The sequence below is a fragment of the Penicillium citrinum genome (assembly GCF_028827155.1).
Source record: "Penicillium citrinum strain IBT 23319 chromosome Unknown utg000012l:1.0-138595.0:1.0-138660.0, whole genome shotgun sequence".
NCBI lineage: Eukaryota > Fungi > Ascomycota > Eurotiomycetes > Eurotiales > Aspergillaceae > Penicillium > Penicillium citrinum.
The window spans coordinates 1-137639 of record NW_026622697.1 but is presented as its reverse complement, the minus strand read 5'-3'; the positions used below and the strand labels follow the sequence as shown (position 1 = coordinate 137639).

Genomic DNA, 137639 nt, shown 5'->3' with positions numbered 1-137639 from the left:
TGTTGACCGAGACCTATCAGACAATCGCATTATCAATTCAAAGCCGATACTAGCTGTGATTAATCGACCTAACGGGGATAGCCCACGCGCAGGCGAATGTAACAGCTAGGGGTGGTTGGTCCCTAGCTTGACAGCGACTTCCACTATTATGAACGAATCCTTGGGTTTGCCGAAATGAATAGAGCACATACTGGAGAAGATAAGGCAGACCTGTTTTATATAACACTGGAGGAGCTTGGGATTGAACACAAAATCCTTACAATGATGATAGGTAATGCTACCAATAACGAATCATTGGTATCAGAACTATTTTTGAGCCTGAAAGAGAAATTTCACCGTTCTGAGTTAGCTGTTAGGGAGACAGACAATTTTCGTTTTCTAGGTGTGGACAGCTATATCCGTTATCTTGCCCATATCCTCAATCTTACTATTAGCAATATACTTTCTATACTAAAATCCGACGATTATAAAACAGCAGCTAGGTATACGATCTTATGCAGGGAAATATAAAAATATTAAAATATACTCTATAGTACTCTGTCTTCGAATTATGGGCCTCTAGATAGGAAAGACGCCCCAGAGGAAACAAGTAATAGAAGATGATTTATCAAACAAATCCGCTGATTGACAAATTCGTAGACCATGATATTAACACAAGGTGGAATCCGACATTTCGAATGATAAAGGACGCCTTACACGCAAAGCAAAAAACCAAAAAGTGGATTAACAATCAATCACATCTTCCACCTTTCTCGACCGACGACTGGGAGTCCTCACCAAATTGAGTGCATTCTTGCAAAATTTCAGGAGTTCACACTCACTGCCTCTAAACACCAGCCTATATCAGCCTTGTAATACCTACTACTATGAGCTTCACAACATACTGAATAATGCTGCCTCTAGGGAAGGAGAGTTTTTTGCCCTTAGCCCGGAAGTCGTTTCTGCATTATGTTCAGGGCTGAATAAGTGCAAGAAGTACTATGATCTGATGGTTGAACATGATGCTTTTATGTGGCCTAATTTCTTGACCCTGATTCAAAACATCATTATTAGAAAGCAACTGGGAAAGTCAGTACGACGGACTTTATAAAATATATCAAATAATTACTTCAAGAGCAGTATCCGTCATCGGCTCAGGCGAACTCCGTTATCAGACGTAGCCCGAGCAGGCCCGCAGCAAAAACCATAGAGGCCCAAATTCTTGAGAAACCCCAGGCACTCAAACAGTAACTCTCTGACATTCGCAGCTACATTATCTTGAAGTTGGAGCAGTAACAGTTCAATGACCAGTAATACAGGACAAAGAATGGCTGTTTTCTTTGTAGAGAACCAGAGAACCCATTGCCACGAGTATCCACATGTTGCCGCAGCTGCTAGGGATTATTTGGCAATCCCGGCCTCAGAGGCAGCAGTAGAGAGGCAAGTAGAGAGGCTCTTTAATAATGGCAGAGATTTGCTAGGCTTATGAAGACACTCTCTGCATGGGGAAACAATGAGACGGCTGATGCTGCTGCAGGATATATATATATCAGAGCATTTAACGACGAGCACGTGCTAGGTTTTCGAATAAATGAATTTTTATTCGACATGACATCAGCCACTTGGACTATCCAGATTATTCGTGTTGAGATGAGTAGGTTGTATTGAGTTGAGTTAACTATTTTGGATATGGGACTCATCTATTTATGTCTCTTGACGATCCCACCACAAGCTCGACCACCGTGATACGAACTTTTGTTGTTGCTTAGGGGATCAAGCGTTACTTATAGTTAACTATGTAAAGCTTAAGTAATAGCAGCAGTTCCAACTAGTTAATCAGGCCTATACACAAGCCGTTTAGTTCTTATACTCAATTAACTACATAGATAGGTAACCTAGGTAAAGTTTATTAAAATGGTATTGCCAGAGTCCTTCGATCAAGGTAGCGGTCAGTGTATTGCAAGACGGAAATTCGGATTCGACTATCTTTGGCCCAACCCCGTTCTGGGAAGTGGGATCTGGGCAGAGAGCTAGGCCGGTACCGCATTTGGGTGACGTGATAGTGCACTTGTCTGACAGGGCGGTCAGTACGCGTAATGCTCAGTAGAGGAAAAGGGTGGTAGGCCACTCGTATCAGGAACAGGGGATTACTCTTAAGGTACATGCTTTTGTCCCTTGCCGCCTTGCTTAGCTCAGCGTGCTGGGATCCACTTCCGATAGCATTTGTTGAACCAAGAATATGCCAAAAATACGCCACTAGGCTAAAAAGTGCGCAACGCACAGTGTAAGCCCCAATACCCTGTATTTTATGTCTCACAGCATTTGAGCGGCACGTGACCTTCGTTGTCATTACAACGCTCGGTCACATGCCAACTAATAGCAAAACCCCATCGCCCTCTTACGCGATACTCAACTTGAACCCTTTCTTTACCTCCTCCTTATCGTCAGGTTTTATTGCCGGCTAATCAGAATGGCCTCCTTCACCGCGTGGCTTCTTCGTATGTTCCTCATGTACATTCGCAGAACTAGACTCGTCTTCGGCAGCGCTGAAAATATGCGTAACAATATGCGCGAGCTCTATCTCCGGCCCCAGAACTTCAATCCACCCAAGAACCTGGAATCTGGAATCACTATTGATCGCATCGACTATGGCACCTGGCCTCTTTATCGCGTGTCCTTAGCAGATAACTCCGCCAAGAAACGTTCCGCAATAATGTATATCCACGGCGGCGCTTTTTATCGGGAGATCAATCCCCAGCATTGGAAATTCATTATACAGATTGTGCGGGATATCGGACTTGATGTTATTGTCCCTATCTATCCTTTACTACCGCGACCTGGCGCCACAGCAGCTGAGGTTATTAAAGGCTTTATGGATATTTGCGGTAAACTTGAGCAGCCTATTATATCTATAATTGGTGACTCAGCAGGCGGTATGTACACTTTAGCTACTATGCAGCAGTTATTGGAACAGCATTCTGAGCTTGCAAAACGGATACTCTGCATTGTACTTATCTCGCCTGTACTCGACCTGGGTTTGGATCATCCTGAGATTGTACGCCGGGCCAAAAATGATCCATGGCTAGGGCTGGATGGTCTACGTCAGCTCTTACCGCTTCTTGGGGCAGGGTTATCGGCTCACGATCCAATAGTTAGCCCACTATTTGGGAACATCGAGACATTGCCGCCTGTTATGCTGCTAAGCGGCACATATGATATGCTTGTGGCGGATGCACAACGATTAAGTGCCAAGTTCCAAGGCAAGGGTACTGAGGTTTGCATGCCTGGGAGCTTCAAAAACGACAAATTCACATTTATTGAGCAGCCGGAGATGGTCCACGTATATCCGCTTCTACCGCATCCTGAAGGCGTGGAGGCTCGGAAAACAATTATTCATTTCCTCAAGCAGCATGTTGGGTAGATGTTACATAACATATTTTGGAAAGCTGGAAGATAGAACCATCAAGATATAGGCCATTTAGGGCACAATTAGGATGAGAGTTGACTATCCTTCAATTGCACCCCTTGTCTCTTCGAATCGACAATGTCACATCGCTTGACGTACCATGAGTTGCACGTGGGCGGGTAAGGAAATTGAAAACCCAACCCAAACTCGCATTTGGCGAGGTTTAGCCAGAGTTTATGGTGATTGCCAATCTGCATATACGCGCCTCAAAAGTCAAAATAGCCGGAAAGGAACAGTGACAAATTGAAAATAGAGGCTCTTTCTGGTCACCTATTGAATTCTAGACTGTGCTCGCAACTCCAGCATATCCCAAAAATGAAATCCTGCTCTCACTATCTTCCGCGTTCTACGGATACCGCCGAATCTGGGGACTTGATAGCCCAGCTTCTGCAGTATTGGAGAAGATAGGCAGAGCCGAAATCCGTGCCGGCGGTCCATGTAATTTGATATTGAAGATATCGCGTTGTAGTTCCCTGAATATAACGTCCAAAGATTGTGCAAATATCATATTGTGTTCCGGTTCTATACCTTGGGGAAGTATCTGACTGAGTGCCTCCTTGAGTAGATATTCCTTTGCAGACTAATGGACAAACACGTTGTTTCCTACCCACCCAGATGTTTTTGTGGATGAACTTGACGTCAGGGTAGTAAACAGTGGACTTCAAGGTGGTCCATGTGAACCTGTAATCCGCCACTCTCACATTTTATAATGTTTGGTTGAAGGTGGTGCCGAAGAAGAAATCAAATAATTATTGTTTCTACTGCTCTTAGAAATATCGAGTCTGTGGAATGGGAGCGACGACGGGGTTCGAACGTGTAGGTACCTGCTGACGTTTTATCACACAGGGTATTTCATATCACAGGGATGAGGGTATTCTCTTATGTTTGTTCCGAGAACTCGTGCAACAGATATAATACGTGATCCGTCGATACTGTACAGAAAAATGGATAGCAAACAGTTTGCATTGACAGATATACCTACATTATGAAAGATCAATCGATGTGTCCCAAGAGTGTCTGCAAAATCAGTCAACCAACCAACAAGCAAAACCTGTCACGGTTTTCTGGAACTCGGATATTCGAAGCAAATTTTGAAGATGTTTTACATGGACGTAATCATCAACATTTTCAACACTTTTTGCAAACCGCCTTTACATGACACAAACTTCACCTGAGCACTCTTTTGAGTACTTTGTCTGAAATGGTTTCTCTATTTCATCAAACCTTCAAAATCCTGTTCGTAATGAGAATCTCCGAAATCATTGTGGCTCATAGATTCCTACCATGTATGCTTGACTTTGTGTCTATATTTCTTGTGAGAAACTTCATCACGTCAAACGAAATTTCAGGCAGATATTGACATCCCCAACTTGTAAGTTAAAAAATTGGAGGTATACAACCTGAATTTCAGTTTGGCGTCTGTATTGGAATTTTATACCAGTAAAATTGTGATCAATGCCTTCGGGTGATGTATTTGAATGTCGAGTTCAAAATCACCTTCTTTCCGCAATCTTGGACATTTATAGTCAGTGTGACATCTTGAATTACAACGCATTTCGATTCACTATATCTGTCAGTCACGACATCGTGACCATCTGGAAGCTATTATTCGTGACATACCCTCAAACTTTCCAGCCGGGTTTCTTCAGGAGCCCGTTCTTTGAGTGGCGTCCTCGAACCCACGTAGTACCTCCACATAGGCGAACACTGTCCCGGCTGTAGGCTTTTCATATTTGCGAAAAGGTGCTCGAGCACAAATGTACTATGCACATACGCCACAAAATAACCTCTTTGATCAAAATTTTTCTAGGAAAGGAAGGACCCTGCGTATTACTTGTATTAACCTTCACCCTTCTCCTTTCTTCTTCTGGTAAATCTAATGGATTGGTAAGCCTTGTATAACATACTATCTCACAGGTCGCGTCTCGACATCTTGACCAGTATTGTTCGCTTCATTCATTCACATTGTCAATACATATTGAAATATGCCTTAGATGGCCATCTGTTTTTCATTGCCTCAAGATCGATTTATATACTCGCTTCAAACTCGGAAAGAATCACTAGCAAGCCATCTAATTGCTGTCGCACTCTAATCGATCGCTTTAGATAAATGAAACGTGTCATAATTTCTTCAGGCCAAACGGTTTGAATATAAATACTTCAGTTATAGAACTCGTAAGGGGATCTATGTTTCTCCATTGATTCGCTGGGGAGTTCCGGCACGGGCTGTCCAGGCAGAACTCCTTGTGGGGGAAAGCCATGCAGGTAAGCATAAGGCTCTGTCGTAAACGATTGCGATCTCACGAATATCGGCGAGTAGTAGCCCGTAGTGGTAGAGTTTAGGGTTATGAGAGAATCTAAATCTAAATCTAAATTCTGCCGTTTCCTCTTCATTTGCGGTGAATTGGAAACGGACGCGTGGTCAAAGCCTGGATGTATCGGCAGATCTTGATGTATATACCGCGTAGGGCTCGGGGTAGGCGAGGGATTGGAAGGAACGTCTTTGTATGGCACGAATATAGGTGGCGAAGGTTTCGCTTCCAAAGGTCCGTCAACGACGGGCGATGTTTCAGTCTTCTGTTCCGGACCGGAGTCTTCTTCGACCGGCGCTGGTTTCTGTTTCCGCTCGCAACAGTTGACGAGAGTCTCTGCTGCATCGGGTAGGTTTGACCGCGAAATTGACAGCATGGCCTTTCCATCTGCGACCAGTCAGTTCAGCTGCTAGAAAGCAGTGGTAACTCGAGACGAACCGGTTACTCCATCCAGAAACTTTTCTTCCTCTTCTCTGACTTGATAGGCCTCATCTAGTACTTCCAAACGCTCGACTGGTAGGATTTGTCGACGAATTGGCTGATCTGCAGCTCTTAATTTTCGGGCAGTTATGCCATAGTTGGTGCGGGATTCACAGAAAATATGAACTAGAAGCCTGACTCGCTCTTTTGGTCCGATCAGAAATCTGCTCAGATGTTTATCGGAAAATCAAAATAGATGAATACAAAACAAAATGAGAGGAAGGAGAAGAGATAGCGATGAAGGAATATAAGATCTTTACCTGCTTTTGAAAGATGGTCTGGCTCTCGGTGGCTAACTCCAGCGGGCCACCAGGGGGGGGCTTGGTATCATCTGGATCCAATTGTTGCGTCTTTCCAGCCACGACTTTGCGCCCATTGTAAGGAAAGTTCACTTGCTTGCGCGGCTCAATTAACTTGACGTAGGCCTTGGCCAGCACACGGCAATTAGTCTGCTGCAGATTCTTAAATACCTTTTCATAGTACCGACGCAAGAAATCCCTATCCCTGACCGATATAAATGCCTTCTGGTTAGTCCTTATGCTTGGTTCTGAATTCCATAATTGCTGCTGTGGCTGTGGATTCTGACTGTGACCCGGCCAATGAGACCACGACTCTGGCCCTTGAGATGCTGACCACAGAGCGGACTGGACAGAAGGGGCCCGAGATATAAGAGATCTAGTATGGCCCTGAGGATCTCGTTCGTCTGCGAATGGATACAGGTTGTTAATCTGGTTCGGAACGGCGGCCTGTCCACTGGTGGCTCCATGGAACGATGACGAAACGCCCAACTCAGCTGTTTCAGATCAGCATCTCGCTTTCTTTCAGTTATTTATTCTCTAGATATGTGTCTTCACTCCTTTTGTGGTACTTCTTGTTCGCTGTATATAACACTTACACTGGGAATATGATGGCGCAGCTCCACTCGAGCGCTGTACAGCTCGCAGAAACTCCACTGTCATTAGCGGAGATAGAATGCTTTCGCGACTATTCGCGACGGACAGAGAAGTCACATGACGAAGATTTCCCTGATGGTCGATGCAGATCAGAGCGAAATGCGGATACGCCAGATGCTCCGGCGTATTATGTTGATTTTGCATCGACATGCTCGTTGGGACCTGCGCGGGATTTGCCATCAGTGAGGAGGCGAGATTGAAATAAAGGATGAGAAGATACCATGGAGCAAGGTCTACCAATTGGGGGGTTGAGCTCGACATTACTTGGCCACAGAGTCATAGAGGTCTCGCAAGGAAGTAAAGGAGAAGAGAAGGACGGGTTACAGCTAGGAGGCATGTCTGATGAATTGGGGAGCACACAGCAACCACAGCAACAGTACCATTGAGACACAAGGAAAAGGTCGTCCCACTAGGAAATGGGCCAGCGTATTCTGGGATCAGCTGATTTATAGACAATCTTAATCTATTCAGCCCCCTTAGCTCTGCCAAAAGCTCGCCTACTCGCTGTGTCCCTGGGACGCGACCACCCTGCTCTACTGCTTTGGGGACTGTGGAGATCCATGACAGAAGGAAACATCACAGTATGGACCCCATTACACTCCCATCCTAAATGCAGACCACTAAGCGCACACAAGGATCTTCCGGCTGTTTTCCCCTATCCGTTGTCTAACTACACCCTTGACAAGGGCCCCGAAAGGTGGATCTCTATTGACCGTCGATCTTTTTTTTCCTTGACTATCCTTTATCTTGAATTGCGTCTCTATGTCACAGTCTATCCATCTGCTTCTCCACTATCAATCATCTCTAGGATGCGGTGCTAAACTAGAACGGCCTAGATCAGAGAGCGGATCCGGAGGGACGCGTTGTGGGGAGGTGGGCGAAAGCTTCATCACGTTCCCATTTATGGGAAAACGGCAGCATGGTCGATCTTCATAGACTGAAGATCTCCTGGTAAGTGGAATTTGTGCCAAAAGTCCAGCCCTGAAGCAAGGTTGGCGTGAGAGCAATGGCGATTAGGACTTCCCAATACTATCAGGCTTTGGTATGCAGGTCACAGGGCGATGACAAAAGTACGGGCCCACCCATGTGCTTTCTCGAAAACAGTATTCTTTCTCGTTCGGGCGGACTGCATAGATCTTCCTTTGAGGCATCCATGGATAGCAGATTAACGATGTGAAGCGCTTCACTCTCCCTACGAAATGCCAGCTCGACCCATATTTCTGTCGCCAATGACTGATGCATCTATATGGAAAATGGGAAACCCCAGGGGCCAAGCAACGATTTCCCAATGCCGACGTGGCGCACAGACAAAAAAAATGAAGATCGGCTCTCGAGCGTTTGTGAACTCCGTGGCCCACTCTGCCTCCGTTCCGGTGATCCGTATCCTATGCATTCAAGATCCAGATCTCTTCTGTACGATACCCGAATCCACATCGCTGAGAAGAGTATTAATATTCTGGGCATGTCTGTTTTTGCTTTGCCCTCTTAGTGGGATTCGATTTCCCCTCGGCCATAGAGTAGCTCTCGTCGATAGTTTCGGCAAGGCTGGGCCGGCAGGGTGCACGCGAGTGTACTTCTGTGGCTTGTAGATTGGATACCTCAAAAACGCCGCTTTATTGTCATCTATCTACAGACAGGCGTATTTCAATTAGTAACTGCATGACCCTTGGTACACTTGTCGACGCAGAATGACTTCGACGTTTATAGGCCGACCGGGCCATAGCTGGCGACAAATCTGCTTATCGCACCGATCAATTATTAACTAAAGAGGATAATGTGTCCCCCTTCCGGAAAAGCCGGAGGGAGAAAACTGATTTATCAAAAATCTATCGGTTACATAAAAAAGCTTAACATGAGCGCAAGGTATAGGGACGGGGGGGGTCAGCTCGGCCGTCATGAGAGGCTGACGCCAGACAAAAGTGGATAAGTTAGTTTCGGACTTTATCGGAGCTTGCATTAGCGTATAAACTTGCCGATCATCCCTCGTCCTTGGGTTCGGATTTAGATCTAGATACATGCCACAACCCTGCAAACCTTCTTTTGGAGCGCCACAGTGATTCGTGATGGTTAGCAGACTAGAAGTTATTCTGCCAGAAGGTCGGAAGATGCCAAGAATACCGCGACTGCCGAAATCATTTGATAAAGATGAGCTGTTCCTCCCTTTGTCCCATTCATCATCTCGTGTTTCGGATCTATACTTCTATTTCAGCATCTCTCTCCTTTTTATAGCATACTTTGCTCTAGTAAAAGCTCAAGGTCTTTGAGCATTATCTGGACCATCCATTGTAATTTGAAAATCATCATGGAGCCTATTCCGAGCCCGCGAGGGTACCCTTTGCTTGGCAATGTTTTCGATATTGACCCCGAGAAGCCAAACCAAAGCTTGGCTCGCTTGTTCGACATCCACGGTAAGCTGGCTAGCAGATTGCGCCCTTTGCTAGGCCCGTTTTGGAGGAGAAGGTGCTAACTCGAGTACCGAACTAAGGCCCCATCATCCGCCTTCGTCTTCCTCGCGAGCGCATATACGTGTCCAATTATGAGCTCGCGAAGGAACTATTTGATGAGAACAGGTTCGAGAAGGCCGTCATTGGGCCCCTCGCTGAGGTTCGTGAGCTCGCCGGCGATGGTCTCTTCACTGCCTATCCCGGAGAGCATAATTGGGAACTCGCACATCGCCTATTGATGCCTGCATTCGGCCCACTCGCTATTAAGTCAATGTTTGCCGGTAGGTTGAACGCATTTCGACAGCGCAAGGTCGGAAAGTGTGTAAACACACGAACCCTCTGGCCTAGTGCACCTGTCTTATCTCGGACTTTGCTAACGTGCGAGGTCCCTTCCTCTATGAAATACAGAAATGCAAGACATCGTGGCGCAGATGGTGCTTAAATGGGCTCGTAACGGCCCGGAAGGGCACATCGATGTACCCGGTGACTTTACCCGGTTGACTCTCGACTCTATTGCTATGTATGTCTCTCCGTATCTCAAGTTTTATGTCGCCCTTGTATGAATTGAAAACATTCAGCATTATCTTGCGACAAATCGCAATAATAATCTCCTCGTGTTTACCTCCTTTGCTGACACTTATTCCCTGCTTAGTTGCGCCATGGGAAATCGCTTCAACTCCTTCTACCACGATGACCAGCACGAGTTCGTCAAGAGCATGGTTAATATTCTAGCAGAGTGCTTCAACCGCTCAAGACGCCCTCTTCCCCATACTTTCTTCTCCCCCAAGGACCGCCTCTTCCGCGAGGAAATTGACAAGCTTTTTGACGTCGCACAGCAATTGCTCGATGCGCGCCGCAAGCACCCCACCAACAAGAAGGATCTGCTGAATGCCATGATTAATAATAAGGATCCCAAGACTGGCGAGAGCTTGGATGATACGACAATTGTTCGCAACATGATTACCTTCTTGATTGCAGGTCAGCCCGTTCCTCCCTCCCACCGTGTTCATAAGCGAAACCGAGGAACAGACTGACGTATATGTCAAACAACAGGTCACGAAACAACTTCCGGTTTGCTCTCATTCCTGTTCTACGAATTTTTAGAGAACCCTCAGGCTCTGGCTATTGCACAGGAAGAGGTCGACAAGGTCTGTGGGAAACAAGCCATTACTGAAGAGCACATGAGCAAGATGCCTTACATCGAGGGGTGTCTGCGCGAGACGTTGCGTCTCCATCCCACTGCACCAGCTTTCACGCTGCAGGCAAAGGGAGACCAAATCATCGGGGACCGCTACAAGATCGAGGGTGGCGAACCTGTGACAGTATTTCTCGCTGGCCTTCACCGAGACAAGGACGTTTATGGACCTGACGCCGAGGCTTTCGGACCCGAGCGCATGATAGGAGAGAGGTGGTCTTCGCTGCCGAATGGAGCCTGGAAGGTAAGCCACCACGACCATCTTCTTCCTCCCCAAGAAAGCGAGAGTGCTGTGCAGGATAGTTGGCTGACACAAATTCTTGTTAAACTTCCAGCCATTTGGAAATGGTGTCCGTGCTTGCATAGGCCGACCATTTGCATGGCAGGAAGCTATTCTCACTGTTGCGACTTTGTTGCAAACCTTCAGCTTCACCAAGGCTAATCCTTCCTACCTACTAAGCATCAAGACTGCCTTGACGATTAAGCCGCAAGACTTCTACATGAAGGCGAGACTCCACGATGAATCGTTCTTAGATCACGCTGGTGCTTTGGTGCCCGGAACCCGTTTGAGCGAAAGCAAGGACCAGCACACATCCAGCTCCAAGAGGCAGCAGTCCGAGGTAGGCCTCAGGCCCATGCAGGTCTTCTTCGGATCAAATACGGGCACCTGTGAAGCTGTCGCAACTGCCCTCGTCAATTCAGCCCAGAGACATGGGTTCAAGGGTGAGCCGATAAATATGGACGATGGTGTTGCCATCTTCGATAAGAAGCAGCCTTTGGTTGTGGTCACAGCCTCATATGAAGGACAGCCCCCTGACAATGCTGCCCACTTCGTCGAGTGGCTTTCTCGAGGCACAAAAGACAAGATCGTAGGGACTAAGTACGCCGTTTTCGGATTGGGAAACAGTTAGTATCTCCCGATTCACTTCTATGTCCTCTGGGCAGCCGTGCCGGGATGACTTGCTTCGATTTTCAATTGTTGACAAGCCTTTTTACAGAGGAATGGTACGCAACATACCAAAAAGTACCGACCGAAGTCGATGAGGCACTCGCTAAAAACGGAGGTGTGCGCTTGACAGACCGCGTTTCTATCAATGTACCAGAGGCCAATGTTTTCGATGCCCTAGACGAGTGGGCGGAGAAGAAGCTCTGGCCTGCATTGGGTTCTATGAAGCCGGCGGATGAACAAGGCTCTTACCTCCCAGAGCTTAAGATCCAGGTTGATGTCCAGCGGCGAGCTGGGGCTCTGAAACAGGATCTGCAGCTCGGTCAAATCACCGAGAACGAACTCTTATCAACAAAGGAGGGCGCGCCTCGCAAGCGACACGTGACGATTAGACTGCCTTCGGGTATTTCGTACAAGGCGGGCGACTACCTGGCTGTCTTGCCCACGAACTCTGCCAATGTGGTCCAGCGGGTTCTCAGGCGGTTCAATTTACCATGGGACGTCATGATCACCATTGACCCCGACTCCGGCACATCGCTTCCCAAGGGCCAGCAGCTGAGTGCACATGATATCTTCGGAGCTATGGTTGAGGTGACGCAACCAATCACCGCCAAAGCCCTGCTGGCTGTCAAGCAGTTCATTACGGAGGAGGCGGAGGCTAGGGCTACTGAGGAGCTGGCTAGCAGGCCTAAAGCTCTGGAGGTCACTTCGTTGCTCGACATCCTCGAGCTCTGTCCTACAGCGCCCTTCCCCCTAGGCGCGTTCCTGGCCGCACTCCCTGCCATGCGCATCAGACAATACAGCATCTCCTCTAGTCCCCTGGCGGATCCATCTCTCTGCACTTTGACGTACAGTGTCATTGATGCACCTCCCAAGAACGGGCGCAAGGACTGCGATCGCTTCCACGGTGTCTGTAGCACCTTTCTCGAGCGCCAATCTCCTGGAAACACCATCCAGATAGGTCTTAGACCCAGCCGTGCCGGCTTCACTGTCCCGTCCGAGGACACAAGTCCGATGATCATGGCGTGCGCAGGTACAGGTCTCGCGCCCTTCCGCGCCTTCCTCCAAGAGCGCTCGATCAAGCAGAAAGGAGGCCGAGATGTCGCCAAATCCCTCCTCTTCTATGGTCTTAATGCGCCAGATGAGGATGACATGTACCGCAACGAGCTTGACGAATGGGAGAAGGAAGGCATAGTCTCCGTGCGCCGTGCCTTCTCCTTTAGCCCGGACAAGTCCAAGGGGTGCAAGTTCGTCCAGGAACGCATCTGGTACGACCGCCAGGAAGTGCTCCAGCTATTCCGTCGTGGTGCAACATTATACTTCTGTGGCGCGGGTATCGTAGGCGCCGGTGTGGACCAGGTCATGATGCAGATTCGGCAGGAGCAGGTCGGTTGCAGTGAGGAAGACGCTAAGAAATGGGTGTCGCAGCAGAAAGGCGTCCGGTACTGGGCTGATACCTTTGCGTAGAGCACCTCGTGTCACCTTTCCCTTTAACGGCTTGAAACAGCGTCCTCTTACTAGTTGAGTCTTACCTATACAATATTGGAAATAGGCATTTGTTGTATTAAAGAAATGCTCTTGTACCCTTGTTTCGCTATGTTCAGTATTTTATTATATAACAAAGGCCCAAATAAGTTTAGTTCTCCTAATGGAGCAAGATAGATGGGTCTATTATAAGTACACTAATTGAAGTCAATGGGACTAATGGAAGTCGCTGTATTTCCTTTGCAAGGCTAGGATTATGTTACGGTACACACTACATAAATGGTGAATAGCCAAGATCAACCTGAAGTTGATCATTCTAGCCTTTTTGGTTAGCGTTTTGGTTATTTACGCTATTCTATAACAGTAGGTTAACTAGGCGTTTTTCTCCTTCAAGGTCTCAACGTAAAACTGAGCGAAATGAATGACTCCATGGGCAAGAGACCGATCATGGTCCAGTCAGGAAGGACTTGTTGGATTTCAATACCCTGCAAAATGATTTGTCTTTTTCAATCTATCAAGCAGAGATATCCAGATCTAATCGGGTGAATTTACCATACACAGTATTGACGAGTGATTTAGCACTTTTGTAGAATGGCAATTTATCTTTTTTTTCTCCTCGTTTCTCTTCTCTATGACCACACATGAATGATAGTCTTTCTGTACCGTGGTTTGGGATTGAGCTGTTTTGTTATTTTTTCCCTGGGTTTCAGCTTGCGATGATACACTGTACGTAGCCATTAAGTTAGTAGATTTTCCGTTCATATGAAAATACTTATTTGTCATTTGAAATTTGTTTCCAACCCTTTCCCCGTAGTACTATATACTGGTATGTAATCCTTCGATTCTACCTTTGATACCTAATGCTCACAGAGACTGAAATGGCCCTCTTGAAACTCCTTGTTCTGCTGCGCAGATGTGAGGCCTCGCTCTTTCATAAGCTCAAGTCGGTACGCCTTAGCTTCTTCTAAAGACATAGCCGAACAGTCCGCCGTTTCCGTTTCAGTCTTATCGATTGCCGTTCCGCAGGCCGATCAGAGCTCCAACTTTCGGCAGATGTCTCATCCTCAGTAGAAGTCTTCTCGCTCTTTTTCCAATCCTCTCATTACGACGGCAGATTAGTCGAAGAAATACATAAAGCGTCGGTGCGGATAGACCAAGAACAATGCGAGGATTTTGCGATGATCAAGCTTGGACCGATCCTCCAGCGAAAACGGACTTACGTAGTACTGAAACGTATTGCGGAAGATAATAAGTCTATCCTTTTTGGAGATCACGCTACCGAATTTTTGTATGAATTGGTGTTGGTGTTGGTCGTAATCGAGATCGTCCATGTAATGTGAGCTGTTAGTAATGTTATTGCTGTTGTGATGATAGATTTCTGATACCACGATGCGCTCGTCCTATGAGATACAAAGTAAGGTATAATTCAAGGTATAATTCAACGTATTGGTGGAATGTGGAGTGGGAGATAGAATAAACTCACAAGTTGGCCCTCAATATGCCAGTTTCCATTTTTGTATCCGTATTTCCGGGTATCAGCTCAATATTCGCCAATTTGACAATAAGTTGCAGTTTGCGATGGCAGAAGTCTGTTCGGAAATTGATAGGCTGCATCCGGTCATTATCTGGCTTGGGAATTTTGACTTTGCGAATAGCCTGATATTTTTTCTGGCACTTATAATGGTCCTCCCTGCGCTTCAGATATTTTTGATAGTTACCCTTTCCATTATACTGTTTTTTTTTTTTTGGTTACATTCTGGAAACTCTCTATCTCTATAGCCTTTTTCCTATTCGTTCTGGTTGTACAAGATTTCTTGGGGGTGAATCTTTTCAATAAGAGATACCTCCCACAGAGGCACAATTTGTGAAATAATCCTTTTAATAGTTTGGTATAGCGCGCGGTGTTTAATTGGATAGACGTTGTTAATGTAGAACAAAATGCAATACCCTCCTTTTTTTGGATATTTATATCACATCGCATCCACTGGAATTTCATACTCAGCACCGGTAGATCGGATAATTCTCTTCTGCCTGGCTTATCACTAAAATCGATTTCAGGCTCGCTATCTGAGGGAGTGGGAAGGACTTCGCCTCCCCGATATAATCAAAGCAGCTTTCAAGACCGAGACCCTTATCAGGGAGAACTCGCATTTTACCGTAGAGAACTGGGAAGAGGGATAGGTGCACGAGGTCCAGCATCTTGTCATCAGAGCTAGGGCGGAAGTCTTTCTGGTCCTCGGGAAAATTCTTGAGAGGCTTCACGGCCTTTTTTAGCGCATCCTGAAGCCCTTTGGAAATGGCGGTATGCGACTTGACCACATTTCCAAAAACCTCGAGGTATCTATGTTTCGCGAGACAAAATATTTTCAATTGCATTTCTTTGGTTATTTAGTCCATTATTCTGGGCGTGGTATCTTGCCCAATCTGGGCGATTTTTTCGCGCCATTTGTTGGTAATGGTCTCGTCAAAGATCTTTCGTTCTCACCCGGACTTGTCAGTGATGATGTTTATTATTTGTATCATAACGATTCCTCTTTTGACTTCACTCGTCTCGCACGATTCAAACGTTCAAGTAGTTTTCGAATTCAGTTTGACCTCTCTTCGTAGGTCTTTACAGTGTATCGATTTCTCACAAACAAGTACAGTAGCGCCCGTTCGTCAGCAGATGATACAGGGCCGCTCGAAATCAGTTTCACTTGGGCGTTCCCTTTCAAAAAGTTTTCGAACTTTATCTCGCATAATATTATGCCTATTGTAGTTAGACTACCCCTGACCCGGTAACTTTCCGTATTGCATGACACAACTATAATACGGATAAAAATAGGCATTGTATCTCATTGTACGGCCGGTCTTTGGTCTATGGTACAAGTTCTAGAACACCCCTTGCAAACAAGGCAAACAATGGAGTCGCTGGTCTGCCTGTCCCTGTAACCTTCAATTTTACGATCAGTCAACAACAACTCTACGTCAGGTAGAATTTGGCGGATAGAGAAACGGCGGACATTTGATGCAGTCTTTGCCTCGGCTCAGACGAAAATAGACGCCTCTCAACTTCACGAACCCCAATTTCATTCGATTACCCGCAAATCAGGAAATTGAGGAGGAAACCATTTCTGGCTATATTGCTGATCGGTATTATTCTACTAGAATAAAAGAAATCCTTAAGGAGCGGTACCAAGTTGTGGAAAAACTGGAGTTTGGAGCTAGCTCAACTGTATAGCTTGCACATAACATAGAGTAAGACAATATCCTCATAAATATTTATCTTGTTTATCTCTTTATAAATGGTCTATATACTCTAATACGAGAAACAGATACCACTGTTATATTATTCTTAAAATCTTCATCAAGTCTATATCAATGGAGCAACAACTGAACAACAAGCTGAATATATATAAATATATAGAAGAAGCTTCTCAAAACCATTCAGATTGTAGATATATTCGATTGTTGCTCGACTCTTTTAATATCAATGGATCTAAAGATATATATCATTGTCTCGTGCATCTTCTATTGTGGAAAAATGTTTTAATATTTCTATTATGCAATCCGGTATAAAGATTGTCTATACCAGTCTTGGCAGTTACACTTCACCGACTATTTCTTGTATTAGATTATTTGTATACAGAATACAAGATTATTTATATCGGTACAAATCTATAGTCTCTCTGAGATCTTTTTCGACTATTTATTTATGAATTTATTAGATATCAAAGCAGATAACATAATATTTGACATTGTTGATGATTCTGTTTTCTGTGATTTTGAAGAAAATAAACTTCAGAATCCATATACTAGAAAAAAGATTGATAGAAGAACAATTTATATCTTCTGTTATCTCAGAATATCCAATAAACTAGATATATCTATCTTGTGCGATTTTGACTCGGCGGTGCTGGATAATAAAGAATATTCAAAGAATATCCAGTCTGATATCTATCAAGCACCAGAAGTAATTTTGGAAACTCTGTGAATATATAGCATTGATATATAGAATATCGAATATATAGTAAGGAAACTGATATTCCCGATACAATTATCCTGAACTTATATCATCAGATCTAGAATCTTTTTGAGAGTGGTTTCTTGTTTAGCGGCCAAAATCCAGAATTCCAAACTTATAGAAATCGTACTTATCTTGCTAAAATGATATATCTTCTCGGTTTACTACCAACAGATTTTCTTGCGCAGGGAAATTTAATCCCAAAGTTTTTTTTGGATAAAGATAATATATAATTCTATTAACTAAAATAAAGCACAAATAATTAACTCTCTTATATTAGATAAATTCTGTACTGGAATTCCGATAGGAGAATATATATCACTTGAGCAAAAAGAGATGTCACGGTATCCCTGACAAAGGATCTGAAGGATGATACGGTGAAGCTATAGAGCTTACCTCGTTCGGTGAAGCTACTGATCTTCACGCTTCGAACCCGATTCGACACCGCTTCTTTCTCGAAGAAGGCACGTGAGGAAAAGGTTGAATGACCTTGCTTGTCTTATCCTGATTGCTTGAAGATTCTTCAAGAATCAGTCTCTCTGTACATCCTACTAAGTGATTGAATTGATCTCCTGTTCTTCTTCTTCCATTATCCTCTCACCTAGTCAACAAGTGCTAGCTTGTACCTTAGTATCGTTACAGGAAGACCGTCTAGACACTCTAAAAAATTATTTATACAATTGATTATTTCGCTATAATTATATATCGCATTAATCTCAGATCAGCAGATCAGAATATATTTCCGGATAGTGTCTGTGATACAGAAAGAAATATTATATTTATAAGATATATATCGGAGATAGTTGGTAATCTGATTTGATTATACAGCTATTTGATATAGCTTACAGACTAAGATTGGATATAAGATAAGAGTAGTAAAGAGTTTCTCGGTTGTACAAAAAATTTCAATAGTTATATTAGTAGAATTAGAGAAATATAATATAATATATATATTAAATATATATATTCAGAAATAGATTTAAAATCTATCAAAGTATAGGACAAGCTGTCTGAAAGTGGGTTTTTCCCGTTGTACTCTATCAAAATTAATACTCAAAACTGCCTGTTTAGAATTAGCTCGTATAACTGCTACAGATAATTAGAGAAGCTAAAACTGAGAACTTTTGAAGAACTTGAATCAGTCTATAACTTGCCAGAATTTAAGCCTGATTGTCCAAAAAAAATACTTGCAGTTATCTTCAGAAAATAGTGTGCAGTCGTCCAAAGTGGATCCGATTCTGTCTATACTTAAGGCCTCTCACCGACTTACAGTCAGACCCACTGCACCGGATCCCTTGGGATAGCGGTTTCCGCTCCGCGGATCTCTAAATCCTTAACTCAAATGCTATTTTTAGCGGTTTCTGCTCTGTATTTTCTAGTTCTCTACAATATCAGTATTCTCAGTCTCCCTAATTAACCTGAAAATTCTAGAAGAGAAATCTAAAAACCCTAGATAATTGATAAGATAAACTTCCATCTTATCGGAGAAGTGGGTCCCCCATCAAAAACATTCTAGACCAATTTTTTGAAAGTCTACCAAAAATCAGCCAGAATAGCTAAAAATATACTGACAACAGAAATAGAAACTTTGTCCCTAAGTTCAGTATTGACCAGAAACCCCGATCTGAAAATCCCAAAAGTTGGGATACTTGGGGTACATGATTTAAACTCTAAAATCGCGTATCCCCCCCCCCGGTACGTAACTGGAATATATTTAGTGTTGCTGTCTATTGTATCTATTGTATCTATTGTATCTATTGTATCTATTGTATCTATTGTATCTATTATATTGTTTGGCTGTTTATCTGTTGTATTACAAGATTGCGCTGTTATATTGCATTAATATATTGTTTGTTTGTTGTATCATTGTTCTCTTTATCCTCTTCATTCTTCTTTTCTTCTTCTTCTTATTCTTCTTCTTCTTCTTCTTCTTCTTCTTCCTCTTCATCTTTATCTTTATCTTCTTCTTCTCCCATTCTGCATCGCAGCATCCTGTATCGCCGTATCCTCTATCCTCTATTCTCCGTCGCATCGTCCTGTATCGCCACATCCTGCATCGAATCTATCTGCGTGACGAGTTATTCATTTATTAGCGGATCGATCTATTCATTCATCCATTCACTCATTCACTGAATCTGGCATTTGTTCTTTGGGAATCAATCTTTTCTTTGGTAATTCCATTTCTTTTATCTCTTTGATCTTGATCCTCTCGATAATCTAACATTTCTTTGATACTCGATTATCTTTGATCATATTATTTCTTTGATATCTGCCATCATAGATATCGAGATACTAGACAGCCCGTCCTCTCTTTCTCCTGTTTCGACTGCAGACCAGAATAGCCAGTCATTGATCGTCTACCCATCTATTGAAAACCAGCCTACAACTTCTACTCAATCAAATTTCGATACCGAAAATAGTATAGCGTTCGACCGAATAATGCACACCGAAGACTTGCTCATGAGACAGTCTTTCCCTGCATCTCTACAGATTGGTGATCATAAATTTCAGTCTGGAGATCAGATTCTAGAGAGTATCACTACTCTTCAGCCAACCGATAGCTATTCGATCATCAATGCATGTGTTGATAAGCTGCTAGGTGTCCATAAGCAGATTGAGCTGACACTGGTCCGCTTGTGCAACTATGTTGTTCAACACAAATTATGGACAGGAACTGAATCAGAGGATGCCTTCAAAAGCCGATGGGCCAGTGTTCTGACTATCAAAAAGCGTCGAAAGAGAGACTATGATTATATCAAGTCTCAGCACAAAAAAGCATGCGCAGCATGGGGCAAAGAGAATACCGAACGGCTGTTCATGTCTCTTTTTTTTCGCCCCCCCCCCCCTCTGCCAAGACTTTCTTAACTATGAGACCCCCCCCCCCGGGGCGAAACGGGAATATATTTAGGGTACAAGTTAACGCGAACCAGATAGTGATTGAATACGTCATACAAATGGTAGAGTAGCTAGCTAGCTTGTCAAATGAAGGCCTAATTGTATTACCTAAAATCGCATTCTACGATGAAAGAATATGATGTAGTGTACCTTTATCTTTAGTCCCCACTTATTGCAACTGTCAGATCCTACTTCTATGCTTTATTATTGGCTACGTGGTTATGCCTAAAGCGTACAGACAGAGTAGATATCCACTTTCGGGTGGGGCTCTTCGCGACCCAATTAATAAGATTTAGTACATTCAAAATATATCTGCTTCTTGAAAAAATAGATTAATTTAGGACACCAATAACATTTAAAATATAATTTGGACTTTGTTCAATAGATCAAGCTAAATTTAAAAAAGGCTGGAAAAACGATTTTTCTCCAAACGAATTTGGTCCCACTTATTCAAGATGCCAGTGAATCTTGCCTCAGAGACCTCGAAGTTCCCGCTGAACGCAGATAGTGATACAGCCAGGGATACGACCACGGATCCCCTGTCTAAGGTAAACATTTCTAAAGATTTTTTTCCACCGTAAATATAAACCATAATTGGGGACTCATCCGATGAATGTCAAAGAGCAGTTCAACGGCATGGCCGTTCACCGTAAAATGGCTATATAGATATCACCAGAGCGTAATCTGCCAAGACTTTGAGATAATTGTTTTCTCTTGGTTCTCCTCTATGTATTCTCGGCGGGAACGACCTATTCGATTGCAGTTTATATTTTTCTAGTACGGGATTTTCACCCGTCCCCAAAAAACGGTACATTCAGAGTTATAATGTCATGGATATTCCAGACAATCTAACACGAAGGACAGATTCTAGCGTAATGATTGACGTCTTTGATATCGGTTCTAGAGTCATCTCTTTGCCTAGACAGATATATAAATGTAGAAGTCATATGCGCTTTCGTCTTCATCCCATTTAAGATTCGAACGTCGTTATCCTACGTTACTCACTCCAAATATTCTCAAGTTTACCTAACACTATTATTTACTATGTCTTCTACTACAAATTCTTCTCTAAGGTCGCGAAAATGGGTGTCACACCTGCGTGGAGAGATACCTGGGAGCACAGCCCCCATTTATCGCTCGACCCGAGGCCAGCTCCCAATGCTTAATGTGGCTCATAATGTCCGAAATAACTTTGTTGCCGTTGTCGGAGAATTTGTTGGGACATTCTTGTTTCTCTTCTTCGCATTTGCCGGGGGTCAACTCTCCAACACCCCAAAGCCGGCTGAAGGGGCACCACCAAACACTTCAAATCTGTTATATTTATCCCTCACATTCGGATTCTCCCTTATGATTAATGTGTGGACATTTTACCGAGTAACTGGAGGCTTATTCAACCCAGTCGTAAGTACCCAATTCTTGTCATTTTTATACGGAATTATAGGAAATATTCTAATAGCCGCACATTTTGAAGGTGACTTTGGCACTCTGTCTGTGTGGCGGTATGCATCCGCTACGTGGTATCCTGGTATTTGCAGCTCAGGTAATCGCAGGGATTGCATCAGCTGGTGTGGTCAGCTGTTTATTCCCAGGAGCCCTGAATGCTGGGACTCGTTTAGGTGGTGGCACCTCAATCTCACAAGGTTTATTTATTGAGATGTTTCTCACAGCGAACCTGGTATTCGTTGTGATAATGTTGGCAGTGGTCAAGCAAAAATCTACTTTCCTGGCGCCGATTGGAATTGGCTTGGTTCTTTTCGTGAACCAGCTTGTCGGTCAGCATCAACGTCATGCATATAAATGAAGAAGATATACTCACTGAGCACCTAGGAACCTATTATACTGGCTGTGCTCTTAATCCCGCTCGAGCACTTGGTCCAGATGTTATCAACCGTAGCTTCCCAGGCTACCATTGGATCTACTGGATTGGCCCTTTGCTTGGATCTCTCCTTGCCTGCGGCTTCTTTGGGTTCCTTAGCATATTCCATTATGATGCTGTCAACCCAGGCCAAGACTTCAATGAATGGGAAGCTGACATCCACGATAATTATGAAGATAAAATGGGGCGGCAATCGGAGGCATTTTCGGATGCCAGCAAATATGGCCACTCGCGCCACCAGGGGGATGACAGTCTGTCTCCCAATGCGCGTAACGAACATGAAGACCATAGCACACTGCTACAGAAAACAGAGCTAACGCTGGAAGTCAGGTGTGAAACCGGCCTAATTAATAATATATCCTATGAGAAGGAGTTGCTCCATGACACCGTGCCGGTATTGCACACAAGGGGAGGTTTAATCGGATCTCGTTTATTAAAATTCCTTCGTGATAAAATGTGGACAGATGGGCTTTGTGGCTATTTCATATTCCTACTGGTTTATCGAGATAACTCCAGTTGTTTCTTGTTTCAAGTGCTGCCACTTATTAACTGTTACACGCCTGCCCTATTCATGTCCAGTGTAATTGTGGACATTTTACGCTGCAGTGAATAACAGTTGTCTCTTTTTTTTTTTTTGTATTGTTTTTCTTTTTTGTATCTCTCAAATAGCCTTATTTTTCTTATTAATTTCCTGTATTGGATTCATTTCTAGTCAACACAGATGGTAGGATATTCCGATGTGGAAATTATTTACAATGGATTTTATGTTGTTTTGTTTTATTTAATTTAAACCAGCGCCTGAGATTGTGCCGGTATGTAATTAAACGACAGGGTGATTTCTGGCCGTAGCCATTGTTTATGAACCTCGGCGATGGTGACTAATGCATATAATAGAATGTATCACGATATAATGGACAGCTGGCGTCCTTTGAAGTTATCCATGCTTCAATACAAGGCCGATGGAATATATGACCGCACGGTATATGGCGAAAGATAGAATCTTACTCCATATCTTCAAAGCAAAGATGTAATACTGGACAGCGAATCTACTAAGGATTATTAATGCCTAGGCACGTTGCTGTGCAGGTCAGAATTGACATACAAATGCCTTTGCTCCCGCATTTTTCCAAGCTTCACTTTGCTCGTCCAATACATCGAAGACAGTGAATGCGTCCTCGACGGTCTGCTGCATTGTAGGTGCGTAGTGACGAACGGCCTTAGGACCCAGTCCCGGAGGAAGAAACTTGTGTGCAGCGCGCCATTCCGGGGTATCGGCTTTCATTAGGAACTAACCCCCAGGTCTCGCAGTGTACTTGACATTAGAATGCAAACTGAAATCCAGAACGATGATAAGTTTTCCAAATGATTAAGGTATTCTCGACAAAACTACCTGATTACCAGTAAAGATGTACGATAGATATTTTAGTCTTCAATTCATGCGTAATGCCAATAAGAGAAGGACAAGACTAAGTCATCAATTAATCTTGAACCTACAAGTATCAGTACCACCTAAACTGTATGGTCAGTCACTAAACCATTTGAGGCCGTTGACTGGCTTTATTTTCCTTGCGCCATCGGCGGATGTTCTGCATAGAATTTACGGGTGAATGCAGATCGTATCAAACGCCAATTTCGAATTTTTTAGGTATACGTGAGCAGCTTCACGAAATGACCGAGCCATAAGACGGGAATGCAGATTCCATATCCCCCCGAGAAACTAAATGGCCCACTTCGTTTTCATCTGTCTTGTTCATGTATGGATATTAGCTACTGACCAGAGGCTCTCGTCACAGGCGCGCGGATTTAGGCCTTAGGGTTATATTCGTTTGTGTAGCCGGATTCATTTTCTTTTTCAATTAGACTTCGATTCCATTTGGCCCTGATTACCCTGAATACATAATGAGCTATGTACCCTTTGATTGACTAATTTTTTTAGTCTCTTTTCTTCCGTTGTATGGAGACTACCTCTTTGTCAAGGTACAATATTACTTGTTGACAACGAGAGAAGAGGCGAAAGATCGTGATCCCGAGCAACAGAAAAGGCGACAAATAGGGAGTTGATAAAGAGGAAACCTCGGCCTTAGAAAAATAACATTTACATAGTCAAACGCACTGTCAATGAACAGGCGAAAAATCCTAATTTCCTTTTTCTCTCTTCCCTCGGCTGGGCAAACTCAGCCAATAAAAAGTCTCTTTTAACTACATCGATCAGCATGACGTCTTACTTCCACCACCCGCAGCAACCTTTCGATCCAATGTGATCTCATTCCAAATAATAAAAAATGAGTCTTTAACTATGTAAATGCCGTCGTTGTGACAAGGCGAACTCAAATTGTGACTGGGTGTGGTATGATTGGAGCACTAGAAATGATATCAAATACGATGCCTCAGGCCACAGTGGACAGAATTTGTCTGTGGGCATAGAGCTATCGTGTTTGTGGGTCTTGTCCCAAGTCAAGCTCAAACGGTCCACATTGGCCAGAGGGATTGTCATTGGTTACATAGTATTTCCTAAATTGGCTACCTCGGCTTCATTAATATATATCGTATAAAGATACATGCACGAACTTACGAAAATAGAGCAAACCTGGTGCCTAATCTCCCACGCCGCTACAGAGGCCGTGTATTTTGCTGAACTATTCCGGAATTTGGATCTCAGTGGATCTGCAATAATCTCACTTCAAGAGTAACTAAAAATCGAGGGTGATGAGCACCCACTCGGTTGCCAACGAGCAGTAAGTGATATTTGCACACGTTATAACTATCTGACTGGCCAATTGTATTCAATCTCTTGTATCCACCATAGCGTGAATTGTGCAAGGAGCAGTCCCACTTTTGAAGATTGGGAAGCGGCAGAATGCTCCGAGACTTCATAGCTCGTCCACCTGATTGGGATACTATTTGAAGGGCTATAAAGTCAAGCCTGGATGCTTTTCGAAATGTGAAATCTCAATCTACTTTTCTCCATCATATTATTGATCTTCCAAACATGTCAGTTAAAGACGGCGCCCGTTTTGACTTTATTGTCGCTGGCGGTGGAACTGCAGGAAACATCGTTGCTGCTCGCCTTGCAGAGAACCCCTTAGCTCGCATTCTCATTGTTGAAGCCGGGATTGGTAGCTCCAATGACAACGAGGAAATCCGCACACCCGGTCTTGCCATGGACTTGCGTGGCTCTCGACACGATTGGGCTTTCAAGACGACCATGGTCAAGCGCGACGACTATGAACGCATTGAGAAGCCCAACACTAGAGGCAAGGCTCTGGGTGGTAGCTCATCATTGAATTACTTTTCTTGGGTTCCAGGCTCAAAGGGAACTTTCGACCTTTGGGAAAAGTATGGAGGAAAGGAGTGGACATGGGACCCCCTTGTCCATTATCTTCGCAAGAGTGTCACCTATCACGATGACGCTGGTATCTATTCGCCTGAACTCAAGAAAATAGGTGGTGGAGGTCCGATCCCAATTGCTCATGCCGAGCTGATGCCGGAGATGGCAGGATTCCGCAAGCTGCTCAGAGAGGCTTGGAAGTCCACTGGGGAACCTCTTTCAGAGAATATTTTCGATGGGGAAATGCGTGGCCTCGTGCACAGTGTTAATACTATTTACCAGGGCCGTCGCTCTGGTAGCTTCCTCGCTCTTGCTGGGAAGCCTAATATTACTGTCCTCCCCGAGGTTTACTCCAAGTCTCTGATCATTGATGAGGCCGATCGCACTGCCAAGGGTATCATTGTGATAAACTCTTCTGGCCAGGAGCTGAAATTCTACGCGACCCGCGAAGTTATTGTATCCCAGGGCGTGTTTGAGACCCCTAAACTATTGATGCTGAGCGGTATCGGTCCCGAAAAGGAGCTTGCCAAGCACAACATCCCAGTTCTTGTAAACTCCCCCCCATGTTGGACAGCATCTCCTCGATCACCCCGGCGTTCCCTTCGTCCTGCGTCTCAAGGATGAGTTCTCAATGGACAGCCACGTTCTCCGCAAGGGCCCGCTTCAGGACAAAGTCCTTTCCGCATATGCCAATGGCCACACCGGTGCTATGGGATCACCATTCCTCGAAATGATTGGTTTTCCCCGAATTGACAAATACTTGGATAAGTCTCCTGAATACCGTGCAGCCAAAGCAGCAAACAACAACAAGGATCCATTCTGTCCATACGGCCAGCCTCACTTCGAGCTTGATTTCATCCCCTTGTTCGGTAGTGCATTTCAATGGCACTTCCCCCACCCTAAGGAGGGAAGTTACATGACGGTCATGGTTGACCTTGTTCGCCCTGTCTCAGAGGGTGGAGAAGTAACTCTCAATAGCGCTGACCCCCTTCAGCAAGCAAATATTAATCTTAACTACTTTAACAACGACCTCGATATCATTGCTATTCGCGAGGGTATTCGCTATGCCTACGACGTGTTGAAGAATGGCGCTGGATTTAAGGATATCGTTCAGAGCGAATACCCTTGGGATATGCCTCTCGATGATGATGAAGCTATGAAGCGCACCGTTCTTGATCGCTCACAGACCTCTTTCCACCCTTGCGGTACTGCACGTCTTTCAAAGGATATTCAGCAGGGCGTCGTTGACCGGGGTCTGAAGGTCCACGGAATTTCCAACCTCCGAGTTATTGATGCCTCAGTTATTCCTGAGATACCGGACTGCCGTATTCAGAACTCTGTTTACATGGTTGCCGAAAAGGGAGCTGATGCTATCAAGGCCGATCATGCTGATCTTTATTAGTGATCAGTAGATGGATATGATCAGGCCCAGCATATAAATGCCGTATATCTGAATGTTATGTGCCCTATTCGCTCTCCCGATACTCCTACCGAAAGGCTTTGTAGAGACCATGTGTAAAGAGCGCACCGAATATATGCAGTATCTTCTTCAAAAAGAGTAATCTCTATTAATCAATCAAATTAAGCCTATTCTAGAAATATTTGGTCATCTGATAGGATTGGTTAGATCTAGACCCGACCAAATGCTGGGTCTCAGGCGCCGGAAATGGGCGAGAAGGATTCTCCGTTAGTTGACAAGAAATATTTCGCTGTTCATGTCTTAGATTCGAAGAACGTTGCTGAATGTCTATTATAATAGATAGAGAGGCTGGTTTTCAGTTAATTGTACAAGTGAGAGTGTTCGTAATCTTACTGGCCGGCATAACCACCAAGCGGAATAGATAAATTCATCTACACTATACCTAGAGTGGTTTCACAAATAGAAAGTAGAACAAGTAGGACAAAGCCTGAAAGAGAAGTTGTTTATTATATGGGTTCTTTTAATGTTAATTGATCTAACGAACTAGGGTTTGTCTTACAACATTTCCATTGCAGGCTTCGCATGCTTTCAAAAGCCAGTCTCAGTCGTCTTGTCCGATCTTCATCAATATATTCCAGGGGTAGAGAGACTTGATTGATGTAGAATAAAGTCACTAAGGTTGTATTTTAAGCGCAGTATTTTCTCAATCCACCGTCTAGCTCTCACCCAGAAAGGGATGATCAGCTAAGCTACTTTTTTGTAATATGCGTATAATCTGATACCATAATGCGTTTTGACATTTGGCTGTTTCTCAATGAAAAGCTGTCCTTTGTGCGACACCTTCCCCACCCCACTATCACAGCCAAATTTGGTAATAGTATCTGGCTAGTGATAACTTCTGCTGTTAGGCCCCTATAGTTGTGACGTGTTCAGACTCCTTTAATTTTGAGGTACATGTCTTTACCGCTACATCGAGTAAGGTTAGGATTGAGCATTTGGCGTCTCTGAGGCTTGGGTAAAAGAAATCCATGGACAGGATCTTTGAACGATAATATCCGAATGTGGGTCCAGAGGTCCCCTGTCTTGCACTCCCTCCCGGCCTGAATGCCTCGTTCGGTCTTCGTAATTTGTGTCGCGTTCCCCATCCAGATAGAGACTTAATAATCGGATCACAAAACTCTGTTCCTCTCTGGCCATTCCCTACTAAGGGCAGATGGCTGGTGAACAGCGAAACATTATGTTCTAGGGTCACATGATGACTGATAGGAGATCAGAACCTCCAATGTAGTTCAGATCTCGACATGTAATCCATATTTCGAGTTAACTAACAATCCAAAGGGCCACATTGATTTACAGCTCTCACTCGTAATCTTCTATTCTATAAAAATAAAATCAAGGAGGCCTTTTCCATTATAGAAGGATAACCATCAGAGACAAACTACTAGTTAGTAAATACTGCATTCTTACCGTCTTTTCCATGCATGTGACTAATGTTACAGGAACTTGTTACACGTACAGCTCTTTCGAGCTTGCAGAACGTCACCTGTTCAACACTCAGACCTAGCGCCTCACTATATCTCTGCCTTCACACCGGAAATGCGAAAAGTGGAACATGGCTAAATATTGCACCAACGTACACTTGCGCGTGGTTTTTTTTTATTCTGTGATAATCTTATTGGTGGGTTTGTTTGTTGCTAGACTGGTGTTCCTTACGTTAGATGACTAGTCACTGGTCAAGTAGTATTTGGAACTTTCATTTTGTCGATTCCCAAGCAGCTACGAATAGGCGGTCATTTGTCAATTTCAAGGCTCTGGAATGGATTAGTGTAACATGTGCCCATTGTTCGCGCTTCATTTTCTCTCTAATTAATCAATAGCAGATGAAGATAACCGGTATTAGTTAAGAAAGGATGTAAATAAGTATACAAGGAGCTAGTTTCTCTGAGTTCGAACATTGAATTTAACAAGGTTAATATTCCGAAGAAATGCTTTTTCTCACTGGAAGGGCTCAGTGCCGTAATAAACTACGAGGTCATTTTCGGTATTCTTTTGTAGCCAACGCCGATGTACATTTATCCCAGGCTGTATCGGAGTGCTCTCCTTACCCTTTTTAAGAGGTCGTGAAGGACGGAGCTGAATTGTTATGGGACTGAGATGAAGATCTCAGGGTATTTTCTAGGCAGGCAACTTATCTGCAAAATGGCGATAATCAGTGATAGTGGTTGGCAGACGCCGTACCCAAATTTCACTTCACTACAAGCCGATTGCCTCAGCGGGCTTTGGCTCATAGACTGCCAACAGACCTCGTCCCGGTATCCACTTTCCTCTTGGAAAATCGGTCTATAATGCAAGCAAAAAAGTAAAAAATATCTGGTCTTTGAATATTACTCAAACTGGATTGGTGTATCTCTCCGTGATAATTTCCACCGGAAATTATTCAAGATATGAAGAATTATGATATTTTGGGCGGGGCAGTCTCATTGAAAATGAGACAAGACATGAACCTTTAAATCACTCAAAGAGCTATCATTCAATTTTTAAAATCCTCGAGATTCGGATTTTACCTACGATGTGGGGCTTTACGAACTTTTATATCATTCTTCATCTCCACTTACGAATATGGTATCACTATCGAGCCAATTATATCGTTATAAAGGTAGTACTTTTTCTTTCAGGGCCGTTAGTGATGTTTTGTATCTGTTTTGATACATCTTATGAAGAGTTAAGTCAAGTCAGCATGGTTTGCAGAGGTATGATTTTGAAAGAGAAAGGCCCTTTCAAAAAGATGGTCAGGTATTCATGTAGGAGTAAATATACAGCTAAGCAGTTTTGCTCAGTTTCAAGCCCGTATGAATTCGTTGCCTTTGGGAGACATCTACATAGGTGAGCGAGACATTGAATCAGTAATACGCATACACACCCAAACGATCTCGCTAAGGTTTTCAGTCTGCATTTGGAAATGGCATAAAATAAAATTGGGAGGGTCTAAACCTCTATGGTGTCATGAGGGGGAAGAACTGCATAATTAAAAGCTTTCCCAGCTCGGTCGCCTACAGACCTCTACATTGAATGGCGATGAGTTCACGGATCGATAACGATAGCAAGCGGAGCAAATCCCCGGACGAGAAGATTTGGGACACACGTGCGTATTTCGAATCGCTAGGAGAGCCCGATACGCCTGAGTATGAATTTGTTCATGGTATTGGAGATGCTACCTCCCGTAGTCACGCGATGAAGTCATATTGGAAACATAAGAAGAGTGAAAAGCGACGCCAGGAAGACACCAGGCATATTAAGCCAGCTTTGCGAACATTGTTGCCCAGCGAGGTGCAAAGAGAAGACCAGCCGGCTGGTCCCAGTCAGCCCCAGCAATTTCAACCAACCGAAGATACTTCCTTGCATCCTCATAACTCATCAGTTTCGGTCAGCAATGCACGAGCTCCTGGTATCGCCCAGCAGCTGTTTTCAGGATTCAACTTTGCATTGTCTTCAGCCTTAGGCCAAGATGTGGAATTCAGCTCATTCCAAATCTTAGCACATCATCACCGGTATTTCTATCATTGTAAGTACAGATGGAACGGCTTGTGCCACAAAAAAAAGTCCAAAATACTGACAAGCCCGTTCGACATTCTAGGGCTCGGTATGCATGCCGATTTCATATATTCAGGGCTCAGATCGCAGAGTATTTCGCCGTTTAGAGATATTTGGATACCGATTGACTTATCCAATGCCGCGTCATTCAATGGAATTTTAGCCCATGCAGCCGCTGACCTAAATGGACGTAGAGAAGACGAGGACAAATCAGAAATCCTAAAGTTCAAAACCGAGGCCATAGGAACCATCAATCTATGGCTGAAATCTTCCACAAGTGCAATCAAAGATAAGGTCGTCGCCGGCGTCGTGCGGCTTCTCACATTTGAGGTACGTTGTATTTTGCTATTTTGCAGTTCCTGCCGGTTGGATAAACTTGATCTATTACGATCGATATGAACTGAAATCAAATTCCAAGAGCTAAACTCCCTGGGATACACAGAGATACTGGGGCACACGCGACCGGTTCAATATGCATAAATATGGACTACGGCAAATAATAGATACTATGGGAGGGTACCAAGCTTTCCACACCAACTGGAGACTTCAGCTTGTCGTTTCATTGTAAGTCCCTCTGATAATTACAACTAATACTGTAACTGTATTTGACTTAACTCCCAGGCTCAACATCGTCGAGATAGAAGAAACAGAAGCGCCGCCATTGGTTGCATACTTGTTGCAGGAATATGAGAGCTTTGTATTTGAATTATTAGGCTTATGCTACGTGCCTTATCAATCGTCGAAGCGATACCAAAACCTCAAGCAACTGCAACATGCTGCTTCGTTGAAAGAAACGATCCAAACGTTACAAATTCGACGAAGAGCCGATAAAAACAAATACAGAAATGCTCTAAGTGATCGGGCAGTCATCAAACATCTGAAATCATTACTTTTTATCTGGGCTTCTGTGCAAGAAAGCGAAAAAAGTTCTCATGAAGCTCTGGGCCAAAAGGAAAGCATTTGCTTGACCTCTCTCGATACTTTTCTTCATCAGTCGCGACAAATCTGGGCCAGTTCTTTGAATGACACTCTATCAACTATCTGGGAAAGCTTCGTGCACATGGAGGAGCATAAGAATCTAACACAATTTGTTACGATTGTGGCTGGATCTCTTGTAAAACTCAGCCCCAAAGCCTTGTGGGGAGTTGAAGAGTGTCTTCTGCGATATTGGGACCAGAATGATTGTACTTAAGACCAAGATTACCTCGTTACAAAATGATGCATTCAGAATAGCGACAACAAGAAATTGATCATGCGCCTGAGTCTAAATAAAATCAAGATAGGCTTACTCTGGATTAGGTGACCGCTCAGGGGACTTCGCAAACAAAAAGCTCTCATAAATTTTTCAGCTTCCATTTCTCATCAGGCTATGAAATTCTACTAAACCAGTTTCCATATATAGCAATGGGAAAATTGCCAAAAGCGCCGGGGGCTAAATGGGTGGGAAGGGAGAGCGAGATAAAGCGTAGATTCGTCATTACGCATCTGGCGTTCATTTTGCTATTAACATCCAAATATTCTGTTGGGCATTGAGTCGGGTCGACAAGCCAAGACTGAAGCCAGCACACCATTGATGTATTTTGGCGCTTATTAACCCTTTACAACTCTGATGTGAAGTTACTTAGTAACCGTATTCTACATGACAACGCTGAAGAGCTAGAATGAATTGACAAAGCCCACCAGCGTGAAGGGGTGCTTTCAGCCCCGGGCTCCTTTGTAGAAAGGCTTTGGGGCCTGTCTCCCCACACTATAAACGTATTTTCGTGTCCAAACATCCACAGGTTAATTATTTACCCCCAAAATGAAGATGTAAATAACTGGACTAAACTTGATTTTCCAATTTCGTCCGTCTTTTGTAGAGATTGCTTAATCTCTGGAGCTCCAGTTTGTGAATATTTTCCAGCATCCTTAAGTTCTCCTTGTATTCCGCTAGCCCGTCCTTGGCTTTTGATGAACGTGGTTGTGTTGATCCACCACTCATCCCAATGATGTCTCTCCCATCACCAGAAAGGACTAAAAGAGACGGGGAATGTTTTTCTCCGATAGAATGCGATTTTGGTTCATTATCTAGCTCAAACTTTAGGGTTTGACAAAAATGGAACGGATACATAAGATAATTTTACCTACTTTTGGGCATTAATCTGAGAAAAAGCGGCACAACGTGTCTACGCCAGAAGTCAGCGTTGTCAAGGTGGATAAGATAGGGCGAGAGAACAGAAGTAATTCAGGGGACTTAACGTGGCTGGTAATAGCATTTTTATGGGCATGCTGAGACTCCTCAACCCTCCACTTTCGCTGAGTTTCGCCACCTTCCAGGTTGGGAGTAGACTAGTTCCCCAAACAGTGAAACTATTCGACCAATCACGAGTCGCAACTCGGATTCAAGTTATTAGCGAGCTATTCAAATGGGGTTCTAGGAATAGCCCCCCCTACTCGGCAACCATGTACCCATGGAAAAGGTCATCTCATCAGGAAGTTTTCAGGTGGAAATTTCACGGAGGCAACCGGATTTCTTTTGGGGGTACTTCATTCTCGGGCTCGGTAGCAGCGACGTAAATCCCAGATTAAAATTCCCTTTCATTTGTGCCAGCTTCTTTTCTTTGTGCCGAACTACATCATTCATGGTTAATATGCCATAAAATCCCGCGTCTGTTCCTTTTGGTCTTCCATCGTAAACGGACAAGGGCATCCCACGTTTTGAAATGACTACTATCAAGTGCCACCGTTCAGAGTCAGTTTTGTTTATCGGTACTGTATGTAATATCTCGTGCCTTTCGTGCAGTAAGCCGCCGACCAACCCCTTTTGATTGGGTAACTACGCCCACTTCCTTGAGTAATGATCCTCATGAAAGATAGCCATTTATCATATCATCCGAAACTTGAAAGCAGAAACTTACACTCAGAAGTGCCATGAGCAACATATACTTTTCTTCGGCGTCTGCTGTACAGCACTCCCGCATAACAGCATGTATATAGAGCGATCTACATCAGGCAAATGAATTCATCGAATATCATCATCAATTGTTCCTAACGAAGTAATGATAAATTGCTCATCGACCAGGAGGTCATTTTTTCCATAAATTGTTTCTCATATATCAAATACACTCTGAATCCCGATGACGCAAGCCAGACCTTTCAACATTTTCAATTTCCGAAATCAGATTAATCAAATATGCCCTTTTCGCATTAACGAGTAACTACTCGCTTCTTCGAGTAGAATGAATGGGTGGGTGACCCCTATTGAGGTCTACGCAGCCTGAATCGCTGCTTCTGTGCGCTGCTGCAACTTGGAACCGAGGTCTTTGTTGACACGCCCGAAGAGGCCTAGACTCGGTGTTAGTGTCATCAGATTGCTAGACGAATTCACCGGGATTAATAGGCTATGACCACAGGAGGAACTTACGGTAGACAGCCTTGCGCAATTCGGGGTACTTGACACCCTTAATATTGCTGACGAGGTTTTCAATGACTCTATCCTGGTGACCAGGCTCGCGGCCAATGACCTCCCACAACGCTGCAGGCTGAACAAAATCATCGTCAGTGATCTCACTGGTATAGGCGGAAACCTGTCCCGCCCACTTTTCGTGTTCGGTGTGCAGGGCCAGAGCAGAAGCGCTAATTCCCTTCTCATCTTGGTAGAATTTGGTCGGTTTGATCGAGGAGCCAACGTAGTTAGGGTCGCCGCCGTAATTACCGTCAAATCGCATGGCTCCGTCACGCTGGAAAGGGCAGTAGACTTGGACCTTCGCGGCGTTAGTGGGAAGTTGCTGGTAGTTGACACCGAGGCGGTAGCGGGCTGCATCGGGGTATGCAAAGAGTCTTGCTTGCAACACTTGAGGAAAGTTAGTCAATGCGAATCAGGACCGATAAATGCCTAGTTTCCTGGCCTACCTGGATCGGCGGACGCAGCGATTCCCGGGACCATCGTCGAGGGCGAGAATGCTGCTTGCTCGATATCGGCGAAATAGTTTTGTGGCTGCTGTAATTCAGCAACTGAAAACTAAAACCAAGAAGCATTCAAAACTTACATTTCGATTCATAGTAAGACGACCGATTTGCTGCAGAGGAAAATCCTTATGCGACCAAACCTTGGTCATGTCGAAGATATTCCACTTGTACTTCTCGGCCTCTTCGGGACTCATCAGTTGGACATAAACATTCCAGACAGGATATTCACCCCTGTCAATAGCTTCAAACATGTCACGTATCATAAAATCAGGATCCTCCCCGGCGATCTTGGTGGCTTCTTGGGAGGAAAGATTCTCAACGCCCTGCTGCGTTTTGACGTGGATTTTGGCATATTTGAAGGAGCCGTCCTATATTTAAAGTTAGTCCACTATCCCACGCGCGGTAACAGTAATCACCTACAGACTTAGTGAATTTGTACGTGTGTCCACTGTAAGAGTTCATATACCGAACCGATTTGGGGGTGCCACGGTCACTGAACAGAACGAGAAGTTGGTGGATCCCCTCAGGATTTCCGACGTGAAAACTAAACGATTAGCCTGATTCAACCATCAGAGCCCGAGAAATCACATACTCCCAAAACTGCGATGCTAATTAGTTCTGCAATATACCATGACTGAAGATAATAAACCTACCATGTTTGGATCGGGGAGGTGGGTCTGAGGATGTCGCTTATGGGAGCGGTTCATAGACGGGAATTTGATCGGATCACGAATGAAGAAGACAGGCTAGAGAAAACAATATCACAGATTAGTAAACAAAAGAAACGCACGGTTTCAAAAGGAATTGATGGTGTCGCACCGTATTGTTAAAAACAAAATCTTGGTTTCCCTCCTCGGTGTAAAACTTCATCGCCCATCCATGCACATCGCGCGAGGTATCAGCAGATCCGGACTCGGGCCCAACGGTTGACACCCGCTGGAGCACGGGTGTCTTTTTTCCGACCTGACTGAGGAAGTGGGCGCTGGTGAAGTCGGAGCAGTCGCGTGTGGTTTCGAATTCTCCATATGAACTACCAATGTCAATCCGAAGCTCTCTGTATGTCGGGATAACGCGACTCACCCGACAGCCTTAGCATGAACAACGCTACTCAAAGTCTTTGGTTAGTTTACAGTAAATAGGTAAGAGCTCAAAGCCAGCGGAGACAAAACAAACCGTTCAGGGATTCTCTCCCGGGAGAAGTGGGCAAGGGTTTCGATGAGCTGGGTGTCTTGAAGCAGACCAAGACTCCCACCCTGTCTACCCTGCATCAGCACAGCTGTGCTGTTGCTTGCGAAGGGACAGCCTGCAATTGTCAGTCTAAAGTACAATTCGTGAATACTCAAGAAAGGGTGTACCTTCGGCCAGAGTGTAGTATTTATCGTCGCCCATACCGAATGATGACTAGACTAATGATGAAGGGTCCGTTAAGACAGAATATGGTAGTGAGAAAAATTCGGAATTTGTGCGAGGAATATGGCTCATTTATTATTCAGGTTGGACACAATGATGCGCTGCGTGCTTGAAGATGGAACATGGAGTGGGCTATAGTAATACGACTACACTCATTGGAACACTGGGCTCCACCTCGAGGAGCTATCAAGCAGAAGCCTGAATCACGGTGATCAGCATCACCACAATGTACTGATTACCGCAAGCTTCGAAAGTCAAATAGAGCTATCGCAAGAGTCATGACCGCGAGAAGATGCAGCTCCTCTCTGATTGGACAAATAGCACTACTGGATCCGGACCATGGCGCAGAACTGCGAGAACTGCGGATCCACTGGCGTATTGTTCCGTTTCCCTTCAATTCGGCTCCACTATAGTTCCCAATTTCCACGCAAGGGTCAAAAAAGAAATCCAACCATTTCGAGTATTCTCATCATTTCTAGCCAATACTCCCTTCTATGACCCCGACAATTGAAGTGCCAGTGATGCATTCGGAATTCCGAGCCGGTCAATGGGCACCCTTTGAATGTTGCATCCCTGGATTAGAAGCGAAAATAAACCAATGACTAGTTCAATATATGTATGAACGTAAATGCTATTTGTCAATGAATTTTTAACATATGACTAACTACGAGACATGGGTTCTCTCCAACACCGGTTTCCATAGATATGAATCCGCAAACACTACACAAGCTTATCTTCCACATGAGATGAATATGTTGTTATGTATAATATACAGTTAATTTAAGTAATTGACATAGCCATATTCTATAAGCTCAAAAGCGGAGGGCGGGCATCAGCTGAGATCTTCCCAACTTCTTCGCTGCGTCTATACATTTGTCAGTTCTCTGTCTTACCTTCATCTTATCCCCACTTTTCAAATCATTCAATCTGGCCTCTCAAAGTGTTGCAGACCGATTAAAACCATAATTTTCAGATTATGCACCATCATTTTCGTCTTTTGTTCCAATTTTGATGAAGTAGGTCATCCCTAGCGGGGTCGAATCCCTTTTCCACTTTGGGCTTTGCTCCGGTATCACCGCGTCACAAATATCCATGATAATTGACTAACGAAATCAGTCGACACGGCTTCACCATGAAATCCAACATGCAACTTACAGCGCTACAGAAACAACATCACAATATGATCCAACAATGTATGGGTTTCCTCAGGTTGGGGTATTATCGCTACGAAGTCACATTTGGGCCGTATGTCATGACCACCACCGAAAAACTCGTCGCCAATACCTTCGTTGTCACCAGTGTTTTACTCCTGTGTTGGGCATTATTGTTTTATTTCCCGTCTTTGATTTACCGGAAATTCATTCACGTCGCGTGGATACTGACAGGCCACGCGGGAGAGAATAAGGATGCCGATGCAGGCTTTCTTGCGAGGCTTCAATCTTTTACGCCGGCTAATAGCTGAAACTCACTCTCTCGATAAGTTCATACAACTTGCGACTAGTCTTGCCACTTGGATGCCGGAATTTTGCATGATGACGAAAATTGTGTCGAGCCTCAGATCAGCTACAAGGAACTAGTCCGCACGGCTCAGGTATGACATCGCCGTGCAATTCACATACAAACTCTTCCATGAGATGGAACCTATCATATGTCACATTTGATATAGCGCACATGAGCGTTATCTTTCCATGACCGCTCAAGAGCCCTTGAACTATCAGTACATTGACATTCGGCTAAGTACGAAGCTAGGACTAAGGCAGTAACCAAGCCTATCCTAGATGATAGATGTTGCGCCTCTTCCAAGGAGGATACTCTTTTTACCAGAACTTCAAGGCTTTCATAGCTCATATTTGCTTCCTTTTTCATAGATGTTCACCACTCACTATGCCATACAAGAATATAATAGGGTGCTACGTAGAGAAGGAAAACTATCATCGTAGCACCTCGCAAATATCACAAAATACCTTAAATGCGATACTTTGTGACAACTTCACAGCATGATATAATACGCCAATATTGAGATTGGGAGATTCCACGGCACCAAGGGCCATGTGTAGTAAGTTCTTTCAAGTCCCAAGTTCTAGTAACTTTTGCTTAGGTTTGTTTTGAATCTTACGTTAGACTGTCCGTATAAGGTTCTTCTCCACCAGCCACGATTTTCACATCAACCCTAAATTTTAATATATGGACAATTTTACAACGGACCCGGCTCCTTTTGTTTAAGGCATATTCCATCAAGTTGCATTTGGAGATAAGCCCAAAAACATTCACGCCGAAACGTCTGTCTTGAGCCTCATGCGCTAGGAAAACCAGGAGAGGCACGCCACTCTTTGTATATTTGCATTGGAACCCCTCGACGTTATTTGTCCTCCAAGTGTTCAATCCTCCTCTATGATATTCGTTGCCGTTTCCCGGCTAAAGCTTTGTCCGCAACTTGGATCCGTGATTGAGGACTACTAAGCGTGCACGAATTCTGCACAAGAAGCGCACGGGAGGACCTCCCATACAAACAAGGATGTAGCTTAAAAAGATGGTATATGTGAGGAAGTTTATAGAAGGTATCAAACAAATATGAGTTACATGTCATTAGCTCATAGGATGTATAGTGGTGAGCGCTTCCATCATCATCTAAGGTCTGAGTGGTCTGCCCCCGCCAACAAGGATCGACCAAAAACTTTCTCCGCCTCTAGCACGCAAATGAGCCTTATGAAGCACAATCAGAAGATCTGCAGCTCTTAAACTGCGTATTCCATCTCCAAAGACTTGCAATCTTAGCTTCGACAACCGTAAGGCTACGTCCGTCAAGAAGTCCAATTGTATGCGGTGACTGCTATGAACTATCGCCCGAGCCAACGTTGAATTGTCTTGCGCAATGCCATATGCTCTGCGCAAATATTTCAGTTACTGCCTTGAAATTTCCCTGCGGTCGCTTTCCAGTTGGCTTTCGTCATTTGAGACGCAGGAGTAATAAAATTAGGACTGGCCATTATATGCACTCTCCAGACAACTTGCAGAGGTTGCATTTGTCAAGTATCTCTGAATAGAACGGCTCAAATTTAGAAGTCATATATGCAATTCCCCCAATCTATATACGGAAACTTCGGCCGCGGAATGCGCCCAGTCCTGCTTTCATCTGCTTTCTTCATGAACACAGTCTGATTCATTGTTTCGATTTTTTGCCTCTCAATGATTAATCCATCGTTTTTTTTTCAATAGGACATTTGCGGCCCAGTCTTTCGTTTCTTTCGTCCATGAGCTCGTAAGCAGGGTGACAATTCCCTTGACAGTAGTGCTCTGATTCTACCATGCTACCAGTCATATCCCTAACTTCGAGCGAGATAGATTGTTTCTTCAATAGCTTGGGATTAGGTTGCGTGTCTGTTGTTCCTCCTAAGCTTGTATACCCCTCATTATAGAGACTGCAATATTCCAGGCCCAGGTGGCGGATGAACGCCCAGATCTCGGTGTAACTCCAGTCAATCACTGGGTGAATACGAACGAAATCAGGCCAACCTTTGTCTGTCTTGTTGAAATACGACAAACTTTTTGCATTGGGATCAGCTCGGCGAGTTCCCACTAATATAGCCCGAATATCGGATTTTTGCGCTAAGTAATCTTCGAAAACAACTCGCAGCGTCTTATTTGAAGACTCAATAGTGAATTTCGTGAGAGAAAGACCGTAGGTCTTAGCAGAGTTCATAACAAATTCTTTAAGAGCTGGAAATTGATCGGTGGGGCGAACATATACAGCTGGAATGTTCTTCATTTCGGTGCCGAATACTACTTCCGGGATTTCATTCGTCCCAAGATTCAGAATTGCCCTTTCTTTTAGTTCTTGACTTTGGCGGCGGCCAAGCTCGCTCAGAAACAGCACCAGAAGTACATGGCAGTCCTTACCCCCCATTGTAAGAAATTGCAAGCTCCGAAATTTCATACTTACGGAGAGCTGCGGACACGACATCCAGGGAAATTGCTGTCTGGCGTTGTACGGAGCCGAGTAGTGAGTCGGAGGCATGTGGCTCGTCAAGGGATGACTGGATTTGTGCGTGAATCTGCAAGATCATCGTTGGAAGTGGAGGATGGAAATCGCATAGACAAGTCACGAATGCTGCATTGCGGTTTGTAAAAGGGTATGGAGCGAACAGTACTTATGACATGTGGGAGTACGGGGGAAAGGAGTGGACGTGGGGGCCACTTGTACCCTATCTGCGGAAGAGTGTTACTTATCACGATGATCATAAGGCATACTCTCCAGACATGAAGAAGATTGGTGGGGGTGGTCCGATCCCAATCGCTCACTCGTAGCTCATCCCTGAGATGCAGCCTTTCAGAGACCTTCTCACAAAGGCATGGAAATCTACCGGTCACCCAATCACCGAAAACATCTTTGATGGCACTATGTCTGGCCTTATTCACAGCGTCAACACTATTTACAAGGGCCGCCGATCCGGTAGTTTCCTCTGTGTTGCTGACAAGCCAAATGTGACGATTCTGCCTCAGGCTCATTCGAAGAGTCTTATTATCGACGCCGCCGACAAAATCTGCCAGGATGTGACTGTTATCCTCGACTCCGGTCAAGAGCTCAATCTTTTCGCCAACTGCGAGGTTATTGTGTCTGAAAGTGTTTTTGAAACCCCGAAACTGTTGATGCTCAGCGGTATTGGACCATCTGCGGAGCTCAAGAAGCATAATATCCCAGTGGTTGTCGATAGACCCTATGTGGGGCAGCATCTCCTGGACTATTCCGGTGTTCTTTTCGTTCTGTGTGTCAAAGACGGATTTGGTATGGATGACTATATGTTACAGAAAGGAACACTCCACAATGACCAAGCTATCAAAACATACGAAAATAACCACTATGGTCCCCTGGGCTCGGGATTTTTGGGGATGGTTGGATTCCCTCTCATTGACAAATACCTGGAAAAGGATCCTTTGTACCGTCAGGCCAAAGCTTCCAACAACAACAAAGATCCTTTCTGCCCCTACAGCCAGCCTCATTTTTAACTCGATTTTGTCTGCCTTTTCGGCAGTGCCTTCCAGTGGCACTATCCGACCCCCAGCAAGGGAAATTACATTACCGTGATAGTGGATCTTGTCCACCCTGTCCCTGAAGGCGGCACGGTCACGCTTCACAGCAACGATCCCCTGCAGCAAGCCAATATCAATCTGAACTACTTCAACAATGATCTCGACATAATTGCTATCCGCGAGGGTATCCGCTCTGCCTATAACGTTCTTAAGAATGGTGAGGGCTTCAAGAATATCATTGAAGACGAGTATCCGTGGCCAATGCCGCTGCACGATGACAACCTGATAAAGAGAACTGTCCTTGATCGCTCCCAGACATCTTTTCATCCTTGTGGCATCGCCCATTCGTCCAAAAATATCCAACAGGGTGTGGTTGATCCCGGCCTCAAGGTTCACAGCATCAAGAATCTCCGCGTGATTGACGCATCATGTATCCCTGTCATCCCTGACTGTCGGATTCAGAATTCCGTGTATATGGTTCCCGAAAAGGGCGCCGATGCCATCAAACTTGATCATTCCGACTTCTACAAATAAGCTACTTAGTCATGATTTTCATGTGTGGATTAGTATCTATCAAATTAACTACAATACATGCAGACATTAGTGCAATGCTAAACATTGGCTTAAAAATTGTAGCACGGCTGACCCGACCTTTTCGTTCGAACATAGTTTAGAATGGCCCTTGAATTCCGCTGGAAGGGGTTTTCCAATGGTGCACTTTTCGAGTAGTTTAAGTCGGTATGAGAAAATTCCGGAAGCCGAAGGTCTCTGCCTTAAGTGCCCATTCAACCTCTCTTGCCCATTCATCACAAACCTGGACACCTCTCATAAATCGTTTTATGCAATTTACTTTCCTTCATCTCTTCTCCTCCCAAGACCGCTTCCGACCCTAATTCTCATCAAGTATTCATAATACGCACGGTCCGATCAGGGTTCAGAGAATGCTGTATGTGGCAGAAGAATAGCCTTGTGGAATTTCAAGATCTGACCATAACAAAGTTCTACTGTACACTAAAGCAGGAGGGATATCTCAAAATAGTCCAGCAGCTATCTGCGATGAATGATGATCTCGATCTCTATTTGACCTAGTGCTTGCTTCAAGTCTTTTGAACGCTGCTATTGAAGGAACATGGATTGACTGAGATGATTTGTGCGGAAAAATTGAGCCGCCATATAAGCAACCCAGTGAATAGAAGTGCTAAGCACTTAGTCTCACATTTTCACAGAATAATTACTTGCCGCTCCGACATTGAGTTTTGACTCCACCACCGCACTTTTGAGCAGCGAGATCGAAATATGACCAGCCCTTCACAGCCTATTAACCGTCTTCTCTAGAATCTAGACCATTCTCCCTTCAGTTGCCCCTCTTATTTTTTTTTAAAAAAAAGGGCAGCGCATGTCACTCCTTTTCAGGGCTAGCAGACACCGTAACTCACGACGCTGGACAACCAAATCAACGATGAACAAGCTTTGCGATTGGTCTGACTGCGACCGCAAATATTGCCACACGATTAGAATATGATAACTTACCGATAACTCTTTAGTATGAAACTCACAAATAGGTCAAAATACTCTGATTGAAAAGCATACTGGTTGATGTTTTCAACTTTTTTTTAAGGATCACGTTCGAACGGTTTCAGGGCTGGACGAAGCAGCCTAACTTTTTCCAATTTGAAAGATTAAAAGGTGCAATTCAACGGCCACCTTGAGTAAGACTACTGCACCTATCAGATCCAATCAAAATTCTATACAAACCTTAACAATGGGAGTTTATTTTCAAGTTTTCGCCACATGTTAATTCCAAAAAGCAGAATTTGTGAAAAAAATTATAGAAATTGAAGGCAAGCCCCTACGCTTTGATCCAAGTTTCGACTTTTTATTGTATAGGACCTTTGATACTCTTCGCATTGGGATGATGCAGAGAGAAGGCGAATCATCATTTACCCACAGATTTTCAACCGAAGGGCAGGTTCCGCTCAGTCTCGAAGATATTGAGGCAGCAGCTATGCCATGTTATATCAAGTGTGAGGAAAAGACCACTTGTATGTCTGCCTCTTCATTCTTCCAGCAGTTTGCTAAATGTTCAGATAGTCTCAACAATTTCGTTACCCAGTATTTGTGATCTTTGCTTTGAAGATATGGAATCTGAATCTACATTCCGTCAGATTCCGTGCAATCATATCTTTCACAAGCCTTGCATTGACGAGTGGATGACTTCAAAGGACGCCAGCTGTCCGATTTGTCGTCATACGTTCTATTATCTGCAAAATTCAGAATCGCCTTGCGTCGGGAATATGGGTCGCAACGAGAGACACAGTCACTATTCAATCAAACATTTGTACAGTGCTTGGAAGTGGACTCGGAAAAAATTCCACCTTATGTAGATCTCACAATGAAATAGAGTGCAATGCAAGACAATGTTGAAGAGACAATGACTTCCAATGGTCCCCTGCCTGTCCGGTGGCCAAGTGGGCCTTTTCTCCACTTTGCAACGGTTATTCAGTGGTTGGGCAACGTGCTAGTTCTCGGAATAATGTCCATTTTCATCAAATTGGGCTCCGTTAATTAACCATAGTCTTTGTGGAAATGATACTGAGAAGAAATTAGCACTGGGCCATTATTGGATGCAGATGGAAATAGGCTGTTGTTTGCATGGGTATCCTATTGCCTGCATTCATATCTCCTTTCTCTACCACACCAGTATAGAACTGTGTGGGATGGCGCCACTAACTTAGCCAACGCGTGGGTGGCCATTGTTCTCATCTGATTCAAATGTCAACTCCGACGGGGCACCCGCTTTAATCGACAATAACTTCCGATGGTCGGTAGGCCGCTCTGCCAAGACAATTTGACCAGAATTCAACCTGAAGACATTCCCCACATCAAAGCATGGTCGCGACGAAATGAATAATGCGTAGTAACCGGCAAGGTCAATATGAGTTACGGTGGAAGTAAACATACCCAACAAGCTATCAAATACGCGACCAAGGTGACAATCGCATTAGCGGGGTCACGACAGTTGCGTCTAGTCCAGATATATTAAACGTGCGTGACATCAGTGATGGAATACACATCAATCGTCTCACAAGGCCCTCTGAACGATAAATTCCACTCTCGCAACCTCAATTCAGTGCAAAGGGGCCTGCCGATCCGTAGCCTTTCGGCTTTCCAAAAAGTTATGACCGTCATCCTAGATGTAGAAGCACACGTTATTCCAACATCCTTCCGCCTCTGCCATTGAACTCAAACCACTTTTGCAAAGCCTCACACTCTGCCTCGTGACGACCAGGATTGGAGTGCACTGACACAATCCCAGAAATGAAGAAATGAGATCAATAACTATTTCCCAGTCCAATATAACTTGGGAGCTAGTATTGTGATTGAAATGGTGGAAGAGAACCCTTGCAACGATGTTGCGGGCCCAGAGGTCTAAGTTTTCTCAAGGCCAACCGCCGTTTCGGACTGCAAAACTTGGTAGAATTCGATAGTCTGATGTATTAAGTTTGATGATGTGTTAAGAAGTTTTGGCTGTCAATTACTTATTGAGAACTTAAATTAGCATAATACTGCCAAAACACGACCGTTAAGTTACCCAACAGAGGTAGTCTTACTGAATAATAATCGTGGAATTATTTGCTGATACTACTATAAGACTACAGTGGCCCCGCTAAAGTCTGGGACCCCCAACTTGTTACATAATATTCTGCCGGTCAATAACTCCTGAATTTCCCTGAAACTATCCATAGGCTATCTAATATTTCGTATACCAGCCATCTGAATCAATGATAGCCTTTACCCGACGTGGCATACTTTCAGATAGGCCCTCCATTATACTTAGATCAAGCTGTTCCTATGTAGTTTGTGCTGTAGCAGTTATAATTGTAAGTGTAGCGTTGTTGTTTGGTATATGAAGTAGATCTGGTCGAATTTGATAAATCTTTTGCTTTAACAAAGTCTACAAGTTCTCAATTGAATTAAGATCAGGAGAATAAGGTGGCCGAATCATCAATTCACAGTCTAGTTCAGCAAAATAGGCTTTAACAATTCTTGCAGTATAGATTGGAGTGTTATCTTGTTGAAAAATTGATCTTTCATCAATTAATAGAGTTGATAGAATTCTTTGATATAATTCAAGAAGACTATATATATCTATATCTCTTCCAGTTGAATTTGAATAGCTATAAAGTAGAATCAAAGGACTTCTTCGGGGAAGATCTGAAAATGAAGCCCAAAATATTTGTTTAATTTGATATCCACGATATAGAGTTGGCATAATTTCATCCTGAATTGCTTGATTTTGAGGTCGAACAAATGTATATTCAGGACGAAGATCAATACCCCGTTCAATTGTATATTCACCAGACCAATAAACCCGATCAAAATCCTCTTTTGTATAATATTGATATTTCAAAGCCTAAGCTAATCGTTGAGCTGCATGTTCGGATTTGAGATAGGGTCGATCCATAATCCGTCATTTTTTTATATTTTCAACAGCAAGAAGTCGAGCAATTGAATTTTTCTTGCATTTATAAGAAACCTCTGCTAAAAGATCTTCGTATGTAACACGAGGGGTTTCATAAATCTTGTTGCTAATTTTTCTGATATCTTCTTCATCAAGAACTTTTGGACGGCCGGATCATTTTATAGACTCTTCTTTATAGCGAATTCTAGACCTCAAATATGTTGTTTTGATTGTAGAGAGTGGTAAATCAGGGAATTTTGCTTGGATTTGTCTATAAGACCATCCAGCAGTCTCTTTCAATGTAGTGATTTGTATCCGCAAATGCACATCCAATTGACAGTTTCGGCGACGTATTGCAGATATTGTAGCTGTAGTAGTAGGCTCTGCAGATCTAACAGGTAATATAGGGCCTTTAGATATTGGCCTTGGTGGTAGGGCTCTTACATAGGGTGGCATATTGTGCAATAATGTTTCTAAACCCTCACGCGGGTGTGTTTACTATACCGTGTTTCCAACGCGTTGAGGTCCAACTATTCCGTTTTGGGAAGGCGGAGGCCTAGGCGGAGATAAGGGGGGTCTCAGACTTTAGCGGTGCCACTGTACCTCTGTTGGGAAAATTTAACGGTCGTGTTTTGGCAGTATTAATTATTCAGTATCCCAAAATGAATATTAAATATTGTTATGGCTTCGTGAAAAACGATAACTAAAAAAAGTATCAAATGTAATAGAGTCTGTCGCTCTGGGCCCGAGGATAACCCAAAAAGTTACTGTGGGAGCACGAAAAGATTTACTGCTGGAAATGGGATCCAGTTCAATCCCAAGATTCATAATCAGTCACCTCGCCCATACCCCCCCAGAAGATAATCAAGTAATCATACCACCGATGACGTCGCAGCAGGATATTCGGTGTTTTGAGCTTCATTTGGTGGCACTGAAGGCTCAGTCTGGCTATTATCTAGGCTGGAGTTGTGAATTTTCTCCTGAGAGTGGTCTCTTCCTTGATCCTTTCTTTCTTTCCACAGTGAAAGAGTTTCAATGAAGAGCGCGAAGAAAGTGAAGATACTATAGATTGAAGTAAGCACATGCAGGAAATAGGATACCGGGAATACTCACAATGTGAGAAACACAAAAGCCTCAAGAGCCCATTTCTTGGAGCATACAACTCCAGGTGGAGCGTTAAGATGACAGTTATTTTGATTGTAATTGACCGCGGCGAAGGTGAAAGCCGTAATCCATCTGACGAGCGTGAGCTCAGGCTAATTCAAAATCATGGAGATGTTTTTTTCACTCACAGATATGAAAATACCACATCGATGAATAGGACAAAGTCTTTGAAGGGGTTGCTCAGGAAAGGTGCCACGAAAGCAGGTAGGAATGCAACGACAGAAACAACGGCCTGACATTTTGTGAGTCAAAATGTGGGTTTCTTTTGAAGTTCTCTCACTTACCACTACCTCAAGATAGGTGATGAAAAGTCCTCGAGGCCCTTTATTGATCAGGTAGGAATTGATCCCAAGAACAACTACTGAGCCGAGCCACTGGATGACTCGATTGGATAAAAGGAAGAAGCGAATTTGACCATCGGTCAGGAAAGGTATGTAAGTAGCCATTTTCGGATGCAATTATCTCAACAGCAATGGTTTCACATAGAATTCATGGACTGATGGTGCTCTTTTATAAGACAAAGATAGCCGATGTCTAATATCCTGTTAAAGATTTTCCGAGAAAATGTAGGTGTCATGAATGAGTTTGATACTTCTCTAATAGCCAAAGAGAAATGCATTCTATCACGTCACCGCATTTGAATTCTAATAGAAACTGGAGAACCATACTCTCGTTGGCCGCACCCAAAAACTAAGAGACCTTTCCAAACGACTCTGGTGTTGTGGTTTTGGATATGGCCATTGGATACAATTGTTGGAAGTGGTGTTCGAACCATTCAATAAAATTCAATAAAAGCTAACGTCCAAGGTAACTTAGCTTTGCTTGTCCACTGGATCATTCGGTGCCCGAATAATGTATGAAGTAAAAGTATTAGCGCCAAGAAGTCCTAGCAAAGTTCTGCTTTGCACGCTATTAAAACAGTATAAGTCGAGTCATTGATAAAGCACTAAATTGCTTGCTGCACGGGCCTTCTTGAAGCTAATCACTCAAGTTTCAAATATCAGAAGCTAGGCCTGACTCATAGATACTACTCAAATTGCAATCAAAGACTTAGGGCAAAGACAAAGATTGGTGCAAGGAAAATATTCGCCATCTACCCCGTGACTTGATCCTAAGGTATCACCACAGGAGAGACTTCCCAGTCTCCCTTCATATTACATGTAGTCATCTGAAATCCGTACCCACGCTCATGGGATCTCTCTTGGGTTAGAATAAGCTCGCCGTTTCGGGTAACAGTTTTAGTCCAATCATGGTGAGTTCTTGAAAACCTTATTATCAAAACATACTATCCCCGCAAATGAGAAACGAACGTACGAGTTCCTAGTGACCGAAAGCGGAAATGCCCCACAACCTGTCCTAAAACTATGCCGAGTTAAAGATAACGTTACTGATTATCGTCTACGTTCCCAAAAAGCAATACGTCCATCTCTGCACGACTGACGGACTCAAGACGATATCACGAAACCGCACGGGAAAATTTCATGAACATCTAAGTAGCTGATCTCCACCATTCTCCACCATCTCCATCATTGTCAATTGCTGTGACAACATCCTATGGAACCATATTCTTAGGCAGCTTCTTCTTCTACTACTTCTGCGTCCGTGAAAGTTACGTATTATTCAGTTTTCCTTGTCTGAAAGTAATTCCAAATTATGTTTCCCGAAGCCATTGAAACTCTGATTGCTTTCTTTCTATTGACCTACATAATTATTTGCAAATGCCCCACTCATCAGCACGCTACATGGTTTTGCTCTTCATACAGTAAGCGAACGAGTCAACGAGTTTCAAGCTTGCTTTGGACTGCTTTTTCCCTACATTTTACGAAGTCTTTAACATCTATCTTCCAGCATCTCCGTGGCGAAAGTCTCATGACTGTAGAAGACTCTTTTTGGCACGCGCATTACATTCTCCAAGACGTCTTTACTGGGCCAGTCCTATGTAATAAGTAGCTAACCTTTGACAGTTGTCCCGGGCTAATTTATTGCTTAGGATTATCTCGATCTCACATGCTATGATTATTAAGCTATGCACAACTCCGGAATTTTCGACTCGTCTCGCTCATTCTACTTCCCTGTCGGAGACACAAGGACGCATGAAGTTGCTTCAACATAAATTCATGATCAGACGGAATAGTGAGTTTTTTCCCTCATCATTTCAATCCGAGCCAATTTCTCATATTAAAGCCTCAATGTGACGAAGTCCGTCTCTTAGAGACGTGGATCCTTTCAAAGTCAGTCAACACTTTAGTAGATTTAGCTCACTTGAAGATCGGAAATAGTAGGCTAGTCAAAGTTTGATACAATCGCATACTAAACTGAGAACAAATGAATGGGAGATTTAATTTTTAATGAATAGCAACTACGTCACTTAGCATCTGAAATCGTTATCACTGGCATACATGTTCACGAGAACTAAGTCACTAGGTCTTCTCTCAAAACATGGAAATTGTATGATTTTAGGTGGTAAAATTAACGATTTTTGACCGACAAGGTCCACAAAGTCTCTCAACCCCAACTCAACAGTATGTATCTCATGTTTATTCATGTATCTGTTACCAAGCCAGAATCTGATGAAATAGTGAGTATTCAGCAATTATCATTGAGTAATCTTCAAGTTCAAGGTTCAAGTACTTGAAACTGCTCTCGTTGACTTGCTTTAAGCCAACGGTCCATCTCAGGCTGTAAATGAATTGAGGTAGTTCTTATTTGCAGAAGAGAGTCAATTTATTGAAAACAAAGGAGATCGCTCTGGAGCTAGCTCCGCCAGTTTTCTATTTTCTTGATATTCCTTTCACGGTGTTTGTCCGTTGGAAATCTGGTGATTATGTAGCTGACCAGAAGTCTTTTTCTGGTTCACCCAAAGGTCCGCGACTTCTAAAATCATTCCAAAGAAGGTGAAAAAACAGTTTTGAACAAATTAGAGTCGTCATGCGCGATGGAGCATTTGTTTCATATAAAGCGATAAAAATGAAAGCCTCGTTCGCCTTTTTCAGGCTGCAGTCAATGCCGGAAGGACTGTTGAGAATGCAATTGTGCCAGTTGTAATCTTGGGCGGCAAATATGAACGCAGTTATCCAACTATTTGTACTTTGTGAGATTTTCAACCGAGAACCCCTGGGGTGGGCTTCTCACAGGTAAGATAGTATAGTATCTATCGCTAGCACCAGAGTATCGAAAGCGATGGGCATGAAAGGGGATATCAATGATGGGACAAAAAAAGCTGTCGAGACAAGCGACCTAGATTCCGATGAGAATAGTTGCATGTCCGCTTGTTGGAGCAAAATGCACTAACAATAACTTCCTGATAAATTAAGTGCTCATTGACTGGCGCATTGCGAATAAAATAAGAGGTTATACCGAGAACAACTATCGAACTCGCCCACTGTATGAATCCAGTGACGATTTCCAATATCCAGACAATCTCTTTACCAAGCATAGACGAGCAATGATCCATGATTTGAAGGCGATTCAAATAGTTTGCTGTGTTGATAAAAAAGCAAACGGAAATTTTGGGACATATATATAGGAATGTTTGGAAATAGGGAAATCGATCATTCCAAAAAGCTTTTGTCGACCATGGAACTGGAAGCTAAAGTCTAGAAATTATTACCCAGTGAGACCTGCTGATGGCAGGCAAGCTCAAAACCTCAGACAGATGTAGTCTAGCAAGCCCACAGTCCGATGTTAGCATGAGGTCATGAACAATTCTGAGGCGTTTGTAATAGCGATGCCGATTACGGAAAAAAAACTATACTGTCATAAAATGGAAATTAAGGATAATTGAGTCAAAACCAAAAAAGATTTCGATGCAGATAAGCTTCTTTAGGTAGTTCCATTAAAATAAAATAAAGTACAATCAAAATTTGGCCTCGTAAAGAACAGTGCCAAAGGCCCGGTGGCTAGGACTGAACTGGATATAGTACAGAATGGTCAATCGGCATCACATTAGAAAGTTTCCAGCAGGTATTTGGTGCAACCTCATCTGTCGTTTTCAAATTACAATCGAGATCTGTAACCGCACGATACTGGGAAAGGTATTTATCATTCTCAGCAATTTACGTCATTGTTCAGACGTTCAGGCTTGGAATATCTTTCGATCCTTGGCCAGTTCGGAGAGGCAATCAAATGAAAAACTTCAAAAACTCTCTGTGCACCGTGGATTGAAGATAAACCTACACCATATGTCGAGAGTATGAAAAAATTCTCCGCGTCATTCGATTCTTGTCTTGGAAGTCTAACCGAGGGCTGCATATGCTGTAAGGAAGTGAACAAACTTTTCTGGTAACATTTCAGTCTGCGAGACGGAGAAATGGAGATTGGACGACCTGCTTATTTAGAAAGGTTGGGAATTCGCGAATCCCAAATCAGCTCAGCTTTATCACAATATCCTCTAACGCCAATTTAGGACTCTGCCGTCAAGTCCCACATCCCAAAAGTGTTATTGACTTTTTGTCGACATCACGAGACTTTTTCAGCGGCATCGTCAGGCTAAACGCAATCGAGTTCCTCATGATGGAACTACAAAGAACGAGAGTCCAGAGCACACCAATTTTGAAAAATGGAAGAAGGCAAATGGCGGGGGGCCTGAGGTTGGGGGATATACTACAATGGAATAAATGATGTGATTATTGTCCACCAGAAAATATATCGATCGGTTCGTCAATCAAGGCCGATGCTGAAAGCCGTTCTCTACTCTGCGAGATTTTGCAACGATTTCTGTAACATTTACGCTCACTTTGAGCTCCTGTATAAGTTCCTGGATCTTGCGCATTAAGATCGGAAGTCAACTCAGTGGTTTTTTTGCTCGATAGCAGCCGCGTCGCGTCTAGGTCGGAGGATAATATGATCAAGATCTTGGATGTGCAGACCGGCACCCGCCTACAGACGCTGGAGGGCCATAATAGGCCAGTCAACTCAGTAGCTTTCTCCCCTGACACCCGCCACATTGCGCCTAGGTCAGACGGCAAGGCGATCGAGACCTGGAATACCCAGACCGGCGCATGGCTACAGATCCTCGGGGTTGGCTCTTCTGTCTCTTCCCTTCTCATCAATGCTGGTAATCTCGCTCCTCTATACTCACCTCTATCGGCTTCGACACCTTTCATCGAGCCTCTCTGAAGAGCTGCGTTTATTCCCAGACATTCCACGCCTGCAGAGTTTTGAGTACGGCTATGGTATCAGTTCTGATAGGCTTTGGATCACATGGCGTTCACAGAATTGGGGATTAGATGAAGAACACAGAGCACCGTCCACTCTAGTATATTTCCGAGTGAAGGAGGTTAGTACGCCATCCACTTAGGCACCAACTTCTAGTATGGAAAATGTTCTCAGCTGATGATCCGTTAATATTTGCAATCGTTCAATTATGTCAGTAGGTTTTCTCATACTGATCTAAACGAATCTCGCCCAAACCGACAAGAAATTGAAGATGTCTCTAGTAATTGAAAGAAATCCAGGCCAGTTGAAGTGTGGAATCATTGCGAGGGAAGTGTTGTGGTATAAGGTTGTTACAGATCAAGAACCAGATATCAGGAACCAGGCCGCTTCTTCGTAATTCATTCCCCAGATATCTTTACCAAACAAAAGTAGATTTTTAAATTCATTTTCATTCATTTTAGTACTCTTACGTATATAGTTCCATTTATTCCCTCTGAAACTAATCAAGAAAAAATTCATGTTCCGTTAAGTCACAAACAACATGATCTAGTGTGAGGGAAATCTGCTGCCACCGTTGAACCAAAAACAATAAAACTAGTCAACATATGATCCAGTCAACTTTGATTTCTTTGCTTTTACATTGGTCATTGGGAGACACTGGTGATATCACCCGTTTTTGTCCTCAAATTAGGTCTGTCGAGGAGAACTTGACGCCACAAATCGTCGAATTAGGTAGTGCTACCTAGTTAATCTGAGCATTCATGACATAATCACTCCTCATAGGATTTAAAAAACATGTGGATCTTTGAGACTCGCGGGTCATTGTCATGACCTGTTTAATGCTGTGTATACGCCACAGTGTGCTAAGACATCGTTCCAGCGTTGTACACTTTAAGTTGGCAATTATTAGTTTTTATCGAAAATCATTCTGTGTCGATTCTTGGCTCTATACAATCAATTTTCATCAAGCACTCAAGTACAGATTGGACCCCTGTTTTCACTCAGATCTTCGATCAAATTGCTTGGGTGCACAAGAACTCGAGGCACGGGACCATATTCCTTAAAACTATCGAAAACTTGACCGAGGGAATCTACACGCTCGCTTTGGATAGCTTTTTACAGCCGGTACAGCCCAGACCGAGTAATTATGAATATCTTCTATGGCCTCGTCATAACCAGTTTACCGTTCCACTAACCAACGAAACTTCTGCTTTAGCTTTTTTGCACAGCACGCAGTTCTTAAAATGTATTTCGAATCATTGCCCGACGAAATTATCCTACAGATTGCGGAGCTACTGGAAAGTGAGAAAGATATATATTCACTTCTCCTGTCAAACACCAGAATCTTTATTATATTATTTCCACATCTTTACAAGCAAAATTCCGATAGATCATCAAATTCTGCTCTCCCTTGGTGCATTATCTATGGAAATGTGGAAGGACTCAAATTGCTTCTTACAAAGGATGCAACAATTTATAATTTCAAGGCTCTTCTCTCTTGCAGACAGGGTTTTGAAAAGGACTTCACGACTATTCCTCTCCGATGGGGCCTTCATGAAGACTTCGGCGGCGCTTTGCATTTTTCTAGACATCCGAATATGGCTCAACTACTTTTGGATAAGGGGGCCGATGTCAATGAAACCACTCTTTTTGGAAAGACACCTTTGCACCTAGCGGTAGAATCTCGCAATTTGGCTCTGGTGCAGCTACTTCTCAGTCATGGTGCAGATGTTAATGCAAACGGACCTCGCTACCCAGGCACATTATTTGCAGGTTCTACACCCTTGAATTGCGCTATGCGAAACGAAATAAACACGACATTCTATGGCATGGCCCGTCTCCTTATCGGGCGTGGAGCTGACCTCACGAAGACAGATGAACGGGGAAACACACCTTTGCATATCGCCGCTGGCCAGTCTGGTAACAACAGTCTCCAACCTATATATGCGTTACAGAAGATCTATATGACAGTGAAGCTCCTCCTCGAACATGGGGCCTCTGTGAACATGGCAAATTCATACGGAATTACCCCTCTGCAAATAGCTTCGCGGAGAGGAAATCAAGCCACTGAAATGCTATTGCTTCAACACGGAGCCTCTTCCTATCCTTAGTAGTGACATTTTCCAACAGATCATGCTACAGTTATGCGATATAGCTACGTGAAAGTCTGCTTTTGTCAATGAGTGGTATAGCCCTTTTCTTTTTCTTTCTTTTTTTTTTTGGGAACAACAGCATTATCATTGGCTCCATCCTCGCTTCCGACTTTGGCCGTTCAGCTTTTGACTGATACGGTTTGGTGGTTATTTGTAGAAATTGGAGCATTTTAGCTGAAAAATAATTCTCCGATTTCCCCGCGTGAGGGGGTCTGTCAGTTCAATTATTCTTTTCTGGGGAAAGCTTTTCACCAATTGAATACCACACAGCAGAAATACTTCTGTCAAAGACTCGACAGCGAATCCTAACTTTAACACTAACCTATCACTCCTATACCATGCCCGCAAATTGCAATCAACCAAAGAGTAGTTAATTTGTTTAGATACCACGCTGAGTTATCGGTGTAGGCCGTTGGTATGAGCATGGTAAACGACGAGGTCGGAAATAGCCCGGTGATAAATCGGCAACTCACTGATAAAGTACACGAAAGCTTTCCTGATTAGCATTACTGGAGCTTGCGCCATTTTGTCGACTTGATTTATAATATTCTTGGCTAGAGCATTGGTCTGCAGATCTGCAAAGAAGCGCCAAATATGTTGCAACTGGAGAGTAGGAAAAGCGAATATTTCGGCTGAGGTTCGGTCAAAGGTCGTTCAAACGACTACGCCGTATGGCCGCAACTGGTCGTCTGTTAGAATATTCCTATAAATTGTTAGAACCATCTTCAAATATGAAAAGAAATCTTCACACATCCGGGAAACCTACCGTCAATTATATTCTATCATCTCTCTCTATTTCCAGGTACTGTCTCTGCCGCAAAAATGAACAAAGAAATATCTGTCGAGATCAATGATGTTACTACGCATTCCCAAGCATCTCTGCGTCCCACCATAATTCTGTCGAGCTTAAAAAATCGTCTGAAAGCTGTTAAACAGAAATGGGGACCTCTCATGGCAGCCAAGGAACATTTGGATGACGAGTACGACTTTCTTCCAGGCAGATATGCCGGTCAGGATGACTCACAGGTTTTCTCTCAATAGTGAGTATCAATGAAACTACGGGAGTTGCTTTTTTGAGTCTATCGTACTTACAGCATTCAACTGCATAGAGGCATCAACCCATGCTTCTCGACGAGACGTCAGTCAAGCCATAGAAGGGAGCAATGATTTATTGATAGATACCAAGGCATTATGTTCTTGGTATTCATAGGAAGTTTGTCATGGTAATAATCTAGTACGAGCACCTTTTATCACGAGAAGCAGGAAAATGCAGAAACTTCTTATATTCGTCTCTCATACTTTCTCTAGATAATAGAAATGCAACTACTTTTAGCTTATAGTGTGCTTGCTAATATTTGACGGACAAAATTTTTCTCAGCGAACCTTGACAATAGGCCAAAAAAAAATTCCACCTTCCAGCCCTCTCACCATGGACGCTCATGTATTTACCAATTTCAATGGTGTGGTACGCCACTGTGTTAGGTCGATACCTACCTTGCACGTGCAACAGTTGGGCCCATCTATGCTGTAGCACGATTTGTTTATTATCGCGATCAGCATAAATTCAATGTCTTTGAAGCCCATCTACTGGAATCTTCCTATACCTCGTCCACGGTGAAACTTTTGTTCCTGATCTATGCGCAAAGGAGATGGTTTTGATATTTCATCCGTAGTTATTATTGACAAGATACTTCACGCTCTCTGGTCATTGTTACATTTGTGCCTGATGCCTGTTTATTGAACCACCGTGATTGAGCGAACAGCTAGATAACTTTGAGAAAGACACTGGAGAAATGAAATTAAGTTCTCATGTTGTGAAAATCGTTTTGATCCTTGGAATTCTCCACTATCATTCCATTTTGGTAGTTGTACCAGAAATGGAAAGGTGACTTAAATCTCAGAACTGCGATACGGGTCGGGACCAAGCAAAAATATACCCTATTTGCCCGCTCTAGTCCTTCTGCCATATTAAGTTCCATTTGACCGACCGCAACTCCCTTGTCTGGATCAATTTTAGGCTCGGTCCAAGGGATTTTTGACTGCCGTATTCACAGCGTATGACACCAAATAGGGATTGCAGCAATCTCTCTAGCCTCACTTTCCTTTCAACCAAGACTATCAATCCTTAAGCTGACTTAAAGCATCCATTATTCCGGAGATCGAAACTACTTAAGGTCGTCAAAAATCTTTCTAAACGACTTCTCTCATTGCAATTTACGTATCTTCCATTTGTCACCTACATCCGCTTAGAGATGGCACAAATTAACCCAGAAGTCCCTGAAAAAAGCACTTCCTTGGGTCTTGACCAGCAAAAAGCCACCAAACGCCATGACATGAAACTAGGTGGTTTGGAAGATGCATTTCATCAGCCCACTGTCTCGCAGGTGGCCCACCCTGAGTTCATGAAACTAGGAAATCCTGGTCCTCTTGGCTTACTCTCTTTTGCAATTACGACTTTTATAGTTGGTCTCTATGAATGTGGTGCTGGGTACGAATGACCCGGAAGCTTTCGTGTTACTCTGTCTTGGCTGATCTTCTTCGCAGACTTCCACACTCTAACCCGGAGGGTCATGTTGGCCCGAATCAAGCTTCCTTCGGAATGGTGATGTTTATGGGTGGCACTGCTCAAATACTTGCTGGTATTATGGAGTTTCGTGTTGGCAACACTTTTGGTACCACTGTTCACTGCGCATATGGTGCGTTCTGGTTGAGCTACGGAATCCTCCTCCTTCCCGATCTCGGCATTGAGGCAGCCTACCAAGGTGACAAGAGAGCATACACATTCGCCATCGGAATTTACCTAATTTTGTGGTGTTTCTTGACATTATTGTTCCTCATTGCCGCACTCAGAACAAACATCGCCATTCTCTCCGTTTTCTTCTTTCTAATTCTCGCATATTTGTTCCTCAGCATTGCAAATTTCGTCGCCACGGAGAATGCTGCTGTAAGTATCCGCTTAAATAAAACTGGAGGGGCACTTGCTGTCATTTGCGCCTTCTGTGCCTTTTATGCTGGCGCTTCTGGTCTCATGGTACCCGAAACCACCTGGGTTCGCTTCCCACTTGGTGAGATCTCAAGTGTCTGAGTCTGATGTGAGAAACAAGTTGGTGAATATTTACCTAAGGTCGATCGCTCATATGGCCAAGAATAAACTGTTATAGGTAGAATACAGGATATTGTTGTATAACAGGAAGGATCACAGCAGTCAAAAAAAGATTACGCGTGTGAAATTTAACATGTGATGTGTTAGTGAATATCTAGAAGATTTCTATGGAAAGCGTTCATGAATGACATGAAAAGCGCACAAAATCAAGATCTTTTACCTTATCTCCCTGGTCAGTTGGCCTGAACGGCTTGGAAATGCGTGTTAGCAACCCTAAAGACGGATATCTTTGCAAAACATGCAAAGGGAATGGTTTTATTGGGGTTGCTTCACAATGCATGTAGCCCGGCGTGATATCTACACCGACATTACAGTACCGAGAGCATCTTCCTCCCACAACTGCCTCACGAGAGTCAGTTGCTTGCCTCTACGGGTAGCATGTAATCTACCACGCAGTCAAGTCTTGATTTGGTCCATCGTTCTCCCTGCAGCAATAGCACTGATAAGCGTTGACACTATCGCTCTCCACCATGACACTCAGCCAGTCCAGCAGTGTCCTCCCTCCTGCCCCGCTCGATTCCGCTTGGCCGCCGGCTCACATTTGGGAAACCATGGATGCGGCGGACCGTGCCAGCTGGTTAGGGCAGATACAACAGAGAGACAGGGCTAAGCGCCTTGAACTGGATGTAGCGGAGACCGACCTCCGCCGCAGAAGGCCTTGTGTGGATGTACAAGATGAAGATAAACTCGAAGAAAGTCGTGAGCTGCCCCCCCTGAGGTCAAATCACTCATCAATATATTCCCGGGTGTCTCCGCCGCCCTTGTCACTCGCATTTTCGAGAGGAAGTTGAAGGCGGCTGAAATTATACGCTTCAAAGAGAAGTCAGTCACCGAGCTAGATCAGGAGGACAGAGTCTTCAGGATAACTGAATCGGGAGGCACAGTAGGCTTCAAGAAGGCAGCAGCGTCGCCCGAGGACTGGGGTTCTAGCCCTCAAATATGGACGAACTGTTTTCTTGCCTACCTGGCGGTTGTAGGATATCTCTTCAGCGAGAAATATCCCAAGGCAGTTCCCAGCCTACTCATGTTTATTATGCAGATCCTGGATTTTGCTCAGACTTATCAGTGGTCGGAGGCAGTTCCCCCACTTGCCCACAATTTCCACCAGTACATACTGGATAAAGGAGAACTATCGACGGACAACTAGTTACCTAGTCACAGGCACATTCCGCGAGAAATACTTCCGCCACAACCTCAAAAACAGAATAATACTGGATAGATCAATCAAAGACTCTATCGCAGTATAATAAAAGATCTTGGCCCTTTCTTGTCTGAGTAAGATATCGGCAAACTGAAAAGCCAATAAAAGATATTGCTGAGGATAGATAGAGGGGAAACAAAATTAGCCAGTTCAGATAAACTATAGTATTTCCGGAAATCGGTGTCATCCCTATATTCTTTTATTGTTTCCCAGATTTTAAATACCAAGATAAACTAGATCTTATTGAGCAAAGGATAAAAATAGTAACTTTCTGGTTTTTACAAATACAATAACTTATAGAACTAAGTCATATACTATATGCTTATATATGTGACAGATACAAATATTGCTGAAACCTTCCGGCACAATGCAAACAATTCAAACAATCTTAGTAACATTGGATCCTGTGGACCTGACCACTTATCTAGAAAATATATGATATGGCTCTTGAAAATGGTTTGTATCTCAAATATATACACGACTATCAAGATATGAATTTCTTTATCAAGAAAAGCTTGAAAATAGAAGCTGTCTGACGATTTGCCAGCAACATTTCCTGTTGGGTGACGCAAACCAGAGATCCGAATAAAGTTGTAGAGTAATCTGAAGATACTTAGACAAAATAGATAGATATCAAAATCATATTTTAAAGACTTTGCTTGGGCACAACTTACTGACATCATTTTAAAGAACAAAACTCTTTTTTAGACAAAGGATCACAATCCCCGTTTTGAGACCGCTTCTTTAATTGGTAGATTTGGCAAAGCTGGCTGACTATTATAGATATATATAAGTGCTAATAATATCTATATACTACATAGATTTCTATATTGCTTAGCGCAAACATCTAGTAGTAGCAGATATTCCACCCTAAAATAGTAAGAAGAGATATCTGATTGCTCAACAGATATAGTATTGTCACGGGATCCCTGACAACGGATCTGAAGGATGATACGGTGAAGCTATAGAGCTTATCTCTTTCGGTGAAGCTACTGATCTTCACGCTTCGAACCCGATTCGACACCGCTTCTTTCTCGAAGAAGGCACGTGAGGAAAAGGTTGAATGACTTTGCTTGTATTATCCTGATTGCTTGAAGATTCTTCAAGAATCAGTCTCTCTGTATATTCTACTAAGTGATTGAATTGATCTCCTGTTCTTCTTCTTCCATTATCCCCTCACCTAGTCAACAAGTGCTAGCTTGTACCTTAGTATTGTTACACTTTGTATATCCTACTAAGTGATTGAATTAATCTCCTGTTCTTCTTCTTCCATTATCCTCTCACCTAGTCAACAAGTGCTAGCTTGTACCTTAGTATCATTACACCGAGGCGGCAGTGTTACCGTCACTTACATTACTAATATAATAAAATTAATAAAAATAAGATATTTTTTTCTCTTTTATTATATAATCTTTCTTTATTTTTTAAATAAGAAATTCTCTAATTTTATCTATGTAACGGGTCAGAACCCGATATAGGGTCACGTGTAGCACGTGACCTTGTCGTCGTGTTTACCTTTTACCCCAGATGCTGTCGGAACGGAACAATGTAGCACCGACGCTGCGCCGTATTCAAATCGCGTCAGCCACTGTATTTACATTTCTTCAAGTTTGACAATACAGTTTGCAGGCAACGCCTTGTTGAAATTAAATCTGGCCTTAGCCCTTCACATTTTGTATACTGTATTGAAATAACAATCAGATTGTCTATCAATTATCTATTTGAAATATTGTACAAACAAGAAAATTTAAATACGATAGATAGATGCTAGTCCAGGCCAAAGACAATACAGATGCCAATACCACTGCATTACAGCCAAGCTTTTGCATAATAGTGCAATTTTGCCAAGAACTAGCTTCGCCCCACATTTTGAGCGGTTTCCCGCTCATTGAGCCGCTCATGAGCGGGTGCCCAGGTCTAAGTGTGCAGTCGTCTAAAGTGGGTCCGATTCTGCCCATACTTAAGGCCTCTCACCGTTTTGCAGTCAGGCCCACTGCACCGGGTCCCTTGGGATAGAGCCTCCTAGACGATATACGGAAAGACTGCTCCGCAAGCTGGCTTCAAGTAATAGTCATGTAACTGTAGTAGATGCGCTACTAACAGAGGGAGCAGATGTGGACGCGCCAGGAGGGGACAACGGATGCAGAACAGCAGTGGCCCTTCTGGAGCGGGCCATACAGATATTGTTCGCCAAATAATCTCCGCGGGAGCAAATATCAAGTGCCCTCTCTCCCCCACAAGTATATGGACTGGAGTGTCCAGCAGTCTGCTACCTAGGGAGGCCACGCCTAGCTTCTCGGGTTGCTTCTTGAGTAAAGCGTAGACGTTAATGCTCCTGCTAAGAATAACGCCCGCATCGCTGTTCGAACTGCAGCGTCAGCAAGACATGGCGATATACTGGAGATCCTTATTCACCATGGTGCCTCTATCAAAGCCCCCGCTATCAGGTATAAGCAACTAACGGTTCTCCATGTGCTGCGCCTTGGAGGTCACGTGTCCACCGACTACTAGAGGCAGGTGCCGATGTGAATGCCTTAAGGCACATTTTCCAATGGGTAGTTACACTGCGCTGTCAGCCGATGTAGACGGTAGCTATGATGAAATTGTCCAGATGTTGCTTGCCGTAGGCGCGCAGCCGTGTCAGGAAACAAAAATAAGACAGCAGCATAGATTGCGAATTTCAGAGACAGAGAGGACATCGCGCAACTTCTCCAAGGAGGCCCTACCTCCTCCTTAGGACCATAACTCTAGCTTCATATCGCAGCCAAGCATTCTGTATACTGTATACACCACCTTGCTGCTTCCTCAAATCTATCCAGAGGAAGATATTTCAAGTCTAGAAGCAGGATTGAAGCCTGGCAGCCGAGGAGGTGGATGCCGACCCTGTGTAGATGAGTCATCAAGTTCAATTGTCAGAAGTTTGGCCCGGGAACTGTGCACAGTCCCAGGAACTCTTCCATTCACGCCTAGCTGTCCTGCTATACACCACTTGGATGATGCTGATGCTGGCCTTTGGGTTCATCACTACCAGAGAATGTGACTAAATCCCGATCATTCAAAATAATCACTTCTTACTGAGTTGACCACGCCTGAGCGGAACCCGTCATTTCTCAAAATGCCATTTGAATTCGTCATGAATGACGGTATCGACAACGCCACGAGAAAACGAATCCGACGCCATGTCTCCCTTGGACGAAATATGGGCAGAAAGTTGACGCGTGCCTCAAAGAAAGATTTGGCTCTGATGACAGCAACGTCTTTCCGTGTTCCGCGTATTGTAAAGGGGACTGTTCAAAACAACAGCCGAAACCAGGGTATCGAGCGACCAATCGATGACATGCTGCTGTTTCGTACTCTATTACCTGGCGAGTCTAAAAGCACTGTGAAGAAAGGTACCCCTTGCATGCCAATCATTTTCTAGATTGCCATTCAACTGACCCTGCTTCCCTTGTTAGTCATCTCGTTCTTGAGCTCAATGGGGTTTTCGCCTGAGTTAAGTCAAGGACTCGACTATGGTTACCTTGGCACTCCGACATGTGTGAAGAATATGTTCATCGATGATGCGTGTAAGTTACCAGATTCCTGTCTGATAGATCAAAAAATGACGATTCAACCCAGGCTTTCATAGTACCATGGCTACAGCGCTCGTCTACCTCGATGGCTTGGTAAGCGAGCCCGGGGGTAAAGTACTATCAATGCGCCACGCGTCATGTACACTCGGTCTGATACAACGAGTGGTCACTTGCCGAAGCGAGATTTCCGACCTGACAATCGCGGCTGTGATCAGCATGGCGCAATACGAGCACCAGCAACATCGGATAAAAGAAGGATCTGTTCACATATATGGCCTATTGCAGATGACCCATCTGCGAGGTGGGATACGGGATTTAATCGCAACTAATTTTGGCCTGGGGCAAAAACTATTACGGTAAGTGGTCCTATAGCATAGGCGACCCGAGAAAAAGTAATATTTCCTCAGAACTGATTAGCATAATACTAGTATTGATCTTGAATATGCGCTGCAGCTAGGCTCTCCGACAATGTTCAATCTTGAGGATACCGAAATCGGTTGCGTTGGTACGACGGACTTCGCTAAAGCGTATCTAGGAATACATTCTGTCCAAAGACCGGGTACTTCTCGACAATGCCGATTTGACTTTCTGTCAGTTCAGCTTCGTCGCCTTCTTCTATACGAAACATTCTTTGCCGCTGTGCTCAATGACGCGGTGGCCGGTACTTCGCCGAGAGTGGATGCAACTGAGGTCTACCAGAATACTGTTTTACTTGGATATCGTCTAGTTCGGATCAAGCCACTAGGCTCGCCATGTCAACTCTCATTCATCGAGAACAAAGCGCATCTAGGACTGGCAGCCTTCCTGCAGTTCTTTTTGCAGGGATGGGATGGGAAAATTACACGCAACGATCATTTGACGCGCTCACTTCTTGCAGCCGCCCACGAACTTCCCGGCGTGCAACAAGACCAGCAAGAGTTGTCTCTCTGGTTCTTCTTCATAGGAGCCGCGTCCTCGCATCTTTGGGATAATCCCTTCTGGATCTCAAGAACAACAGCTATCTTATACGGTCTCAACATTGATAGCTGGCATGGCGTCAAGACAGTTCTCGCCGAATTTCCATGGGTTAACGCAATCCATGACGCTCCGGGCCATAAGCTCTGGTGCCTATGCGACCACACCGATGATTCAGCTCCGGCACATCTGTATCTCTAGTGCTCTTGACGAATGAGCGCGTGAAACACTTTAATGGTGGCTAGGTATAGATATACCAAATCACTACTCTTGAATCCCTCGATACTGAGGGGCATATCCGGTCAGTGAAATTCAATTGATTGCTCTGGGCCAGTGCGTTCAATTTTTGAGGTTACCATTTTCTGCATAACCTTAATAACGGCATACCACTGTGCTAATGCCAGCCATCAGACTCTGAAATGGCCCAATCTCAGAATTGTGGTAAGTATTCCATATCTTTGCCGATTCGAAAATTGCCGAATTATTACAGGACGTTGGGAATTTCAAAGTTGTTGTTCTGATAATCTATTTTCTATCTGCCAACAGAACATTGCGGATAACATTCTATGATCCTTGAGTAATGCGCCTGAGCCAATTATATCATCGCTTCTTGGATTCAAACCAGGGCAGTCCAAGTAGTCTGATCAATCTTGTGGCCGATTTATGCTCTGGGCTAGACATAGCAAGCCCGATATTCCCTTTAAATCTACCTTCGTCTCGGACATGCCTGGCTATATTCTTGCACTGTGAGAGTCCATTGCAAAAGGACCTAAATTATCTTACACAGTAAACACATTGTGGTGGGAAACGCAAACCAAACATGCAGACCGCCATGTCATATCCCCAACTACAGATTGAATTCAGCTGGCAGCTCAATCAGCTTGCCAATTTCTTCAATGGTCTCGGCCCAGAGCTGCTTCTGCACGGCCTTTCCAGCAGATGACTGGAGATATGGCGATGGGCTAGTAGAACACTGATCAGTCGACAAAAAGCTTTGGTTAAGCTAAGCAGAGTTGATCTGATACGTACTTGATGATTGCCTTATCTCCAAGGAATTCTCCGTGTGACTCTCGACCTGCTACAACGGCTCCATTGATCAAAACCCACCCGCCCGCCTCAACCGGGCGTGCCAAGAAGAACTTCATGACATTCGACATAATGCGCAAATGGGCGGGAAGGACATCGCTCATGTTCGTGTTTATGAGCCCTGGACAAACCATATTCAGGATGGCCTTGGATTGGTCGAGACGTGGAGCCAGACTGTACATGAACATGGCGCACAGCATTTTGGTGTCGTTGTATTTCATTGACGGAAAGAAGAAACGCTCGGAGTCCATGTGTCCAATCAAGGTCTCGCCAGGCTCCAACGGTGCTTTCTTCTCCAGGCTTGAACTGAAATACATTCGACTTCCGACCCAGGTGATGCGCGAAGGTTCCCCAGATTTTTCTCCGCTAGCTTTGAGGTGCGGCAATAAGGTTGCGATCAGAAGGACATTGGACAAATAGTTAACTTGCAAGACAGTTTCATGTCCACTGGGGCTCTTCTCAAATTTCATCAGGCCGATTCCCGCATTGAGAATCAGGATATTGACACAAGGCACCTGCTGTTGCAAAATCTTGGAAAAGCTCAGGACACTATCATAGCTTTTCATATCAAGCTCGAGGACGGTGATTTTGGCTTGGCTGTAGAATCGTTGAATCTCTTGCTTGCACGTCTCGCCTTTTGAAACATTTCTGACAGCCAAAACTAAATGCGAAATACGGTGCTTGAGCAACTGCTTGGCTGTTTCCAACCCGATGCCTGCAGTAGCTCCGGTGATAACAGCGATTTTACCATGAAGGTTAATGTTCGGAGGCAGAGGAGTAAGTTTGGGCTGGGGGAAATTCATCGTGGAGATTGAGACCGAGCTTTGGAGCGAGTGAGTTATCGCAAGGTAGTACAGGAGAATGAACTGGTTTGATGGCCACATGAATGGAGCACAGGCTCTTTAAATGATTATCTCTGGACGCCAAGAAAGCAAAAAAAAAGTGACGGAGAAGACTCATTTCCCTCAACGGCGCTTGGTCACATTGTAATTCGGCCCACGTAGTCATTCTCTCGCCTGATTTCAGCCTCGAAGATTCTGCTTCGTCATTTCGCAGACTGACTGCAGAGGATTTCGCCTGGTCTCAGTCGTCCGAAACTCGGACATACAACAAGCCAATGAAAATCTAGGGTTGCATCTACGAGCCATGGGAACATTTCGCCAAACTTGCGCTAGTTAAACCCGCGTCTACTCTTACTTCAGGGTACACCACAGTTTGTGTCGAGTCAGGTGAGCACAATCGATTTGGAAGTCACTGTCATATTGGCTGCCGAGTATTCCATATGCTTTCTGATATGATGCGTCCCGCTCCATTTGTCACACTAACCTAGTCAGGAAACTTGTCTCTCATTGGCTGCATCCCTCGGCATGACGTAGCACGGCGAGAATAAACCAACCTTCCAAGCACGCAGCCTCGCTTTCAGTTGCATCACGTGATCATGAAACATTCTGGATCGGGGGAAGACAAGTGTATAGAGCCATTCGCGTAATATACAATTTTCTTCGTAATGAGATCATCCAGTAACACAAATGAATAGGCCTCGCAAACTCACCCTTAAGTCAGCCCCAAAACCCAAAGCCACCCAAGGAACCCGCCCTGTTGAAGCATCCCGGTTGCTTGAATAATGATGAGGCTGAGATCACGTGCAGACATATATGCTGGCTCTCAGTCTACTTGTATCTTACACATATGCTACACAACACACAATCAACTCCCTCAATTATATGAAAACTTAAGCATCACTTCAAAATCAACAGGCTCCCCGAATAACAGCTCGCCCACGGGTTTGCTGACTAAGACCAAATCCAGTCTATGGCGGTGGGTGGGTTTTGGCGTGGCCTACTTGTATCTTAAGATAAGACCCAACACAACACACAATCCACTTCGCTTAATTGAGACGGACACCACAGTATCAACTAGAACTCAGCAGGTTCCCTGTAGGCGGGTAAAAAATTTAATCACCTTACCGAAACCCGCGTTTGGCGAGGTCTATTCATACGGGCACCCAGTCACGTGATATTTCTCGCGTTCCTGGGAGCGTTATCGAATATCCTATAGATAACAACAATCTCCAGACTCTACAAGTGAACAATTGTCCCACAACGCCTTCTGGGAGCCAAGATGGAGCTCATGGTGTTTTGAGTAAAGGATAATGGCGATTATATTTGAACTGATAGTGGCCAACGGAGCTATTCCATAGGACGTCGTTACTTCCACGGTTGATGGCCCACTGCTCGTACCAATCGGCCCGGATACAGTTGTCGGATCGCCAGCATTCTCATATCCGGTCCCGGGTGCAGTCTTCCCCAACCTCCTCGACGTGTGTAAGGTACTCGCACGCGGGTCACCTCCGATATCCTGGCCGAGAAAAGTAAATAAAATCTACTCCCGATGTGTCAGAAGCTAATTCGGCTGTCTTGCTGGCATTCAATGTCATAAAAATTTGTTTGAACGGACTCTACTTATATTGGGCAGTAGTCCTAATATCATAAGACAAGTTCTTCATGACAATGTCGAATAGTTTACTCAGCAACTTCATCTTTATCCACAACAGCTATGACTCCACCCTGCAACCAAGACACTAGGGGTAGTGAGCTTGTAGCCGAATATGGCCTGGAAATATCCGGGGAGAGTATTCTCATCACAGGTGTCTCCCCAGAGAGCCTCGGCGAAAACTTCGCCAAACAAGTCACTATAGCAAAGCCAGCCGTCTTCATAATAGCCGGCCACCCGATCTCCAAACTGCACGACGTTGTCAATGTGCTGGGCACCGCACACCCAGATATCAAAATTAAGCCTCTCGTCCTGAACTTGCTCTCGTTCACCGACGTCCGAAAACCAGCAGAAAATGTCATCTCATTGACTGATGTGCCTCATATTGACATTCTGATCAATAACGCCGGCATTATGGCTTTTCCTTACAAGCAGACTGAGGATGGGTTTGAAAGTCAATTCCAGACCAACCATCTCAACCACTTTCTCCTCACGAATCTCGCCATGGAGAAAGTCCTGTCCTCGAAGGCACCACGAGCAATCATCGTCTCTAGCGGTGTTCACCGTGTAGACCATATCCGCTGGGCGGATCACAACTCCAACGAAGGCAAAAACTCCCAGCGGTGGCCGACATATGGCCAGTCAAAGACGGCTCATACCCTCATGACCGTCGCTTTCGCCGACAAACTCGGGTCCCGGGCCTCCTTTCCTTCCCTTTGTGTCCGGGTGTGCCTTTGTCCGGGTGTAAGTCACACGAATCTCTCGGCACACGGAATTCATGACCAGGCCTCCTTCTGTGTGGATCTTACCCAAAAGGACAACTCTTACTTTACTAAGTGGTTATGGGGCATGGCTGCGATGACATCAAGGACTTGGATCAAGGTGCTGCGACGCATTTTTATGCGCGCGAGGTCTGCAGCGGGACTGGTCATGTCTATGTGCGAGGAACTGTTCTAAATCCGAGTGAGGCCCGCGTACTGCTTGCGTTGCTTCCCGACGCCGAATCTCGTCTGGGTTGGCCGACATCAAAAATCAAAGATGATCTCAAGCAGTTGAGATTATCTCATGAGTAGACCAGCAACTCCTTGACCGCATTTACCACGTAACATCGTATCTCACGCGGATTCAACGGCTACATTACCAGACAAAGTCGGACATAGATTGGCTCAAAACCATCGAAATCTTGTGAATGGCTTGCGAAATGTAAAAACACCATCATTACTTGCAGGAACTATATTTTCTTTGAAAAGCATGTGTTGCGCTTTAGGGTACAATCGAATTCGTTAGTAAGAGGTGCTACACCAATCGATCGATCATTATCCAACCGATAACAATATCTGAGTTTTTATATTGATTATTACCGACGATAAGAATTGGTAAGGATTATCAGTGATATGTGAAACGTCGCATGGTGTTTCATTATTATTTCCAGTGTTGTGGGAAATGCTACGGGCAAGAAATTGAAGCTGAAGAGTACGAAGAATCCTGTATCGAGAATACTGGCTGGAGAGAGTGTGAGTGAAGAAGGAGGGGAGGAAGCTCTGGAAACTGGCCGGCGGAGTAAGAGAATGAGAGCTTATCTAAAGCACCTTGGATCGAATTATGAGCCCTTCAAATTATGCCTGAAAGGTATCCCACTCGCCCGGTGTTGATACGCACTTCGCAAGGAAGTTTATCTAGAACAATTGGGAATGGTTGCATTGGTCCGTAATATCAGCTTTCGAGATTCCAAGGATCACATGGCATCATCTCTTCAGTGTTAGGTGAGCGTTCCGTTGCGGGGCGTAAGTGTCCCGAGAAGGCGCAAGTTTCGAAGTCAATGGGATATTTTCCTGGAAGGTGTGAAGTACCGAAATCGGAAGCTGATTTTCGGGAATTCATTACTTTAGTTCCTGCTTGCGGAGATGCTCAAACCACGCTGTATTAAAGCCACTAGCAAGATATCTTTTAAGGGTCACGCTCCGGTGTTTTTAGTTCGATGTTCACCGACATCAAGCGTCTTCCCTACAAATCTGTACCACTTATCCTCTCATCACCACCATCATGCATGTTAACGCATTCTCCAACCTGCTAGTCACCATATTAGTCGGGACACAAGGCATGGTCGAGGCTTCAGATTCCGCACCCTGGCCATGCGCGGGCAATCAACCCGCAAATGCCATTGGGAACTATTACAATCAGTAGTATAACCTTCCCTCTACTTGTCCATGTGATATACTAACAATCAATGGTAAAGCTGGAACTACGCAGATGAGGTCTTCGATTTAACTAGATCGGACCTGATGAACGTGACTGAGCCAATTACCATTACCGATATGCTAGGATCTCGCAAGACTGCAGTTATAGAGCCATCACGGTCGGCGTTGGTTATTATCGACATGCAAAGTAATACCTTCTCTACACTGCAACGATCCCAACGTTCAGCTATTCTTGTCACTGACTGAAATTGCCTGCAGACTACTTCCTTCATCCGGCCCTCGCCCCCGATGCAACAGCGGGTAGGGCTATCGTCAACACGACTATCAAAATGGTCCAATTATTCCGCAAAGCGAAAATGAAGACTCTATGGGTCAATGTGAGCCCCTGAATCCAAACAAAAAGTCCCACGGTTGGAGTTAATCAATAATTGGTCGAAAGTGGGGTATTGACGATGGTGACTTGACGACGATGCCGCCCTCGCTTTTAGCCGATTTCAGCAACGGAACCAACCAAATGTCTCGTTCGTTTTTCCCGACACGTTACCTCAGATACTTGTAGGGCTAACATGGAGGTAGGCTCTTTCGGCAGCGATTTGGGACAAAGTGACGGTATTGAATTCGGCAGATTGTTGTGGCGGGGTGCCTGGAACAGTCAATCATATGGTCCGCTGGAGCCTCTACGGATTGCGGGCGAAAAAGCTGGGACTGACCTGTTGTTCCACAAAAGTAAGACATGGTTTTGAGATTATTCTTGCCCTAGGTACTTAAATAGGCTGATATAATTACAGATCGACAAAGTGGTCTTTGGGGAGCTCAGACACCTCTGGGACTTTGGCTCCAGGAGAACAGGGTTACTACGCTTTTCCTCGGTGGGGTGAACATAGACCAGTGTGTGGTGAGTCTACCAAAGTTGGACAAATGCCTTTTTGACGAAATCTGACTCCTATAAATAGTGGGGAACTCTGCTGGACGGATTCTACAAGGGCTACGATGTCTTCCTTGTTCCGGATATATCTGCAACGGACAGCCCCGACTAGTGAGTCAACGAATGGATAATGATCTTCAGAGTTGTTCGAGTTAGCCGTGCATTATTACTAATTTCTCCAAAAGTGCATCGCAAATGGTTTACTACAATACAGATTGTGAGTTTCCGAAGACAATAGTTGAAGCCTTTTTTAGAGCTCTTGCTAATTCTTGGCACAGCTCGGGGCTTCTTAGCCAACTCTTCCCAGATTATAGAGGGGATAAAATGCAATAGACCACTTGCAGTTCAAGATGAATTCGACAATAGAAAGGTCTGTCTCACATACCAACCAAACGAGTTGCAAGAAGTGTGAGATCTGCTGGTTCAAACCAAAGCGTAATCTATGGTCCATCTCCATGCGTGGATGTGCCACGTCTCTCAGTTCACTCTTCGTCCTCTATAACGGCTCTTGTGAAGATTGTCGGCGGAAATCTTTGTATACGTCCTTTTAAAGATGCTTCAAAATTTAGCTTTAACATATTTGATTTCCCGCGCCGTGATTATTTATTCTCGTAATTGCTTATACCGGTCCTCTCTCACCACAACATCTGCATCATTTTCAAAAGCAGGATCGCCAAACACAAGCTTCAGCTCTTCCAAAGTGCTATTGGCTGTTTCAATGTAACATAACTTTACTAGTCCGACAAAGAAGAGCCAAAATCTCACAATGGTCAATTAATAATATCTCCCAAGGTTATCAAAAGCGTGTGGTGAAGACACGCCGGTGACAAGATTGAAAACCCTTGGACTCGTTAGATAAATGCAAATAAATGGAAGTCGGCATTTGGGCGGTGGTAACATACCAATTGGAACTAGTCGAAATAGCACACCTGTACTACGCGCTCGCATGGGAAATATCTTGGTCGGTAGTAATCAAAGCATGGGGCCCCAGGTTGCTCCATAGAAAGCATAATGTAAATTACAAAGGCGTTGATACACGGCATATCCAATCCAGCATGACAGCATGTGTTTAGGACTTAAGAGACTATAGTCCAATCCAACAAAGGGGCCGCGTTGTTTGAATCCATGTCCATGTTAGCTGAATCAAGCGGTAGGTTTCGAATCACTTCAACGGTGGGGTCGTGAAATCTCCGTTTGATTGGCACTGCCATTGAAAGCATGCCAACTGCAAGCCCTTGAAGAGTTCTTTCCACGACGTAAGTCTCTAATTTAGGGGCCAAGCACTGTAAGATCCCAGTGACAAACTAGAGGAGACTTACTGCCAACACACCGTTTTCGTCCTGATTTGTCTGACAGTGTACCAGACAAGAGGGCAGAGACAGCGGCTGCAATCTGGAGACAGGCAGCGATGATTGCCGGGGCTTTATTGGTCTTCCTGTGTCGCATCTCCAGAATACCCTGTAATATACCTACTCCTTTGACATATGCCTGTCGGTGAAGGGTTGAACCGTCTGTTGTTCCGTTGGCCTCCTCTGTTGAATAAGGTACTTCGAATTGTATTCACAAGTAGACCTACCATGATTCCTGCTTTTACGGCGCGCATTTCCTCTCTGTTGACATTGTGCTCGCACCATATCCTAATCAAAACCAAATAAAGCGTCTGTAAGGGATCCGAAAAGTGAAGTCATCCAAAATAATTGTCAGCCAGCAAGCCATGGTGGATAACGAGCGGTGTACGAGTGAATCCATGGTGGTCCTCTGTTATGTCTTCTCGAGAAACACGTCAAGGCTGCGGACTCCGAATTTACACAAACATTCAAAATGTTCTGCTAGATCGCAATCTTTCTTCGCTGGTGCTGCCATTGCGGCTTTCTGATGATACTTTGTGATGAAGTAAATGATGCAATTTTTGCAATCCTCTTGGGAAAATGAGAGCGCATGGTCATTAGATCGGAGCAGAACTTGATATCGTTTTTGTAAGTCAGTAACAGCCCCAGCCTTCCAATGTCAACCTTGCATATTTGTTTGGGTGACGGGCTCTCTGGGGGAAATCTGGGCTGCTCATATCGCCTTCTATCCTATCAACCTTTCACCTTCAATCCAGCTTTTAACGTGTTCTTGAACACAAGTGAGCATTAATCGGATAATAGGTAGAGATTGCTGTGCTTACAAGCGAAAGAGGTAAAATTACCCTCTGCCACGACTTCCTTTCCTGAACCAAGCCTCGTATGAAGAAAACAGCTCAAATTCTGGTGACCCAGATTCCATACGTCATCATGTCTGCTGGATCTGGATTGAGAGAATATGGGTGTTTCCAGCTGGAGAACCGCAATTAAAATCATGTAGGTATTGCTTAGATGAAAGAATCAAGACTGTCATTTGGCATTCTCTCTAGGGTTCCTTACTCGGATCTTCTATGGTAGATGGTAGGTAATGACCGACGAAGGCGTCACGGGTAACGTAAGATAATACTCATCACATAAAACAACAATCTTCTGGCATGCATCCTCTGGGCAATTTGGGATTTTTAGATACCGGTTGCGATCCGATCGAAGCCTTGATAGGAGAACATCCTTCTTTGAATTCTGCAAAGGAGCCAACCGTCTCAACCGCACAAAGAAACTCAATTGCCGCTAGAGGAGTCTCCAGCGGTTAGGATTATCAATCCCCACTGCTTCTTGCATTCGGGATAGTGTACCTGATTGGTGCTTCGAAATTTTGTGGACATATTGAGCGACCTTTATTTATGAAAGTCAGGGATAAGCGGCACCAACGTCCTCTTCCCGCCATGTATCAGCCACATCTCTCGTGAACTTAGTCAATGAAGATGAAATGATGACAAAATATGATCTTCGGTGTAAGAAGAAGGGCTACTGTACGCCGGTGTTTCTAACTTCTTCAAATGTTCGCCAATAGGCGCCTTCCCGAAACATGCGCCTTCTGACAACACCCCTTATCTCGTGCGGAGAAAAGTTGAACTTCTGATATCTATTCACGAGAAGGTTTCCATCAGCTCTCGCATTGCATATTGGGATAAGTATCCTCATACTCTACTTATCTTTTTCAACAAGCAGTCCAGCTCATCGAAAGCCATGGCGTCCACACGACACCCTTATGCGGATTTCATGCCCTTTCCAAGCAGACGAAGCACAGTTCACAGTACAAATGGAATGGTTTCTTGCACCCAGCCGCTGGCATCCACTGCAGGTCAAAAGATATTGATGGAGGGTGGAAACGCAGCGGTACGCCAGCTTTCTAGATGGCTCTCGAGTTATGAACTGACCTTGAAAGTTAGGACGCGGCAATCGCGGTTGGTGGGTATGCATTGATGTTATGCGTCCAGTCATAATACTAAAATACATTAGCTGCTGCCTTGAATGTCACCGAGCCTTGCTCGACGGGGATTGGAGGGGATATGTTCTGCTTGTTCTACGAGGCAAAGACCAAGAAGGTCCATGCACTCAATGGCTCTGGTCGGTATCCTTTGAGCACTGACGTTGACCGAGTCAGACAAGACTTGGGCATACCACTTCGTCACAAGGGCTCCATTCCTCTTCAAAGCGCCCTGTCTGTGACCACGCCGGGTGCTGCCGCTGGGTGGGTTGACGTTTTGGAACGGTTTGGGAGCCTTTCCATTCAGAGTGTACTTGAGCCTGCTATTAAATTGGCCGAGGAAGGATTTCCAGTCTCTGAGATTGCATCATACAAGGTAGGCTACTTCATATGCCTGCTAGAATGACAGATAACTGACAAAGACCGGTCTAGTGGAAAATGAACGAAGACTTGCTTCGCAACGCTTCTCCGAACTTTGGGGAAATGTTGAAGAAAGACCCGACAGCAAAAGATGGAGTCAGATATCCTCATCCGGGAGAGCTGATGAAAATTCCTACGCTCGCTCAGACATTTCGCAAACTGGCCGCAGAAGGGAAGAGCGGATTTTATGAGGGTAGAGTTGCGGAAGAGATTGTTCGGATAGTGCAAGAGCGTGGGGGATATCTTTCTCTCGCTGATTTAAAGAGCCACGCCGAGACTGGAAGCCAATTGGTTGATGCGATTTCCTTGGAGTTGAACCCAGACAATTTTCAGGATTCATCTCCCGCAAGTAGCGAAGTGAATGTTTGGGAACATCCTCCTAATGGGCAAGGGATCGTGGCCCTCATGGCGTTAGGTATCCTGGAAGAACTGCAAATCACCGGAAGAATATCGAAGTTTGAGCCTGAGTCTCACAACAGTCCCGAATACCTGCATGCGATAATTGAAAGTCTGCGTATTGCGTTCGCGGATGCAAAATGGTGGGTGACTGACCCTGATGTGATTCAGGTTCCTGTTGAAGAAATGCTCTCACGTTCCTATCTGTCTGAACGTGCTAAGCTCTTTGATGCGGAAAGGGCGTCTGATCTTTACAGCCATGGCAGCCCGGCTCATAACCACAGCGACACTGTCTATTTTGCCGTCAGTGACAAATATGGAAACGCTATGTCATTCATCATGAGCAATTACGAAGATTTTGGCTCCTGTATCATTCCTCGGGGCTGCGGCTTCACCCTTCAGAATCGTGGAGCCAATTTCAACCTTGAGGACGGCCATCCAAATGTACTTGCTCCTGGGAAAAGGCCGTATCACACGATCATACCTGCAATGATTACAAACAAAGATGGCTCCCTGCACTCGGTATTCGGAGTGATGGGTGGATTCATGCAGCCTCAAGGCCACGTACAAGTCCTTCTAAATATGTTGGTTTACAAATTTAGCCCCCAAGTGGCTATTGATGCTCCTCGGATATGTATTGGGGCTGCGACATGTGAAGACGGGGATATGCCTGTCTACGTCGAAGATGGGATCGCAATAGACACAATACATGCCTTGCAGCGTCTTGGGCACAATGTTATTCCATTGAAAGGATTTGACAGAGCGATTTTTGGCCGTGGCCAAATCATTTATTGCCGCCATACAGAAGAGAAGACAATTTATAGTGGGGCAAGTGATCCTCGAGGCGACGGCCAAGCGATTCCTTTGTAGAATGTTTCGTGACATTGACGTTCTCTGTTAATCTGTGTACCAGAGATAGATGTTGAACTTTGTTGGATCGCCAGTGTGACTTGGCTACAGGCGGATACGTTGATGGGAAGCTTTGTTGTCCTTATTTAACAAATTGCACTCCTGCTCGTCTCTAATACTGTACTAATTGAACTGTCTTATTTCGTCTTCCAAAAAACATAAATCAAGACTTTCTTGCAACAAATTGCGAAGTATGTCATTTCCAGTTTCTCCATCTTTCACAGGCGAGCTAATACATGGGCCACGTCTCTGTTAGTATAAGGTATACCTAGGTGGCAGGCACTCATCATTAAGTCATTTCCCACTAATGTACCCTTCCGTCCCATCCCGCTCCTGACGGCGTCTCGAAGCATTTTCAGGCACCTCAATTCTGCAGAAGAGCTCCTGACACCCTCTGGAAACACCTTTATGATGCCTTCCCATGCACAGCGCATTGTCCCTACTCGCATACTTCTCTGGAATTGGGTCATTTTAATCAGTGTTCCTTCAACACACCGATAGACGCAATGGCAGAGGATTTGTTGTGGAAAATAGAAAGTACCAATTCTTTATTGAGATGATGTGTTTCCAAAATCTGATGCTATTAACCCCAACCATCACCCACCACGCTCATCACACCAGCTTCAGTTGCATCAATCCAGACGAAGAAAACGAATGGTTACTAATAAGATCAAAGACCCAGACGCGGCATTGCCGACAGTTCGCATTAGATTTTACCCAACCCCATCCAGAAACCACGAAAGTCTCCGAAAAGCACTATGTGAATGTCTTCATGAAGCTTGAGGACCTTGATGTACCGGGAACTATCTCTGGAAGCAGGACTCGGCTCTCGGGAGTTCATTCTGGCAATTCGTTGAATAAGGATAGACGCATATTATTACCCAAGACGTCCACCCGACAAATTCTGGGCTACAATTTGCCTCTGCGAGTTGAGTTGCAGGCCGCACCCCAATTCTAATCTTGACACGTGATATGGCGTGGCATGTAAAGCTCGAAGAATACAGAGGCAATCTTCTTCTCAATCAAATCATGGATGTCCGAAAATATTGTCTTTGGCCACGGGCCGGGGGGCAATGGGGAGGGCAAATCAAAATCAATCGAGCAGGCGATGGAAACAGGCCGTCTTGAATTTAGAACTGAAGGACGCCGTGCCATTGTTCCTACTGGTGGTGCTCAAACTGGTGGTGCTCAATTGATAGATTTGTGGCTCACTTGCTCACCTTCGTGCAGACGATCGAGCAGTCTGAGTGGGAGGGCATTACTCTGGACAACATCGATCAGATAGCTGGCTCCTGTACGGCTTTACCGGTCCTTATTGCTAACAAGTTCCTCATGAACCATTTCATTAAGCTACAATCGATTGCCACTTTGGTCTACAGAAGGGTGGCTCCATGGATCCCAGCAAAATCATCACGAGAGTAAAGTGGGTCCTCAAGCGTCTAGGCGCGCCTTTTGGCTTCTGATGAGTCTATCCAAGCAGAAATTGATATGACGGCGAAATTTTATATTGATGAAGACTACGCCATTACATCCGAAGAGAGCATCGCAGCTATAAACGAGATTGCACAGGCTAAAGAGGTATTTCTGGTACCAGTGTATACGGCGAAGGGCTTCGCAGGCCATAGGGCTCATAGCACTGAAGGATGGGGCTATAAACGTATATGAGCTATACAGAGAATCCGGGCTATTGATTCTCTGGAACTAATTGCGCCAATAAAGATCAGCTTTTTTTTGCAAAACTTATATTATAGTATTATTGTTGATTGTATTATCTGTAGTAACACTAATAATACAATCCTGAAGTTTGTATTTCTTCAATAGCTGGTAGAAAATATCACTAAAATTATTGTCTTTGTAAAAACTGCGCAATGGCTCAAATCCAAAAAATATTTCTCTATAGTTCCAATCTTTATCAATGAAATAAACTGTAATTGTTATAAATATTTGCTGAAATAAACTGGCCCAACAATCTAAAACAATAGAAATCTTGATATTGTCAGACAGATTTTGTAGCTATGAATTCTGCCGATAGATAATTATATTCTGGAACTGTCTTTACAAGATTTTGGTTGATAGGAGTTTCAATTCTCCGGGACCAGAATATAAAAGACTAAACAGTCTCTGAAATACCGGATTCTCTACTGTCTGAAAAGACAAATAAAGACAGATAAATATTTTCAATAACTGTTTCTAAATCTGAATTTCTATTATTCTCTGGATATTGGATAGTTCTCTTATAAAATAGTTCTGCAACAAATACGAAATTAGTGACTGATGAAATTCTTTTTTCTTTTCTTTGTGACAGATATTGAACTTTTTGTATTTATTTATAGCACTTGTTCTATTTTCTTTATATTGTGAATAATCAAATATGGTAATATAAATCTGGCAGATAATTTGAGAATATCCAGAATCAATATCATCTATCTGGTCACAATATTTTTATGTATCAGTATAATGCGATTTGATAGATCATTTAATTTGGGACTGGCTGTCTTTGTTCAGTTTTTAGCCAGTCTCTATTCTATTCTATTATTCAAGAAATTCTCTCTCTAGATATATCCTTATACAAAATCCATTCCTTTCTGTGTTGAGGTCCTTTATATCTAAGTATCGCTGGAAGTCTTCGAGTGGTTCGGTTGTAGATTTTGTGGAGTCCACTGAAAGACTGTAGTCAATTTTACTATACACAGAGATAGATTCACAACATTCAAAGGCCAATGGAAGGGGCTCATTCTTTTACAGAGGGTTGAATATCAGAGTCCAAGAAGGTGTCAGATGACGGTTCAATAGACAGCAGAGGACTGGAAGACTGGTATATGGATCGCGATGACGAGGAAGAGGATGCTATACTGAAGGAATAGCTTGTCCGTGTTAGAAAGAATTTTTCTTATCTTGAGCGGTTGGTTGTGGATTTTGTTTGCTCGAGTCGTGCGTTTGGATCTATCTATTCCTGAGTCGCGTAAAACCCGCGGGTACCCAAAATCCAGCCCAACCAACCCGCCCACAGGAAAATACTGTTGAAAATATCCCGGTTGCTGAGATAATAATAAGGCTGTGATCACGTGCATACATATATACTTGACTCAGTCGACTTGTACCTTAGACAACACAGATATAACATGCAACACCACAGACAATCAACTCCCTCAATAATATGAACATTGAAGCATCACCTTACAATCAACAGGCGGGTTTGGGCAGTGGGCGGGTGTTGGCGAGGCCTAGCTGTGGGCGTAGTAAAATGATTTTTAGTCATACAAGGAATATCGGTAATTATATTGATAGAGCTGGGGATTTAGGTAATAGTATAGAACTTTGGCCAATTTCAAACCTATCTTAAATTCAAGCCCGATCGTAAAAAAATGTGCTTGCAGTCTTGTCGAGTGGGTCCAATACTGCCCATATATAAGCTTCTCGCCGCCCTTGCAGTCTACTAGACTGCACCAAGTACTCTGGGATAGGGCGTATCTTTGTTTAGGGAATCGAGCTCTGATCATTATATATTTCAAATTTTTGATATCTGTTTCGACTTCTATATTCCAACTGCTCGGTTTTGATTTGTCGTAATGACACAGTCTCCCACATTCAAGTGCCAATCTGGCCAGAGACAGGAAGGTTGAGAGCTGAAGTGAATCTCCTCGAACAGAACAGATATATATTGAATTTGCTAAAGAATGATCGATATAGTACTGGCTCTTCTTGTCTAATATTATACAGAGTTAGAGTTATCGGAGCAGGACCAAGGACGAGTGCCTTCATTAGCATTCATCGCGTCGACAACGCCCACGATAGCGCCATATGTCCCCGCAATCATGAGAAAAGTCCCACTCATGATAACGAAGATGACCCAAGCCAATTTTAGAGTCTTTACCATGGTTCGGTTTTCGTTAAATATGCTCCAGTTGTCATACAGCCACATGACACCCAACGGCTGGAAGACCATAAGGGTACCCAAGAGAGCTCCAACAAGAGACACAAGACGATCAAAGATAGGAATCCCGCTGGCGATGAGATATGCGACTGTGATGGCAGCGCCAACACATACAAACCAAGTAGCCCAGTGAACAAATGTGTTCGAAGATAAATGACGAGAGCCACGTAGGATCCGGACGAAAAAGAATTTGCTCACAGTCTGTAAGTCATTTAGCATAGGGAACCCGTAGCAATGCGGGATTATGTCATACATGGGCGCTAAGAGTGGCACTGACGCACAAACCAGGCAGAGCGACGGCATAGGCGGCAACCTTGACGGTCTTCCCAGCAGACCCAAGGACAGGCGATGCCACGTACGATCCACAGTAGTAGTAAGTAACAACGCCGATGGTGATAAATGTGACAACAACGAATCCTTGGCATAGAAACAAGGCTTTTTGGTACTGGCGAGGGTCTCGCATCTCTGATATCATGGCGAAAAAGAACGGGCTACCAGTAAGTGCAAAAACCATGGCGGTGACAGCAGAGATGGCTTCAGTGAAGCTTGGATGGGCTACCAATTGCCAATCGGACCTCCATGGCCCAGGGGTGGCAGGTGCAGATTCAGGACGGCCTTGGGTACCTACACCAATGGTGATAGTGAGAACTGCCGCAGTCAGTATATCTATAACAAGGCAGCACGATCTGTGCAACATACGAGCAACAAAGATACAGCCCATACCCACCCATGCCAACCAACTAATGCTACCCATTGTTCGTATGCTGGCTAGGCAAAAGACCGTAACGGCTGGAACAGCAACGAATGCCGCCGTACAAGTTGCATGCGTGGAGATAGCATTCAAAGCGATCGATATACTTAGCAAGCCAGACGCACAGCAAAATACAAGAACTGTCAGCAACATATGTCAGCAGAGAGCGGAACGGTGCCTGTACTTGTGGTGGGCCACATCAGCTTGCATCAGAGAACACATACAGAGTGCGAACGCAATAGTCATAATCTCGTATCCGACGCGACCAAACACGAGTCCCATAGAATCGTGATACCCGTACATTTCGGGATGGTTGAGTTTGAAAATACCGAGCTCGTAGCTACCCCACGTTGTGATGTGTGCGAGAACAAGCAAGCTAACGATCCCAGGAATCAAGCCCAGAGTATTAAACGCGGCAGGCAGTGAGAGAACACCCAGACCGATTTGGGCCTTCATCATAAGGACTGATGTTCCCAGCCATCCGATCTTCATTACATGCATCAGCTTTTGAAAGCTTTGACGGCTAGAAAGAAGAGGTGCACGTACGTTACGATAGTTAGGGCCATCTGTGGTAATGGTACCAAAGACTGCATCCTCGGTAATGACATCTTGATCTGTGGCATTGTCCGTAGTGAATGGTCGCTCGGCACTTTGAACTTTCGTCTGAGCCTCCGGGTCATTCTCAATTTTGGACATACTGGTTACGATTGGTGTGTAATAGCGATTTTGATATGTTCGTGTGGTAATGTACTGAGAATACTGGATTTGCGACGACCTTTATAGCATCTGAATAAGGCTCATATCAATAGTGAACCATAGGCGTCGCACTAGACTATATCATCCCACACTCCGTCTTCTTCAATTACCTCTCCGCAACCCTGGCTTCGCCAGTTACTCATGATCCTTTTGTCCGCGCCAAAATTCGAATCTATATTTTAATGCTCCTTCATCTTCCGACCCGCAAATAGCAAGGTCGCGACAATGGATCTGGAATCCGTGAATGTTCTTGGAAGGCTACGGCGCCTTCCAAGAACATGCATGCACGAACTTAACTTCACTAGTGGGAGGACCATTGATTGGATTACGGAATGAAAGGCCGCTATTGCTATTATTGAGATGACTCTAAGAAGAGTTCAAAAGAAAAATCCCTTTAAACAAGCTCTGTACAGCAATTTTTAATGGGGGCGATGTAGCATATTTTCGCTGGCGAGCGGGCGCTGATAGCGAGCTTCGGGGCTTCATGTTCGTCACAGGGATGATGTTTAGAAAAACGTAATTCTATCGGAATAGACTTTGAATAATTTTCGCTCAAAAAAGAGAAGATCGATGGACTCGCGGCTAAGTTTGCCTAGTAGTCCTTCAATGAGTATTTGAGTATTTGGCACAACCGCGATGAACTGTTGAATTGCCACTATTTCTCAATCTAGATTATCTAGGAATAACTATGTCTAGTTACAAAACTCGGTGATAAGGCGAACGAAAATCTTTTCGGTTTCCTGTATACTCTGCACATCAACCCATTCTTCCTTTGCATGCAGCCCTTGGCCTGCCGGGCCGATCACAATAGCAGGGATCCCTGCAGCGGCAAGAAGAGCCGCGTCGCACCAGATCGCCATACTCTCAACCGACGGAAGACTGCCGTACACATCCTGAGCAATCGCCATTGTCTGTTGAACAAGCGAGTGCTCGACCGGTAGTTTGTAGGACGGACGAGACAATGTCAGTCGAGGTTCGTTGAATCGGAATGTAGGTTTGGTTTGGGCGATTGTGCATAGTATATTTTTCAGATCGGACACGAGCGATTCGTCGCTTTGAACAGGAATAGTACGGAACTCGACGGTCACGGTGCACTTCGCCGGGTATGAAGACGGCTCTTCGCCGCCGTGTATCAAGCTGCAATGCAAGGATGCTGGCCCAATCATGTCATCAACTGGCAGCCGGCGTTGGTATTCTTCAAGAGCGGTGAGAAACCATCCAGCCTGCAAGATCGCGTCCACCCCCGAGGCCGGATCAGAGCCGTGAGCTGCAGTCCCCAGAATATCGACCTCGGCCCACACAAAGCCCTTATGGGCCGTAATGAGGACGCGGTTGGTCGGCTCTGGTATAACCGCGCCTTCAGCGCGCCAGCCCGAGGCAATCAGGTCTTGAGTGCCTTGAGACGCATCTTCTTCATCCGACACGGCGGCGAAGATGACATCCCCGCGAAGGGGGACCTTGTTGGCTTTAATAGCCGCAAGGGCTGCCATTTCGGCGGCGAGCCCAGATTTCATGTCCAACGCGCCTCGGCCAAAAATAACTGGGCGCCCGCGTTTCTCTCCGATATGTCCAGATAGGGGGGTTACGCTCGTAGCTGGTCAAACTAACGGTATCGATATGGCCATTCAGCATTAGAGAATTTCCGCCACCAGATCCTCTGATCACACCAACAATAGATGGACGGCCGGGAACATTCTCAATTCGATGAGTCTCGATACCCCGATGTTGGAGCCACGCGGTGAGGTAATCCGCGATCTGCGTCTCACCGGCTCCCGGGGTGGCTGATAACGTCACATTTGATGAATCGATTCTAGTCAAAATTTGGGTCAGAGTCACCGAGTCCTCAGCGGTAACATCGAAAGAGCCCGTTGATGGACTGTATATGGAAGACATGTTTGAAATGTTGGCTTGCTGAGCGTTGATGGAGCAGATTCTTCGAAATTTATCATCTGAATGAGCGCCTTCCATTGACAAGCTCAAACGCTTTTTATGGGTGGGATGGCGAAAATGGACCCGGTTCGGCTTTATACCTTTAGTGTACCAGGATCATATGCCCACCACGAGAGAGTACAAGACATAGCCTACCAATATTAGCTCAAACTACTGGAGGCAACATGAAAGGCGATATTGAACGTCCGAAGCAGCGAAAGAGGTAACCACCGAATTTTTCAAATTAAAGCCCGAAAATCGCTCAACAGAGAAGGCATTCTGATCATCTCGGCTCTGCAGCCTCACCAATCACTGCAGAAAACGCGAAGGGGTTTGCAGTGTCGACAGACCGCAGAAAAGCGATATTAGATCTAGCGGCAGATTGCTTCTGGTGTATGTGGTCCAGTGAGTCTACCAAGCTTTTTACGGTATGGATTAGTCACAAAATAGTTAACTGTCAGTACAACAGGCCTAGTGTGGGTCTATACTGCCTACTAGGTAGGCGGAGAGTACGAAATATTGTGTGGAAACCGTAGTCGATTAGTAATTTGTTAGTGCCGTTATAAAATGCGTGTCAATGGGCAAAACAACAATATAGAATTGTTTTTCATCTCCTATTGGTTGGTACTATTACGGCCCACTAAGCTCTCCAACAGTTATGAGCCCGGCAAGCCGATTGAATTGACCGGTTCGAGTTGAATTGAAGCGATTCGAGTATACTACAACGCTTCACTGCCACTGCAGTATCGTTCGTACGAGCCGACCCCGGTTACCCTTGAGAGCCTCCGAGAGCACTGTGTTTAGGCATCACTTCGAGTATCAACCCGGTTCGTATCGGGATGGAAGCAAAGATTGTCTCCGCCACTCATGGCGTTAAACTGAGATCGTCAAATGATTGGGACTACTGGGACTCCAGTATCCAGGCCGTGGCTAAACGCCATCGTATCTGGAACATCATTGACCCCGATCTCGCTGATACCGAACGTCAGGAGCCAGTGAGGGAACCTGATGAATTGGATTTTGAAGAACTGGAGGACATGGATAAATCAGAGCGTGTTTTTCATATGGATGTGTACCGGATGAAGCTCGTAAATCGGTGGTGGTGCCAGTCCTCTTTGTAGGTGAAGATGCTCCATGCGTACGACGAATTTCCTTGCCTGTAGGGCAGAAAAGGTCGATTCTTCTTGCCCCGAAAACACACTCACACATCTCGTCCAGGCCAGGCCAGACAGACTAGTTCTCATCTTTCGCCTGGTACCTCCGGCCCCATCTCAAGAGAGCCAACCGTCTTTGCAGCGCCCGTCAGAAGGGACATCAAGTGCATATACGGGAATTTTTCCATTGGCTCATCCGAACGAGCCCTGCGGCAGGCGATAGATCGACTGGATAGGAAAGCCACGGAGGAACCGACAAGGGTCCACCGGACGCAACGGCATCGACAGCAGTGGCAGAGCAATGCAACCTCAGGAGAGGGGGCGAGATAAGATCTCCGAGCAGCATGTGTCGCTAGAAAAGGGGATTCGCGCGAGCCGAACGAAGTCGACCAAAGGCGATGTCGGGTCGTTCTGAGTCAAGTCTCAATTCCGAATCAGGTCTCAATAAACAGGCTAGGTGTAGGAACCACACTGGCGCAGCGGAAGATCTCCGTCGTATTGCCCCGAGAATAGCCTAGCCTAGGCCCGAGAAACTCGTTGCTAGAAGGAAGGAATCCTTCTCAACATCAGGCTCATGAATAGCTTGCGCAGCGACTGAAGATGGCCGAAGCGTAGGACGCGGCGTCGGATGGAGCGGCATCTCCAACGATAAAAAAGGGGCAGCGCATGGGAGCTGAGGGCCAAGGCGCAGGAGGTGGTGGGGGCGTGAAGGAACGGTGATGAAGAATGAAGGAGAGAAGAAAGTGCGTCGACGAGAGAAGTGGGGTTTACGGTCTTCATAGATGACGGGCAGAGAGGTAAAACGGCCAGGGTGACGCTAAGCCTGAACGGGGGCGGGACGCGAGCGCTATGCCCGACCGGGCAGGGAGACTGCGGTATGCGGCAGGCGGTCGGAGGCGGCAGAACGGCGGTGCAATGGGCGCCGTTTCCGGCGCTCCGCTCACCGTGTCAGCTAATACTCTATATATAAATATTCTAACAGAGACTATATTAATATTATATTTTTCTTTTAGTCTAGAAAAAGAATTAGAATAGTTCATTAATCTTATATTAATATCAAAAAAATCTAATTATCTTTTATTATCAGTAATTTTGATTTTGAAAAAAAAAAAAAAACTGAATAGAGAAATTGAAAATAGATAAATAGAGATATATATTACCACAATTCCAATCTATATACAGAATCAAATTCAGTATACCAGTAGAGATCGAATATCTGAAAATGTAATTGCTACCAATCGAATCTCAAATATATCTTCTAGACTCTCTCTCTTATATCTATAATATTTCTTCAACAACAATTCCATCAATACTACGGTCGGTGCATCCGGCATCACTTGTCGGAAGATCCGATCCTGACGGATACACAGAGATTTCCGGATTGTACTGCGGGACTATCCCGATGGAATACCTACTACTCAGTAGCGCGCGATGGAACAAACCGAACGGTACCCGCCGTCCCGATCCACGATGGCCGTGGGAGGGAGGAGCGGCGGCGGCAGCTGCGGAGAAGCGAGGTGCTGGCCGCCACCGTCAAGGCCCCGCGGGAATCCGTGGGACCCGTCTTAAAGTGTATCCTCTCGCGAGGTGTCAAAGTAAATGAAATCATCATCATCACCACCATCACTGTAAGGGACCATAAGCGAAGGCCATGTCCGTCCAATTCAGTAGGAATAGAAATAAACAGGTAGTAAAGTTACACCCGGTTGTAGTAAGATTTACAAGGGACAAAGAGTGAAGATATTTTGAAAATGGTAAATCGTTTAATTCAATTTTAATAGCAATTTGCTAATCTGTTATATTATAGCTAGAAATGTCGAGGCTAAATTTACACACTGAGACGGGTTTTGAGAAGGCAGCCTCCAGCATTGTTGAATTGACGTCCAGCAGTCTTGATGTACTAGGAGTTTATCTTATGGATGTCTCACAGAATTTTGCTTCAAGAAGGGAAAAAGCTTCTATTGTCTCATCCTCTCCGAATACGTTGTCCACATCTAGAGTCTTTCTCATCTGGAAAAAGAAAGAGCTTAATGGTACTTATGCAAACTTGGATCTATAAGGAGGCTGGCCCCGAGTTTAAATCATAACAACCCAGAGACTGCCCCTAGAGTTGTTAGCAGTTCGAACTGCTCTCTCATTAAGCTCGCTGAGTAAAGCCTGGCCTCACTTGATGGATGCCGCCTTACTTAAACTGAACACGACCAACGTCGCTACCCCGCAAACGACAGCAAATACTAAATCCACAGATAACGTAAGCCAAAGCTCCTCGTTTAAGCAGGAGCTATATAAATATGGGGAAACAGCTTACAGGGTGCGAATTGAAAAGCATCCAAATACCGGGCACGAACAATATCTTTAGCCCCATCGTTCAAATTCTGCGCGAACATCGCGTCATTGAGGACGCCATTGATGACCTGGTTGCGTCAGCGCATGAATCCTCAGTTCCATCAATTTGTATTTAAAGGCTACTTACCTTTGAGCTCTTCGCTGACGCACCATCGCTGGGTAGGGAATTAGCTAAACCCTTCGCGAACAACTTTTGCACGACCGCAGTGCTGATCGCGGGTCCCACGATAAATCCTACATTGAGAAATAGTTCCAGGGTCACAATACAAACAGGCAGACGGTCTTTGGGCGTTGTCGCGGTCATGCCGATGAAGGTGGCTGTATAGGTCATGCCGGTGCCCAGGCCGAGAAGAGTGGGAATCGAGGCTTCGAGGATGCTGCAACCGTCTCGCCATTGGAACCAAATGAGAAAGTAAGCAAAAATACTGAGGCAGATGGCAGAGACGCCAAGATTTTTATATTTTTTTGTCCTGGGTATGTTAATAGGATGACTCTGGTTCGATGGGACAAAATACGAGCTCATAAAGCGTACCTTTTGACCATGTGCCCAGCTACCAGGCCACCGGCCGAGATACCAAGTGCGTTACCAACAAAGGCAATCGAAGCACCCACATCTGGCCAATTTTCGACGCGGATTAGGTAGGGTGTTAGGAGGCAGAGGAGCTGTCGGTAAAGACAATCAATCAATCGATGGACAGTAGTTGCGTGGAACGGGCTGCATACTCCACCACGACCGGTGTAGATGAGTAACTCAGTAACACACCACCGCCCGAACTGCCCCATCATGAGATCCACAGGAATCAGTGGGTTCGTCGCCCAGAAACGCTCTATTAAGCCGAACCCAACGCTGAAGGCAACTGTAGCAGCCAGGAGACCAAATGTTATCAGTGAGCTTTGATCTTCCGGATTCGGCATCGCCAGTTGCTCGACCAGAAAGCTAAGGGCTGCAATAGCCAGTGATAGAGCCAGAAGGCCCGCTGTGTCGACTTGATTCAAGCTTGGTTTCTTGGGGCCCTGGTGCTTTGGACCAGGAAGCTGTGCCAGAGGCGCTGGACTACCCCATTCCAAGGCTATTAGAGATACTATAATGAATGGTACCTGCCCCAGGAAGGAGCTTACTGCTCCGTTAGAAGAAACAGCTCGTTTTACCCGGTAATAAGTCGCGATACTCACAGCCTCCATCCGATTGTTTGGGACAGTAATCCACCCAACGGAGGGCCTAGGCTCCTCCCGATCATATTCACTGTGCTGGAGTAACCGTCGTACAGGGCGATCTCCTCGGGAGGTATAACATCTGCAGTGTATTGAGTTATTGATAAGTGTATAGTAGGACAGAGCGACATACTTACCAGTGATGATAATCGAAGTCAGGGATACCATTCCAGCCCCGCCTATGCCGGCAACTATCCTTGCGAAGGCCAGTTCCACTAAAGAGCTACTCACACCACTAATCGCCTTTTTGTCAGTCAACAAACCCCAGACCCATCATTGCCGATCCCAGGGGTTATAGTCACCATGAAAAACACCCAACTAGAAACACAATATATGACCCCAAAAGCGTCTTTCTGCCCCCATATAAATCGTATAACGCTCCGTACTTGGACACCGGGACACTGGTCAATTACAGGATCATAAAATAAATGCTTATTGGGGAGGTTCTGCTACACACCACAGGTTGTGCGACACAGCTGCCGAAGTTATAGGCAATCAGCAGCCACGATCCCATCGTTAACTGATGGAGCTCGGATGCAATAGAGCTATATGTCGATATCATTAACGCCTCGTCTATGCTAGACAGAAAGCAGCCTAGGCGCAAGTCAAAAATAATCAGAAATCGCTTGGCGAGGGGACTAGACCGAAGAATATCGCATATATCAAAGCTTTCGGCTTCTCGGGATGATGAGACATTTGAGCCTCCGGCTCAGCCAACATCATGTCGAACGATGATGGCGAGCCTGTCACTTGGTGATACTCTGCCATCTTTGGTGATATTATCTCCTCTTCTGCAGTAGGTGTGACGCTTGTTGGGGCAGAGATCTCTTCCATTAAAAAATTATAATCCAGAGCAATCACCTCTTTCGGGCAGAAACGTAAGACTTTTATGGAATAGCCAAGCTTTACTCATTGTTATATCCACTAATTTTTCGGAGAAAGGGATACGTTGACAAAGCGCAGAAGTAGGGAGTAACCGAGATGATGTCGCTGAGTTCCATTCCATCCCTTGCGAAATACGTTTCTCTGGGGTTCTGCTAAGATATCCACAATTCCTTTTCAACAGCCTGTTTGGGAGGCTCGCTTTTCCTGAGATCTCTCTTTTTTGTGAATCTTCCAAGCACAGGGGGGTTAATATTACAATGTGTAAAAGAAGAAGTAAACAGACTCGCAACTAGTTAGTCCTTCTTCTCGTACACCAAGCATACAACCAAGGACTTACAAGTATGTGAATGCCTGCAATTGGGTCCGTCATGTCAACAAAGAACAGGCCTAGTAAATTACACATGCTGCATCTAGATCATATCTTGCCAGGTCAACCAGGCATGTATCATCGCCAAGTGACGCATTTTAGAGTTATTACGCAGGTAACACAGCATGAATATTTCTGGACTATCTGTCATGCTTCCCCTTAAATCCTTAGGGAAGACCGACCGCTGCTGTTAAATTTCTCTGATAGGGATTCTTATATTTTACTACATTCACGGGCTAACCGGAAACACTGCGTGACTCAAATGAACCATTTATTTATCTCTGATTTTCAGAGATTTCAGGTGCGGATTTCTTTCTATGGCGCTGCTAATTATTTCACCAATGAGTTTCTCGTGGCTGATGCCTTGAAGCCGCGCGGTTTCGGTCAGGAAAGAATAACCGGGTGCGAGTCCAGGAAGTGGGTTCACCTGTGAAGGAAAACAGCAAGTCAGGAAGGCATTGTCAACCTCTCGGGAAAATATGTTGCACATACCTCCAGTACATATGGCTTACCATCTGCTCCCCATCGAATATCGACGCGGCCGGCGTCGCGGAGTTCCATCACCCGCCACACCTGTAATGCCAACTGTTCCGAGGCCTGAGCTTCTGGACTCTCGGCACTCATAAGAAACTTCATGACGTCCTTATCATTTTCCGTATTCTTATTTTCGACATCGAGGAACCCCCGAGCAAAGATGTCATCAGAGATCTCCGCCAGATCGGACTGGCACTTGCGTTTTCGTGCCGCGTCCCAATCGAGGTGGAGCGTCCCGATTACTCGGGTGGACGCTCCAGTCCCTAGAAGACTGACTGAGTACTCGTGTCCACCGAGATACCTTTCGATGAGGATACTCTGACGGGGAAATTTGGTCTGTAGCTTTTGCACACCATCTGTTAGCTCAGACGGACTGTTGACCTTGCAGAAAGAGTATATTCCCTTGGAACTGCCCTCACAGGACGGCTTTATGAATAGCGGGAACTCTCTCAATTCTCGTTCGTGGCGACTCCGCTGCAAAATATGGGATATTACAGGTCTTGTAGTATCATCAGAGCATGACGCTGGTACCACCGCGAAGGGCGCGGTTGGGATTCCAAAATACTCGAGGACCATCTGAAAATTTATGCAGCCTTTAGTGTGAAGTTCGGTTGTCATGTTCGAAATAAATAGGAAGTAAATATTGTGGATTAGCACACTCACCTTCGTCTTCGCCTTATCCAAACCCAACGCCAACGTCGCAGCGTCTGAAAAGACAGTGGGGATTTGATAAGCCTCCAGTATCCCAGGGATCTGAGCTTCACGGCCTGTGCCATGCATGCCCTCTGAGATAGAGAAGCCCAAATCCCAATTTTTATGTTCGCCTAGCCCGATGCGCCGCACCAGTTCATCTATGTCACCGACAGGTACAACATCGTACCCGTTGCTCCTCATTGACTGTATAATGGCGTCAATTGTCGTGTCTTTATCGAGCTCCATGCATTCTTCCAGACTATATCCTTTGGACAGATACAGAGAGATTGATTCGTAAAAGAAAGCGATCACGATTGGGGCTGGGCGAGCCATTTTTGGAAAGTTGACCAAGGATGTTGATTCTGACTTGGACTTGAGAGAGAAGTAAAAGGAGGGGAAAGTGCATTGTTAGCTAAATGTAATCGTCGACCAATCACTTTCTGCATGATTGGAACGCAGGGCAGGGTGAAAATGCAGCCAGAAGGCCTAGGAGCACAAATCATATTGCACATGCCATCCCGTGTTATTCTTGTACGACCATGAGAAAGCTCAATTTTTATCGAGTAAGTACATGTATGGCCGACATGCATATCCAGCTCCTGACCGCCACTTGAAGATTCGTCGAGTCCAACCAGGCCCATATAACATGGCGCTGTCCGGGAATTTTTACAGGTAAATGAAATAATTCAGAGTCACTCAAAGTGCCAATTCCATGATGATACAGTTACCGAGACTTACTGGCTGTCTTCGAGTGCAACGGCATGGGCGACCAAGGCCTCAAGAACATCACCGAATTAGAATTTTTCGCCCTGGAATAACTTATTCTGAGTGTCGTGATGCGTCAACTCAACACACCTCTAAAGCTGAATATTGGAAGAATGTGCCAATCTGGCGCAGTGTCTCTGAAAGTGAATTTCTCGACTACAACTGGCAGGTAACGTATCCTTTTGGTGTTATATCATCTCATACTGAGGGTGAAATAGATGCAAAATACACTGCAGAATGCATCCTCATTACTTGGGTTCTTGACTTCCATTCTGCCGGATCGAATTCCCTCCCTAGCCACCCAGACGGAAATAACCCGCGACGAGTTTCTAAATGACGTTGCGGTCGGCATGAAAAAGGCACCCATGGCAACTCGTTTAACGCCACATATACTGTCTTTGATTAAATGGGACAACGCGTGCGATGATCCAATTCGGCGTCAATTCATCCCGATGGCTTCGACCTACAAGCCAGACCATCCAAAGCTCAGCCTAGACTCCCTCCACGAGACACATGATTCTCCAGTGAAGGGATTGGTGCATCGGTACCCGGACAAAGTCTTGTTTTTAGGTACGATTATGATATTCTGGCATTAAGGACAGCTTGTCATTCTGTTTTTGGTGTGGCGGGCTGAATGCTGATTTACCCAGCGAGTTCGGTTTGCCCCGTCTATTGTCGATTCTGCACGCGGTCGTATTCTGTAGGGGCAAAGACAGAGGCTGTCTCTAAGAGGCGTTTTCTTCCCCTTCAGAAATACTGGGAGCGCATGTTCGCGTATATTGCTAACACTCCAGCGGTGACGGATGTTGTCGTCTCTGGCGGAGACTCATTCTTCTTGAGCCCCGAGCAACTAAAAAAGATCGGCGAGGAGCTCCTTGCGATAGAAAACATTCGCCGAATCCGGTTCGCAAGCAAGGGTTTGTCTGTTTGTCCGTCACGGTTTCTGGATTCGCAAGATGAGTGGTCCAAGACACTGATAGAGCTTAGCAACCGGGGCCGGGCCTTGGGAAAGAGCATCGCGCTGCATACGCATTTCAATCATCCGAACGAGATCTCGTGGGTTACCAGACGAGCTGCGCAGATACTGTTTGAGAATGCTGTCACAGTTAGAAATCAAACTGTGCTGTTGAATGGTGTCAACAATGATGTTGTTACAATGAAATCGCTGATTCGAACATTGGCGGATATCAACATCCAGCCTGTAAGTTGACTCCTTCCCTAATACGTGGGCCTGGTTGATAAGAGAAGTACTATGTGTACCAGGGGGACATGGTGCAGGGCGTCGAAGATTTACGGACGCCTTTGCGCGAGATCCTTCAATTGGAAGCTCATATTCGGGGTACTATTGCGGGATTTGTGACGCCGTCGTTTGTGGTTGATCTCCCCGGTGGTGGCGGAAAGCGTCTGGCGTCGACCTTTGAAAGCTATGACGAGACAACCGGTGTCTCTAAATTTGTGGCACCGGGTGTGAAAGGGAATACGGTACATGAATACTATGATCCAGTCTGGTCATTACCACAGGCAAGTGGTTATGCCCCATAGGTTTATCGCCAGATATGTCCGATCGGACAGATGGGGGAGGCAGCTCGGGTCTGAATCGCCTGGAAGTTAGAGGCAAGATGTGTTTTCGGATGGGACAGTGAACATACACGGTATGCACGACAAGAAAGCCGTTCTAGCAGCTTCCAGATCAGGTGTTTCGTCGATGAGATATGGTGCCGACCTGGGTCTGGCAAGCACATATATCTATGTCGTCGGTGACATTTAGGACCTGACCTAAAGACAGGGAAATGTCACCTTTCCGCTTTATAGTCAAAATCTATAATTCTGAAATAGAAGTATACAGTAATATTTAATCAAGTCTATTGTCTGCACCATTGTCGTAGTTTTCACCCTTGTCTTCGGCAAAGCTAAGGGAAATTTGCGTTTCCGAGTAAATCCGTAAATTGCAACCCTATGCTTTCTGTTGTCATCAGATTTGAAAGCCTCCGTAATCCGTTCCAGTATTTCATCTCCGATGGAAGTCGTGGAACGCTAAGCAGCAAGCGGCAAAACGCATCCCGGACCTTTCGAACCGAACGCATTCTCAGTGCTCGCTCTCATAATATTGTAGCCCTAGGTGGGACGACTGATTTTGTTGACAAGTTAAGCGCCATACGGGATATAAGCCATGATCTACCCTTAGCTATGGATTCTCTTTTTTGTCTGCTTTGCTATCGCGCAAATAGTGATACCAACACACCCATATAAAAGACGTAAAAAGGGTTGTAGGCATAGCAGACGCCCAATAAACCCGAAATTTACTGGACACCGACCACGGAGACCTAGCCCTCGTAGTCGAAGAAGGACATGCTAAAGACTGCACAGAGGAACGTCGGAGGTAGAAACACAAAAGTAACAAAAGTAACAAAAGCAAGCCTTTTAAGAGCAGCGTTATCCGACTTCATGGCTTTGCTAATTTGGACTGTGGCATCAGTGTCGTACTAACTTCGTTGAAAGCCAATTGTATCTCGTTTTTGTCATCTCTTCTCATTGGATATTGCGCGGTGCCGTAGACCGATAAGATAGCACTGAAAGAAGGCTAGACGAGCCTGGATTGCGTGCCAGATAGCTGGAGAATGCTTCCTTCCCATCTTTTGCACGACTCCGTGTGAGGTACTTGACTGTTCCGCAGGGCGCTTTCGCCCGCGTAGAAGCATTTCCATGGTCATCTTTGAGGCTGGTGAATTTCTGAATCGATTTAAACGGGCAGCGGCAGAACGACGGCGCAATGGGAGCGGATTTTGGCGCCCCGCTAACCGTCAGATCGTAATACTTCGAATCCCGTGACACGAATAATCTGAACAAATATATATTATATGAAATAACTATCAGACTGTCTAGATTCCAAATTCCAGTTCAATAAAATCAATAGTCGGATTCTCAATAGAAATCACAAGAGAAATCTGAAAATTCTAGTAGAGAAATCCAAAAATCCTAGATAACCGATAAAATAAATATACTGACAACATGAACAAAAATCCAGATCCCAATTTACTATTGGAACAAGATTTAAACTTTAAGAATCGTATATCCCCTCCCCTCGCCCCACTTCCTTAAGTCTGCGTACCCCCATCCTGTACAGAACCGGAATACCTTTAGGAATATTCCGCAGCGCTGCTCATTAATGAACGGTCCATGAACGGTCCAGTGAACCGATCTGGTATAGCGTTAGGAAATTTTCAAATTCTCAGATCGCCTTTTCCTCCCTCGATATCACGGATACCCTCATTTTCGGGTACAATTCTATGTCCATATCGACCGATCTTGTACCATGGCAAAGAGAACAATTCGTCCGTACTCTCCAAAGATCGACCTCGAAGCTCAGGCACGAAGAACCAGACCCAAAGGAGTCCGGCAAAGCTCACCACGGCACTAAAGGCGAAGAACCCGTAGCTTTGCATCACGAGCAACATATCCGGCACAGCCTTCGTGTTTCCGAATTGGTTGACGAAATGCAAGCACATTACTAAGGAGCTTCCTAAGGCCCGCAGACGTAATTGCCATATATCGGCATTCACGAGATACTGGAAAGAGTTCCAGCCCATTGTCCATCCAATACCAGAAAGATATATCATAGCGATAGAACCGACAGCTCCTCGACGCTGCGGGCCACTAAGCTCGCCAGAGTCGAGTGATTCAGCACCTACAACCCCCAAGAAAATAGCAATGTACACCAGGCTGATTGTTTGCAAGGTGATACCCATGTATAACGAACGTCGGCGGCCGAGGAAGTCAATCAAGAAGAATGCGCAGAGATAAGCAGAGGCTAGCTTAACCACGCCTAGGATGCAGCTCGCAAATAGCTTTTCCGACTGACCAGACTTCCCGAGAACACCAAAGAATTCTGTGGCATAAATCGTGATTGAGTTTGCACCAGACCATTGCCCTAGTAGTTGGGACATGAATCCAAGCATAAGACGGTACCTATTTGCAGGGACGAATAAAAGCTCACGCACTTTTCTCCATCGCGAGACTCCATGCGTCGATTCTTGCTCCCTATCGAGCTGACTTCTAATACCGGCTATCTCAGCCTGGATTCGATGATTGCTGGTATCTAACATGCGGAGTTTAGCTAATGCAATCTCGGCATTTTCATGTCGACCTTTAATCATGTGGTATCTTGGCGTTTCAGGGACCGTAAATGAAAGAAGAAGGAATAAACTGGGTTATCATCAGTAAAAAAAAAATACTCGACATATCACCACTTAAGGGGATTACCTAGCGAATCCAATATGCGCAAATTGTGGTGCCCTCCATTGCCAACGTGACTCATCAGGAAGGTTCACTGATGCTCGCCAATTGCTGAAAAACGCAATTGTAGCCCCGAGATATACAGATCCAGCAAACATGTTTGTTAACATACCACGAATGCTTTTTGGGGCAATTTCAGCGATATACATAGGGCTGACAACTGTAGTCATCCCAATTCCGAGCCCCGCAATAAATCTACCTGCGAGTACTTGGTTCACATTGCCATCACTGACCACAACAATGATGAAGCCGATGAGCCACAGTACACTAAGTGTTTGAAGAGTTCGGACTCGACCAAGTTTGTCACAAAGAACAAATGCCAGAAAAGCACCGACTATGCTACCAAGTTGAACCATGCTCGTTATATTCGACAATTTATTGGCTTGTTCACTAGAAGATCCATCCTCAAGCCGAAATTCGTTCTTGAAGCTCTCCAAGCTCACCATTCCACCAACAAGGCCTTCATCAAGGCCACGGCTTGCGCCAAGTAGGCCTATTCACATATCATGTAAGTGACCGCCATCGATTGGCAATGATGTGTAAACCTTACCGAAGACAGCCGCGCTCCAGAAAAGTTTCCAGTTAAAGGCTTCATCGGGTGTATCCCGAATTTGTCGGGATTTCGGTATGCAACTTAGCATCCCCATGGTTGTTCTATAGGCGAATGACACGAATGAAAGCTATGATGGTCAACGAGGGCGGACTTTCGCCGTCTTTTAAGATGAAATCTGCCTGGGAGAGAAGAGCTCGGGCCATCAACATCCTATTCAATTAATGCGGGGTATGGGGAGGAAAACTGAGCGGGGGATCGAATGAAGCTAGGAATATAACGCTAACGACGAGGTCCTCGGATGTGTCAAGCTTTGGCCCCAGGTGAAGTAAGCGAAAAGACTCGGTCAGATTCCGAGTTTTGCCAAGCACTATCATCCATCGCCTCTTTAGTTAATTTGGAAAAGATAAACTATCATGACTTTAAACAACAAGTTATTGCTGCTACCATTAGGAAGAGGTCTTTTTGTTCGGGACGTTGCGTTGGAGGGCGTCTATAACGTGGCAAAGATGTGATGAACAAGATTACCTGACTCAAGGTAAGGGTATCAGCCTTTTTAAACTACTGCAAGTTCTTTCAATTGCTAAGCTAAGGGGATTCAGTTCAATGATTCCGAATTTCGTTCTCAACAATTCATTTTTAGAGCTCGTCTTAGCTTCACCAAAAGGCTACTAGTCACCGACCCTGCGTAGAAGGGCGAGCTTTGTGCCGGTGTTTTAACGATAAGCTGAGCGCTGGGCTCGGAATCCATTTGCTATCCAAAGTTCTATGTACATGGATCCTGGAGAAAGTTAGGGTTAAAGAACAGGACGGGTGCAATTAAAGATATCAAAAGTTGAACTCGCCAGGTTATCTTCCTTCCAATACACCGACTATATACTTTAAAGCGTTTACCAAATGGCCGCAGACTCCAAGTTTCAAGCGGGGAGGAGATAAGAAGAAAGGAAGAAGCTTGACTTGCCGTGTGTACAATCCTGCGACACGCTCGACGCCGGCAACCCATTGGGAAATGTCTATCGCAAGTAGGTTCGTATTGAGAAAGTGGCTCGAAAGAGGTCGGAGGGGTAAAAAGAGTGACCTCCTCTGCTCGACGTTTCTTTTCCATCCAAAAGGCAAACTCCTTGATGACCTCCCGTCTTTTGGCGGCCCGGGATTCCTTGCACCAGCGCCAAAGTGCTCTTGTACCATGCCAGATAGTCAAAACAACAGTAATGTGGCTGGCAGACGCTAATAGCCGCTCGTCCGCGAGTGAAAATACCATTTTCAATAACCAAAATGAATGGAGGTTGATGAATACTACTTACCAATTTAGTCTTGACTGGGAAAATGTCGCAAAAGTGCATCTAAAATGATCAAAAATGAACCTTTTCGCGGAAAATAACTATCGAAGAGTAGTTTTGGGTCTGTTTCCTAGGAACCGGCCATTGATCGATGGTGCGAGGAAAGAGCTCCTCACAGCAGACTGCATTCTGTTGAATTTTTCCAGATTTCACGTACTACTAGACACCAGCGGAATATTGTGATTCATTATATTTGTCCGAATTGTCTTTAAGTCCTAATATGGAGTATCCTTGGCTGAGCAGGCTCTTAAATACTTGACCCCGAATGATCTTATTCCTTGGTAATCGAGAGGTTCTTCCCAATGGCACAGAAAACGCACTCGCCAATCATCATCAATGGAGATTTTGGTTGCTTCGATCGATGGAAGCATACAATGAGAAGCTGAAAATAATCTGGATTCAATGAGTCGCAAAAGAGCTCGTATCTTTTGCGAACTCAGGAATCCGCGGTTATTTAAAAACATTCCAATGTTCTTAATAACGTTAGTCCATGACGCTAATGAGCGTCACACTTCAAATTGAAGATATAGTCTAGCACATATTCTTACCCAGATATATTCTGAATGACCAACACCTTTTTTGATACATTCATATCCAAGACTTCATCATGGTTCAAGGAAATTCCAAAGGGCTCTACAGTCCAGTTGATCATCGACCTCGCTTTCCTGCGCTTGAAATCGAATTTTCTATAGCACCCCTCCTAACCATGACGGGCTTTGTCTTAGACGATCTCATTACCACAGACAGAATTTGTTTCGCTTTAAGCTGTAAACTAGCACTGGCTTATTATCAGATTTACACGCGACATGACGAAGAATCTTGCGCTCGTTTTATGTCTTTTATATCGTGTGCGTCGTCTTTGCAGGAATTACCATTCAAATTGTTGACCTATGGTACTCTTTCTTTAGCACAAAGAACAGAGCTGTTACTTCGACTTCAAGGCCGAGATTGGAAATACTGCACAGAATGCATGTATCTTCATCGGTGCTCAAAATGGTCTTTTCTTCGATCATATCTGAACTATGACCCGCACGGTCAGTGCGGTTCGCCTCGTGCCAGGAGACTTCACATTTGTCCCTGTAGGAGCATTTCATTGTTTCAGCAACATCAATTTGCAAATGCTTCTCTGGATGCAGAGAACCACTCTGTACTGACAGAAACAAGACTGTCAGCATGTACACGATCGCTCAATCCTGGTTGTCATGGGAAATATCTCGACTTCGAACACGAATGTACTTTCAGTAATCATCCATTGGTGATAGTGCACACAAAGGCTCGAGCATGGTTTGATAAGAGTACTCGAACACTTCGAGTCCTAAATATGTTTCGATTCGATCTCTCAGGAGCAGGACCTTGAGTTAGCGGTGGCGGGCTTCGGGAGGACTAGCTCCAAATCGTGCATTCATAGAGACACTGAAGTGTGGTTGAATAAGTTCTTCCGTCGTAACTAGCCATAAATTTCGAGCATGGCCTTTTCCTGCTTGACATTACAGCTCTAAAAATAACATACATTTTTCTTTTTCAACCTCCATACAGTACTTCATCTACGTATTTTGCTTCCATAACCCGTCTAACCCACTATCGCACCGGTGCCCTTGTGGTTCTCTGATTATATGAATACACTGGAAGTAGCCAACCTTCACTGCGTAATCTAGTATCCCTGCGTGGCCTGTTGATATTGGCATCCAAAAACTTCAAAGTCTTAAATGTATATTCTTTCGGGAGTTTCCTTGCTCTATAATTGCCATCCCATGTTGCAATAGATACCGAAACAAGCGGAGACTTGCTTCTACGAGAACGGAAGTGCAAGAAGCTCTTCTTTCGTCTTTGAAAATTTGACCAGCGAACAAAAAATTGCTTCCTCAAAAAGAAAGAGTGATGCGTAAAAGAGGTATCGCGGGAGGGAAGTCGGAATCGTAGAAAAATACACCGATGAGCATAAAGCTATCTACCTCCGGAAATATTCACCAAACATATATATATAGAATACCATGTCTCAAACAGAGCCCGAAAACTCCATACTTGGATGCATTGGATTAATGGCGTGGGAGCAGTTAGCGCATCTGATTTTCGCATTCTGACGAAGGAACATCTGTATGATCTAGTTCGGCCATTGGCTTCCCCTTTGAGAATCGGACATTATCTTTCTTCCACATCATCACAATCGCCAAGGATTGAGCAGCCGAAAATGAAGCGGCCAACTTCATCTGAGAGTTGTATGCAAGAGCAAAGATCTCTCTCACATAATTTTGGATGTCGGGGGAAAATGTTGTGATGGATTGTGTTGACCTTGACAAGGCCATCAGCTCTGCAGGGCCCAAAATGGACGAAAGCCGGCTTTCAATGTAATGATTGAGGATCGAAGCTGAAGCAGCGACCCCCAAGACACCTCCTAGCGTTCGAAACTGGATTCCGATTCCGACAGCTGCTGCCTGGTCTTCCTGGTCCACAACAAGCGGAGCCGCCATATAAAAAGCGGCCACGCTTAACCCAACCCCCAGTCCGGCTAGGACTAGATACCCAAATTGTCCAAGCCACAATGTGGTGATTGGATCGATACATGAATAAAGAAATATGCCGGTAACTTGCATAATCGCGCCGACAATGATGATGTAGCAAAATGGGAGTTCCAACCTTCCGGACAGAATGGAGCAGGCAATGATACCGACGGGGCAGCTGACCGAGAATGAGAGTAACTTTACACCTGCACCGATAGGCGAGCTTCCATTGACAATCTGAAATCTTTGTGGGATGTTGATAATGCAAACAAACAATGGAAGGCCGCTCGTTAGGAATCCCCTTGAGTTTCGTGAGTCATGGCTCATAGCGCGCAAAAACAAGGACCCAGCGAGATAAAAACTTACAGCAGAACCCCCATGAATATACGATTATGTATGAGCCGCCATGGGAACATTGGGATGATTCCCATGTCATTTTGAGAGACAAATGACTCCCATAAAGCAAACAGTATGCAGAAAATCCCAGAAATCACGAAAAATGAAATAACCAATGGTGAGTTCCAGGAGTACTGAGAGTTTCCTTCTTGAAGCGCAGCAATTATGAAAGAGCATGCAGTCAGAGTCAAGAACGATCCTAGAAGGTCCACACGGCGAAAGAAAGATTTTGTGCCAAGCCACAATCGTTTTCTGATGTCTTGATCATTGTGGATCTTTGCATTTGGAAAATGAGATGGAATGGCATAATACGTGAATATCCAGGAAAGCACACCAACCGGGACACTGAGTATTTCTGGATAAGCAAAAAAATCTTCACATCCGGCGAGAATAGAAAAAGTAGACGCACTTATAGAGAAACACCCAGCGCCAACTACCATTATTCGCAATTGCACCACCAAGTAGTGGGCCAAGTACAAGTCCGAGTGAAGAAATTCCCCCGGCAAGTGAGCTGACTTTGTCGAAATGTTTGTAGGGGACAATTCGCACGAAAGAAAACAAGGTCAATGAGTAAACACCTGCGCCCCCAAGTCCTTGCAAGGCTCGGAAAATGATTCTACGAAGAAATCACAGGATGAGCGAAGGCCGAAATCGTTTCGCTGGTCAACTTACAGTTGATTGAGTGTTTGAGACGCTGCACATGCGGCGGAAAAGCCGATAAAAAGTGATAGAGATGCTAGAACAGCGGTCTTAACACCGACTATGCTACTGCAGTTGGACCAAACGATTAAAAATCCTATACCGACAAGTCTATTAGCAATTTAAAGTACAGTCTTTATGGTTGAGCTTATGAATGGAAATTATCAAACCTGTATAGGTAAGAAGATAGGAAGTGATAATCCAACTACTGTTATTGGAATCCTGAAGGTCATCAGTGATGGTGACAAGTGATGTGCTAACGATGGTCGCTTCAAGGCAAGTAAGAAAGAGGGCCAAGCCGAGACTAAAAATCGAGAGTCAGTGAATCCATATCTGCGATATTAACAGTACCGCCAGTCATAATAATGGGCCAAAATACCCAGTTGCACCAAGATACAGACGAAGACCATGTATTGTACTGCCCCATTCCGTTGTAGGGCTTGGGTCAACGGGCTTCATGTTTGAAGATGACACGAGACTCGGACAAAACGGGTTTGAATATTCGCTTTTGGTGTGACTGGATCAATTCGTGTAATAAAAACTAGTATCGCGCCCGCTGCCACGACGAAACGTGATTTATGTAGCCTTACACGTACGCACTACAAAACCTTTTTCATCCGAGTTCCGAGATCACTAGTCATTTTTAGACGTAATGATTCATCTTCGATTTACTTCTGGTCAAATTATTGGACCCTGCGGATAATCCTTGCAGCCTCCTATTACATCACGCGTCAATATGATAGATTCGAGTTCGCGGATAGTTTCCACGATAGTTTGTCCCCCCTCGCACGGGGATGCGCGAACGATTCTAGTGACCCGCTTCGCCTCTCCCGCATACGCTATTCCCGATTAATTTGATCAACACGCACTAGATTGCTAGCGTGTATCTAGTCGATCGTGGGTATATGCGATCTACTTGAAACGTCATTGTAGATTGAAGAATAGAAAGGGTGGCATTTCAAGCCGCACTGAATGAGATACTGTAATCTGCAAGATTGGGGAATATGGTGTCTCCGCGTCCAAGAGCTCATCTACCCTCGGGGTCGACCATAATCTCATTTTGCAGTCATTGTTTGGGGTGGGGCGCTTCCAACATCCAAAGAGCCACTAATGAAGAAGATAAGGCACGAGGTAGATCCTGCGAGGGATACATGCATAGCAGGAAAACCACGAATGCCTGGACTCCTTTCTTTCCTGAAAATCCATTAATCTGTCAAAGAAAAGTTTGGTTGGTAGCCGGATGTTAGGTATTGATCTTGTGCAGATCCTCAGATGCGCTGCATGTCCTGGAAAATAAGCCGTTCGTGCCATTTAGAACGTTTCCTAGATTAAGTATGTGAAGGTTACCACAATGTAGACCAACAAAGACTGGGGTCCGCCATACCAAGATCATCGATCATTGATCGGGTGTAAATTCGTTCCTAAAATTTTGTATGCACTTGTTTAATTGTGGCGTCTCTCTTTTCCGTGTAGTGCATCTATTCGCTCGACTATTTTGAAGCTCAATGGAGCGTCAAAGAAAACGAGTCCTCGCCAGAAACCCTCCCTGGCAACATGCATTACTGATATCCCGACGGCGAAATGTTCTCCCACGTAATCTCATTTATGCGAACACGGTTTAATCCTTGCCGAGATTCCCCTCCATGATTTCCGAGATGAAAGAAACGCCATGTCATAGCTAAACTTTGAAATGACCCGAAATTGAATATCGAAATCGCAAATCAAAAAGACATGATGATGTAGATCACTATACTACTAGTATCGATCACCAGATACAAGGCAACCTCCTTGCTCAAGTTTCTCATCTCGAGATACCGCCAGAGCTGATTTTTTTAATCCATCGAGCCGTCTTTCCATTGTAGTCCATAGAGTTCACTAGAAGCCTATCCCACTAGACCATTATTGCGAGTTAACAGGATGACAGCATCTGTAGCGGTCGTCGGCTATCTGCGTCTCCAGATGGCGGGAGTATACATCTCCCTCGCATGAACGGAAATTCGGTGTCAGTAATAATGGTATCCCCCGGGACCGACGGTGAGGTACGTCAGATAGACTAGTATTTCTATTAGTCGAAATCTACCGCGAAACAAAAGCCCTTTCACCGGTTGAAGCGCGGTTGGACTCACTAGTGCTCCGGGATGGTATTTTTGGTTGCTCCATACTACTAGTATTCTCAATATACACATCCCTTGTTAAGCATTACTTTTAGAACTAAGATATCAAGATGTTATATAGCCCAGTAAAGCCCATGGCAGTCAAGGTTCCGGAAGGATAAAATTTTGATTAAATCGTTTCAATCTTCGAACCTTGTGATTTTCTTTGGATTATCAATATTATTGGAAAACGCCCAATACTATTTAATATCAAATTTTTGGCTCTTCGACGCACGCAGCGCATTCGTCTTTGATCTAAGAAAAATGCCTTTGCCAAATCCCGAAATAAATGGGTCCAAAAAGGTTGGCATGGTCGAAGCTGGATTGGATGCTACCAATATATCGTCAGCTCAAGCTCAAGGTCATCCAATCAATGGCCGCAGATCTTTTATTGATTCAGCAATAACCAAAGAGCTTGAATCCAGCAGCACAATCCCCATCGCGATCTGTGGAATGTCGGTCCGTCTTCCAGGGAATATTCAAACTCCCCAGGATTTATGGGAATTCATAGTTCAGAAGCGAGATGCGCGTGGCCCTGTTCCAAAGTCGAGATACAATGCATCAGCATATCACTCTGACAAAGCAAAGCCAGGGTGTATAAAGACGGAATATGGATATTTTCTCGATGAAAGTGTTGACGTCTCTACGGTGGACACGTCTTTCTTCCACATGAGCAAGGCTGAGGTTGAGAGGACAGACCCTCATCAGCGACAGATGTTGGAAGTAGTCAGGGAATGTATGGAAGATGCGTGTGAGACTGAGTGGAAAGGAACTCCAATTGGTTGCTATATGGGAAGCTTTGGGGAAGACTGGGTGGAAATGTTTGCTAAGGAAAATCAACAATACGGTCTTCATCGCGTGAGTGGATACGGGGATTTCGTTTTAGCAAACCGGGTCTCATATGAGATGGATTTCACCGGACCGAGGTTAGTCTACAAGTTGAACACCCATTAGTGTATTGTGCACTTACAGAATATTCTTTCCAATCATAGTATGGTTATACGAACTGCCTGTTCATCATCCCTCGTCGCTCTACATGAAGCATGCTTGGCAATTGCTAGAGGTGATTGCAAGGGAGCAGTAGTTGGTGGCGCCAACTTAATACTTGGCCCAGGAATGACGGCCGCAATGTCGGAGCAGGGCGTTTTATCACCTGATGGGTCCTGTAAAACATTTTCCGCCGATGCAAACGGTTATGCTAGAGGCGAGGCAGTGTCTGCTATCTTCATCAAACCACTTGCTGCTGCTATCGAGGATGGAAATCCGATTCGGGCCGTTATCCGGGGATCAGCTTCAAACAGTGACGGAAAAGGAACCGGTGGGATGCAGTTACCAAACGATATTGCCCAAGAAACTATGATTCGACATGCATACAAAGTTTCTGGTATTACGGATTATTCCCAGACAGCATTCGTTGAATGCCACGGTACAGGCACATCTGTTGGCGATCCAATAGAGACTAAGGCAGTTGGCCGGGTCTTTGGTCCCCAGGGAGGTGTCCAAATCGGTTCAGTTAAGCCCAATCTTGGTCACTCTGAAGGCGCATCGGGCCTCACATCCGTTATTAAGTCTGTACTGGCATTGGAAAAGGGTATCATCCCGCCTAACATTAAGTTCAACCAAGCAAATCCAGACATTCCATGGAACGAATGTCAGCTCTCCGTCCCTACAGAACCAAAAGAATGGCCAGAGTCCCGAAAGGAGCGCATCAGCGTCAACTCATTCGGGATTGGAGGAACCAATGCCCATATTATTCTTGATTCCGCCAGGGGCTTCGGTATTCTCCCCACGATCGAAAAGGCTATAACATCGCCAAAGCTTCTCGTTCTGTCAGCCGCGAATGTTGACTCCTTGAAGAAAAATATCGCCCTTTACAAAGACTTTGTGCTAAAGCATCCTGCAAAAATCACAGACCTCGCGTTCACTTTGGCTACAGGAAGAGAACATCTCCCCCATCGTGCATATGCGGTGGTAAATCTGTTTGGCGGCGTGACAGCGTCGGTCCCCTTCAAATCCAGCAAATCACCAAAAGTTGCGATGATTTTTACTGGTCAAGGCGCCCAATGGCCCGAAATGGGTCGTTGTCTGCTCCTAGACGAATCTTTCCCCGTATTTAGGGAATCAATCAGGTCGCTCGATGACCATCTGCGAAGAATGGATTCCACGTTATCATGGTCTATTGAGGAAGAATTACAAAAACCCGCTAAACTTAGCCGGTCATTTTCAGCTGAGTTTTGCCAACCGCTCTGCACAGCCATTCAAATTGCCTTGGTCGATACATTTGCTTCAATTGGGGTTTATCCTTCCGCTGTCGTTGGACATTCCAGTGGAGAAATTGCCGCTGCATACGCCGCCGGTGCTATTGAGGCAAAAGATGCCATCGAGCTAGCATTCTACCGTGGCCAAGTCATGACAAAACAAACTAAAGATGGATCTATGGCTGCTGTAGGGATGGGTTGCGAAGATGTACGTGAACATCTACTTTCCGGTGCCACAGTCGCCTGTGAAAATTCACCTAGGAGTGTAACAATATCTGGTGATACAGAAGCAGTCGAAGCCACGATTTTCAATATCAAGCAGACTCTCCCTGGTATTCTGGCGAAGAAGTTAAAAGTTGAAAAGGCGTACCATTCACCGCATATGGCTGAGATTGGCTCAGATTACCACGACATCATCAGGAAAATACCATGCAAACCACCTAAGAAAATGTTTTTCAGCAGCGTTGAGCACGGTCTTCTCGTCAAGGACTCCAGCCTCGGACCAAAATATTGGCAGAAAAATTTAGAGTCGCCTGTCCTGTTCCATGCGGCTATCGGTTCACTCTTAAAACATGAGATTTCCAAGAATCTGGTATTTCTTGAAGTCGGGCCACATGCTGCCCTTGAGGGACCTCTCCGACAAATTCAGGCGGAATGCTCAAACACATCCGCGTACACATCCGCACTCCTCCGAGGACAGAATGATGTAGAGAGTCTATTGGCGGCTATTGGAAAGCTTCACGCCCTTGGCTGTGAATTAAATCTTGCCAAGGCCGTTGGCAATGGTGTCAGTCTTCCAGATCTGCCAAGATATCCATGGGATCATACTAAAAGCTTTTGGTATGAGTCGAGACTGACGAAAGAATGGAGAAATCCACAACACAAATATCACGATCTTCTTGGCCGAAGAGTCCCAGAAAGTACCGAGTCTGATGTTTCTTTCCGCAATCTATTCCACCTTGATAATGTCCCCTGGATGCGTGATCACAAGGTGGCTGGTGATGTTGTGTTTCCGTTTGCTGGGTACGCTGAAATGATTGGAGAGGCTGTCCGTCAACAAACGGGTGTTTCTGAGGGATTCCGTCTGCGTCATGTTCTAATCAACACAGCACTTGTTCTCCGAGAAAGTCAGCCGACAGAGATCATAACCACGCTTCGCCCGCGACGCTTGACACAGACCCTTGAGAGTGAATGGTGGGAGTTTTCAATCTCATCTTATACTGGCAAGACTTGGACAAAACATTGCTCCGGAGAAGCTCGATCGCAGATTCATGGATTCCAAAATACTGAAAAGGATGATAATTTAGTCCGAAAGGTTGCCACACGGCGCTGTTATGATGCTATGGCTCGAGCTGGGCTCAACTATGGTCCCTCATTTCAAAGACTGGACCATGTGCGCGCTCATACGAAGCTACAGAGGGCGTCATCAGAAGTTGCATGGAAAAAGGACGATGATTCTTGTTACTTTGTCCACCCCTCGGTTCTTGATTCTTCATTACAGCTGTTTAGTGTCGCGGCGACAAGAGGCTTTGTTAACACAGCCGGGAGAATGATGATCCCTACATATATCGAAGACTTGTGCATTTTCCGTTCTTATGGCAATATTACTCTTCAAGCCTCCGCAAAATACACTCCGAATGGTGGTATTTTAGGGTCTAGTCATGGTTTAAATGCCGAGGGGAAGGTCGTCATTAGTGGTTCGGGCATACGGCTGTCTTGTGTTGACGAAACCTCTTCAACTGAGAGGCCCGACGGATTTTCTCGAGCTACATGGGCACCGCATCTCGATTTTTTAAACGTTGAGACTTTGATCAAACCCGCCGCCGATCGAAGTGTTCAGATGCGTGCGTTAACGGAACTTTCACACCTTTGTATGGTTTCTACAAAACGAATGATATCGAGCCTCGATACACCCCTCGATTATATGAAGAAATATCGAACTTGGATTGACCGTCAACTGAATCTTTCTGATCTGCAGAGTCTGAATAGTCTTGACGAATGCGCAATCAAAGACAAAGTGAGAAGACTTGTTGATCAACTATCCAGCACGGCTGCGCAGAGCCCTGCCGTCGCCATTCAGAAGATTTTCAATCATATTGAGCGAATCTTCGTTGGGGACCTTCAGGCCCTCGATTTGCTAGTCTCGGACAACACACTGGTTGATCTATACGCTTCAGTTGATCAGTGTGATGAATCGGAGTTCTTCAAACACCTGATACACACAAAGCCAAATCTCCGAATCCTTGAAATTGGAGCGGGAACTGGTGGATCTACCTCAAATATACTCAAGTTTCTCACACCCGGTGATCGCAGACACTATTCCAAATACACATTTACCGATATATCATCGGGGTTTTTCTCTGCTGCCAAAGAGCGCTTCGCCGGATATCCGAACATCGAGTACGCGACTCTAGATATTAGCAATCCGCCTTCGGAGCAGGGGTTTGAAGGATGCGAGTACGACTTGATTATCGCAACGAATGTGATCCATGCAACACCATCACTCCATGAAAGTTTGTGCAATGTCCGGAAACTGCTTGCGCCTAATGGTCGGTTCTTGCTCCATGAACTTACGCCAACCTCTAAATGGGTCAACTATATCTGGGGGACGCTACCGGGCTGGTGGTACGGAGAAAATGATGATCGGGTTCAAGAGCCGTACGTTGGGGTCAAAAGATGGCTTTCCGAGCTGCAGGCTGCAGGTTTTCGTGTTCCAGACGCCGTAGTTCTGGACTCTCCAGAGCCATACCAACTTGGGGCGGTGATTGTGGCCCGACCGGCTCTCGATGTCATTCCAAAGAAGAGAGTAACGTTACTCACTCTCTCCGAGTCTAAGAATGTCGACCTCATGGTACAGTCTCTCGAGAACCGGGGATATGTCGTCTATCCCCGTGATTTGTATCAAATGCCCTTGCCACAAGGGCAAGATGTGATTGCAATGCTTGATGATGAAGCTCCATTCTTCGAAGATATCGACGATCGGCGATTTGCCGCATTCAAAGCATTGATAGACGATATCAAAGACTCTGGTCTTCTGTGGGTGACCGGTCTTTCTCAGGTACATTGTCAGAACCCCAAGTTTGCACAGATCAATGGGGCAGCCAGATCCTTACGCTCCGAAATGTTGGTTGATATTGCCACCTGTGAAGTAGATCAGTTTCCTCGATCAATTGGGAAAATCATCGACGTTTTTGAAAGTTTCCAGCTTCGACGTGAGGAGCAGTTTCTCAAGCCCGAATTCGAATATGCAATCACTGACAACATTGTTCATGTCGGTCGCTATCATTCCTTTGATGCCAAGGAAGAACTCATGGCATCAAATCCCGGTGACATTATGACCTTGCAAACAAGCAAGCCTGGTCGTCTTAGTGCCTTACAATGGGCCTATCAACAAATTCGCCCTTTGGACGACAAGGACGTAGAGATCGAAGTTCATGCAACTGGTTTGAACTTCAAAGTAAGCTCAAATCGATCTTTCTCTATGTGAGCATGATGCTAAATCTGATTACAGGATGTCCTCTGCGCCATGGGCATTGTTGAAGCCGAGGAAAATGGATTTGGCCTTGAGGCGGCCGGTATTGTCCGTCGCGTCGGAAATAAAGTCACAGATCTTCTCCCTGGAGACCGAGTCATGCTTCTTTCATCATGCTCCTTTGCATCAAGTGTCATTGTTTCAGAGAATGTCTGTGAAAAAATCCCCGGTGGGCTGAGCTTCGAGGACGCTGCCACCATGCCGTGCGTATTTGCCACAGCGCTATATTCCATTTGCGATGTTGGGAACTTGAAAAAAGGACAGGTTCGCTCACTCATATACTCTTTCTGGTAGCGAGCCTTAAACTAATCCTGATCTATAGTCTATCCTTATCCATAGTGCCTGTGGTGGAGTTGGTATTGCCGCCATTCAACTCGCCCAAATGATTGGAGCGGAAATCTTCGCGACGGTGGGAAATGATGAAAAGGTGAAGTTTCTGATGGATTCTTTCGGTCTTCCTCGCAATAGAATCTTCAATTCTCGTGACATATCCTTTGTGGATGACATCAAACGAGAAACAAATGACATTGGTGTTGATTTGGCACTTAATTCGCTGTCAGGCGAATTACTTCATGCGACATGGGGCTGTGTTGCAGAATTTGGAAAAATGGTTGAGATCAGCAAAAGGGATTTGATGGGGTCAGGCAAACTTGATATGCATACATTCCTTGCTAACCGAAGCTATTGCTGTGTTGATCTCGATCAAATATGCAGAAAACGATCGAAAGTTGCCAAAAGGTCAGTCCTCAAGGCTACAAAAAGGCCTGTTAACGTTGACCAACGAATCTATATAGGCTGCTCAAAGAAATCGTCCATTTGATTAAAGAACGATTCATTCATCCCATTCGACCCATCCGAAAATTCCCTGCCAATGCCATACTTGATGCATTCCGATACATGCAACAAGGTGTTCATCTCGGAAAGATCATCGTGTCGGTCCGAGACTGCAAAGGCCAACTAGATATTGAGCAAAAAGTTCAACCTAGAAGAACTGAAACTCGTTTCGATGCATCTAGTTCATTTTTGCTTGTTGGCGGTCTCGGGGGGGATTGGTCGCTCTGTGTCAACATGGATGGTAGAGCGTGGAGCGCGTCATTTTATCTATCTCTCGCCAAGCGCTGGAACGAAGAAGGAACATCAGGATTTTGCTGAAGAGCTTGCGAGCTTGGGGTGCCGTGTTGACTTTGTTCAAGGCAGCGTAGCAAGTCTCAAGGATGTGATCAAGGCTGTTGCGCGTTCTGAGGGTCGACTACGAGGTATCTTACAAATGTCCATGGCGCTTGGAAACCAGACGTTCCCACGTATGACAGTGCACGAGTGGAATACTGCCGTTGATCCAAAAGTCCAAGGCACATGGAACTTGCATCACGCGTCTACATCCGCCAAAGCCCAACTTGACTTCTTTGTTCTGTTCAGTTCTATTTCCGGTATCTGTGGACAGCCGGGTCAGACGAACTACGCCGGCGCGAACACTTTTATGGATGCCTTTGCACAATACCGTTTAGACCTAGGGCTCCCCGCTTGTGCCCTGCAGATAGGTGCTGTTGAAGAAGTCGGCTTCCTGGCAGAGCATGATGATATAAAACAAAAGCTCAAAGCTGCTGGCGCATTGCCCGCCGCAATTTCGGAATCCGAGCTTCTCACAGCTCTGGAAGTAGCCATGCGGTCCAGGTCGATGACATCCAAATATACTGCCAATAATATCTGCCTGGGCCTACGGACAGAAATCCCTCTCCATGACCCACAGAATCGCCTTCTTTGGAAGAAGGATGTCCGCATGGCAATTTTCCACAATGATGAATCCACCGGGGCAACTTCTAGCAATGCGACCAACGATGACCTGAGATCTTTTATTGCAGCCGCGAAGGTTGACAAAACAGTCCTATCCCAGCCCGACTCAGCCCATTTCCTCGCGGTTGAAATCGGGAAAAAGGTATTCAGCCTTCTCCTCAAGCCTGAAGAAGATCTTGTAACTTGGTGCTCCCTTCCTGAATTGGGAATGGACTCGCTTGTCGCCATCGAAGTGCGCCAATGGTGGAAAGCTATCTTTGAATTTGACATTAGTGTGTTGGAAATGCTAGGGATGGGAACACTTGAAGCACTTGGCGAGCATGCTTCGAAAGGGATGCTCCATGCCTTCCACGAAACATGAAGCCGCGAAGCATACCATGTTGCTGGCTTTGGAACATACTAGATATTCATATCTGGCAAAATAGAAAGTTCGTCCTGTTTCCTATGACATATAATATACGAAGGCTCTACATAGGGAGCCTTCTTGTAAAAATTTGTCACTTGAGGAGCCTTTTTGTAAAAGTTTGTCACTTGAGCAACTGCGACTAGCGTACTAATATAAGTGTCCAGTGTGCATTGGATTCCTACCTCTCGTAGACATGTGGAACACGTAGTACGTGTTCCACATGTCTATGAGAGCAGTTACTCGTGACGTGCTCCAGGCTAGTTCTAGACTTGATTGGCACATGAAAGATAAACCCTAGGACGATTTTACTTTTGACGTCTTACACCTAGACCATGATGGCGAATGACTATTTACATTTTCTTATTGGACCACTATTTATGGAGGGACCGACTCGCCCTCCACTTCTACATAGTACAGTAAGCGCCACGAATCTTGTTTCTTCGGTGCGAAGTGGATCCTAGCCCTAGGGACGGCAGCGTGCTCCAGCACGCTGCCGTTCATCATGGTATGTATTCCGCGAGGTCTGCGGGCTCATTCGCTGCCAAGGATGGTCTTTGGGAAATAGTTTGCCTACTATTGTAGCCGGAGTGAATCATAAATCCTTTACTGAGGAGGGGACATATTTACTATAGTTCGCAGTACAATACGTAGTCTTCCTCGGCCTGATCCGTTCCTGATATTGTCCGACGATCTTGTAACTATGGAGTAGTACGGAGTACTAGCAATGAAGTTGGAAGATCTGCACCACAAGCAACAGCCTTGTCAATACTTACAATGTATGAAATCCTTTCACTATCCAGAGTGGCAGGGCTGCCAAAACATTGCCGCGGGACTGTTTACCCCGCATTCCCGAGTCCGACTCCGCAAGCTTTCAATGTCTTGTACTCCGTATGTATAGCAAACTTCGTAAGTGCAGATGGAGGGAGAAATGAATCAGATATTGCACGGAAAAATTCGGCGCTGCAGGTTTGATTTGCTATTGCAGATCACTATCTTCCATCCTGCAGGGATACCCTCGTACGATGAGATTAGCCCCACACGTGAGAGGATCACCGACTCGTGCATGTGTGATTTGATAAATGGCTGATGAGACCATCACAATGTACCCTGTATCTGTATGGGTCCGTGGACTGGGGCCATTTTGACCTTAGATTTCGGTTTCATAATATACGTCGCTGGTAGAGAGTAGCTTAACGATACTCTCGGCTCATGTATATAGTACTCTGCAATCACATCGTGCTTGCATTAGAACTTATTTTATTAAAGTATATACGTCTCAACATAGCCATCTAACACTCCAGCGATGGAGAATACATGACAATCTAGCCATAGAATACTATTATACTTGGGTAGTAGTCAACCAATAATCCACGACGAATCGAAGGCATTCATAAAATTGTAACTTCTAAACTAGTGAAGTTTTGAGATTGCAATTTTATGAATGCCTGCTAGCCCATCCAGACTTCGGAAATCGATCATTCTTTTTATCACTCTCTGAGATTGCACAAAGCCTGAGTATTATGTAGTGTTCGGCCTCATTATCTAGGTATATCAGATCGAGGATTTTGACCGCAATGCTATCAGCGTTTGGGTTGAATGGCAATTCAATAGGTATGCCTAACTTTTAACAATGGTTTAGACATGCTGCAAGCCAAGCTCTTGTTCTCCGTGCTGTAGGTGGATCGATGTGGGTCGACGCAGAAACATTAAGTTTGGCTCGATATTTGGAATTCTTCTTAGCTTTCCCACCTCGAGTTTCGCAATCAAGGATGGCCACCTGGATCTACAGGCTTTATTCCTTCCCTTGTTTCCTTGTCGACTGATTTTAGGCCAACCTAGTTATACATACATACTCCGTACATATCCCCAATGATTAGCCAGTGCTCTTGATTTTTCTTTGTGCATACCAACTACAGTCATTCATTTCACCGCGCCTGCGGCCAGCATGGCAGGTCTTACGGTTTACAATCTTCCCTCGTCGCCCCCAATCTGGGACGGGGTTGGGATCTTTTATCTTTCATTCTGCATTATTTGGACCGTTCTTTTAATTTCAGGCATGGCTTTTTGCTGCCTGAATCGGGATATACCATTAATTCGAGTTCGTGGGATTTTTTGGTCATTTCTAGCAATCAGCTTGCTTCATGTATACTGGATACTCGGCCAGATTACATATCCAATCGTTCCGACAATGCCGGGTCTTCTTTCTGTTGACATTCAATACTTCGCCATGGGGATTTATTTCCCTCTCGGCATCGCTCTATTTCAAGCATCTAATCTTCGCTTTCTTCATGTCGCCCGCATGCAAAGACAGTTCGTTTTTCCTGAACTGCGAAGTACCATCAGCATGGGCTCAAAACCACACGGCTCCCCAATAATAAGTCGACTGCGAAGCATGAGCTACATGACTCGAACAATGGTTTTAATTGCTATAGGGATACTCCTGCAGGTCCGAGTACTATATCGCCATACCCCGAAAATATAGGGACTAACGGTAATTGCAACCTAGCTCATAATTACCATCTGTATGTGGCTAGCTTGTACCAAGTATCACCCTACATATGGCATCCCAGGAACGGAAGTTCGTGGAGATACTTTGTCTGAGCAAATGGCGTACATGCACCGGGGGTGGGAATGGTGGCCGTCGCTGCTCTGGCAAGTGATTTGGACATGGATTGTGAGATACCCAAGCTTCAAGTCGATCAATAGTAAGAGAAATTTGGCTTATATGACCCATACTTTGCAAGGCCGCCCCGATTCTTATTTTCCGGGCATGGAGAATCCGCGACACTATGGGATGGCGTGCTCAGACAATTGCCTGCTGTCTCGCTAGGTACGTTCAAGTTTTACTATCATTGTCCTGGTCATGGTCTGATGTACGGTTACGACTTTTAGCCTACATGCAACTCCAATGTTCCTCGCAGCATCGTACGCACCAGCCTTTGAGAAAGTGAATATCTACTTCGCCCCCAGCCAATGGTATACACCGAGATTCATGATTTCAAATCCCCTGGACATGCCTTCTAACAAACGCATAGGATTCACATATCAATTCTCCTATGGGAAATTTTCACTGTTTTTGTCCCGATCTTTCAGGTCATACAACTCCGGGCAATGAAGAAAAAAACTATCGATTCGACGGTCAAATATGATACATATTCATTTTCGGCGATCTCAATATCCCCTCCGCCATCTCCTTCAATTGATTGGAAGTCAGCTTCATCTACACTTGCAGAGAAGGGTCAGACACAGCAGTCCCTGAAAGAGTGCTATAGCGACAGGCTCTATACCATGGATGCCCTGGACCATGTTCTTCAGAAAGGCTCAGAACAATTGCAGCAGTTCGCCGCGCTTAATGACTTTTCTGGTGAAAACATTGCTTTTCTAGGCGAGTTGAAGAACTGGAAAAGATCTTGGCCATCCAACCTTGGCGAAGATCAAATACCTAATGCTTTTAACGACGCACTTAGACTTTATACCACCTTTGTCAGCATTCAGGACGCCGAATTTCCATTAAACATTTCTTCCCATCAGTTGAAGCGCCTACAAAATCTTTTTGAGAGGCCGACAAGGCTCCTTTTTGGCGATAGAAATGTCAACTTGACCTCGCCATTCGTGACCAAAGAGCCAGTGCCACAACCGCGGGCTGTTGACATTGGTACTGCTTGTAGCACGATCCACAAGTCTTCAATCCCGACTTATACTGGGGATGTTCCAATCGCATTTGACATGTCTATCTTTGATGAAATTCAAGATCACATCAAATGGCTTGTCTTGACGAACACTTGGCCGAAGTATATTGATACAATGAAACGACAATCAACTGATACCGACCGTACTTACCAGATGGCTTCCACCGAAACATCATTTGTCGCAAGTCGTATTTTCCAGAATCGCTTGACAAGTAGGCTTAGCTCTCTGTTTTGATCCGTTCGTGGAAGACCGGTGATACAACCTGTCGCCTCGCTTGCTAGATGGATGCACTGGTACCCTAGCTACTCTACGCGAACTATTCGGCAGAGACATGCACAGCTACCACGAGTAGTCTCCAGGCTCAAAAGAGGGTATACCTAATTCAATGAGCTAGGAAGGCTATTTGACATCGTATTGTCACGATGCTTCGATGTTTTTAGCTCCGCTGCACTCATTCAGCTTCACATTAATCTTCATTTTTTCTATCACAACATCAGTTGTTCGACACTCCTGTTTCTAATCCTTTCGCCAGTCCACTCCCAATTCGATGTATTCTGTCATGTCTTGAACTCTTGATATGGCATTTCTAATCAAACACTTCAATTTCCTTCGTTCCTTTTTTCATAACTTCTTCCAAGAAGTCCCTGCATTATGTCCGCCGAATAGATCGCGTGTAGTAGCCAGGGTAACAGTGCATCCATCTAGCAAGCAAGGCTATCATGACAAAAAACCTTTTCTATTCACTATTCTACTTCACTAATGTCGAATTAAATGCGAAGATATCCCAAGTTGGAAATTTTTGACTCCCAGTTCGGAACTTTACCTTGGAAGGTATCAGTTTGGCATATCACCAGGATTGGCTTCCTGCTACATGCTCACGGCAGCACCTTCACTCTCTGCTCTGCTTCGGGCGAATATACGAACCTCCTAAGCTGGCCCTGCTCGATCTTAGACTCTTATTGGATACAATTGCCCACTGCCGAATTTGACAGGCGCCCAGCGACCCAACCCCATTGCCCTGCATATCTATTTATAGAGGATCATAGCATCTGTTAGGTAACACAACGTCATCGCAAGGCTGTACCATATCAACCTCTAAAATTCTAAATTACTTCTTTTCCAGAAACCTTTCTTGTAGGGGTTACTTCATAAGGGATATCCTCTTCCAGTGTTTTTTTGTCTCTTCACTTCCCTGGGAAAAAGAGGAATAAAAAGGTTTTTCGTCCACGCAATCACGAGAAAGGCCAAGACATCCCTAAGACCGACCGCTGATCGGTAATTCTAATATTCTTCACGCCGCACTTTTGTGGAAAAAACTACTGTTCTTGTCATTTCCATTTTCTATTTTTTTTACTGGAGTCGGTGTTCTTTGAGTCGGAACAATTGCAAAATGGGGAACCCAAGTCTCGAGCAGGACAGCAGGACTTCAGAAACTCCTCAACCCCCGCCGCCTTATTCTGCTGCACACAATGAGAACGGGATAGGGGATACCCCAGCTAGCTTGAATCATTTGGCGCAGGTCAACTCAACTCCATCCACCAATAATGTCACTGTCCAGGAATCGATGGCACATCTGAAGCTCATTTCTGCTATTGCCAGCCTTCGTGATAGTGTTATGAAAACGGACAACCTATTCGGTATCTGTGACAATGACGCCCGAGCGTTCTCCAACCCGAGGAAACAAGCACAAGCAGCTGCTTGTGTCAAGGAGAAACGATGGGCTGTATATGTGGCGAGGGCAGTGGAAAGGTTCGCAACTTGGTGGGAGACTACAGTTCCAAGTCTTGAGACAACTGACATTTCGTCCCTTAATACGCCCGAGACTAACATTTTATGGTCCGCCGAGATGATGCCCCCTCTTGGTAAGAATGTTTCAGATTCGCATTCAAAGAAGAATTCTTCAAACTGTACTAATTGCGACTTGTAGATATTATCATGGTCTGGCATTCATTTATGCTAAATCCTCGCGCTTTTCTCGAAGACTGTCTTCGTCATCGTAAAATGGGATTCTGGGCAACAGGACTTCCGTGGAATATAATAACTCAGTCTTTACATCCACGCACTTATCGATATGATCCGGGTGAGCAGGCCCGGGTGAATTTCGAGAAAATGTGCCGTCGACCATGGGATAACCTCTCAGAAAGTCACATGAAATCTCTATCTTGCTTGAAATGCAATGAGACTTTCGCCGCGCCATGGACAGAAGGATCATTTGGATGTGATCCTGATGTTGCGTATGCACACTGCAATGGATATGCAGATAAGTCTATGCGGGTTTCTTGCCCATCATGCAAGCACAGTCTAACGCACGATGGCCTTTCTGTTCAAGCGTTCAGAAAAGATGTACAAACGCTACTTATAGATGGGCTGCCAATGCCAGGCACACTTTTGTCTATGAATGGGACTCCAAGCGATGACCATACTACTGATGGCGTGTCTTTTCCCAATCGTCTAATTAAAGAAGGGATCAGGAGTGATATTTTACGACTCACCGATCGTACTTTGAATGAAGAGAGCACTATTGGGCTCATTCGTGACTATCTAGAAAGCTGTGTCAAGGATCGATCATTGATTCGCCGCGTGAACGGTAAAGTTCTCACATCTCGAAACTCGAGTACTGCGGAAAGGGTCAGTCTTCGCAATATGCTTTCGCGATACTGGGACAATCCCTCTGTCTTCTCTATAAATCTTATCGGGGCAGTTATTCGCCAAGGTACTTTCATTGACAAGGCAGAGAAAATTGACTGGATAAATTCTCCGACCCTAGAAGCTACAGTCGGCCATTTTATCAAGAAATATGGTAATTTCTTTCAGATAATATCGAAGAACAAAGGGCATGCTGTAGTCCCAACTCTTGACATTGATTTGATTTGGCATACGCACCAGCTTTCTCCTGCTCGTTATTACAGATTTTCAACCTCTCTCACTGAGGGAACGTTCGTGGACCACGATGACAAGGTGGATGAGCTCAAGCTGAACGATGCATTCGTGTGGACATCACTCCAGTATCAAAAGATAACTGGCGGGGAGCTCTACAGCGAGTGTACCTGTTGGTATTGCGATGCGGTTCGTGAGACTCATAATCGGGGACTCTCTCGTTTTATCTCTCCGTCAGTGTCGAGTGCAAAAACAAATGCTACCACGCTCCACAGAAGAAAAGAGAGTGCCGGGTCAAAAGATACTACGGAACCTCATCTTTCGTCACATAACGCGGTTCGAATCCAAGCCAGAACAGATCCACTGGCAATTGAAAACCAGAAAGCTCGATTAAAATCAGCTTTGGAGAAATCTTCTTCACGTTGTTCGCGAAACACAACTGAAAATCGGGACGGACAAGTATTAGAAGGACCTTTCATGCGCGATTCGAATATTCATCCCGACATCTATCCATGCAATCCGGTCTGTGTCAGTACCACGTTAGGATCAGCAGGGAACTGTATTAGTGGGACAGAGGGTATTGGTATGGACCGAGGAGCATGCGTGAGCAGCACAGCGGAGCCGCAGTCGAGAGGAAGAGGGAAATCATTTTGTGCTGGTATAGCAGGCTGCGGGATGAGCATTTAAAACTTCGAAGAATATAAAGTTGATCGAAATGATTAAGTAGAAGCGAGCTTGACAGGGATGGCTATGTGAACAACACGAAGGCCGGCTACAAGCTGTGACAAACAAATCGCACAATTAGCTAGTTGCATTAGGCTCCCAGTATTAACCTAGGCCTTCGAATTTCCTTATGAAAATTAAGTTTTATTGAGAAATTGAATCTGGGATTGAATTTGCACTGATGCCGGGAGCAGCGAGACTGCCTCAATGTCACAATCCAAACTACGATCGTTCGAAACTCGTAGGTATTCCGGGTTTTGGTACAAAGAAAGTTGACAGATTAACAATTCTAATCAATCTGTTTCCTTGGGAGATATAATCTTGCACACTTTGACTATCCAGGTGCAAGGAATTGAACTAATGGAGTTTCTCTAATACATCAACTAACATGGCCTGCGACAGTGGTGATTCAACAACTGTCACGACCCCAAAAAAATGGCTGCCAGAAATAAATTCCAGAGCATTAGAATCGCTTTTTAATAACGAGTGTGGCATTGTAGCTATTCCTTGGGCTTCGGCCAGCCGTCTACATCCCCAAACCATCGAGATCGATAGATCTCGTCCCCTTTATTGATCATGTGTCGCAGACCTCGAGTCACCAGACTTGTGTGCATACCTCTGAACTCTTGCCAGAGAGCTTGGACGTAAATGAAGCTCCCGTCAGGAGCAAGGCTGAAACTTTTTAGGTCCGATAGGGGTAGATCCTCAAAGCCCCCGTCACGATTGTAACCATGGCGTTCGTCAGTCGTGACCTCAAAGCCCTTCATATACCGCCGTATCACCTCCTCGTTGTCGGCTATAAACCTACCAGATTCTATATCAAACTCATGCAAGCCACGGTCGTCCGACATGAGGAATTTGCGTTGGTTGGGAACAGGTACAAGGTCATGCGGTCCAGCCCACCACGAGTAATTCTTGCCCCATTGAATATCCATGTCTTGAGGCCGTGGAAGGGAATAAAAGTAAGTCCGATCTTCATGCAAGCGTCCCGTTGTTGAATCGAAGGGATATCCGCGAATCACACCTCGTGCTGGCACATCGTCGGACCCGTCTGCTGCATAATCGGTCCCTGCTGCCCATAGCATTTGGCCATGTTCATCCCATATTAGGCCATGGATGGCTCTAAGGCCGGTAATATTCTGTAATAAATGGGGATTGTCCGTCAATGGAGCATGACGACTCGCGTTATACACCAAAATTCCGTCCCATGGACGCTGCCCAGTTGTACCGATCGCCAGTCGTTCACCAGGGAGAGGCTCCACTGAATGAGCATTCCAGAGAAATTCGTTGTCACAGCAGACAGCGAAAGTTATAGATTTATCGGTGGACGGGTCTTCCGGAGTGTGATTAAGAACCATCACCAGATCACTGTAGATGGCGGCAACACTTGTTCCATTGCCCATCCATTTAATATCGGTCGCATCATCAGCCGAACTATACAGACAGCGCTTAAGACCCGGTGGAAGATCTTGAGTAACATCAAAACGCTCCCAGCTCCATCGAACAGTGCCTTTGCGGTCGTGTATTTTCAACAATGGTGGCTCACGATAAACACCGGTGATGATCTCATGCCATGGTTTGTTCTCCGGCCGTAGTGCTGGTTGGGGCTGAATATTTGGTGGAGTATACCCATCGAGGCCCAAAAACAGAAACATCCACCGGAGCATACTCTGCATGATACTAGATCTTGTAGGAAGCCCAGAGGCAGAATAGTTCACTCCAAGGCTTAAAGCGTAAGGGAAAGTAGACTGGGAAATAATAGTACATAATTCAGCCCTTGTTGGCTTCGGACGCATGTACCTTTGCCCCTCGAAGGATTCAACGCTCCCCTCTGTCCCCCAAAATCGACAATTGTCATAGGATGATATGGAATGTCATTTTCTTGGCGACGCGTGTCCTTCGGCTTTTATCGATCTGCAATCTGAACATCATTTCCACTACTTATTTGGGTAGTGGATGACTACTCCGTACATAGTTTTAATTAAATGAGGTAGCTTGAAATCTGCTGGCGTAAGTATTAAGACCCTAGTGTACTTAAGCCATACCGCCACGATCATGCCATTGCTATTTCATAGTCCCCCGTAGTTATACCATTGCTCCAATACTGGATTGTAAAATGGAAAATATAACATCGCCTAGTATGGGCACCGCTCCTTTGCCAATTGAAGCCAAAACCACGTCTTCTTTACGGCAGCCCCTTTGGACAGTAGACCCATTCAACCGTTCACGAAGCCACTCCAAAGCGCCAACCGACCCAATAATTCCTTCGGTCTCGTGGTTTCCTATTAAATTCCGATGATATTCAATGTCAACCCCGTTGGAACAATACATTTTGACTAAATAGTCCGTATCCGCAATCGGGCTGATCTCGTCGTCAACCGCTTTGTAAATGAACAAGGGTGCAGTTGGGATACCGTGAACTCCCATTTGACCGGACCATGCAAAAACAGACCGAGGTACAACTTGTTCAAACGATGTTTCTTTATCTTTAAAAAAGCTGTACAAATCTTCCATTGTCGTTTTCCCGTTACAGTTGCCTGCAATTTCGTAAAATTCATCAGACTTGGAAGGTAGGAGGTTGTCATTCATCCAATCGGTGAGATTCGGATATGCCTTTGCCATACCATATAATCCACGATAAGCTAAACTTGCATAAATCCCCTTGTGAATGGTGTCAAGTACAGAGGTGACATTTGGTGTTAGACCTCCTAGGGCAACACCAACAAAGCTAATCTCGGGCGCATAAGTAGGCTGGAGTTCTGCAGCCCAAGAGCAGGCCAAGGCACCACCAGAATACCCCCAGAGAGCATATTGTGGGTTCTTTGATAATCCAACCTCCGTTCCTTTACGCAGGACTGCACGTAACGAGTCTAGAACAGCATGTCCCGACTGAAGTCCGACCGTATACTGTGCATCAAGACCCTCGTAATCGGTAGTCAAGACATACCAGCCAAGATTCAATGCGGATGCCATCTGCATCTAATAAGATACTATGACGGTCAAAGGGAGACGTGGGATTTATGCTTACGAAGGCGATATCGAGAGACACATTAAGTTTCGATATGGCAGACTCTCCACCTTCGTTCTTGGCCCGAATGGTATATGACGGGCTACAATCAACCGATGCGCTGTCATAGAATGTTTGATATCCGAGTAGTTTGGTCGAATCTGCATTGAAAGGTTCAATCAGTGTTGCAGCAGATGCAACAGCATGTCCAAGGTTGTCTGTCGTCCGAAACAGATATTGGGTTATGGACTTCACTGAGACATTGACGGGCAATGATGTGAAGGACTCCAGCTGCGGAGTTACATGGCGAGATCGGATCACCTCTCCATTTACGTAGCGACCGATATCGTTTGGTTGAAAATACCAGGAGTCTTTCGATGGAGGTACAATAGACGCAACATCTGCAACCAAATTCAAAAAGCAAATGCAAAATAGCCCAGGCCTGCTAAGTCGCATTTTAATTGATTACCACGTTTGGATCGAGGTCAGGCTCCTCTAATTCGACGCGACGAGGCCGAACTTCACCGACACAATCAAGCTCGACATGTCCCCTCATGACAAGCATGTTACTTATCAATTCTACGAGCACCGTAACATCTCACCCAGGGCTATTTTCCGGAAAGAAGATGACGTTTTACCCAAGTAGATGAACAAGGCGAGGCTGTCGATCTTAAGCTAACACTTGGAGAATAGTCACGTTCACACTAACCCAGCCAATACAAGACGATCCTGACATGCAACCCCGCTATGGGATGCGTTTACTGAAGCACTATGAGGTGTTTATGCATATTATATACAAATAACATCGCACAGACCTACAATTCCGGGTTTGATATATTATCAAACGTAAAGTGGGGTTTTGCCGATTTGCCTATTGAAGCAAAATTATACTACTACGTGTATGACCTGTAGTAGAATCAGGATGTCGTACTAAGCTAATATCCACAGTATCCCTGACATCACTCTATCCATAAATTGAACCGGCTGTGTAGCTATTTCATAATCGAGAATTAGTCTGTCCTATATATGAAAGAATGTCATCCGTGCTAGCTTCACTCTTTCAGGGGTTATACAAATTTAGTGTCCGTATGGTCCGATGTTTCGTATCCAAGTCCCTGTATCGGAGTTTTCATAGTATCATGCTGTAACTATATGACCTGGGACATAATCACTTCGAAATACAATAGTAGAGGGGAAATAATTGCTAGTCGGCGACGTTGTAACGAATGAATAGAAAATTCCAAGCACTTGTAATATCATATCCGAAGAAAAAGAACATCATATTATCGGTACTCTATATTCTAAGGTCGAGGTTTGAACAGTCTGAATGCAACGTCAAAAAAAACACTTTTCAAAGCTGCGCCGTAGCACAAAAGCAAACAAAAGCAAAAATAGAAAAGCACAAGAACAAGAAATGAGATAAAAAGATTAAACGAGCTACGATACATTAAGGTCAAAGAATGAAAGATAGGTAAGGAATCAGTCATCGGGATGAGAACACACCAGACTCATGAAGAACGACAGTAGGAAAGTCCCTCTGGAGTGCGCGTCACTACTTCGGTCACGGTTGTATAGATTCCAATGTCCTAGTTTGGGTGGAAGTTGGAACGGAAGTAATTGTCATGAAAGCTGCCGTTTGTGTACTCGTCACGATAGAGGCCGATGTGAGGCCAGGCAATGTCACGGCAAATTTCGGCTTTTTCGTCTCTGCTATTGTCGTCGTGGATGGGAGTATGGTGGTCGTGGTATTCACAGTAACAGTCACAATATTGGTGGTAGTTTTGGTAGATCCATCCACGGTAACCGTGGAGGTAATTGCTTCTGTCGCCCTAGTCGTAGCACTGGAAGGAACTTGAGCTTCCGACTTTGTATTTGTGGCTGTGATAAACCAAGAGATATGCTGCATCGATCTATGATGGTTGTTGAGTTCAAGAGAATACCATCTCTTGTCTTCCCCTGTGCGTATATGACCCGGACTGACTCGCCAAGCAGCATAATTGGCGTATTGAAGATATAAAACGTCGCTGTCCCCTCAACGGTGGTGTCGGAAGCCTTCATAAAACTGTTCGCGATTATGGCTATGCCTTGGTTGGCCACAAGAGCTCCACCATTTGGTGAAAGAAATTGGCAACTGTAAAAGCCATTCTTCGTTCCAGCAATCCTTGCCGCGCTCCCGGAGCCGGTGTTGACGAAATTTATATTTTTGAAATCGATGCCAGCGCTGGCCGATATGCTAAGGGCGGAGTCCTTCCCGGATATACTTACCTCATTCTGTGAACAATCGTTCTCGTTCTTACTTTCAGCAACCACAGTTATTGGCGCTGTAGCAGATATCGTAACTGCTGAATAAGTTCCGGCTAAAACAGTGACCGTAGGAATGTCATGCGTTTGGGCGTACGAGGCGGCATCTCCGATCTGTGTGAGGGCCCCGGCGCTATCTGTTGCAACTGTGATTGCTGCTGCCGAAGCTGCGAAACAAAAAAGAGGTGAGGATCCATGGCGATCTATTTGTTTCAGATAGGAAAATCTTACCGGCCGAAGGCGCAGAAGTGGCGATTTCAGTCGATGTCGTTGTTTCAGTTACTGAAACAGTCGCCTTCGGTATCGTTGGATTATGCATATCCTGGATCTTGGGCCATACAGATCGCCAAGGTACGCTCGATCTGGAAAAGCCCCAAATAGTTGTAACGATGGTAAGACTTCTGGGTATCTAGGATTTGCCGACATGAATTCCGATCCAATTTCCGAGGGCATTTACCTTATTCGGGAAATCCGATTTGCTTTCATTAATGAAATGACGGTATGTACATAATGTAGGTCATTATGGTCCACTACGAGTCTCTATGCTTCTGGAGTCTGTCTGTTTACGTGACAATTCTAATCTCCTTTATACAGTAATGTACTATATGTTAGTTTTGATAAACATATCAAAGGCATGATTGTATATTATTTGAGCTGAAATTATCAGCTCGGATTTTACGGACGTCAATAATTACAAATCGTCGATGTCAGCCCATTTGCCGACTTTTCTTCAGAGCATCGTGCAATTTACCTCGTTTAGTTGTAATTATTAATTTTATGGGAGCTTTTTGCAATTAGTTCATGTTTGCAATTTATTGATTCGGCTTTTTTTTCATTTCAAACGATCTCCGATTTCAATATCAGCAACAACGGGCTGCCTTACGACTCTTATTAGTCGGGGATCCCTGTGTATGCTCATGGATGCTTAGGGTCAGTGTGGTCATTTAGCCGGGATTAATTGATTTTGGGATTTGCCATCTAAGCCCGGCACTTTCAGTACTTTTTAGCTTTGACCAGAATCTTCAATGAAACCTCGTCAATGCCGAAGTTCACTTTACATCTGTTCCCCCTTACTTTACTTCGGGGATTTTGCTTTTTTATTAACGCATTACAGTAGATGCGCCCTCCAGAACAGACACGTAGCGTCTGACATGACCCAAGTTGAGGTCAAGCTCTCTCCAGGGTTAAAGGTTCTTGTTGAGATGTATCATCAATCGCTTACGAGTAGAAGTATTGCTAGTAGGATACTAGTCCCACCGACTCCAATTTCCTTTTAAAAATTTGGCAACCTTCCATCATTTAGGACGTACAAGTCAATTCAGAATCAATAAACCTTCGGAGAGGTCCGTAATGGCGTAACACTAGTAAGCTGATGCTAACTAATAGTCGTCCTAGTGTACTAGACAGAGCATAGGTGAACCTTGGATTCGGAAACACTTTGTGGAATCAACGCATAATCTGGGATTGGCATTCGCCGAGCTTTTAATGTATTTTCGACCTTACTATACTTCATAGTATAAGTAATAGTACCACGAATACCGGCAACTATTAGGATGTTGAGTTTTACGTAGGCAAAGGAATAAATATTTATACTAGGCAATTTCACGCTCGTATTATGGACTGGGAGTATCGATGTACACATCTGGAGTTTGATGAAGCATCTTATAGTGCCCAAATGCTATTGATTTTCAGTGTACAACGACTGGAAATGCTAGTAATGTTTTCGATCAAAAGACAACACAGTAAACTCCCGAACCAAAGCTGCTACTCTAGCTAACTAACACAAAGGGAAAACTGCTCCAGTGGTGTCTTTAATGATATTAGTAGTAAGTTCGTTAAATTGATTGTGCCAACCTTGGCACAACCAATATAATCAATCCCGGGCTTCGTTCGTCTATGCGATATCACCTGGTATTATATAAACCTTTATATATTTTGGAAAGTATTCAGCTCCTATAAAATAACCACTACAATAGTGAGTAGTAGTGTACTACTAGTACTAGTAGGTGGTTTTTGATGCTATCAGGTAATAGTGGTACCTACCTACTCGTAGTTCATATGTGCTAGCTAGTTGCTTTAGTACTTAATCCATTGAGTACTCTTCTACTGCGTAGTACACCACGTTGACTCAAGCCTGGATGGCTACATTTCGCCACTTTTCCCACTTGCCTCTCATGATAATCGTGATTTTCATGGTGGGGGCCATCTTTGAGACGATGATGATTGGCCAAGGGGTCTCGTCAAGCCTGAAAGCCAATGTGGGGGCTGCAAAGGTGTACATTGCAGTACGTCACATTCTCATTGAAGACATAAAATAGAAGGATCGGCTTAATAGCACATTCACCCTGCAAGTCTATCTCAATTTTGATTTCTGTATGTACAATGCTGTACATCCGAACCAATCGGATCATACTTATCACCCAGAAAATTGTGTCCTAGTCTGTACAAGCATAGACGACCTAGTACAGTACCTAATTCATTTACCAACAATGCCGACTCGCCAATTCGTCGTCGAAGAATCCTGGGGGCCCCATTACAATGCAGTCAGCATTAACGGGGACAGCTTTCACCACCGATTTTTCATCCAAAACTTCCCTCATGATCCTAAGAAACCAGATCTAGTCCTTCATGATACCGACGCTGATGGGCCGACTTTGGGGCTGGCCCAATTCCGAGGTCTTTCGTCGAATTGTGATATTCGACTGGAAAATAGTGATGCTGGGATTCAGCTTTCTAAGCAGGGCCTTATCTCTCCATCATACAAATTTCAAATGCTCATAAATGGAGAGAGGAGATATCTTGTTTGGAAAAAGACACGGTCGTTGGGAAACCATCATTCTCCGCATGGCAATATTAAACTGGTGGACGAGAAGACCAACGAAGCTTTAGCAGTCTTCTCCCGAGATGGATTTGTCTTTGTCCCTGGTTGTTTAGATATTTTTGGCGCGTATGATGATTACTTCGATCAAATAGTCTTGCTGACAGGGCTGGCCGTGCGAGAGCAACAGCGTCGCCAATCTACTAGGTCTGTACGCGCTGGTCGTGATAATGTGTACACGATGGGTGCAGCCGGAGGTGGTGCGGGTGGAGGAGGTTCATAGCTCATGACTCTGCCATAAGTCAATCGAGGCCATTCAATTGTCATCGTGTATGATCTTCAAGTTTTTCAAACTGTGACGCCCCGGGTGTAAACATATTAGTATCTCATTCTACCAAACGTTGGCACTTGTAATTAGTGGACGGCTTTGCTTGGTTCATGGCTTCGTTGCGTCAACCATGGACTTATTGGCTGCACAGATCGCTTCTCCCCTCAATCAGTCGGCTCAGAACCCGATTCCCGCAAGCTTTATCCGATGGAGTAAAATATCCCCACTACTCATCATCTACCGCTACAGCCTGCGGGGTCTTTTTTTGTTACACCATCCCCATAACGGATTATCGACTATACAATATATATATCCCAGGATAACGACTTGCAGAATACTCACTCTATGTCGAACCCATTTCTTGCCAATGAACCTCCAATATATTCCCAGTCACGGAGAAAGAGAACCAGATCGGGTTGTTGGACCTGTCGTAACCGGTATGGGATTGGCCACCGATAGAGTCGTTTGTCATTCACGATTATACTAATTTGGATATGTGTATCACACATCCTACTGTAGCAAAAAGAAATGTGATAGCGCGACTTTCCCATGTCCCAGTTGTATAAAATTAGGCCTCGAGTGTGATAGAGCAGTAAAGCTTGTGTGGGAGGATGATGCAAGGAGGAAAGGAATGCAACGGCGAGGTCCACGAAAAACAATCCCAATACCCCCGGTATCGAGACCACAGTACATCGTGCCCACTTCGAGATCGGGATCGAGCGATCGAGATCACGATCTCATCAATGCTCAAGACATTCCTCATTCATCTTCGGAGGTCGAGTTGAAGAAGGCGCTTGTGGCACCGCTCCAGCCTTGCGCACTTGCAGGACTGACAATCCATGAATCTTTTCTTTTGGACCACTACGTCCAGAGATTTTCGCGTACCTATCCGACATTCTCAGGCCCATCTAATCCATTTCTCTCAATTCTCCTCCCCTTAGCAACACAGCACCATGCAGTGATGAGCGCGGTTCTGGCCCTAAGTGGAGCCCAGTTTGAAGGCCATACGGACACTGGAATCCTGAAAGCAACTCTTCGCGCACGCCATCGAGCACTGGAAGACTGTAGAGCTCTCTTGCATTGCTTGAGCTCTATAACGAACCAAAATTGTCGGAGTTTTTCAAATGCTTCTGGGATGGAAATATCACAGACCACCGACATTTTATGCACCTTGGCATGTTGCATCTGCCTTCTACTTTATGAGAAGATAGTCGGGGATGGGAAGGCCAATTGGATGCCACATTTGAACTTCTTAGCCCAAGTTTTTGATCGACTCGACGTCCCTGGAAACAATCAGATCCTTCAGTCTATTAAGAGCGGAGATCAGCAAAAGGCTGCCTTTGACTTCATTCATCATTTGTTCTTGTATAACGACTTGGTGCATTCTACAGCCCGAAGGACATCAACCCTCTCTACATTCTACCTCCGTTCACTCGCTGAATGTGAAGTCGTATATATGGCTCAGTTGCCCACGAATACTATTCAAACCCCTTCAGAACGGCATGTTAATAAGACCGCGCACAGCCGTTTTTATTACCCTTATCTGGTGGCGAAGATCAGCGCTGGGGACGAAAATGTCTCTGATGCATGTATCGATGCCTGGGATGGGCGGCTTGATTGGCTCCCCAGCCTCTCAGTGTTAGGTCTTCAGGATTCACTCAAGTTATTGCCCACCACTAGAGGCAAATGGAGAACGGAGGAGAAGAATAATCTCCAAACACCCAATGAATTTGACCCGCACCAAAATTCTCTGACGATAGCTATCTACCGCGAAACGGCCAAGGTGTATCTAAGACAATGTTTACGCTGCCAGCAAGGACATGCAACGACACCTCAGTCAGGATTGGCACCGGTAGACCTAGCCTGCCATACTACATTCCTTATTTCTCAATTACCACACGGCTCCGGCTACGAATCTTCTTTACTTTGGCCAATCGGCATTATTGGTCCTGAGTTGACTCTTGCAAAAAGTACTGAACGACAGTATCTCCTTGACCGACTACGAGCCTTAGAGCAGCGTTTCCAAATGAAACACTTTCAACGCGTCCGGGAAGCTCTCGTGGAAGGGTGGAATTGGCCTTCTAGTAGGCCCAGCCCTAACAATTCACATGGTCAGCGATTTAATGCCGATATATTCTTGTTCGGATAAATTGGAGACCTTGAAGACATGACTTACTACTACTAAACTATCGCCGCATTGTAATAGCACATGGGCATACTGCTATCGGGACGTAGAGATGTTATTTTTCCCTCCATGATTCAGGGCTGAACACTACTATCTACAATATGGTAGGATAACATTTAGGTAGCACCTCTAATCCAACGGCCGCATCTCGTATAGCGTTTCTCTCATATATTTCATCTGACCACCCATCCAAGCTTCAATTGCCTTTAAATCCACAGTCTCAAGTCGACATAGACCCTGTTTTCCATCTGGGTCAGAAGCTTTCACATTCTGCTCATACTTCTCCCGTAGCTCCTTTGCGGCAATCTGTGCGCGCTGAGCAAGTACCTCCAGTCGATATGTTGTCCACTGGTAATAAAGCTCCGTCAAATGTGATTTGTTCCTGATATTTGCGTTGGTTGTTTCATCCAAGAGAGTTGGGTTTCTTGGTCTAAATGAAGTCACGATCGTAATCCGCTCCGGTATATTTGCAGCCGGGGCTGCAGTGTGTGTGATATATCGACCCTGCAAGATCACAGCTGAACCCTGTGGTACTCATGCCCTAGTTAATGACCATTCATTCTCGGATATTTTTCAACTCGTGGAATAAAGACGGAAAATACGAACCATTTGTGGGGCTTTGACTTTCAGAGTCGATCCATCCGCCTTCAGAAGCTCTGTCTCTCCACCAACCATGTGCTGTGCGTCCGAAAGCATCACGACACATACAAAAGGATGGGAGTCACGATGCCATTCAATGATTGGCTTACTCTGGCCGGTCACAACTCGAGTCCTTGGCTTCTCTTTCTCAAATTCAGCAATGGCTTCTTCAGTAGCCGCCGGTGGCTCAACTGGTGTGTTCCGTACTGCATCAAGACCACCTGGACCCAGTTGGACATTTGTGTGACTAGTCTCATAGTCCATCGCAGGGACGAGGTCAACACCAGCATTCTTGCTAATAATTTGCAAAACCTCCGGAGAGTTCCAAAACTCGTGGACAAAGGATGCGTAACGAGGTACCATGCCCCGGATTTGAACAGATCCCGGCCTAGTATGATGCATGCAGTTATCTAGAACATCCTTGCTGAAAATGTCACGTCTATGCTGAAGCACCGCATCACGAGAGAGTAGAGAAAAAGGCTCTGTAGATGCTAATGGGGATAGCTCAGTCGGGTCATGTCCTAGATCTTGCATTTGGAGAACGTCAGATGGTGGCTGGTAAGCCAGGTGTTGCTTAGCGTCGAACTTGACTGATGCATTGTTGCCTTTAGGGGCGCTATCGTCCGTGAAAATAGGTGGAGCCATGATCATGAGCAAGTCGGGATATGAATGCGGCAAATCGAATACTATTCTGGGTTTTCGGATGAACGAGTTTATCTCTGCTCCAAGATACTCCAACTTTAACAGCGTGAGTTATCTGCATACTTTATATTAACCCTTGAACAGGTACAACTGACAGTGAAGATGAACTATCAGGACAGGCCCATTTCCCAACTTGGTTATTCAAACCGCGGTATCCAAATGAAAGTCATTGTGTCTGATCAGAAGCATTTATACCAATGACTATATCATGGCCAGATTGATGTTCTGGTCTGGTCTGATCCTTCAATGTGGGCCTTGCGTAGATTCTAACCAGAAGGAGTAATTCCTGCCGCCCAATTATAGCCAATGATTATCTTTCCAAAATAAGGGGATTTAAACCGCGCAGAGTTGACAGGGAGGTCCAGGGCGTATCAGACCGCTTCATTGCAGATAAGAAGAGACATTCTTGAAATGTTCGGAAATATCACTATCCTGAGACCACCTCGAATACTGAGAGAGCGCGAGGGATTCAAGATAGGAGTATCATCGACAGGAACTCAGGGGGGGTATCGGTTACTATTCAACAATTCGATGGACCGTCGCACTCATTGCCTAGGACCGTAAGAAATATCAAGATATTTTATGATTTCTGAAGGCAATAGCCTCCTGCTATCGGGAATTCCTTGTTTCTCCAATCACATCTTTGTACCTTAGTTCTTGGAGACACTATGCTGTCAATCACGGATTCTTTTCCTCAAAACAGCCAAATCAAGCCGCGTGTCTCCTAAACTAAGTTCTAAACGTTCAAATTTCGACTTTCAATTAAGAAACGAAGCTCGAAAGGTTTGAGGAAAATGTGAGGATCATAGGAGTAGTTTTGCGAACACAGTGAAGTCACTACCTCACCACCGCTCAATTTCTTTCAACTTTTCATGGTCATTGTCTGTGAGCCGCGAAAGATTACTGCGCCTCGGTTAGTGTACTACTAGAAGAGTATTATACGGTATATACAAAATAGTAACAGCTGCTGCTATCCTAGGTAGTGCATTTTCTGTCCTTTCTGATATATCAGAACCTGGTCTTGCAGTATATCATCACCTCTCGCAGTCCTATCATCCCCGGTATCTTTGTTTTTTTTTCCATGTCTCTAATGGCTTCTTGGGTCACCGTTGGGCACCACGCACAAGTCTACACGTCAAAAGATCATGATCAGGATCGAGGCCTTCTTGACCTGCAAAGATAAGACAGTCGAACTAAGGCAGTTGAAGCAGGGAATTCCAATTATCATGGACTAGATACCCGGTACCTCACCGCGTCATGGCTTTTTTTTTCTACTTCTCGTATGGCTGCTTCGACCAACCTGATGCCTTTTTTTGTGGTGTGAGATCAGAATGGCATGTCCTCTATATAATTCATTCATCCCTATTGATCTGAGGGCAAATAGTGCCAGGTTGGGTAGTGGATCATTAAATGAGACACATCGTAATGGTGCTATTGAAGCTGTTTGTGGTATACCAGCCTCAGTTAGCAGTGGGTTCACTGTCCTTGCGAATCGCGCGGTCGTGCCGCTGCATAAATGAATAGTGGAAGTGAAGGGAGTTGAAGATTGAATGACCTGCTAGAGCTATGATTATTGTATACATCGTAGTGCTTTACATCAAGAAGATAAATGAGATTAGACGAACTTGCGTGCGTGCAATCGTGTAAAGTGGTGGATTCTAGCTGTACCAATGTCACCGCTACGCGTAGATGCATCTTCTCGATGCAAGGGGAAGATAAAAGGCCTGAAGTTTCCAAGGTAAATGAATGAATGAGATGTACAGGTTTTGACTGTCATTCGAAAGTTAGGAATCGCACCATAGCAATATCCTGGTGGTAATGGGCACTTCAGTGTATGCTGTAGTATACAGTGGGTAACCCTAACTGCTCCTGCTACACCAACGTACTAGAAGCTTTGGTGAAAACTATTCAAATAATCCAAACCTCAACTGCTTATGATGATATTTACCTTCACTGCATTTCTATTCAAGCATTTTCTTCAGCTTCCTTGAATATTTTCAACCTATCAGTCCCACCTCGGAGAATCCCCGACTCGCCTATTCGCCTATTCGCCTATCTTCAATTTTAATTGCAGAGTCGTAAGGGCGTGTTGCATTTGCCGATCTTCCCCCCCTTCTTCGCCTTCGTAAAAGATGGCGCTGGTGGACCCTCGACATGCTCTCGAGCCTCTTTTCCCATGATTGCCCCTCGTCTGGCACTCCCCGCAATCCCGTGGTCGCGTGGGGGGTGACTCCATCTACAACTGGAATACTCTTTATGAGTCTATACCCCCCCCGCATTTCGTCTTCAATTCTACTTTGTTTTCTTATATCCTCCTATTTGAGACTTTAATTTGGTTCTCACATCATGGCCGGCCCACAACCTCCGTATCCTCTTCATGAGTCCGTTAAGGACCTGTTAGATCCCGAGTACGTCGCCTTCTACAACGAACATGTCATCAACAAGCAGCAAGTTCACCTACAGCCCGTTGCTGCGTCGCGCACCGGTGGTGTCTTGATTCCCGGTGCAGGTCCAATGCTGGAAGTTGGTTCCACAAAGGATATTTCTGTTTCGCGCCGAGTCACGGAGGGTCCTTCTGTGCCAATTCGTGTCTTTACTCCGAAGGGAGATGCCCCTGCGGATGGCTGGCCGGTGATGCTGTATTTCCATGGTGGTGGCTGGGTTTTGGGCAATATTGATACCGAAAACGTTGTTTGTTCCAATCTCTGCGTTCGTGGGAACTGTGTCGTCGTAACTGTTGACTATCGGTAAGCTCGGACTTTCTCCCATTATCTTCCTTAGTGTAGGATCTTGGCTTTAATGGGGGATATTGTCTGACTTTTCCTAGTCTGGCCCCCGAGAATCGTTGGCCCGCGGCTGTTCATGACTGCTGGGAGGCTCTGCTCTGGCTGATCCAGGATGGCCCTTCGACAATTGCTATCGACAAGTCGAAGATTGCTACAGGTGGCTCTTCGGCTGGTGGAAATCTCGCGTCTATCATGACTCACAAGGCCTTGACTTTATCTCCACCTGTACACTTCAAGGCTCAACTGCTCTCGGTTCCAGTGACCGATAACACCGCCAATGTCGAGAACAATGAGTCCTACCGTCGATACGAACACACCCCGGCTTTGCCCGCGCCCAAGATGATCTGGTATCGTGATCACTACTTGCCCAATCACTCCGACCGTACCAATCCGGAGGCTAGCCCTTTATTCTATACTAGTGGTTGGGATCAGCTTCCTCCTGCCCTGGTGATGGTTGGCGAGTTGGATGTGCTACGAAGTGAAGGAGAGCAATATGCCGAGAAGCTGCAGAAGGCAGGCGTCGAAGTTGATCTTCAAGTCATGAAGGGAATGCCTCATCCTTTCCTGGCCATGGATGGTGCCCTATCAGAAGGCAAGCGATGCATCACTTTGATGTGTGATGCTCTTCAGAAGGCCTTTTGGAGTTAAGGTGAAGTAATTTCAGACTTGGAAATAGAAATAATTGCATAGACTTTAGATTATCCTAGAATGCTTTACGAGACAACCTCTTTTAGGTCTTTTGAGCCAACATGCACTCAATACGATTCAAATCATTCAAATCATTAGCGAAAAAGAAAATCAAGAAAGGGAGGAGGCTTTGTGAAACAAGATAGACCCATACTCTTTCCAAAGAACTCGAAACAATTAACCAATCCACCACTCGCATGTGGTCTATCTTTCAATATAGCATTACGATGGCCAGTATAACGAGTGCAGCTAGTACTATTTGGAAGGTTATCATCAAAACTTCGTGGGTATTTTGCATTCGACTGAGCATATACAGTGCGCAGTTTTTACCACTTGAATATCTGATTTAGCATTTTTCGTGCAACAAAGCGTGCATCGAGTCTCACTACCGCAAATGTCAATTTTAAGGCACAATAATCAGTCCAATCCACGGAAAACCTCATCGAATCGTAGTTCATTCCACCGAACGTTCGGCTTTAACCCAGCAAACTTCCAAACCCCATCGACCTTGCGATAATAATGCTCATTTGTTGCATGCGAATGTCCACGCAATTTGATCTCTCCCAAGCTGGCATCGGTATATACTTGATGGGCGGCACGAAGTTGATGATGACCAATAACCTCGGTGTCGGAGATCTTCTCCCACCAGGTTTGGCCAAGAAGGTGCTGTGTCTTGATAGTAGGGTCACCCAAAAAGCCTGGATGCGTAACCATGGCCATATAGTCCTCAGCGGACATATCATCCCATCTTTTGAGTCCAATCTTTGTATAGTCTACCGTCAGCGTTGGAGCGATGATGCTGCGCAAACGGTCCCAGTCCTAGTGAATCGCAATTAGCAAATCGATGACTTATTCTCGACGATAAATTCATCGATTGAGAGGACCATACCTTGGCGTCATAGCTATCGGCCCAATCGAATACCAGTTTGGAGAGGACCAAATAATCTTGGGATGTTAGTATAACTGTGATCTCCTTCGTTGGCAAGGCATAACGTACCTTGGAAGCTGACATCCAAGTTAGGCTGAGGGGTCTTGATAGCTGGAGACATGGTGTAATTTCAGATGGTTTCTCTACTGGAGCAGAAGTGATTTCGAAGATTTCAAGTTAAGTTAACGTCTAGGCTGGGCTTGTCGCGAAGGTATACCCTGTCAGGCGTCCACAAGGGTGTGCAATGTGAACACCCGGATTTGCCATCACGAATGCGGACTCGATCGAATCAGCCTCTGCTACTGGGAATGTGTCTTCGATGTCTATTCTTGGCGGAATGCTACCAAGATCTTGCGATGCGACATGCGAATCTCCAAACCGCGTGGCTGTCCGGATGCGGTAATAGGATTGTCCTTTTCTATCAATGAATTGTTCGCAAGCGGCCAATATTACCCACGCCATGGCATATCATGTCTTCCTTGTCAGCCAGTGAGTCCAAATGCGGACGAGCTGGCCTAATTAGTCGTGCTAAGATACAATACCACCCAGACTTGTTCCCCTTGGGTGGTGTCTTTTGAGTGGAGATATCTGATTTCAGTCAAATGGACCCAAGAATGGCCAATGTCTAGAGTATATACATGTTATAGGTTTCCACTAGTAGATTAATCTTGAGATTCCTCTTCATTCACCTGATTTCCTTCCACTCCCCACTCCCTCGAATATCATCACCATGGTTGTTAACAACCCGAACGCCAACTCCCAGCCCGAGCTCGCCGGTAAGGTCGCCCTCGTCACCGGCGGCAGTCGAGGTATTGGATCAGGAATTGTTCTTGAACTTGCCAAGAAAGGTGCTTCTGTGGCAATTAACTATGCCAGCAACCCAGTTGCAGCAGAAAAAATGGTCAATGAGGTCAAGGCTCTAGGAGTTCAAGCCGCAGCTTTCCAAGCCAACCTGACCAAGGTCGAGGCCATCGAAAACCTCTTCCGAGAAGTCGTCGCACACTTTGGACAATTGGACATCGTCGTGTCTAACTCTGGCACCGAGAAGTTCGTCCCCTTGGCCGATACCACCTTGGACGACTTCAACGCCGTCTTCGACCTCAACACCCGCGCCCAATTCTTCGTCGCCAAGTACGCCTACGACTACATTCAGCCGGGAGGACGAGTAGTCCTGATGTCTTCAATTGCCGCTGGTCTGGGTGTCCCCGGTCACTCACTTTATGCTGGCAGTAAGAGTGCCGTTGAGGGATTCACGCGATGTTTCGCCGCCGATTTCGGTAAAAAGCGATGCACTGTGAATGCGATCGCTCCAGCTGGTGTCAAGAGCGACATGTGGCTCAGTAATGCCTGGCGATATGCCCCTGGCTGTGACCAGGGCTCTTCACACGAGGAAATTGAGGCTGCCCTGGCGAATGGTAGCCCCTTGAAGCGGTGCGGTGTTCCGGAAGATATTGGTCGAATTGTGGCATTCTTGTCAAGCCCCGCGGGAGAATGGATCAACGGTGAGTTGGAATGTTGTCAATCGATCGCAGATTTGATCACAGCTAATCACAGACGTAGGTCAAATTTTGCCGTGCAATGGTGGTGCCAACATTTAAATCTAGTAGATTTGGGTACTCGAGATCTTCAATGGGGACTCGTGGTGTTTGAAGAGGAAGAGTGCAGTTAATGAAGTTTACAGTCGACCATTGGAGTATTCTTGAATTTATAAAAGAGAGATGACCATGCCATTTATTCGATTCATTCCACTTTGCTCTGTCCTGTTGTTTACTTACGCCCTGTAAGATTCCAATCTTAGCAGAAGGTTCTGGTATGATGCAAATCGAAGTCTCGAGTCGATTTGAAGAAACGTTCGTATATTGCATTTCCTATATATACTTCGCGAATTGAAGGTTTAAAATTAAATGTACAGCCATTCCAACTGAAGAGCATTCGTTTTCATTGCTGTCGTCAAGGATCAGATTAAGTCGGTTACATCGTAATGGTGTGTGTTTTTTTTTTTTTTGGATCGGGTTCAAACAGGTCGGCCCTGTTTAGAAGATACGCTTCATCACAGTGATGGGGTTCTGCTCTAGCTGAATGATGATAACAACACTGAGCACCAACGTAGTCAAAAGGATCTATTGAAGGTTAGAAAAAGCAATCGGAGGTCAAAAAAAAAAAGAGGAAGAACATACGAGAAATAAAAGAATGCCGACCGAATTGACCTCCCAGCCACCAGCATACACTTTGCCGAGGGAGACGGCACTCTGTTGACGCCAGAATCGATAAGCTCCGATTAAAGCAACGATAACAGCGACACAATGACAGGTGACCGAGAGCGGGATACCGACATCATAGAATTTTAAGCGGTCTTCCTGAGACTGAGATCGTTGCAGTCGGAAGAGTTGGGCTATCAACACCCCTTGCATGGCAATGACCACGGAAGTGCGGATGTAGGCGAGGAATGTTCGTTCCAGGGCTGAAAAGCACCATTAGCGGCCTGCATGCATGGTTGAATACATAACATGAAGAGATGAATGAACATGAAGAATTGAACAGGTCTCTCTTTCATCAACTTACCAAAATGATCCCGGTTGCTCTTCTGCGGTACGGTAAGAGTGACATTGTGCGTCCAGAAGTGACACACTCGACTCCATGGATGCTTGCCTTGATGAGCAGATGTGACACTAGCCCGAGAGCGTGTTCGACGAGTAGTGACTCGAACTTCTTCTCCGGATGAAGCGGATGGAGAGGAATAGTTCAGTTCATCATCTTCGCGGGTTTGTATCTCATGTAACTCCAAGGCCTCTCGGTCATCTCCGCGGTCATTCCCCGAGGGAACCGATGAGCGATGATTATTCAAGATAGCATTGGAAGGACGATCCGGGTCTACTGAAGGTTGAGATGAATCTGCCATAATGATGGAAGTCAATCCGAAGAGACCATCTGCTAAATTGAGTTGTAGTGGATCGAAACATGCGGTGACCTTTTTTTTTGGAGAGTTTGAGGAGTTTGCGGGGTTTCAATCGGGTTTGAAGCGGAAGTCGGCTGCCATTGCGGGTAAATAAGAATCTGGAAGATTATATTCAATAAAATAGAATGAATATTATTGAAATGAAAGCATTCAAGAGAAGAGAAGAAGAGAAGAGTAGATCTGATATCTGAATAGGTATTATAGTTCGTACTATGTACTACTAGGTATGGAAGATAGGATATACGCATTCGGGAGAACGAATGCAGATGGCATCTTTTAATCGGCGAATGTCGTGAGCAAATGCCAATTGGATTCGGCAATGGTCTCTTAAAAGGATCCACTGGAATGATATTGCCCTATTAAAGAGAAGAGATAAGAGCGTGAGAATGGGTCAGTGATCCACTGTGGATGATATTAATATCCAGTAGAGTAGAGCACTCCCGATAGAATAGAGATTGTGTATACAGTATTGATGATATGGATGATATTGATGATATGGATGATATTGATGATATGGATGATATTATATTCATGAATGATTGATAGAACAGTGTCATGTCCACTGTGGAGATGGTATGTATAATAGTGTATTATATAGTCTATAATCTATAGTCTCATCTAGCAATTCAATCAGCGATCAATCTGATCACTGCTCTTCTCTTCTCTTCTCTTTTCCTCCACTGATCTTCTTTTTCCCTGCTATTTTGGAGGCGCAGTCTTCCAAAATGCCCATCCGATGGCCACCAGATATTTCAATCCAGCGGCGAGCCACAGAGCGGACTCCATGCCACCGCTACTCCGACTCAACCATCCTCCGGCAATCGCACCCACCAACAAAGACACCACTCCTCCAACCCGACGATTACGCTTCACATTTCCTGTGGGGTTGTCCGTGATCTTCGGATCCGATGCAATATCAAAGTACACACTGGTCAACACCACCGTCGGAATCTCATTATACCCCAGAGAGCGACTGCAGGTCATGGCACCGGCGGACTGGAAGGCGAGAAGGCCAATTGGGATCAATTCCAGGAATAAGGGGCCACCATCTAAGCTCATATCATCGGCGGAGTGGGGGATCAGATCCGCCTCGATTAATGCGACCGCAATAATAATCAAGCTAGCTTGAATGAAGAACGAAACCATAAGAGTCCCACGACGTAGGGCCCCAACAGAGCGCATGACAAACGAGAAGATCATTGCGCCGGCGAAAAAAGTGACGATCGATACGAGGGATTTCAACCAACCCCATGGTTTACTCGCCGGTTGATTGGAAGCACCGAGACCGAGGAAGATGGTATTACCTAGATCATTCATAAAGCACCCAAGTCAGCTTGCGAGAAATCCCAGCATGAGGAAATGTGAGTAGTAGTAGGGGGGGTTGGGGGGGGGGATGAGGAGAGGAGGAAGCTGTGAAGAGAGAGA

General features: G+C 45.0%; 45 protein-coding genes across 45 annotated transcripts; 24 read left to right on the top strand and 21 right to left on the bottom strand.

Moving 5' to 3' along the window:
- Positions 1–5605: 5605 nt before the first annotated feature.
- On the bottom strand, positions 5606–7451 carry N7469_011679 (DUF2841 domain-containing protein; the record flags this gene model as incomplete). The annotated part of the gene is made up of 4 exons (XM_056650584.1): positions 5606–6144; positions 6196–6379; positions 6498–7030; positions 7133–7451. 4 exons carry the CDS (start codon positions 7449–7451, stop codon positions 5606–5608), a joined length of 1575 nt encoding a protein of 524 aa, XP_056494940.1.
- A 2041-nt stretch (positions 7452–9492) lies between these two features.
- Positions 9493–13242, top strand: N7469_011678 (bifunctional cytochrome P450/NADPH--P450 reductase; the record flags this gene model as incomplete). Its single annotated transcript, XM_056650583.1, has 7 exons — positions 9493–9598; positions 9676–9915; positions 10043–10154; positions 10287–10612; positions 10688–11073; positions 11165–11735; positions 11828–13242. 7 exons carry the CDS (start codon positions 9493–9495, stop codon positions 13240–13242), a joined length of 3156 nt encoding a protein of 1051 aa, XP_056494939.1.
- Positions 13243–14375: 1133 nt separating this feature from the next.
- N7469_011677 (uncharacterized protein) lies at positions 14376–15636 on the bottom strand (the record flags this gene model as incomplete). Its single annotated transcript, XM_056650582.1, has 4 exons — positions 14376–14601; positions 14744–14991; positions 15014–15211; positions 15304–15636. The coding sequence occupies 4 exons, from the start codon at positions 15634–15636 to the stop codon at positions 14376–14378; spliced, it is 1005 nt and encodes a 334-aa protein (XP_056494938.1).
- A 500-nt stretch (positions 15637–16136) lies between these two features.
- N7469_011676 (uncharacterized protein) lies at positions 16137–17233 on the top strand (the record flags this gene model as incomplete). The annotated part of the gene is made up of 4 exons (XM_056650581.1): positions 16137–16226; positions 16301–16474; positions 16612–16812; positions 16889–17233. Coding segments are annotated over 4 exons (810 nt in total), but the record flags the coding sequence as incomplete, so codon positions are not given.
- A 3969-nt stretch (positions 17234–21202) lies between these two features.
- On the top strand, positions 21203–22362 carry N7469_011675 (aquaporin-like protein; the record flags this gene model as incomplete). The annotated part of the gene is made up of 3 exons (XM_056650580.1): positions 21203–21559; positions 21615–21930; positions 21986–22362. Coding segments are annotated over 3 exons (1050 nt in total), but the record flags the coding sequence as incomplete, so codon positions are not given.
- Positions 22363–23100: 738 nt separating this feature from the next.
- On the bottom strand, positions 23101–23316 carry N7469_011674 (uncharacterized protein; the record flags this gene model as incomplete). Its single annotated transcript, XM_056650579.1, has 2 exons — positions 23101–23112; positions 23137–23316. 2 exons carry the CDS (start codon positions 23314–23316, stop codon positions 23101–23103), a joined length of 192 nt encoding a protein of 63 aa, XP_056494935.1.
- A 1707-nt stretch (positions 23317–25023) lies between these two features.
- Positions 25024–26764, top strand: N7469_011673 (GMC family oxidoreductase; the record flags this gene model as incomplete). The annotated part of the gene is made up of 2 exons (XM_056650578.1): positions 25024–25911; positions 25937–26764. The coding sequence occupies 2 exons, from the start codon at positions 25024–25026 to the stop codon at positions 26762–26764; spliced, it is 1716 nt and encodes a 571-aa protein (XP_056494934.1).
- Positions 26765–29857: 3093 nt separating this feature from the next.
- N7469_011672 (uncharacterized protein) lies at positions 29858–31713 on the top strand (the record flags this gene model as incomplete). Its single annotated transcript, XM_056650577.1, has 3 exons — positions 29858–30344; positions 30417–30703; positions 31657–31713. The coding sequence occupies 3 exons, from the start codon at positions 29858–29860 to the stop codon at positions 31711–31713; spliced, it is 831 nt and encodes a 276-aa protein (XP_056494933.1).
- A 1907-nt stretch (positions 31714–33620) lies between these two features.
- On the bottom strand, positions 33621–35710 carry N7469_011671 (catalase; the record flags this gene model as incomplete). Its single annotated transcript, XM_056650576.1, has 11 exons — positions 33621–33697; positions 33777–34205; positions 34265–34349; positions 34402–34689; positions 34742–34865; positions 34914–34921; positions 34975–35067; positions 35141–35351; positions 35402–35425; positions 35495–35624; positions 35677–35710. 11 exons carry the CDS (start codon positions 35708–35710, stop codon positions 33621–33623), a joined length of 1503 nt encoding a protein of 500 aa, XP_056494932.1.
- Positions 35711–38921: 3211 nt separating this feature from the next.
- Positions 38922–39635, bottom strand: N7469_011670 (uncharacterized protein; the record flags this gene model as incomplete). The annotated part of the gene is made up of 1 exon (XM_056650575.1): positions 38922–39635. One exon carries the CDS (start codon positions 39633–39635, stop codon positions 38922–38924), a length of 714 nt encoding a protein of 237 aa, XP_056494931.1.
- A 413-nt stretch (positions 39636–40048) lies between these two features.
- On the top strand, positions 40049–41293 carry N7469_011669 (CAZyme family AA3; the record flags this gene model as incomplete). The annotated part of the gene is made up of 2 exons (XM_056650574.1): positions 40049–40665; positions 40762–41293. 2 exons carry the CDS (start codon positions 40049–40051, stop codon positions 41291–41293), a joined length of 1149 nt encoding a protein of 382 aa, XP_056494930.1.
- Positions 41294–51227: 9934 nt separating this feature from the next.
- On the top strand, positions 51228–51503 carry N7469_011668 (WD40 repeat domain-containing protein; the record flags this gene model as incomplete). Its single annotated transcript, XM_056650573.1, has 1 exon — positions 51228–51503. The coding sequence occupies one exon, from the start codon at positions 51228–51230 to the stop codon at positions 51501–51503; it is 276 nt and encodes a 91-aa protein (XP_056494929.1).
- A 1637-nt stretch (positions 51504–53140) lies between these two features.
- Positions 53141–53653, top strand: N7469_011667 (ankyrin repeat domain-containing protein; the record flags this gene model as incomplete). Its single annotated transcript, XM_056650572.1, has 1 exon — positions 53141–53653. The coding sequence occupies one exon, from the start codon at positions 53141–53143 to the stop codon at positions 53651–53653; it is 513 nt and encodes a 170-aa protein (XP_056494928.1).
- An 864-nt stretch (positions 53654–54517) lies between these two features.
- N7469_011666 (uncharacterized protein) lies at positions 54518–54736 on the top strand (the record flags this gene model as incomplete). Its single annotated transcript, XM_056650571.1, has 1 exon — positions 54518–54736. One exon carries the CDS (start codon positions 54518–54520, stop codon positions 54734–54736), a length of 219 nt encoding a protein of 72 aa, XP_056494927.1.
- A 1211-nt stretch (positions 54737–55947) lies between these two features.
- N7469_011665 (acetate uptake transporter family protein) lies at positions 55948–56780 on the top strand (the record flags this gene model as incomplete). Its single annotated transcript, XM_056650570.1, has 2 exons — positions 55948–56183; positions 56240–56780. 2 exons carry the CDS (start codon positions 55948–55950, stop codon positions 56778–56780), a joined length of 777 nt encoding a protein of 258 aa, XP_056494926.1.
- Positions 56781–61174: 4394 nt separating this feature from the next.
- Positions 61175–62786, top strand: N7469_011664 (uncharacterized protein; the record flags this gene model as incomplete). Its single annotated transcript, XM_056650569.1, has 4 exons — positions 61175–61451; positions 61515–61625; positions 61678–61987; positions 62060–62786. 4 exons carry the CDS (start codon positions 61175–61177, stop codon positions 62784–62786), a joined length of 1425 nt encoding a protein of 474 aa, XP_056494925.1.
- A 646-nt stretch (positions 62787–63432) lies between these two features.
- On the bottom strand, positions 63433–64474 carry N7469_011663 (uncharacterized protein; the record flags this gene model as incomplete). The annotated part of the gene is made up of 2 exons (XM_056650568.1): positions 63433–63547; positions 63615–64474. The coding sequence occupies 2 exons, from the start codon at positions 64472–64474 to the stop codon at positions 63433–63435; spliced, it is 975 nt and encodes a 324-aa protein (XP_056494924.1).
- Positions 64475–66227: 1753 nt separating this feature from the next.
- On the top strand, positions 66228–67121 carry N7469_011662 (uncharacterized protein; the record flags this gene model as incomplete). The annotated part of the gene is made up of 1 exon (XM_056650567.1): positions 66228–67121. The coding sequence occupies one exon, from the start codon at positions 66228–66230 to the stop codon at positions 67119–67121; it is 894 nt and encodes a 297-aa protein (XP_056494923.1).
- Positions 67122–68207: 1086 nt separating this feature from the next.
- N7469_011661 (cysteine hydrolase family protein) lies at positions 68208–69699 on the top strand (the record flags this gene model as incomplete). Its single annotated transcript, XM_056650566.1, has 9 exons — positions 68208–68347; positions 68401–68549; positions 68621–68739; positions 68802–68883; positions 68939–69088; positions 69151–69257; positions 69316–69398; positions 69473–69504; positions 69566–69699. The coding sequence occupies 9 exons, from the start codon at positions 68208–68210 to the stop codon at positions 69697–69699; spliced, it is 996 nt and encodes a 331-aa protein (XP_056494922.1).
- A 2680-nt stretch (positions 69700–72379) lies between these two features.
- Positions 72380–74306, top strand: N7469_011660 (gamma-glutamyltransferase family protein; the record flags this gene model as incomplete). Its single annotated transcript, XM_056650565.1, has 4 exons — positions 72380–72529; positions 72583–72601; positions 72653–72996; positions 73053–74306. 4 exons carry the CDS (start codon positions 72380–72382, stop codon positions 74304–74306), a joined length of 1767 nt encoding a protein of 588 aa, XP_056494921.1.
- Positions 74307–78057: 3751 nt separating this feature from the next.
- N7469_011659 (amino acid transporter) lies at positions 78058–79726 on the bottom strand (the record flags this gene model as incomplete). Its single annotated transcript, XM_056650564.1, has 5 exons — positions 78058–78480; positions 78533–78927; positions 78979–79170; positions 79255–79516; positions 79577–79726. 5 exons carry the CDS (start codon positions 79724–79726, stop codon positions 78058–78060), a joined length of 1422 nt encoding a protein of 473 aa, XP_056494920.1.
- Positions 79727–80478: 752 nt separating this feature from the next.
- Positions 80479–81679, bottom strand: N7469_011658 (acetylornithine deacetylase; the record flags this gene model as incomplete). Its single annotated transcript, XM_056650563.1, is given in 2 exon segments — positions 80479–81380; positions 81391–81679. The coding sequence occupies 2 exon segments, from the start codon at positions 81677–81679 to the stop codon at positions 80479–80481; spliced, it is 1191 nt and encodes a 396-aa protein (XP_056494919.1).
- Positions 81680–82554: 875 nt separating this feature from the next.
- On the top strand, positions 82555–82836 carry N7469_011657 (uncharacterized protein; the record flags this gene model as incomplete). Its single annotated transcript, XM_056650562.1, has 1 exon — positions 82555–82836. One exon carries the CDS (start codon positions 82555–82557, stop codon positions 82834–82836), a length of 282 nt encoding a protein of 93 aa, XP_056494918.1.
- A 1435-nt stretch (positions 82837–84271) lies between these two features.
- On the top strand, positions 84272–84472 carry N7469_011656 (uncharacterized protein; the record flags this gene model as incomplete). The annotated part of the gene is made up of 1 exon (XM_056650561.1): positions 84272–84472. The coding sequence occupies one exon, from the start codon at positions 84272–84274 to the stop codon at positions 84470–84472; it is 201 nt and encodes a 66-aa protein (XP_056494917.1).
- Positions 84473–84945: 473 nt separating this feature from the next.
- Positions 84946–86941, bottom strand: N7469_011655 (transporter; the record flags this gene model as incomplete). Its single annotated transcript, XM_056650560.1, has 9 exons — positions 84946–84973; positions 85037–85103; positions 85178–85283; positions 85343–85685; positions 85748–85878; positions 85939–86269; positions 86389–86509; positions 86565–86670; positions 86885–86941. 9 exons carry the CDS (start codon positions 86939–86941, stop codon positions 84946–84948), a joined length of 1290 nt encoding a protein of 429 aa, XP_056494916.1.
- A 101-nt stretch (positions 86942–87042) lies between these two features.
- N7469_011654 (uncharacterized protein) lies at positions 87043–87261 on the bottom strand (the record flags this gene model as incomplete). The annotated part of the gene is made up of 1 exon (XM_056650559.1): positions 87043–87261. One exon carries the CDS (start codon positions 87259–87261, stop codon positions 87043–87045), a length of 219 nt encoding a protein of 72 aa, XP_056494915.1.
- Positions 87262–87950: 689 nt separating this feature from the next.
- N7469_011653 (D-alanine--D-alanine ligase family protein) lies at positions 87951–89239 on the bottom strand (the record flags this gene model as incomplete). The annotated part of the gene is made up of 3 exons (XM_056650558.1): positions 87951–88106; positions 88172–88789; positions 88877–89239. 3 exons carry the CDS (start codon positions 89237–89239, stop codon positions 87951–87953), a joined length of 1137 nt encoding a protein of 378 aa, XP_056494914.1.
- Positions 89240–90437: 1198 nt separating this feature from the next.
- N7469_011652 (uncharacterized protein) lies at positions 90438–91213 on the top strand (the record flags this gene model as incomplete). Its single annotated transcript, XM_056650557.1, has 2 exons — positions 90438–90872; positions 90935–91213. The coding sequence occupies 2 exons, from the start codon at positions 90438–90440 to the stop codon at positions 91211–91213; spliced, it is 714 nt and encodes a 237-aa protein (XP_056494913.1).
- A 977-nt stretch (positions 91214–92190) lies between these two features.
- Positions 92191–92382, bottom strand: N7469_011651 (uncharacterized protein; the record flags this gene model as incomplete). The annotated part of the gene is made up of 1 exon (XM_056650556.1): positions 92191–92382. One exon carries the CDS (start codon positions 92380–92382, stop codon positions 92191–92193), a length of 192 nt encoding a protein of 63 aa, XP_056494912.1.
- A 510-nt stretch (positions 92383–92892) lies between these two features.
- On the bottom strand, positions 92893–94611 carry N7469_011650 (Major facilitator superfamily domain general substrate transporter; the record flags this gene model as incomplete). Its single annotated transcript, XM_056650555.1, has 3 exons — positions 92893–93874; positions 93932–94457; positions 94515–94611. The coding sequence occupies 3 exons, from the start codon at positions 94609–94611 to the stop codon at positions 92893–92895; spliced, it is 1605 nt and encodes a 534-aa protein (XP_056494911.1).
- Positions 94612–97908: 3297 nt separating this feature from the next.
- Positions 97909–99906, bottom strand: N7469_011649 (major facilitator superfamily domain-containing protein; the record flags this gene model as incomplete). The annotated part of the gene is made up of 6 exons (XM_056650554.1): positions 97909–98653; positions 98719–99093; positions 99158–99364; positions 99421–99544; positions 99618–99751; positions 99827–99906. The coding sequence occupies 6 exons, from the start codon at positions 99904–99906 to the stop codon at positions 97909–97911; spliced, it is 1665 nt and encodes a 554-aa protein (XP_056494910.1).
- A 1958-nt stretch (positions 99907–101864) lies between these two features.
- Positions 101865–109542, top strand: N7469_011648 (reducing polyketide synthase sphB; the record flags this gene model as incomplete). The annotated part of the gene is given in 6 exon segments (XM_056650553.1): positions 101865–102526; positions 102593–107315; positions 107370–107654; positions 107713–108128; positions 108185–108390; positions 108407–109542. 6 exon segments carry the CDS (start codon positions 101865–101867, stop codon positions 109540–109542), a joined length of 7428 nt encoding a protein of 2475 aa, XP_056494909.1.
- Positions 109543–112875: 3333 nt separating this feature from the next.
- Positions 112876–113511, top strand: N7469_011647 (uncharacterized protein; the record flags this gene model as incomplete). The annotated part of the gene is made up of 1 exon (XM_056650552.1): positions 112876–113511. The coding sequence occupies one exon, from the start codon at positions 112876–112878 to the stop codon at positions 113509–113511; it is 636 nt and encodes a 211-aa protein (XP_056494908.1).
- A 1156-nt stretch (positions 113512–114667) lies between these two features.
- On the top strand, positions 114668–116841 carry N7469_011646 (uncharacterized protein; the record flags this gene model as incomplete). Its single annotated transcript, XM_056650551.1, has 2 exons — positions 114668–115139; positions 115205–116841. The coding sequence occupies 2 exons, from the start codon at positions 114668–114670 to the stop codon at positions 116839–116841; spliced, it is 2109 nt and encodes a 702-aa protein (XP_056494907.1).
- Positions 116842–117377: 536 nt separating this feature from the next.
- On the bottom strand, positions 117378–118553 carry N7469_011645 (uncharacterized protein; the record flags this gene model as incomplete). The annotated part of the gene is made up of 1 exon (XM_056650550.1): positions 117378–118553. One exon carries the CDS (start codon positions 118551–118553, stop codon positions 117378–117380), a length of 1176 nt encoding a protein of 391 aa, XP_056494906.1.
- A 409-nt stretch (positions 118554–118962) lies between these two features.
- N7469_011644 (uncharacterized protein) lies at positions 118963–120340 on the bottom strand (the record flags this gene model as incomplete). The annotated part of the gene is made up of 2 exons (XM_056650549.1): positions 118963–119850; positions 119906–120340. 2 exons carry the CDS (start codon positions 120338–120340, stop codon positions 118963–118965), a joined length of 1323 nt encoding a protein of 440 aa, XP_056494905.1.
- Positions 120341–121445: 1105 nt separating this feature from the next.
- N7469_011643 (pectinesterase family protein) lies at positions 121446–122504 on the bottom strand (the record flags this gene model as incomplete). Its single annotated transcript, XM_056650548.1, is given in 4 exon segments — positions 121446–121794; positions 121866–122131; positions 122150–122352; positions 122417–122504. The coding sequence occupies 4 exon segments, from the start codon at positions 122502–122504 to the stop codon at positions 121446–121448; spliced, it is 906 nt and encodes a 301-aa protein (XP_056494904.1).
- A 2170-nt stretch (positions 122505–124674) lies between these two features.
- N7469_011642 (uncharacterized protein) lies at positions 124675–125286 on the top strand (the record flags this gene model as incomplete). The annotated part of the gene is made up of 1 exon (XM_056650547.1): positions 124675–125286. The coding sequence occupies one exon, from the start codon at positions 124675–124677 to the stop codon at positions 125284–125286; it is 612 nt and encodes a 203-aa protein (XP_056494903.1).
- Positions 125287–126787: 1501 nt separating this feature from the next.
- On the top strand, positions 126788–127480 carry N7469_011641 (uncharacterized protein; the record flags this gene model as incomplete). The annotated part of the gene is made up of 1 exon (XM_056650546.1): positions 126788–127480. The coding sequence occupies one exon, from the start codon at positions 126788–126790 to the stop codon at positions 127478–127480; it is 693 nt and encodes a 230-aa protein (XP_056494902.1).
- Positions 127481–127645: 165 nt separating this feature from the next.
- N7469_011640 (uncharacterized protein) lies at positions 127646–128800 on the bottom strand (the record flags this gene model as incomplete). The annotated part of the gene is made up of 2 exons (XM_056650545.1): positions 127646–128041; positions 128123–128800. The coding sequence occupies 2 exons, from the start codon at positions 128798–128800 to the stop codon at positions 127646–127648; spliced, it is 1074 nt and encodes a 357-aa protein (XP_056494901.1).
- Positions 128801–131203: 2403 nt separating this feature from the next.
- Positions 131204–132291, top strand: N7469_011639 (alpha/beta hydrolase; the record flags this gene model as incomplete). Its single annotated transcript, XM_056650544.1, has 2 exons — positions 131204–131604; positions 131685–132291. 2 exons carry the CDS (start codon positions 131204–131206, stop codon positions 132289–132291), a joined length of 1008 nt encoding a protein of 335 aa, XP_056494900.1.
- A 456-nt stretch (positions 132292–132747) lies between these two features.
- arp1 (scytalone dehydratase arp1) lies at positions 132748–133379 on the bottom strand (the record flags this gene model as incomplete). The annotated part of the gene is made up of 3 exons (XM_056650543.1): positions 132748–133149; positions 133220–133275; positions 133328–133379. The coding sequence occupies 3 exons, from the start codon at positions 133377–133379 to the stop codon at positions 132748–132750; spliced, it is 510 nt and encodes a 169-aa protein (XP_056494899.1).
- Positions 133380–133988: 609 nt separating this feature from the next.
- Positions 133989–134856, top strand: arp2 (hydroxynaphthalene reductase arp2; the record flags this gene model as incomplete). Its single annotated transcript, XM_056650542.1, has 2 exons — positions 133989–134760; positions 134819–134856. The coding sequence occupies 2 exons, from the start codon at positions 133989–133991 to the stop codon at positions 134854–134856; spliced, it is 810 nt and encodes a 269-aa protein (XP_056494898.1).
- Positions 134857–135291: 435 nt separating this feature from the next.
- Positions 135292–136157, bottom strand: N7469_011636 (DUF202 domain-containing protein; the record flags this gene model as incomplete). The annotated part of the gene is made up of 3 exons (XM_056650541.1): positions 135292–135378; positions 135436–135719; positions 135821–136157. 3 exons carry the CDS (start codon positions 136155–136157, stop codon positions 135292–135294), a joined length of 708 nt encoding a protein of 235 aa, XP_056494897.1.
- Positions 136158–136913: 756 nt separating this feature from the next.
- N7469_011635 (YoaK family protein) lies at positions 136914–137516 on the bottom strand (the record flags this gene model as incomplete). Its single annotated transcript, XM_056650540.1, has 1 exon — positions 136914–137516. A coding segment is annotated over one exon (603 nt), but the record flags the coding sequence as incomplete, so codon positions are not given.
- Between the last annotated feature and the right edge of the window lie 123 nt (positions 137517–137639).